Raw genomic sequence first — 144179 nt, 5'->3', positions numbered from 1 at the left:
CAAAAATGATAATCCTCCGAGGTTCCCTGGCCCCCTCAGCACCATTGATGATAACGGCAGGCAAGCAGTTATGGTCAGGAAGGTCCTTTTGACATTGCAAAGTGGGCATCCTGCTTCCAAGAATATGAAGTTTTTATCTCTCCAACACCAGAGAACATATTGGACACTGACATCCACAAGGTCAAACTCTGCAAACCTCTATCAGTGAATTCCACCTCTGGGTTAGAGTAGTCAAATAGTGCTGAGGGGAACACCAACTGGGAATTGGTAAGCATGCCACCCCTTGAAAAGCAGTAACTGTCAAACAACATAAATTGCCTGAGGTACAGCAGGAGATAGAAGAAACTATCCAAGAACTGTACCAAGTAGGTATTATACTTCTTGCTCATAATGCCTTCAATAGCCTAATATGAACAGGAAAAAAAAAAAGCCAGATGGCTCATGGCAAATAATGATGGACTACCAAAAACTGAACAAGGTGGTAATTTCATTCATGCAGCTGTGCACAACTCTGCCACCATCTTAGACACCTTTGCCACAATCCTCAGAGTGTACCATGCTGTGCTGGACTTAGCAAATGCTTTTTTCATTATACTTTTGACTACTGAGTCACAAAAGCAGTTTTCTTTCACATGTAAGGGTCAACAACGTAACTTCCAATTGCTTCCCCAAGGTTACCTGCACAGCCCCACCATGTTGTGGGGTGGTAAGCCCAAGCTCCTTCTCTGTTCTTCTCCACATCAGTAAAACAGACTTATTACATTGATAATATTTTGTTAACATATGACTTGTTGTCTGCTGCAGGAAATTCTGCAGGTTTTGCTGGAACATCTGCACGGGAAGAGGATAGGTGCTGAACTCACAGAAAATTCAAGGCCCAGGCACCACCAAAGGGCAATCCAGCATCCTTGGCAATTGCCATCCCACCTGGGCTATACAGTGTCAAAGATTTTTGGGTGTGCCTATAAGAGCCTGAAGCATTCCACTATTTTCCATATCCTGAATTCATAAAGCACTGACCCCCCGCCGGCAGTCAGGAAGCTGATGCCCTTTCTTGGGTGTAAGATCTAGCAACTGACACTTCAATAAATACAGTAGGGTAGGTGCATAGAAAAAACAACCACTGTATAGCCCAGGTGGGATGACAATTGCCAAGGATGCTGGATTGCCCTTGAAACACTGTGACTTGGTTAATGTAGTAACAACAGGTGTTGTGTATTCTAAACAACACACAAGGTAACTGCCAAAGGAGTCTGGGACCATCCACTGGAGTTTCCAACCAGTTAGGGATCATCAAATTGATGATATTGGCCTCCTGCCTCCAAGTGAGAGTTCTAAATGCTTTGCTTTACATGGACACTATGTTTTGCCTAACCCAAGCTTTATTCTGTCACGGTGCAAACCAGGCTGCCAACAGAATGGAATTAAAGAAGCTGAGTGCCATGTACCCTCATCAACTAGACAATGAGTGGAGGTCACATTTCAAAGGCTATGGTTTGCAAGACTGGGCAAAAGACTGGGCAAAAGAACATGACATTGAATGGAGGTTCCACTTCATCTATAACCTGCAAGGAGCAGGGTTGGAAAGGAAAGGAAAATTGGAATATTAAAGCAGCACTTTAATTTATGAACAGGTAAAATCACCTTGGCCAAGTGGATTAAAGTCCTTTTTTGTGGCTTTCATACATTTGAATGATCAACCAGTAGGGCTTGTTATCCCATATGCCAGACCAGGGACCCCTGCCAAGGCACCTAATACTGTAAAGGTGCCTTGCCCCCAACTCTCACTGTGGATCAATGTGCTAGGCTGCTGAGAACATTGAGCACTATGAGGCCTGAAAAAGGAATTATCTACTGGAATTTGTAATGGAGTGTTCCACTGGAATGGGTGAGTTACTTCACACTGTTGGGTAAGAGGGAACTTCTCAATCTCCCCTGGGATCTCATTGTCCTGCTTCAAGCTGGACCTGTTGAAACACACTGTGCCTGATAGAACACACACCACTGAAAGAGGGGAGAAGGTGGAGGTCCCTTTCTGGCATATCCCAACTCCAGTTCATCTTATGCCTGATGGGGCTGCCTCTTCCAGCCAATATGTATCATATGCTCACCCAGGTCAAGTTCCTATAACTGCCAGCCTCCCTCTCCCCGAGGCCAGGTGGGCATGTTCTGTTTTCTACCGGTATGATCATTTGGCCACCATCTTTGTCACCTCCACCAGCCTGGAGGACATCACAGCACAATAGAATTCACACAGCCACCCTTAAACAATAGCCAACATAGCCTGCCTTTAATGAACACTGTAATATCTCTAATGAGGAAAGTAATCCTCCAAAATAGGATGGCCTTGAACATTATTAATGCCTCTCAAAAAGGCACCTATGCCATTATCCAAACAGAATGTTGTGTTCATACGTGATGAGCCTAATGATTATTTTATTAGGTCATATGAGGACACTGGTGAATACCATGAGTGTCCTGATCCCCCACCTAGAGGACTTAGTAAATCAGTGGTTTGAATCATGGGGCTCTTGATAGAAAAAATTGTCACTGACTTTGGGAATCATTGTCTTAATCTGTTTTCTCTTGTGTGCCTATATTGTTACTTGTGGCATCTGCCTCCAATGCAGCCAAAAAGCCACCAAAGGAACTACTTCCATGCTAGTGAAACCCCCTGCTGACTGCTCAGGGCACATTGTGGAAGAAGGGGATGTGTGAGATTGTAAGAGCTGATCATGAGGGTTGGAGTGTTGGGGGAGGTCATCAAGAAGATGTCACTGCTTATTGACCTGTGAGCTGGATCCTGGGCAGTCAGAAGCTCCTCATCCCTTCCCCTATACTTGAAATGTACATTCTGCTTGTCTTCTCCACTCTTAGAAGCTGGCCTAAGGACATAGCCTTGGCGAGTAAAGTCCTGTCAAGAGCATCTGGCTGGTGTACATGACTGAACCCAGTTAAGGCTTCTGTATAAACTTTTAAGATTCTAGTAGGCAGGTTCTGAGGTCTATTCATCCTGCTGCCATCCAAGACAAGCCTCATAAGCTTTCTTGTTTATTAAAATTGCCACCTACCAATCTGGAGTGGTCTGCCTCTTTCTTTAGTCTCCTGCTTTCCACATATGGGGGTCAGTTTCAGTTTACACCCAGTATGCTGCCAAGAAGGTTTCAAACCAACAAGAACATTGAAACAGTCATTTTCCCATTTAAGTATAGGGGGCAAGAGACAAAGTCTAGAGACAAAGCAGGGGAGAAGATCATGGTGAATACCTTCATATAAATGAAAGATCCCTGAAGGGGAAGGACAATACTTGCACAAGGTCTACTAGCTAAATACGGGCCCATGGAAGAAGAGGAAGGTAAATGTATTTGCCTGTCTAGAACTTCACTCTGGGGTGAGCTGGAAAAATGAGTTCAGCCTGCAGGTTCCAACTCTGGATAAGGAAGAGTAGGCACTCTGTATCCTGTCTTTCACACCGAATGCAGCTATAAAACTTGGACAGAATTCATGGAGTCTGAATAAATAATTAGCAGGTGGATTGGAAAAGAAGACCAGAATATGAAATAACACCAAACTGATGGTGGTTTCTCCTTTTTGTCCTAACGTATCACCCAATCTGGATACAAAGCAGCCTAACACACCAAAGTGCAGGTGCACAGGAGCAACAGAGAGAGTTCAAGAAACTCTCAAATTCGGTCTTGAAGAACGGGAAAAGAAATTCCTAACAGGAGTGCAGGAAGGGGAAAGTGCAGGAAGGGTAAATCTCCCAATCTGTGTTCACTCATATCCCAGCTCCCAGGCAATACCAATGCATTGGTACAAACAAGGGTGCCATTGGCAATAGCCAGAGCCCGTGGGTGCCTAAGATGTGAAAATGGGAAACTCTCTCATTAGAAGGAGTGATGGTCTTAACATGATAAAGCAGGTAAGCCTCCTTGCTTTTCTCCCTTCTCTGCCTTCCCAATACTTGGGTCCAGACACAGGCACAGTGGCCAGAGGTGACAACGGAGCAGGATAAGCAAACCCCTAGCTCTAGGCCAGAAGGCCAAAAAGAGAAGTACCAGAGAATCTTTTAGGAAATTAAGAAATAAGGGAACTTCCTTCCTTCCCTTCCTGAGAAAGGGAATCTATGTTTAAAAAGAAAAAGTAGTTACAACAAATATCACAGAAAATTATAAAATGTTAAAAGCATTACATTTAAGCTTAAAAAGTCAGGTCTGGGGCACCTGGGTACCTCAGTCCTTAGGCGTCTGCCTTCAGCTCTGGTCGTGATCCCAGGGTCCTAGGATCGAGCCCCTCATTGGGCTCCCTGCTCCAAAGGAAGCCTTGCTCCTCTCCCATTCCCCCTGCTTGTGTTCTCACTCTTGCTGTGTGTCTCTCTGTCAAAAAAATAAATAAATAAAATCTTAAAAAAAAAGAAAAGTCAGGTGTGTGGATATCATCACTTGTTTTTAAACTTAATAAATATGTTGGTGTTTGCCTTATTATTATTATTATTACTATATAATGTATACATTGTATTTTGAACACTTCTATGCCTATGATGTATTTTAGCTTAAAAAGTAAAAAATACTTTAAAGCAAATAAAAATGTGTATTCGTTAACTGTATATATAAAGTTCATGTTGTACCTAAGGAAATGATTTACATAGGAAATTTGAAATCAAGGTTTCTAGCCTCTACTGTCATTAACTGCAGGGCTTGTATGAGTAACTTAACATTTCAGAGTCTCAGTTCAGTTTTTAATAAATTAACTCAGTTAGATTCAATATTCTTTAAGATATAGTGGTACATACTATGATTCTTTTAAACCAACTGATGATCATGCTCTAGGTTTTCATTACTTAACCTGAATACCTCCATGTATTTAGGGTACAGTTTTGTATTCTTGCCAAAAATCACAAAATAAAAATTATGTGAAATTCAAACTTCAATGCCCACAAAGTTTTATTGAAGCACAGCCATGCTCATTATTTATGCATTATCTCTGGCTGCCTTTGTACCATAACAGGGGAGCTGAGTGCATGCCACAGAGACCACAGGTGGTACTCATGCTACTTTTCACTGCACCTCAGTGCACAAATCACAATAACATAGTTATAACTTGACAGCTCTTTATATGCCATACATATCACCATGTTGGGATTTTTTTTTTACTACTACTGCATATTTATCATGTAAAAACAAAAAAAGAAAAGCAGGCTTTGTATTTTTAAGGCACAGGTCAAGTGTGCAGTGTTTTAGGTCACCAAGAATTGTATTTATTATGCAATGACACTGTAGCTGTGCCAAAAGATTACAATATATGTTGACATCATCAAACTAAGTTCTTATACATTATTGATTGCATCATTGATTGCAGCAGCAGAAGAAATGTGTCAGGAGAAAATAAACTTCTTTGTGACTATTGGTCTTTCTGTAAAAACACCTGTTCAAAGAGCAGAAGACATTAGGAGCAGAATCAAATAGTCAATGTCTTAAAAAGGAGACATGTTGCCAATACTACTCAGTTGTTTAAGATGTCAATGCTGAGTTTAAAGTGGCTTAAAAAATCAGCTTCTGTGAATAAACTGAGTGGAAAAACTGCCAATGAGACTATTTTAAAAGAAGTTGAGAAAACACTAATTCGGAACAAACTGAAATGGAATCTGCTAAGATGTGTTGCAATTGATGGTAGTAAAAATATGTCTGGAGCCAAAAACATGTTTAGTTGGACAAATTTACAAAGCTTGTAAAAATTTAAAGTGTTAAAAAAATGTGAAGTGTTTAAAATCTATGGTTATTCATTGTATTATTCATCAGCAAGTACTTTGCAGAACACATTTGGATTAGTTCATGTTACTGAACCAATAGGTCAACAGTAAACTTTACTCACTTTTGTCAACTTAACAAGTCATCAGTTCTATGAATTTTTGTCAGAAATAAAAGCCGAATATTATACAGAATTTGAAGGCCTAAAGTTTTATTGTAATTTTTTTTTTTAAAAATTCAGGACAAGATGAAATTTTTTTCTAAATGAGAACTAGACTCAACCATTATTATTGAACACTGAATGGATTTTGCTATAGATTTGATCTTTCTTTTCATGAATTCAACCTAAAATTACAAGGCAAACAATATTTATATGCAAAACTTATGCTATAATAAAATCATTATAATGACAGATAAGGTTTTTGGAATCACATATAATGTCAGGCTATTTTATATACTTCCCATGCTGTCAAAATTTAAAACAAAAAGAGAGATATCCATTTCCACACAAAGTTGCAGTTAGTTTATTTCATGAGGTCACAGTACAGTTGAGCAAATCAAAATCACAATAAGCTATCACCTTATACCTGTCAGAATGGCTAGAATCAAAAAGAGAAGAAATAACAATGTTGGCAAGGATGTGCAAAAAAGGGCACCCTGTGCACTGTTGGTGGGAATGGAAATTGATACAGCCACTGTGGAAAACAGTATGAAGATTGCTCAAAAACATAAAAATAGAAATGCTATATGATCCAGTAATTCCACTATTATTTACCCAAAGCAAATGAAAACACTAATTCGAAAAGATATATGCACCCCTATGTTTATTTCAGCATCATTTACAATAGCCAAGATATGGAAGCAACCTGTATCCATAGATTAATGAATGGATAAAGAAGATATCATGTACATAGACAAAGGAATATTGCTCAGTCATAAAAAAGAATAAGATCTTGATTTTTGCAACAACATAGATAGACCTAGAATGTATTAGGCTAAGTGAATTAAATCAGACAGAGAAAGACAAATGCCATATGATTTCACTTATATGTGGATCTGAAAAATAAAACAAATAAACAAACAAAAACAGAAAAGACTCATAAATACAGAGAACAAACTGGTGGCTGCCAGAAGGGAGAAGGGTAGGGGGATGTGCAAAATAGGTGAAGGAGATTAAGAGGTGCAAACTTCCAGTTATAAAATAAATGTCATTTCATCAATTGAGATATTATGAAAATTTATTTTCTTATTGTATAAGTACCTATCTAATACCCTTGATTTGGTCTCTTGGCCTGCAAAGCCTAAAATATTTTGCTATCTGGTCCTTTAGAGAAAAAAATGCCAACTCTTTGACCGTATTATAAAATTAACCATACCCAACATAGCGTAAGAGGACTTTATACACATCTCCTTTTACATATTTATTTAATCAATTTATCTTGCTATATCTTCCTCACCAGAGAACTATCAACATAATATCATCAACACAATTAATAATATAGCAGATAATTGGAAAGTTGCTCTAACTTTAAGGCAAGATGAAGGCATACTGCTGTGCCAATAAGGTGAATACAAAGTGCTTATTAACTCTGATAAAAAACAATGAATCATGGAACACTACATCAAAAACTAATGATGTAATGTATGGCAATTCACATAACATAATAAAATAAAAAAAATTTTTAAGTTTCCACCAGAGATCAAGTCACATAGTTACCCCCGGCAATATTTATTTTTCTCACTAAATATACATCTGGACAAGCATATGCAATCGCATTCATCTCTTGATTAAGTTTATTATAATCCACTCTCCTACAGTATCTGTTCTCTGTAAAGGTCAAGTTGTCAATTTAAATGGGTGTATAAAAAGATCCTCATCTCTGTACACATCCTTTAAGACTTTGTTGGTGTCACTAACCTAATTCCCACAAGGTTCAGATATTGACTTTTTTTATTATTCCTTATATTCCTTTTATTATTCTTTCCTTACATATGAGCCTTCACCCAGTTCCTTAACTCTGTATTGATAGATAATGTATTATGCCCCCCCAAAGGAAAGAAAAGAAAGGAAAAGAAAGATCAATGTGAACAAAGGTTTATGTGTATGGGTTATTCAATAAATTGATATTGGGGCAGCCATCTGTCAATTTTTAAGGAAATATATTCAGATACCCAACTTATACCATATAGAAAAATTCCATGGAATTTGAGATACAAATGTAAAAAGTAAACTATTAAGGTTTATAAGAAAATACAGGATATCTGTATAACTTCCCTTTGGTTTTCTAAATGTTTATTTTTTATAGCATCCTGTATTTATCTCATGTTTACAATACTTTAGAATTCTGAAAATAATTCTATATTCTGCTCAAAAACAAAAAAAGCTTTTGCACAGCAAAGGAAACAGCAAAACTAAAAGGCAACCTACAGAATGGAAGAAGATATTTGCAAATGTCTTATCAGATAAAGGGCTAGTATCCAAAATCTCTAAAGAACTTATCAAACTCAACACCCATAAACCAAAAAATCCAGTCAGGAAATGGACAGAAGACATGAACAGATATTTCTCCAAAGAAAACATATAGGTGGTAAACAGACACATGAAAAAGTGCTCAATATCACTCAGCATCAGGGAAATACAAATCAAAACCACAATAAGATACTACCTCACACCAGTCAGAATGGTTAAAATTAACAACTCAGGATACAACAGATGTTGGTGAGGATGTGGAGACAGGGGAACCCTTTCACACTGTTGGTGGGAATGCAAACTGGTGCAGCCACTCTGGCAAACAGTATGGAGTTTCCTCAGAAAGTTAAAACTAGTAACTACACTATGACCCAGAAATTGGCACTTCTAGGTATTTATCCAAAGAATACAAATATAGTGATTCAAAGGGGCACATGCACCCTAATGTTTATAGCAGCAATGTCCACAATAGCCCAAATATGGAAAGAGCCCAGATGTCCATCAATAGATGAATGGATAAAGAAGAGGTGGTATATACACACGGAATATTACTCAGCCATCAAAAAGAATGAAATCTTGTTGTTTGCAGTGACGTGGATGGAACTAGAGGGTATTATGCTAAGCAAAATAAGCCAGAGAAAGACAATTATCATATGATTTCACTCATATGTGGAATTTAAGAAACAAACAGAGGAACAAAGAGGAAGGGAAGGAAAAATAAAATAGGAAAAGAGAAAGGGGGGCAAATCGTAAGAGACTCTTAACTATAGGAAACAAAGTGAGGGTTGCTAGGGGGATGGGGTCATTGGGTGATGGGCATTAAGGAGGGCACTTGATATAATGAGCACTGGGTGTTACACACAACTAATGAATCATTGAATTCCACCCCTGAAACTAGTAATACACTATATGTTAACTAAATTTAATTTAATTTTTTTTAAAAAGAGCCTTCACTAGTTACTCAGTGAGGGGATTCTGTCAGTTGCTGAATATCTTCATTCCTAATATTAACTCAGAAACTGATAAAAATAACCATCAAAAGTTTTCTCAGACTCTAGGCCACTGAGACATGGATTTGGGCCAAAACTCCATTTACCCGAATACCTCAATTTCCCAACTCTGACCAGTAGTACTCAATAGAATTCTGAATCTGTTTCTTTGGCAAAAAAAAAAATGTTAGATCTGTAAAGAAATCTGTAAAAGTTCATAGACCTGGCTCTCATTTTAGTTTGAAGAGAGACCATAATTCAATTTTGGTGACTAAAGTCAGCTTAGAGTATTTTACTTTAAACAGACCAACATAGGAACTTTGCGGATTGTCCCTCTTTTTCAGTCCTCGATACTGCATGATCAATTACTATCTCCAGAAGTCAGTGAAATCCAAGTCATTCTGATTCCTCAGATTATACCCATCAATGTAACCATGTCTGCCTAATCAGTATAAGTTAAGGGTTCTTTAAATCAGGTAATTCATTTTACTGGCAGCAACTCCTACCTTTTCCCCTCTTTCCAGGTCCAACACAACCAGTACAGAATTCTTCAGAGAAGGTGGTATCCTCCTAATCAATGTAGTTCTTGACGTTTTCATGAAGAAAAAGTCTTCTGAGCCTTCTCTTTCTAAACATTTGGATTCCTTCCTCTACATTATGTTAGTAATTTCTGGCATCTCAGACTTAATTAAATCTAAGCTTCTCTTTGGTCTAGTTTTAGTTAACAAACCAAGCTTCTCTCAACTGCTCAAACTAGGGCAGAGTCTCTTTTAAGACCCTCAGATTAATAAATCCAGACTTATTTAAAAAATCATGTTTCCTTCTCCCTCTTCTGGCACTCTCAGCATCTATTGCAACACAAATCTGCTAGATTTTAAAAATTTTACAAATATTTTCTTGTGTAACTCTTTCCTCTGGGGTTTGAATTTACAGTTGACTTTGTTCACTATAGGGATTGTTGGAGGTCATCAAGACGATATGACCGCCTATTGACTCTCAAGCTGAATCCAGGAAATTGGAAGCTCCTCAACCCCTCCCCTGTTCTTGGAATATATGCTCTGCTTACTGTTCCCACAGCTGGAGCCATTTTTAAGGACACAACCTTGAAAAAGCAATGTGGTAGCGAGATCAGCTGGATATTATACATGACTCAGCCCTACTAAGACCTCTGTGTAAAGTTTTAAGATTCTGGCAGGCAGGTGTGGAGATTTACTTATCTTGCAGCTGCCAAGACAAACCTTGTATGTTAAGTTCCTTGCTTATTAAATCTGCCATCTACCAATCTGGAGTGGCCTGCCTCTTTCTTCAGTCTCTCCTTGCCCTCAGTATGGGGGCCAGTTTGCAAAAACAGGCATTCTGACTCTTGTTATAGGAGAAGGCAATAAGGAGTTGATGAGGACTGGAAATGTCAATGGGCATCTGCCTGCCAGATAACAAGCTCATGTGAGTTTAATAGAAGGTCTTCAAGCAATGTAGAACAGGTGCTCAAACAGATGAAGAATAGCTTCTACTGACATGGAAAGTTCTGTGAAATCTTGGAGTTTGAAGTACTCAGATGTATCTGAATCATCCAAAATGCCTTTTTCTGTATCTTATTGTCCCACCCTCCCAATGAATTTTAAGTTCACAAGAGATATGTTGAGACTGTAAAATTAATCTATGTTTAAATTTAGGAAATGACAAAATCAGATTCCATACCTGAGAATTACCTACCTAAACACTATGGTTATGATAAAAGAGATTTTTAGGGTCATCATAGAAAATCTCTGGTTCTTTTATACTGCCTTAAGTGTGGAATTGAAAGCCCTAATTCTATTGTTTTCTCTCTAGCAGAGTTTGTAGGAATTATTTCAGTCTATAGTCCTTGTATATTTTTATGCTTATCACTGGTTGCAATCACTATTTTGTCTCTAATATTTTAATGATGTCATGAATTATTATGTCATATGCCTGCCTTCAAATCCAACTGAGTCAAACAACAAATTTTTATTTCTATCATTTGAGGTCTGTTGCTTAATTTTTTAAAGATTGATTGATTTGAGAAAGTGAGAGAGAGCAGGAGTGGGAGGTGCAGAGGGATGGGAGAGAGAATCTCCAGCAGACTCCATGATGAACATGGAGCCTGATGCGGGGCTCGACCTCATGAACCTCAGACCAGGACCTGAGCTAAAACCAAGAGTCAGCTGCCCAACCCACTGTGCCACCCAGGCGCCCAAGATCTGTTACTTATAATGTCCTCTATTACCAGAGACTGTATTGGTTCACTGTAACAGATAGCACTCTGGGTATTTTAAACAGCATGGAGTATAATATAGGGAATTAGGTGTTTACAAAATGATTGGGAGGATTAGAAGAGTCGTCTGTGGTACACTTTTAGAAATGACTTCCAGGAAAATAATGCAGAACCAGCTGATGAATAGACTTTTACTCTGCCACAATTAGGCTGCCTCCATCCCAAAGTCGGCCTCAAGATTTCACCGTTCTGCTGTGATGCAAGATCAGGAAGCGACCCCTACAATCATTTATTCAATGAATATTTATGAAGCATCTGCTAGGAAGAAACTCTTCTGTGGGGATCACTGGGCAACTAGCAGGCAGAAGATATGAAACTACAATATGATAGGAACCCCAAAAAAGAATTTGGGGGTATTAGTATAGTAAATAAAAGCATAAGAAAAGCAATGAACACAAACTTTATACAATGTCTAATTTTGTGGGGGAAAGTTCTTATTCTGATTACCTAGTTTACATGGCAGAAAAATGGTTGATAAACCATTAAGTGGGAATGCTTATATCTCTTGAATGAATATAATCACATCAATTTATTTCATAGTGACATTTTATTTTTTTCATAGATATTGCTACTAAAATTATTCGATTAGACAAAATGGTAAACAGAAATAAAATAAAAATACTGGAGATATTTCATTTTATTTTATTCTTCATAGGCATTTACCCAAGCTCTCAACTTTTTTCACTGAATAGAAAAGGAATATATATAAACAAATATTGCACATAAAAGTTGGGACTCTAAAACCAAAATGAAGAATTAATTTAATTGAATAATTTCAGTAAAAATGAAATCATGACATTCAGAAAGAAGTTTAAAAACACAGTATTTTTTTCTATAAAAGTCAAGTAATTGAGATTAAATGGGATGATATGTATTAAGAGCAGTTCTCCCACAACAAGAGTTTGAGGATAAGTAATTTATTTGTCATGTGATCTTCAGAAGCACCAGGATAGGAGAGGGAAAGGGAAACCAGGAAGGGAAGGAAGTCAATAAAATAATGTACTAACAAACCAGTAACTACTAGTGGCATCTTGGCCTTGATTATCTTAGGGAAACTCTGGAAGAAAGTGTAAACTGATTAATCACACCCAAGGAGACTGAGGGATTTATCACTGGACTCCCAACATCTACTCAATCACAGGGGCTTAGCATAGGAGGCCAGGAATTTGTCCAGCATCTGCTACTATATGTGTGTGTGTGTCTGTGTTAATTATCTCAAGAGCTATTTCAATTACTTACTTTCTTTTGACAATGAAGACTTTACCTCTAGCAAAAAGTCTTAATTGACAAGTTATTTTGATGCTCTCAACTAAAAGATCTATTGGACCACACTATGCATTAAATAGCTGTTCAGGGAGAGAGTAACTAAGTGGATCATTTTATTTAACTCACTGTGTTAATTCTAAGTGCCTGAGGATTTTATAAGTTATTCCTTTTTAAAAATGTTTCCAGTGTCTGTCCCCATATATCAGTCTTTCTCCTCAGTTAAATATATTGCTAATCAACGTCAAGAAATGACTGTAAAAAAACAAAAAGCTGTGTGAATTTAAATTGCTTATTAAGCACAAAGTAAATCAAAATTCACCTAAGATGTCTTTTTTTTCTCTTTTTTCCTTTATCTCCTGCTGCATTTTCTTACATCTACTATTCCTCTGTACTTTTAAATACCACTTTAAAAAATAAAATAAAAAATAAAAAATAAGTACCACTTTATTTAACAACAGCAAAACAACAGTGCTAATGACTTTCTTTAAAAAAAAATCAACATTATAATCTTCTGCTAAAATGTCCATCAGGACACATCCAAAAATTTTCTACTTGATTGATAATAATAAACTAATTTTAAAATTATATTATTTCCATTGCTATAATATTTTGCACCTAGATTTTTTTTTCCTTTGGTAAATAAAAAATCAGTGACAGTCTCATCTTTGGATTTGAAAATGCCATAAGCATCCATTTGATTTTTTTTTAATTTCCATCTGACAGAAGTTGATGATGACAGTAAATAAATATTGAACTTCTTTTCAAGTTGTCTCCTTCCCAGACAACTCTTTTTAATGAAATTTAGCAACCTGGGATGTTTGTCCTTTGTAGCTTTCCTCTTTAGGAAATTCAGCAAGGAACTAGCCATAAAAAAATAATAATAATAAGTCATTCCAAAGATATCATTTTTGTAACTGAACTACAGGGGAGTTAAGACTGCCCAAACCAACATGAGTATTATCAGATGCAAGAAAAAAAATACATTTCATCTATTTTAAAAAATAGGTATATAATCGGGCACCTGGGTGGCTCAGTTGGTTAAGCGACTGCCTTCGGCTCAGGTCATGATCCTGGAGTCCCGGGATCGAGTCCCACATCGGGCTCCCTGCTCAGCAGGGAGTCTGCTTCTCCCTCTGACCCTCTTCCCTCTCATGCTCTATATCTCTCATTCTCTCTCTCTCAAATAAATAAATAAAATCTTTAAAAAAATAGGTATATAATCATATATGGTAAGGATGATTTCTCTGGTCCAAGAAAAAAATCATTTACATGGCATTAATCAAAAGGTGACCTCTCAAAGTTAGTTAATCAGGGATCATGCTTAATACAGTAATTTTCTTAGTAGTGAAATATTATTATATATTTGGCAGTACTATTAGGGAGATAATTTGGCAACCTCTTCATTGAAAATGGCTCCTCTCATAAAAATGAGTACCCAGAGAGATTTTTATGCATACTCTAATTCTATTTCATATGCAAAGAATTACTCTAGAGAAATATATCACTAACTCTTTAGTGTTTAAGTAGGCAATTATGCAGGTCAAAAAAAATCTAGCAATGGTGGGCATAGTTTGGGGAAGAAAGGTAAAGTATCAGTGGAAACCCATTTTGTTAGAACCACCATTTGCCTATCTAATATCCATTTTCCCCTTCATTCTTACTCACAGACTTTGTAGAAACTGGCAATTTGCTAACTAAAATCAGTGTTTTTCAGCCTCCCTTGCAGCAATGATAGCAATGTGACATATTTCTGGTCAATGAGAGATAAGCCATATTCTGCTAGGGGTTTCCAGAAATACTTTGTATTACTGAGATAAACAATTCCCCTACTCTTTCTTGTTCCTTCCTTCTTTATGCCTGGTATATGGTCTGTATCTGAAGCAACCATCATGAAAGCCTAAGTATGAGAGCCACATACCAAGAATGATGGGGCATAAGCCTATAGGAAGACTGAGACATGCGTGTTTTCAAGAAGCCTGGACCACTTGCCTCAATAATTGTCATATTATGCAAAAAATAAATTCTTTTTTGGCTAAAGCACTGTATGCAGATTTCTGTTACGTCGTGCCAAATGCAATCCCTAATTGAGAACCACCTTAGTGTAACTACTAAAAAAAATTATAACAAACACCTCAAATGAGGACAGCTATTCATGTGGGCATTTATCCTGGATCTCAAGTCATATTGGTGGAACAAAATGCCATCCATAAGAAAATCATGAGCTTCCGTAATGGTATTCTCCTCTGATTTTTGTGGAGAGTGTTATAGAATCTATTATGCAATAAATAAATTAGGATAAGTTAATGTAAAATGAAAATCCCTCCCAGCAGATGCCCAAGGTGCATTTGCTATAGTGCTAAAGTACTGAAGAGACACCCTAATGAAACATCTTAAGTGGTCATGACTTATATTTCTTCCAAACGTTTTCATAAAATGCTTCTTCAGCTAATTACAGACATATATGACAACCATCTGGATCTCAGCAGCTCTGAGAGTCTATGCTAACTGTAATAATACAGGCACTTCTCAGAAGTCCTGGGAATGTTGATCATAGGCAATGACAGTGAAGGGGCAAGTAGCTCTACTTTCCAAATAGTCAGATGGATTTGTTATGATCCCTATTTCTCAGCCAGATTGGAATCAACAATTCTTACTGCATTTACAACAACCTCCTTTAAGATTATTTAAAACTTGGGATGCCTGGGTGGCTCAGTCGGTTAAGCATCTGCCTTCAGCTCAGGTCATGATCCCAGTGCCCTGGGATCAAGTCCCACATCAGGCTCCTTGCTCAGCAGGGAGACTGCTTCTCCCTCTGCCTGCAGCTCCCCCTGCTTGTGCCCTTGCTCACTCTCTCTCACCCATGCTCTCTCTCTCTAACAAATAAATAAAATCTTAAAAAAAAAGATTAGTTAAAACTTCCCTCGTTTATTTTGCCAACTTTGCAAAATCAATGCTTACAAACTATGTTGCAATTCATAAACTAAAAGCTAAACATTTACAGGTAGACACATCCCTTTTGAACCATTAGATCAGCCTTACCCAAATTATAAGACCCATCTATCCATACTCAATCAAATGGCCAAATATATGTGTTATCTGCTAACTTGATATGAAATAATTAATGCAAACAAAATAAAAAACCTCTTAGGAAAAAATATTTGAATCATTTTATCTGTGGGACCTTTACTTTGATAATTCTGAAGAAAGAAACTACAGTTTAAACAGAGGCCTCAGCAGATTCTACAGGAAACTGTGTATTTGAGAACCGTCAAATTTTTCCTAAATTGAGGTGAAGGGTGAGGCTTTACTACTACATCTACTAGTAATCGGATGCGGTCTACCTTGGAGAGGGTAACTGTTCTTGCATCAGTCCACTCCCATCAACTCAGGTAAATCTGAGAGAAGGAAGAAGCTGTGATCCATCAGCAGCCAGCACTCCGAGTAGTTGGCGGAATGAGTGTCTTGACTTGAAGGAGGGTCTGGACAGTGAACCTGCAATACCCTTCTTATCTGTTGAAGACTTTTGGGAAACATTCATATGAAATATAAGCTCATCATACTCTGTGCCTGTACTATATACCCCTCACCCAGACATCCTCATTGTCAATTTTACAATCTTGTTTTTTCCATATCCTTGGCCATTTGATGAACTGTAAGTCTCTATCCTTGAATCACTATAGATTTGTACCTCAAGTTGTCCTCCTCCTTGGAGTAAATGACTGAAGGCACAACCCAAAGTGCTACCCATTTGAAGGATTTCTTTCACTACTTCCAGGACCAATCCTGTTAATAGATTAATGCAGAAACTGTAAACACTTGACCTTACTTTCCCACAACTGAAGGCAGAGGGAAAAGCAAGGGAGCAGTAGGAAATAGTACAATGTGAGTCTGAATCACCAGTTTTTACTTCTCTACCTTCTGGCTTTGCTCAGATCCAGTCCCATTACATCATTTCTATTTTACACTGGAATACTGCTGTGCATGTTTAGTTGTATGGGTCTGTCAAACAGATAAGTTCCAGTTCAATACAGACATAATCACTTGACTGTGTACCAATCCAAGAGCTGCTTTTTAATTGACTGGAAGAAATAGGAAGGAAAGAAAGGTTGGAGTTACTCTAAACTTGCAGGAGATGATGGTAAAGATGATGATTGGTATCAAACAAGATGAAGAGTGAAAGGAGCTTAATCAAATGAGGCAATGCTGGATGGCAAGCACGGGGATGAGGTTATTTTGAATGCAGTCTTCATGGATCTTTGACAGAAGACCATTTCTCTCTAAGAAGTCCATACTTTTGAAAAGCTACGAAGGAAACAGAAAAGGAGGGAGGGGCAGCTGCAGAGAGAAAACAACCACTCAATGGCGGTTATCCACAGAACATTCATACCATTTACTGAGACTTATGTGCTGGCCCACTATGCCCTACACACTTGATCTCATCAAATGCATAACAAACCAGTTTTAATTAATTGCCCAGCAGTCACAAATAAATGACTGACATGAATTTGAAACACAGATCTACTAACTCTGAAGTTCACACTGCCCCTGCCATGTCACTTTCCCATTCAATTTTGCTGACTTCACTTCACCTGGGACTGAAATGCATTTCAACCATAAAAGACATTCTTTAAGAATTCTTGTTGTCATGCAGTTATCAAGGCAAACCTGGAATGTCTTAAGTCTAAGAGAGGTCTGGAGAGCTCATTAAAGTAGATATATGCTGAGTTGGAGAAAATTAAATTTTATCCTTGATTCCTCTAGCTAAGGAAAATTTCAAGGCTCATTGACATGAAAAGCACTAGGATACAAGCCAGAAAAAATGTTCGCTGAGATTAGTAACTTGCCCAGTTGTTTTTCTTCATATTCATGGCTTTCAGATATGTCAATATATGTCAACTATATAGTTTAGATTAGGTTTGGGAAAAGAAAGAAAATCTTCCAGGCTGAGAAAATATTTGTGTATTGAAAACATTTTCTTTCTGATTAATCTACAAAACCTGTTCTACTTTTCAATGTTATGACTTCGATCAGTTCATAATGAAAAACACTGTCATTTGAAACTTTATTAAATTATGTTTCTGTGAAACAAAAAGTATTAGAATTCCTTTTTTAAAACCTCACTGGTTTCATAGAGTTTTAGTGTAAGGGTAATTAATTCCTGCTTTTAGCTAATATGTTGGATCTGTACAGAGCACATAGTGTGATTGAAATGTTTCCTTCATTATTGTGCATGAAACTAATAAAATCACAAGAAATTCCTTTAAATATGTTCTATGTTTCTTCTATTATATTGACTGACCATGATGCATGAGGACTGGCTGGTCCTCAAGTGTATGAAGAAATTCACCACATCCTAACGTGTCAGAGAGTGAAATTCCAACATCTCAGTCCTAAACAAGGAGACTTCATATGTGTGAGTCTAAAAGCCTATTAAGAGACCAAGCCCATTTTCTGTTTATGTGGTGTTGAATAGATAACCAATTAGAATGATTTGGAAGACAAGAACATTGGGACCAAGTATCTTTCCACTGGAGACCCTTTATATTAGCAAATTCAAGCTAGTGGATTCCACTTCAAACCTGAATTTTATCTGCCTGACACAATGTTTTGATTTGAATTTGAATGCTTTCATGCTAGCCAGGCCCTCTCCACTTTGACACAATGCATACCATGTGATATTGTCTTATATCCTGATGCAAATAGTGATATTCCCGACTGTACTCTAAAAGCAATTGATTTTATGTAGAAGATGATACTTCAGATTTCAAGAATTCTCTGCCAAAATTTTAAAGATTAATGAGATCTAGTTTTGGCAAATATGCAGAAAAACAGCTACCTTTGTATATTTTAGCTAAAAGAAAGCCTTTTTGGGAAGGAATGCAGTTTGGTTATAATAGCTCTCAAATTTTAAAAATTTTTACTTTTGACTCTATAATTCTAAATCTAAGAAGGTCACTTGATTCTTTTGAGGCAGAATCCCTCCTCTTGTTCACACACACCTCCCAAGTGCAACTCATCTATACATCTGGAATGTTGAATAATTCTCCTTATTAAAGAAGATGGGCCCCAAGAGACTTGTTTTCACAAAATTATTTTTGCTCAATACTCTAAGTTATGCTGTTCTATGTAATTTGTTGAAAACACAGTAAGTGACAAATATTTCTTTTCTATTACTTTGTAGGTAAAATATTTGCCAATAGTAATCTTTTCTTTTACAGGTTGCCAAACTGATAATGATGGTTTCTCATACTTGCAAAGCCCTTCATAATTTGCAAAACACTTTCACATGTGAATTGTGCCATAACTTTTCACCTCTAATTCCAGTTTGATAATTTAATCACATAAAATAATCATATGATAAGGGACTCCTATGTTTAAGCATTACACCAAGTCTTGAGAGGATAGCAAGAATGAGATACCATCACTTCACTTCCAAACCCTGAGTAACTGATGAATTTGAAACAGGGAGAGACTGTTATTGAAATATAGGATACTACAATTTAGCGCAATGAAGCAAAATTGATATTGATAATCAGTGCCAACAATGATCAAGGATAGATTTATATTTGGCTGGGATTAATGGTAAAGTCTAGAGAAATGTGAATCTGACTGCTTTGCCTTTGGCTATAGCCCCAACTCTCTTTTTGAATTATGTTTGTGACTGCTATATTTAATTCTTGTCCAATATTCTCCTTCTGCTTGAACATACTCCCTAGCTAAGACCATGATATCGATTCTTAATATCTAACTTTATTTTTTTAAAGATTTTTATTTATTTATTTGAGAGAGTGAGAATGAGAGAGAGAGAGTACATGAGGGGGGGGGAGGGTCAGAGGGAGAAGCAGACCCCCCGCTGAGCAGGGAGCCCGATGTGGGACTCGATCCCGGGACTCCAGGATCATGACCTGAGCCGAAGGCAGTCGCTTAACCAACTGAGCCACCCAGGTGCCCCTTAATATCTAACTTTAATATCTCAAATCTGACTTTCTCACTTGGCTCTTAATGTGTGTGATGTATAGTACAAGATTGCAATGCTGGTAATATTTTTCCAGACCATAATCCTTTCTTTACCAACACTTTTGTTGAGCCATCCCAAGGTGCCCAGGATTGTGCTCGACCCCTAGGGTTATAGAACTGATATTCTTAAAGAATTTAAAGTCAATCAGAACGGTTTGCAATCCAGACATACTTAATCAGAAATTATTTTCCTCAACTAAGAAATATATTGGAATTTAAAAATAAATTGGAATTTTCCAGTTCAACTTTCTAACAATCTTTAGCACATAAAAGTAACATACTATTCCTTGTATTAGATCATAACCTGCCAAAATAGTGGATTAGCCAGTTTATTAGGTGTGTGGTAAATAAAAATCCAAATAAAAGTATCTAAGGGGCACCTGGGTGGCTCAGTTAGTTAAGCCTTCCGCTCAGGTCATGATCCCAGGGTCCTGTTGTCAAGCCCAGCATTTGGCTCCCTGCTCAGCAGAAAGCCTGCTTCTCCTTCTCCCTCTGCCCTTCCCCCACCCCAGCTCATGTGTGTGCGTGTTCTCTCTCTCTCTTGCTCTCTCTCGTGCTCACTCTCTCCCTCTCAAATAAATAAATAAAATCTTTAAAAAAATATCTAACGATGATGGTGAAGAAAAAATAAATTTGAAGTTATAGAAAGGTGAAAGTTTATCCAATAGAAAAGTAAAATACACATAGATCAACACTGAAAACACACTAAAAGGAAAATTAATCAGTGGTAGCCACAAAATTTTCAGAAGATTAACGTAATCACTTCTCCAGTGGAACAACAGGAATTCTCATTCATTGCTGGTAGGAATGTAACATAAACTGTAATAAACTAATATGCATATTTCAATCCCTAGCATAGCCATAAAACAGGAAACAGAGAAGGAATTATAGTTAAAAAGCCAATATAGAAAAAAATTAAGGGGATTAAAAATTTAACAATCCAGAATAAGAGAGTAAAAAGGAAAAGCAGAAGAAAGAGCAAATGTGACAAAATGAAAACAAATAGCAAAATGCTAAACTTAAAAACTACTTGTATAAGTAATTTAATTAAATTTAAAAGATCTAAATATTCCAATTAAAAGGAAGATACCATAAGACTGGATAAAAAAAGCAAGACCAAACCAAACTCTGTTTACAAGGTATATACTTTGGGGCGTTTGGGTGGCTCAGTCAGTTAAGCGTCTGCTTTGGCTCAGGTCATGATCCCAGGGTCCTGGAATTGAGCCATGCATGGGGGGGCGGGGCGGTCCCTGCTCAATGGGGAATCTGCTTCTCCCTCTGACTATGCTTGCTGCTCTGCCTACTTGTGATCCCTCTCTCTCTCTCTCTCAAATAAATAAAATCTTTAAAAAAAATAAAAAATAAAAATAAGATATATACTTTAAGTGCAAAGACAGAGATGAAATGCAAAAAAAATAAAAAATTAAAAAATGGAGAAAAAGTTATGTCTTATAAATATTAAACATAAAAATATTGTAGTGGCTATGATATCAGGCTATGTAGACTTCAAGAGAAAGAATATTATCAAATATAAAGGGGAATATTTCATAATATTAAAGGGTCAATCCATCAGCAACACATAATAAACCTAAATCAGGTATGAACCTAATAACACAGATTTTAAATCATAAAGTAATAATTATAAAAGTAAAGAGAAAAGCAAAAAATACAATTGTAGTTAGAACAAGTAAATATGAAATATGGAATGTTAAAAAGCAAATTGACCAAATTATTTGACAGTCATAGAATTCTACATCTAATAACTGCAGAGGGCACATTCTTCTCAAAAGCTGATGAAACATTCACCAGAATGACTATAAATTAGGCTTTATGGAAAAAAATCAGTAGATTTCAAAGAATTAAATTCATTACATAAAATTTTCTAACCTAAATGTAAATTTGATATTAATAATAAAAATATTAAACAATACAATTCTAAATCATCATAAATGATTCAAAAATCACAATGGAAACTTTAAAAATTATTCAAAATAAATGATAATGAAATCACAACATATCAAATTTTGTGGTATGCCACTAAAGCAGAGCTTAGAGGGAAACTGATACAGAAAAACTAATATTAGAAAAGAAATATAATTTGAAACCAGCTACACAGTCTTTTATTTTATGAGTAGAAAAAAAGAGTAAGATAAACACAAACTAAGTTGAAAGAAAGTAATAAAAATACAAACAAATGAAAGAAAACAGAAAAATAATAGAGAAAAAAATTAATGGAACGAAATTTGGTTTTTGAAAAGATAAAATTTATAGCCCCTCTGGCTTAATATGTAAGAAAAAAAGAAGCACAGTCTATCAATGTTACAAATGAAAGAGGAAACACTACTATATATAGACAATAGCAGTTAAAAAGTAACTCACAATTATTATTAAAAACAGTAATCCACATTTGACAACCAGTAATGTTTATTCTTTGAAAGAACTAAATTAACTAAATTTATGTAGGAAGAAATAGAAAAATGCCAACAGTTTTATATCAGTTAAAGAAACTGAATATGTAAAAATACAAAATACAAAATACTTCCAGCCCAGATACTTCACCAGTGAATTTTATCAAACGTTTAGGAAAAAAAAAAATTATTCTAAACAAGTGCTTAATAGAAAGATAGGAGAAAAAATACTTCCAAACTCACTTTGTAAAGCCAGAATAATCTTGATCCCAAAACCTGAAATGAATATTACAAGAAAAGAAAATGAACAGCAACATCCCTCATAACAAAAATATTAACAGCAAATTCTAGCAATATTTAAATAATGATCAAAATGGATTAACCCCAAGAAAGTATTGTTTTAACATTTGAAAATCAACCCATGTAACTCATCATATTAACAGAACAAAAAACAAAAATACTACCTTCGCCTCAATAGATGAGAAAAAAGGCTTTGATTATTCAAAATTCATCCAGGATTTTTAAAGATTTGCTTTATCCAGAGGTACTTTTATGAAGAATAAGAAGATCACTTACTTACTTTTTTGAAATAAATCTTCTAAATAATAATCATTATGAACAAACTCCAGAGACCTTTTGCTATTATGTATATGTATCATCAAACCTGGTGTTATGGGCTGAATTGTGTACTCCGAAAATTCATATGTTGAAGTCCTAATCCCTAGTGCCTCAGAATGTGATTGTATTTGGAGATAGTGTCTTCAAAGAGGTAATTAAGTTGAAATGAGGTTATTAGTGTAAACTGCAATCCAATATGGTTTATAAAAAAAAAGATTAGAACATATACAGAGGGAAGACCATGTGAACACACAGGGAGAGGACAGCCATCTGTAAGCGAGGAGAGAGGCCTCAGAAGAAATCTTGCTGACACCTTGGTCTCAGAATTCTAGTCTCTATAACGGTAAGAAAGTTAATTTCTACTCTTCAAGCCACCCAGTCTGTGATACTTTGTTAAGGCAGCCCCAGCAAACTAACACACATGGTGAAACATTTCATATGGACTGATGAATGAAATCTGGGGCTTTTGAAACTCTTTTTTCTGATTTTTAGGAAGTAGCTTAAGCCAAAGAAGTAAAGGGAGGGAAATACTGAAGAACCATGATTTGCTTTTTGGAATATATTTCAACACACATAACTTACTGGGGATTCTGAATATGCAGCCCAAACTGGGAAAAGATTCTGAAGTTTATTTATGAGTCAACATCCTTAATCTTCCAGTTTTTTGTTTGCATTCTTCTCTTGACAGACAGTTATATGCCTTTGCCTGTAAATAAAATACCTGGATTTCAGGGGAGGGAGGGTGGATAGACTATATCTTTTCATCTATTTTGTTTTTTTACCTAATTTCTTTTTTCTTATCTAGGTTCAGGGGAGGGAGGGTGGATTTACTATATCTTTTCATCTATTTTTTTTTTTTTACCTAATTTCTTTTTTCTTATCTAGGTCCTCAAAGCCTTTACTCCCTACAAGTAGCACAAAATAAGTAAGTCTGGCAGAATTTAAGTGACCAAATTTGAAAAGTTCTGCCAGAATGAAACAAAGAAAGGTGATTTTCTCCTGAGAAGTCTTTTTGGGAGACAGTATTAAGGGGAATAACTAAACTGATGTTCCAGGCACTCTACTGGACTGCTGAGCTTGGGGTAGACAAAGATGAATAAATAGCTTCTGCTCACAAAGAACCTACCATCTATAGTGAATACAGGCCCATAAATGGACAATTATAAAATTTTTGAGGTGGGTATACTGATGGAGACATACACACGTGTTAAATATGCACCAGGGAGAGACTCTTAACCTGGCCATTGGGGTAATGGGAGGGCTTCCTGAATATATACTTGAGCTCAGACCAAGCTGTGTAGGTGCTAACCAGGTAAATGGGTAGGGTGGAGGGAAGTACAGGAGGAAAGAACAAGCTAGGCAAAAGGGGGGATATGAACAGAAGCAAAACAGTGAGAAAATACAGTGGGGAAATATGAGTAGCTTGAAAATAACAGATTGTAAATTATAAAGCAGAGAATAATATGGGGCTATGGAGTTAGGCAGGGAACACACAAACCACAGATGAGAATATTTGTACATGGAGGAGTTTATCCTTGGGGAGTTACTGAAGGATTTAAAGTAATCAAGTAGTATGATCAAACCCAAATTTTAAATGGATTCCTTTGGTGGTCACATGGACAATGTATGTGTAGACTAAGAGCTGTGGGTTGAATGAGACACTCTGGGAAATAGAAAAAAAAAATTAATGCAAAAGAGGCAAAAGGGAAAAGTCAGAAAGTATGTAGAGAAACTACAGACTGTGGTGTTATGACTGTTAAAAAATTAGAACGTCATTTTGAGAAGTCAAAAGAGATTAACAGTAGCAAATGAAACAGGGCTACCCAAGAAAGGCAATTACCAAGAATGTCCCATAGAATTCTAATCAGGAAATCAGTAATGACTTTGAGAAGAGCAGTTCCTTTGAGCAAAAAGGGCGGAAGCAGAGTGCCATGGGTATGAAGCAGATGAGGGGTGAAAAAGAACTGGTTTCAGAGAATGATTAAGATTTAGAGAAAGTTGTGTAAGAAGGGAAGAAAAAGAACCCCTTAGCAAGGGTGTGCATAGTGGCCAAGTTAAGGAAAAACTGAAGATATAGAAAAGAGGTGTCTACAAAGGAAATGCCCCAGGGGAGATGTGAAAAGATGAGGTCTTAAAAGGTAGAAGAGTAGAAGGAGCAAACCCTCAGGAATGGGGCAAAAGAGCCACATATTTATATCATCAATGGGAAACAAGCATTTAAGCCTCAATTTCTTAATAAAGAGGTGACATAAGTAAAAGGATTAACCTGATATCAAAACAACTTTAGTTTGTTTGTATTGTTTACTCTTTATAGAACAAAACATTAGACTGTCACAAGAAAATTGTGTTAACAGTTTTAAAGAGCATCCAGATCATCCTCTTACCAATAACACAACCATTCCTTCAGGTGAAGGGTCTGAATATGCACCTTCTCTTGGGAAATATACTTACCAAACTCTATACAAGTACATGCTCTTTATCACTGGCTCTGTACACTGGCTCAAAACGCCTGTGCAATCATATCCCATATTATGGCTTGACAGGCTGTCAATAAGTCTGTGACAAAGGGTAATGTCATGTTTTCCCTCCTCAAGGGTAATACCCTTGAAAGAACACCCTGTTCTTGTTTAATTGGCATTGATTTTCTTGAAACTGACTGTTACTCTCAAGTTGTAATATTTTTTAATTGCTTGAGATGAAAAAGCACTTCATTTGGTGAGTCTTGTAAAAGGAGCACTCTTTCTAATATCTTTTGTTAATTGAAGATTTTGCTACTTGTTTGTATCTCATTGACTTTGTGTTTAGATCTGAATATTTTTCTCATTGTCAGAAAACTTTGATGAGTGATATCCAATTAATAATAGGGTTGAGAGGATGGTACTATTATTAAAACTTGAAGTTTCTCAAACCAGTAGATCAATATATCATGTTGCTCTCATCCCCCAGCTTTAAAGAAAAAAAAAAAAAGATCTCATCTCTAGCACCAAAGGAAAAGGATAGCACCACATTTACCACAAAGGATGCAGAGAAGATAAATGGATCTAAATCACCTATGATGAAATAGGCCGTTTTTATTTTCTAACATTCTTTCCACGGATGTCCCACCCTGTCATTGCTCTGTCTGGAGCCCATTGCTATGAATACTAACTGTTACATCCTTCTTAGGAAGACATCCAACTAAACTTTACTTTGAATGACATTGGGTTCATCCATCGAAGATCAGTAGGGAGGGTGAAGATTATTAGACTTTGGAGTCCTTATTCCTAAGAAGTTTAATAATAAGTCATTTCACATATCTTTTTTCTCACCCCAAAATCACAACTTTGGGGAGATATATAGACTTATCTGAGATCTTTTTTTCTGTGTTCTAGGCACTGTCCTAGAGGATTTACATATATTACTACATTCAATCCTCACAGCAGCTCTGCGATATATTTATCACATTTTGCAGAAAAAGAAACCAAGGAGGTTTAAAAATTTATCCAAGTATCTGTAACTAGTTAGTGGCAAAGAAGGACCCAGGAAGTCTGAATGACCAGCTAATTAATGGCAGATCCAAATACAAAAGCCAAGTTCCTGACTTCCAGACTAGTGCCACACAGGGGGCTCAAATAAATATCTAACCCCTTGATAGACTTACAAATTTAAAGTCTCCAAAGAGCATTCCTATCATTGATTGAAACTGACATTTTCAATACGGAGAAGGCACCATCTTTCTTCTCTGGGGACTGAATGCTCTGAAGTAAGAAAATGATCAACCACAGAGCATGTCTGGTAAACCTGAGTGATTATGCCCCCAAATATACTATCCCAGGCTCTGTCACTGATAGATACCCATATATATATTCTTTCCCTTTTTAGGGTTTTCACTTCCAAAATAGTTTCAGTTGCCACAGGGATGCTTCCATGGATAGCCTGGAAGACACTCATGTCCCAGCAGCTTTGACTGTAGCTAATGGTAACTTCCCTCCAACATTCCCCCATGTTTCCTTCCTCACAGAACAAGGGCTGCAGTCCCTCTGCTACTCCTGCACGGATTGCTTTCATTTCTTCTCAGGACCCAGTCACCTCCATAGCAACAACCTCTGACTATTGACCTTGTCCACCTCCCTGGTTTCTACTCTGCCTCAGTCTCTCTCAGTCTCTGTGGGAGGGAACTTCACAGCAGAATGTAAGGAGCCCTTAGTGAACAGGTTTCACCACTCCACTTTTCCTCCCCCGTGGTTGAAGGGATGGTTCATAAAGCACGCATAGGGGTTAGAGCGTTCTAGTAGAGTCTCACCCATCAAGACAGCAGCATGTATGCACAGGCCAGGCATTCTTTTCACTCATGGTGACTTTTATGGTGATTTTTTTTTTCTCATTTTCCCATAATTCACCCTTGTGTTGTGGCTGAATTGGAGGCCAGTGCCATTTCAAAGGGAGACTTATAAATCTTTCAGGTGTAAATAACAAACAAACAAATAAACAAATAGATGTGTATGACAGCCTTCAGCAAACAAAAAAGATTAATTTGTTCAGGTCTGACATCTAACTTCAGGTACCGCCAGCTTGATCTAGGATTCAAAAGACATCTCTAGAATCTACCACATGTTCTCTTCCTCAGATTTGGCTCCATTCTAGGATTCTACCTCATGGCCCCCAACAAATCCAAGCTCTTTCCCTTGAGGCTGTAGCACTTCTAAGATTCTCTCAATACCAGAAGAATCTTATTTTCATCATTTCAAAATAAAATCCCTGAGATTTACTCTCATTGGATCCTTTTTATCTTTCTAATTGGATCCTTTCAAATCACTTGCTCATCCATAACCAATTAGTGTGACTATGGAGAGGGCTATCTTGATTTGTTCAGACCAATCAGGATCTACTCTCGAAAACAGAAGTTTGAAGACCAGCATTCTTGGCAGAAGTTGTTCTCCAAAAGAAATCTGAGATATTATTACCAAGAAGTAAGGGGAAAATAACTGGTAGACCACACGGTGTCGGCTACAGAATTCCAAGTGTCCTTAGGCATAATTATACACATCAACCCCTTCAGCGCATCATCTAGGGGAACCCTAGCTTCAATTCAAAAATTTAGATGTGCATCTTCTCTCACTTATTGTTGTTCCTGATTCATTCTGAGGTCAGTTAAATTCCTATATCCTTGATATCAACACTATTCTAGGCTATCTCTATTAAATGCTTATGTAAAGTACGTAACTAGTAGTGATGAGATATCTTTCCATTTTATAACCAACACTTTAAAATTTGTTAAAGGCATATATCTGGCCTAGAAAGAAATAAGTTTCAGAAACTCATTTAACATGTGTTCCCTGGACATGACTGCCTCACTGATTAAATGAATACCAGCAGGGAGACAGGTCACTGCACCAAGAACATTTAAATAGTGACTCACAGTCTGTCTCCTGGCACCGTAAAAATCCCTCAGCCAAAGGAACAAATTGACATGAGCAAATTACAGGGCTATTTTCCTCTGAATGTTTCATCAACTGCTCATCAAAATTCTAGATCAAATCTAAGGAAGTTCATCTATTTATGGGGATAGCACATGATATCTAAACATGTTTGCTCACCTCTGCCTTTTCACATTTCATTAGAACTCACCAGCCTCAATTCATAAAGGAGATCCCACTTGAGACTAAATTAGTATGAAGTGTACCTTTAAATTACCAACAAATACCTCCAGGTAAAATATGCATCTGAATCCAGTATCAGAGAAGCCACATGTTTCCTCCTCAATTTACCAATTGACATATCACACAACTCCTTTAATTCTATTCAGATAAATCTCAAGCCTAACCAGTGTCGGTAGTGCCCAGTTACAAGGAAGACAAACTGGTATAGTAGAAAGAAAGTAGACTTTAACATCAGACGCCTGAGCCTTCTGAATACTATGTCTATATTTTAAATGCTGGGGTGGGAAAGTTTTTCAGCTTCTCTAAATATCAGTTTCCCCAACTACAAAATAATGATGATGAAAACATAATTCTTAAAGTGATTGTGAACATTAAATAGATAATAAAGAAAATAAGTAAATAAAACAGACCTAGCTAGTCACTCAATGAAAGTTGGTTCTCTTGCAGTCCCCTCAAATGGGTACTTGCTGCCCTCAACAACAGATATAAATCATGTTGATAGTACGTACCCTTGATATGATGTAATGAAAATGATACTTCTATAGTATTCCTTCCAAAAACATATAACCCAAATTTAATCATGATAAAAATATCAGACATTGAGGGACATTCTTCAAAATGTCTGAACAGTAGCCCTCAAAAGTGACAAGTTTAACAAAAACAAGGAAAGTTTGGGAAGTTATCACAATCTAGAGGAACATAAGGAGACATGACCAAGAATGTAATGCGGTGTCATGGATGGGATCCCAGAAAATTTTGTAAAAAGGCATTCAGTAAAAGCAAGGAAATATGAATAAAATATGGATTTTAGCTAATAATTATTTATCAATAATAGTTCATGCATTGTAATGAATGGATCATAATAATGAAGGTGTTGATAATAAAGAAAATATGGGAAACCTCTATACTATCATCTCAATTTTTCTATAAATCTATAACTGTTTTAAAATAAAAAATGTGTATAAAAGATGTATTTAAATAAAACACCTGCAATTTTGAAACAGGGATGTTAAGCAATTCGTCTGAAGTCACCTTCTTTCCCTACCTGTTTATTCCTTCTCCTTTCTCATTCTTTCCCCAAATTTAATTCCTGGGACTATTGCACCTTAGAAGCCATAAGACTAAGATGTGAGTTTCCGATGCCCATGGAGAAGGATCCATGAAGAAATGGCATGCGCAGTTCACACGCAAAAAGCAGGACATCACTTAAGGAGGATCGATTCCTAGCAAAGCTCTAAATAGTTACTATACCATGTGCTGGGTACTGTGACAGATACTTGACATAGGTAACCTTGTTATATTTGTACTCATAGCAACCATATTGATGTAGATACTCATCTAAATTTGCACCTGAGGCTTAGTTAATCATAATCCCATGGCTCACAGAAACCATAGTGAAGCTTCATACTTCAAAGACCTCCACACTCTTAACTACTGCACATACTGCCTCCCAAGGTCACAGGATGATCACCTTGCCTTCAGTGACTCCCACTCCCATTTTTGTACCTCTCTGACTCTAGGTACCCAACAACACCTGATGCCCACCTGAAGTCATCCAGTTATGCCTCCTCTTTTTTCCAGAAATAAAAAGGAGAGCAAGGAAATGAGGTAAAAGAGAAAGGAGAAAGAAAAAGAGCTAAGATTTATTGAGGAGATATTATACACCAAGACACTTAGTAGGCACTTTACCCACATTCATTAATTAAACCCTCATGATATCCTCATAAGAACATAATTTCCATTTTTAGGCTCATGGTTAGTGATTATACCTCACTGTCATGAGGGAAAAGTTCTTCCTCTGTTTTTTTGTGGGGTATTTTTTATCACTTTCCAGAATATTCCATGTATACTGCTCAGTCCATCAGTACCTGCTTCCCTAGGCTTTCTCATCTCCTATTTCATCTTGCCCTAATCTCTCCAACATCTATACTATACTATACAACTATACTATACAACATCTGTACTATCCTCTGTTTTTGTTTTTTTTGTTCCCTCTGCTCTTCTCCTGGTCTTTGTCCAGCTAACTCTTCCTCAATATTGGGTCTTCACTTACATCTCACTTCAGCAGAGAGGCCTTTCCCAACATCCCAGGCTAACTGAAGCCACCTTATTACTCCTATGTAGAGCAGTTTTCTTTATCTGGAGCTAACACACAAAGTGTAGCTATGTATGCATTGATGAACTTATGTATTTAATCTCTGTCCCCCATCTGGACTGCAAACTCCATGAAGAAAGAGACTATGCATCTTTTTTTCCATATGTGCCTAGCACATAGTATGGCTCAATAAAAATTTATTGAATAAAGTTTTTAAATTAATAAATGGATATAAGACTAAAGGAAAATTTTCTCCTTTCTTAAATCTACCTTCATTTTGTTCAAGGTATACATTACTGTGTGCCTTATATTAAAGTGATTTATGCACATGTGTTATTTTCTTAACCAGACTTTAAGCTCTAAAGAGGAAAAGCTCTAGAATTTGTCTATGTATCCTCTATCTCACATACATACACTACAAAGAAAATACTATAGGGTAGGTGCCAAATAATGTCTTAAATAAATGAGGGGGGAAAAAACGTTTCAAGTTAAGTGGAGAACAGCTGACTATGGTTTCACATGTTTCTTTTCCCAAGAATATTTTAACTTTAAAAGAGAATTACTGAAGAGCTATGCCTGAAACCCACAAAAATGGCTCTTAATGATGGTATCAGAGTCATTAATAAAGAGAGCTAATGGGGTTTCACAGAGTTCAGAGACCGTATTTCACTTTTTTTCCAATACCAAACCATGGACAGGCTCCTCCTATTGGCCTGAACATGAACTTGGCTCTGTTTGGCAAAAACTGAAAATTACCATAAAAGGGTTTTTCACAACCTCCCACTTCCCTATTCTTCACTTCAGAATGCGATGATGCCAATAAATCCCACCATCTGTCCCCAGAGGGTAAGTGTCCCGATCATCATCTCTCAGCTGTCACTAGCAACTTCCTGGTTGAGTCACGACCCTGTCCCCTGTTCCATCTTGATGATGAAATCCTCATCTGATGTCCCTCCAGCAAGATTCAGAAGCATTTCCTATGTCAAATAAACATGTACCCTGATCATTTTAAATTAATTTCCGAGAAAAAATGCAGGATTTAATTTAAAATGTAAGAGCATGTTTAGCTTGAATTCCCCTACAATCAGAGAATGAGCTCATTCACTCTGAATAGCACACTGGGAGACAGTCGAGTTGTCATCAAGAGATACATGTGTTCAATTATGTGTTCAATATCAGTGATGCCTTGCCCTCAGTAGAGAGTAAACTGAAGGTTGACCGATCTCTTCTCAGAGATCTGGTAGTTCTGTGATCAAAAGTGAGTTCTGCTCAAACACAGTATGCAGTGTCGTGCTCTCTCCTTGGTGCTATGGGAAGGCAGTTCTGTTAAATCATGGACTGTAGATAATCAACTCACAGGCATGCACTGAGCACCTTGATTGGTGATTTCTCACTGTGCGAGAGGGGCCCAGGATTGGCACCTACCTCTCTTTGACTCCTTGGTGAGGGTCTCAGGCCTGCTTTGCCAGTACACTCGGGTATGCGTGCGGGGAGCGGAAGGATGTTGTACGGAGGAAGAACTACACAGAAGCATGGGGCCGAGTGAGGACAGAGGGGACCTCTGACTTTCTTGTAATAGGTTCTTACCTTCTTCACTCAGCAGCAGGAAATAGCTTTAAGAAGAAAAGTAGAGAGAGAGGCTCTTCAGCACTTGAAGTATATTTATTCCACCAAAAAGCACCCCCTGAGGCTACCACTGGCGTCTGTAATGTAGGTAGTAAACCTGTCCCTGAGCCTACACCGTTAGCCCAGAGGTACTGAAGAGGCTGCACGTCAAAGTGACAATGCAAAACAATTCACCTTCTCAAACAAAAACCCTGCCCCTTTCATGGTATTTTATGCTGTATGCTTATAAATATAAATATTAATTTATAACACAAAATAGTAACTTCCCACATGTAGATGTTTAGAGGGAATGTTATAAGGAACATTTGTCATTTTTTTGGATGAGCTAGTATAGAAAAAGTTTTTCCTATTTGAGGGGAATCTCAAAGAGGTGGAATTCTAGCTCTTACTCCTAAAAAAAAAAAAAAAAAAAAAAAAACCACACAAAACCTTGTCTTTCCCAAGCTCTCTGGCAGCTGCAGCTTATGTGTCTGACATAGCATCAGCCAACAGACGTTTCAAATGAGAATTTGAGCCTCTGAACCTTGAAAGAGTAATACAAAATATTTCAGAGAAAATTGGGACCTCAATAAAATCCTAGCAAGTAGAATCCACAATATATAAAAGGAATTGTACGCCATAACCAAATAGTTTGACACATGAAAATCAATCAATGTAATACACCAAAATCAATAAAGGACAAAAGCCATATGATCATCTCAACAGATGGAGGAAGAGAAAACAAAACAAAACAAACAAAAACAAACTAAACATTTCACAAAGTCCAGTACCTTTTTATGATTAAAAAAAAAATTCAACAAACTAGGAATAGAAGGAAACTGTCTCAAGCTGACAAATGGCATCTATGGAAAAACTAAGTTAATATAATAATTAATTGTGAAAGACTTAATGCTTTTCCCCTAAGAACAGGAATAAGATGAATATGTCCACTCTTGCCACTTCTATTTAATGTTGTATTGGGGGTTCTAGCCAGGATAGCTAAGAAAGAAAAAGGCGGGAAAAGGGGAACCAGATTGGAAAGGAGCAAATAAAACTATCTCCATTTCCAGATAACATGCAGATAGAAACTCCTAATGAAATCGACTAAAAATACAAATGAACTAATAAATGCATTCAGCAACTCTGCAAGGTACAACCAAGATCAATATACAAAAACCAAGTGAGTTTCTATATACTAGCAATCTGAAAATTAAATTAAGGAAACAATTCATTTAAGATAGCATCATAAAAATAAAATACTTCAGAGCACATTTAACAGAAGAAGTACAAAACATACACTTTAGAAACTACAGAAACATTGTTAAAAGCAATTAAAGAAAGAATTTGTGTTTACTCAGAGCAGCTGGGGTGAAGTTGAGAGTCAAGAGCAGAGTGTCAAAGGCTGAGGATGCTGGTGATAATAGGGACTGATGTCCTGGAGACCAGTGTCCAGTGGCCTCTCAATAAATTCCGTTTAGTTAGAGCTGGTTTCTTTTTTTGTGTGTGTGACCAGGAACACTCACTGTGTGGGTATTATTGCTGCTTGGTTTTTGTCCTCTTCTAAAGATTTGCTTAGGAAAGGAAAAGTCCTCGTAGTTCTTAGAATATATTTTTTACCACTTTCTAAGTGCCATTGCTTTCTCAAGGTTTAGCTCATTTCTATAATAACCTTATAATCTTACAACTTAATAATAACCATATAAACTATATATATTATTAATCCTGTTTTTACATGTGAGAAAGCTGGTTAAAATAGGTTAAACGATTGTCTAAGAAAAGGTGGAGTATGGATGGAAATACAAATCTGCTAAGCATAGATCCCAGGCAGTTTCCACTATACTAGGTAGGTTTCTTCCTCGATCTTGTGTCCTCAAAGTACAGAAAGCATGTTAGCTTGCTTCTCCTTAAGGAAGACGCCACTGAGGTCAAGCAGACCCCACACTGAACAATAGAAAAGCTCAATGATGGAGTAGTTACATGAATTACTTATATCCTGTTAATAGAATAGGGAGCAGTCGTTAACAGATTTTCCAAAAGTATTTAATGGCGTGACAAAGTAACATGATATTAATTGGAAATTTTAGAATAAACACTGTCAGAAAAAAAATCTAATTGTGTTATGTGCTTCTCTGTATGTTTGTCTTATATGTGTGCGTATATGTGTGCCAGAAGACATACATAAATACTATGTAAAGTGCTAGCCATTAATAACAGAAAGATAAGGAAAAGAATATAAATTTCGAGAATTAGAGGTAGCAGGAAATAGCTGATTATAAAGAAAACAAATTTAACTACTCTTGGACCGGGAAGGAAAAGACTGGGCCCACAGCAATCCTACCATGCTGTACTTACAAAAAAAAATTATCTCATGCTCAAATCCGTCAGAGAAAACTACACCTTTTCTTCCTTTGGTCGGTGTCAAAGATACTGACCCTGTCTGAATTGCTTGAGGCTGTCTCAGCTTTCCCAGAGCTGAGTCCTCCCATGTCTTTCTGAATGCTGACCTCTCCTGGCCACTTCTGCTACTGCAATTGCGAGTCTTCCAACATCGGCACACTTCACATCAAGGCAGCAGTCAACCTGTTCTCTTCACTGTCACAGATGAGCTGAAATGACCTGAGGTGCCTGAGAGGCTACCACTACTGGGGACCCACTGCCAGTAACCCCAAATCCCTTGGATGTTAGTCTTTCCATATCCAAATCCAAGTTCACAACGGTAAGAGTTCTCACAAGTTCTCTCAAGAGTTCTCTCACCACCCAGCCCTGGGCACTGAAGATTGCTCTGTTGTGGGCACTGTTAGACTCAAGTCAATGAGTCTTTTCTCACTCTCATCTATGTTCCCTGGTTTCACACCTTTCTGCTTACACCTGTGTCCTCCCTCCACCTAACTGAACAGTAAGACTCGAATGAATAATTGTGAGTCTCCATGTTAGACAATAAAACAACTGAATTTGGCAGCAGTACCAATTATGACAGAAGGAAGCCTGGGCTCTTGGGGCACTGAAATTGCATCAATCACTGCAGGGATTTTCAGCAGAAGGGCTCTGTCCTAATATCTGAAAAGAGGCTCCAGAGGTCTCCAGCTGTGGTTAAAAACAGAACCTTCGCTTTGGTCGGTTCTTATGGACCATCACTCCACTAGTAAGCAATTTCATGGGTCATAAAACTGTTGTAGCCACTAATGACCAGCAGGTTCTTTTGCCAGACCAGTAAAATCACTTGATAAGGGCATTTGTCAGTCATTCAAGCAATATTTCCTCTTCATGCTGAGAGTAAATCGCTGGCTAGGATAGAATTAGAAAGCAAAGCTTTAACAGCAAAGGTTATCCAACTGGTAAAATGCATTTGATGCCATTTATATTATGGTTGTAGACTGATAAACAATTTTAGATGGATTATTTTGGGTGACACAGGATTTCAATAATAGCCTTGGATTTTTCTAAGGGCAGTTTCCTTAGACAGCATATACACAAATTTGAGTGTTTCTGAGCATATTGGCAGTCAGTCTTTCTTCAGTTAAATTATTATATAGCTCATGAAATTATATCCATTTGATACACTGGCCCCAGGAATAAGAAAGAGGGGAAGAGAGAAGTAGAGAAGAACTGAGCAATTACCACAATGAAGCAAGAGTGGGGGCTCTTTGAGCAAAAGGCTCTGAAACGTTGCATTGCTAGTCTGCAGAGCCACAGTTGGTAGTAATGGCCTTGATCATAGTTTTCATTTTCAGTGAATCTTTGTATCTTGCCTACAGCACACCTGCTTTCAATTTAAGTCTCGTTTATTTCAGGCCTTGGGCTTGGGGAGTGCTGCTAATAACGTGGTCAGATAATCTGAACAATCTGTCTTTGTTTTCTTGGGGGTGCAATTTCTTTGCCTTTGCAAGGAGTCTAAGAACTTCAGTTCATTAGAACAGCTTATTTCGCAAAAACATGAGATGGAGATAAATATAATTATAATCAAACAGGGAGTATTTAAGAACCTGAACTTATTCTTATCAATTAAACTGGTTTCACTGCATATTCTGTTCCTTGCTCCCACAGCATTCTAAGTAATATATACTTCTGTTGTATCCTTCACACTGTCAAGACCAAGAATGATTCTACCCCATAGCAGAAGTCCTGGAGCGAAGGCAGTGTAGAACGCAAGGTCTGTGTAGTTGCTCAACAACAGAATCAGAGACCCATGCTCCTGACCACTTTCCACTCTGCCACCCTTAGATTACTGGCTCTCATTTTTAGCTTTTCTCCTTGCTGTGGCAAGACAGTCATGGTTCCTCCCAGCAACCCCAGCAAGGCAAAGCAGAAAACGGGATTTTATTTTCGTGCTTTTTTTTTTTTTAATCAGGGGGTTAAATATTTCCCAGAAATCACAGAGCTGATTTCCATTCAGACCTCATTGCCTGAAATTGTGTCCACTGCCCAAATCCTAGCTGCCAGAGACATAGCGGAGAGAGTCTTTAGGCATTTTGAACCTCTACAGCAGGGTGAGGATTCTGCTGGCAAGGAAACACAAAAGAGCTTGTAGGGTGTAGAAAGCAGCTGGATGAGCAGTCAGCACAATCCACCATACAGCCATACAGCTGGATAAGATCATTTTACTCTCAAAGAGCTTACAATTGACTGCTACCAATAACATCATTTTGTATGCTGATTGACCATTCACAAAGCACTTTCAAATAAATTATCTCACTTATCTTCACATTACCTAGCAAAGTAAATTAAATTACTCTTTCCATATTTTCCATGAAGAAAGTGAATCTCAGTATGGAAAAAGACTAGTCATATAACACATATTAAGCCTCCTTCAACTTTGCAAATGTAGTAGTATACAAACTTAGAAATCATGGACATCAATTAGAACTGGAATGGATAAGCTAAAACTAGAGACTGAGCCAGGGAAACCAGGCGCTGCACAGTCAGATCACTACCAAAGATTAGCTCATGGTCTGGGAGAAGAGAAAATTAGCAAACAAGAAAAATTAGCAACCAATACATATATAAATTCCAAGACAGGGATCACAAATGTAAGATCAGCCAAGAAGTTTAATTTCACACTATTTACTGGGCATCTACTCTCTGTGCAAATTTTAGACTGTGGAGAAAATCAATGTGAATTAGACTTAATCCCTACACTGTAAGAGCAGAGTCTGATACAATACAAATTAGTAAATGCTCCAAAAGCATATGAAGCTCAATATTCCAGGTCAATATTCCATGAGTGGAATAGGGAAAGATGGAAGAATATTGGCATGTTTTAGAGAGGAAGCAGCATCTTTGTGTAACATTGAAGAAATGATAGAGATCAGGAGAACATGTATTATAGGTAGACACAACACTTATTAGCACAGAAATGGTAATAGGAACTAGAGCATTTGGAAGAATAGAAAAGGGAACCTAAGAGAACAGGCAGACTAGACAGGTAGAAACTGATGAGTGAGAGAGGTTGGGGAATGGCATCTTGTGTGTGCCACCATAAACATCAGCTAATGTTCTTGAAAATAAGTGACCCAGACATACAGTCAAGCCCTCTGGCTGAGGGAGGCAATTCCATGGAACAAAAGTTCAGGAACTAAAGAGACAGCCAAACAGGAGTGGGGCATTTAACTATCCCTAACTCTGAGGTCCTGGGAGCTGATGCTGAGGAGTTGGATTCTGCTGGACGGCATTCAACTCTGCCCTAGAGGATTCTGTCAATCCACTTAGATAGTGACTCTCTCCCCTTGCATTTACTCTCTGAATAATGTCTCTGACTTTAGAGTTTGGGTCTCCCTTATGAAATAAAGTCTCTAGCATAAGCTCAAAACATCGTGAGTAAATCATCTTGATGTTTTGGGAAATTCTGGACCAAATATCAGGAATGCTAGACTCCCTTGTTTTTGTCAGTCTTGTTGTTTTACTGATTCTTTCCATAAGGCAGAGAATAAAAGTTGCAGAACTCCAAAAGACAAATATCAGATCAAAGTGTGTTTCCAAAACAATTCCTTTTTGTTTCCAACTCAAGGTATTATGAAAGAATAATCATATTTGGCTTGCACTAGTTTTCTGGTTTTTCAGTCCTCCATAAGTGAAATATCTTGTACTTCCAAGGTCTGGGCAGTAAAGACCCTGCCTATCCCAGGAGAGGCGGGCACAGATAAAACCATCTGAAAGAAAGCTCCAAGGAGATGACCTGGCCACGGCTTACCTGAGGCAAGACCATCTCACCCCTCTCCTATGACCAAGATGAATGACCACGCTGGCATGCTATTACAGCTTTTCCTTTCAAATTTAAAGCACTGAGAGGAGGCTTCTATTATTTAGTACAAGAATGAATATTTATGCTGAAGAGCACTGAACTAGCAATTCCAATCCCGAAACTCAATTTGAAATAAACATTAAGATTGGTGCTCATAATGAAACAACCCCAATGCTCATCCATTGAAGAATTGTTCCATAACCATAGTTCTGAAATGCCATGAACAATGAACAAGAATGGGGTAGATCCACACACACTGACATAAGACATAATCTATTTTTATAAAAAGCAATTCACAAAACTGTAATACAGAATTGTCCCACTTATAAAATATAAAAACATATGTAAGTGGTACACATATAACATTTTATAGTGAGCACATCTAGAGACTGGAATGAAGTAGGATTTTCACATTTTCTCTACACATTTCCATATTGTTTGCATTTTATGGTGTATAATCATCTGTCTCCTGTGTGACTTCAGAAAGTTTCTGTATCTGTACATAAGTGGTGGCTAGCAAGACTGACCCTGAAGGGCCACATCCAGGAGCCTGGCTTGTCTGAACTGAGATGGGAGAGGCTGAACTGGAAGATTAGGGAGAGGATGGAAGGGGAACAAGGGAGAATTTCCTAGGATGAACAGAAGACACTGAGGTGAGTGAATTCTTGCCCCAGGGCCAAGCAAAGACTGGCAAGTTTGTCTTATTCTACCTTGCCAGCTGAGGGTCTCAGATAGCTGAGAGGCTAATCATTATTTCACCACAACTGGGATGTGAAACTTTCAGGAAGTTACTTTCCCTTTCTAAGTGTCAGTTTTCTCACCTGTTAGGAAACAGGAAAGGATCAACTAAGAGTAAATGTCACATACCTTGGTGAAGTTGAATTCAAGGGAGCTGTGCTTATTCATTTCAGCTCTGTTGCTCCATCTGACCTTGTAGTACCCAATCCACAGCTCCCTGAATAAACAACTGGACTTTCTTTTCTTCTAAGGATATACAGAGTATTGTGGGCTTTCTTCACTGTGTTTTAGTCAGTTCCTTATATCTTCTGAACTATACTCCCGTTGGAGGAAGTCATTGAGAAGACATGACCATCAGTTGATCCATAAAATGGGCCCGGGAAATCAGAGACTCCTATCCCACTCTCTTGTCCTTGGAATGTACATTTTCACCCACTATTTCCATATTAGGAATCACTTCAAGGATGAAGCCTTGAGAAAATCATGTGTTACTGAGACCACCTGGACTGTGTATGTGACTGAATCCCATTAAGGATTCTCTATAAACTCTTAAGATTTTGATGGCAGATAGTAGAAATCTATTAGTCTTGCTCAGGATAAGATAAGCCTGGGATACCCCACGATAAACCTGGGAACTCCCAAAGTTGCTAACAAACACCCACCTTCTCCTAATTCCTGATGGACAAGAGGAGTCAATTCCATTTTGGCAACTGAATCAGTGACAAATGCTTTTAATTACTTTTTTTTTTTTTGCCTCTAAATGGACAATAATTTTTAGTTTTGGATGAGAGGTTTTCGGTACCAGGGTCATCTAGAGCAGGGAACAAGAGAACACAGTAGGTGAGGGAGGACAGTCTCTATACACTTGGGGCAAATGGGAGGCAAATCTCAATTGAATCAATAGAGCAAAACCAGCTAAGAGACAAGTGTCTCTGGTTCCCGCTGAAATAGCCTGGCTGAGTCCTGAATGGTTCAGCAGGGAGGAGGAGGAGCATGGGAGAGACATGGAGAACAGAGCGACAGTCTGCGGAAACGGAGTGGAGTTTGGTATTGCCACTGGTTTCAAGGCTTGATTCCACCGCTCAGCTGAAAAGCCGTTTAAGCACCCTGGGCCCCATTTCTCATCTGTAATTGAGGATCCCAACACATGCTTCTCAGAATGAAATGTCAAGTGGCCCGCAGGACAAGTGCCATTTCTTCCACCTCTGCTCCAGTTCTTCCTCCCTGGGTGTCCTCCATGTCTGTTCTTTCTGATTAAGGGCTTCATCTTTACAGGATACCACAGCCTTTTATTCAGCTGTCTTCTCCTTCCACATGAGATGTTCATTGTTAAGGAGAGTTTATTCTCTTACAACAGAACTATTTTTCTATTTTCCGGATCATTTGATGTGAACACCAACCAATCAGCATAGATATCAGTCACTATGCCATAGTCTTAATCCCCAAAGAGTATAAGTTGAGAAAGTCACCCTCCGTGGTCTTCTGTAGGCCCCTTGGAGGACTGAATGAGCTGGTCAGAAGAGTCCTTGGCCTCCATTTCATTAGGTACCTTGTTCTTGATGATCTTTAATTCCTCCTATTTAGATTAAGGGCTTACCATAACCTGGCTTTCACATCCTTAATAACCATATAAATCAACACTGTCAGGACTTAGTTTCTATCCAAAAATTTACCTAAAATATATGTATTAAGCCTTCACTCTTCTTTATCTTTCTAGTTTTTATTTTCCTTAAATCTGTACCACTAGGAAACTCTGAATGAATTTGCTCTAAGCAGATCCTTATAGAAGTCATGCAACTAGAAACGTAGAAAAGCACTGGAAAATGGCAGAGAAGTTCATGGAAAGTACAGAAAGATTTTCTGTAAGCTAATGTAAAGTGAAACTAAGAGTTTCCTTTAACCTCGGTATTCTTAATAAAATTAACTTGACCACTGTTACAAAGGAACTTCTAGTTTTAAACAGTTGGGATGTGCTTAGTTGAATAAAGTCTCAATAATTTTTTTTTCCAACTTAAAATTCTTATGAGATACATCCCATTCAATGGGACTCTCATAAGAAAGGTCAAAAGCAGAAATAATTTTTAAAAAACCATACACACGACTGAACAAAAAGGCATGCACTGACATTGTCTGTTGGGTGAGGTCATGGAGAGGATGTAACTGCCAATTGACTTGAGAGCAGGACCTGGGCAATCTGAGGCTCCTCACCCCTCCCCTGTCCTTGGAATGCCTGCCTTCCCATAGCTGGAGCCATTTCAAGGACATAGCCTTGAGATTAAGATGTTATTGAGACCATCTGGACTAATTTCGTGACTTGAACCCAGTTAAGACCTCTATATAAAGTTTTCCACACCTGCCCTCCAAGTATAGGGGCCAATTTCATGTTTCATCCAGGAAGCTCCTTAGATTACAAACCAACACTACCTGACCTTCAAGTAACTAAAGCAAATCCAGATTTGTGGTCATATGAACTATGCCATGCACGTGGCATTTCAAAGTATATTTCAGGGACCAGTCCTCCATGTGTCATTTAGTGTCTCACACAACAATGATAGCTTATTGCATATAAAGGTGAAAATTGTTGCTGCAATGTGCACAGTTGATAGAGAATAGAAGCAGCCCCCTCAGTAGCTAATAAAAGGCCATCTGGAGATAGCCTTCAACACTGATATTATATTTCATTTTTTTAATGCACTAGAGATTGCATGGAAAATTAGGTTTTGTGAAAGCTAGCAAAGTGGCATGTCTGTTGCCTTTCCTTAGGACTTTGTCATTTATATTTATGATATTGTTTCTAAGCTGACAAGGTGACTCAAATCAAATCCATTTACAGAACTTACTTTGGATGTGCTGCTGTAGATTTCTATACATCACAAATCCACACCTTGGAAACAGTCTAAATATCATACCTTATGTACTAGTGTCCTCTGATATCTGTAGTAGGTAAGGTAAAATAAAAAATCTGATTTTTTTTCATTCCTGTCTTAACTGAGTGAAAAATTTGTCCATTGTCTTATTGGATAAACCATACATTTGTTTTCTTTCTCTCTAAAGGAAATAAAACTAACATTCTTCAGTGTGTGTCTCTGTCTGAGACACACATTCATATAAAAAACACTCAAGAAGAGTATTAAAGTATTAAGAAAACTGAGGTTCATTAGGACAAGTAGATAACTTGCCCAGAATCCAACAGGTGGAAGAGGCTGAACTAGAAACTAGGTCAGTCTAAGGCCCAAGTCCATGCTTTTTCCACACCTCCATACGCTTCACTGAGATTGAGCTGAGCTACTACATCCTACGAACACAACCATAAAAGCCTACAGAGGAAGCTTGACCAATGGGACAGAAAGCAAAAAAGGAAAATATATTCATATTGGAATCAGAATCTTAGGAAGCATTATACCCATCAATACCCACAATTAGGTTAGTTCCACAACACCTGCACTTCTTCACCACCATCTAGTGGAACTTCAGCAGACACAAGAAGTGAAAATGTTTTCTTTTAGCCCTGTGCATGCACACATGTGCACACACACACAAATATACACATATGCAGCTGTTAAAAATACTCAAATTATTTAATGAAATAAAGAACTTGACAGAGGAGGGGCACCTGGGTGACTCAGTTGTTAAGCGTCTGCCTTCGGCTCAGGTCATGATCCCAGGATCCTGGGATCGAGCCCCACATCTGGCTCCCTGCTCAGCGGGGAGGATGCTTCTCCCTCTCCCACTCCCACAGCTTGTGTTCCCTCTCTCGCTGTGTCTCCCTCTATCAAATAAATAAAATCTTAAAAAAAAAAGAACTTGACAGTGGAAATGTATCCATATAGAGAAAGGGTACATGCAGCTGTGTATCTCTCTGTCAAATAAATAAAATCTTTAAAAAAAAAAAAAGATAGTAGGAAGGGAAAAATGAAGGGGGTGGAAATCGGAGGGGGAGGCAAACCATGAGAGACTGTGGACTCTGAGAAACAAACTGAGGGTTCTAGAGGGGAGGGGGGTGGGGGGATGGGTTAGTCTGGTGATGGGTATTAAAGAGGGCATGTATTGAATGGAGCACTGGGTGTTATATGCAAACAATGAATCATGGAACATTACATCAAAAACAAATGATGTAAGGTATGGTGATTAACATAACATAAAAAAAAAAAGAACTTGACAGAGGAAATGTATCCATATAGAGAAAGGGTACATGCAGCATTCCTTAGCACACTATTTTCTTTCCACTCTTCGTTCCCTATGGAGTGCAGAGTTCCTGTTAACATTCTCTTCAGAAACTGTTCTATCATACACGTGTTGGACTCTCCTGGTTCTTCAACTAAACTTGGTCTCTATAAAGCCATATTTTCATTGGAAATAAGGGTGGGTGGTAGGGTAGATGAGAGCATAAGCTGTGCACCGGTGTCAATAAAATAATTGACAGCTGCCAATTTCCTGTTGTGCAGAAAATCCACTGCAAGAATATACCTCAATCTGCCCTTTTTCTCTGCCCCTCCCCCCTTCTATTACTCACACAAATACCCTTTTTATTCCTTTAGCTTCTTTATATTCTCATCCAGATCAAAATGCATGTGTGTAAAAAGATCTGATATCGATTGTCAATAACTCTTCCAGAGTTATTTGCAGTTTACTCTCAGTCCTAACTGGAATTAAAGATGCAGTCTACTGTTAAAGGAATTTCTAGTACCAGCACGCAGGAAAGTGTATTTTGGGGCAACATCTTCGGAATCATAGTAGTTATTTCTTCTCTTGCTCTACAAATTTATTGTCCAAATGGATAGCAACTTTGAATGTGTAAAATGCCATCTTTTATCAAGTAAATCATGGTAATCCAAATTAGCCACATCCTCAGGAAAAATATCTTACTGAAAAATTTTTACCCAAGTGAAGAGTGATTCATACTCACAAATTCGCTAAAGAACACTTTTTAAAGAACCCTTAGCTGAGTTCTTAGCAAATGTAAGTCTAGAATTATCTCAAATGTCTTCTATAATAAGCATTTTGGAGGGCAAAAAGGATACTTGGAATCCTGAGACCAAAAAAAAAAAAAATCTTTTCTATTCCTGGTTCTTTGCCTCGTAACCAAAATAAATATTCTAGTCAAAAAGCCTGGGTTTGGGGGGCGGGGGAAGAACTGTTTTTCTGTTTGGGCAAGCCAGAATAAGAAGTGATTAACTCCTCTCACCTAAAAAGGCAGGGAACACAGCTTGTCTTCCTTTTTTGGCCTCTGAACCATTTTATTTAAATGATGCTGCCAACATACTTATATATAACAGCACATATCTGAAAGTTTTACTTTCTCCCCCAAGCTATGGAATGATTTGCCAGTGATGCCAGATTCCTTTGTGACACATATTTACTACAACGACCCTGGGTTTGAGTGTAAGTTTTACAAAAAGGATTGAAACTAAGGGGTCTATTGTGAGCTAAACTGCATTTTTAGTGAGTAAGCAATAAGGATTCCAAAACAAGAGATATCTCCCTAATCACCGGCCGCCTTGGCCAATCCTAGGCGAAAAGGGAAATGCAAAATGTCTCCTCGCCTTCTATCTCATTGGCATTTGAAAAAGCTATTATCTATCACAAAGGCCTTAGTTATAAAAAGGGATGTGAGAGAAAAAAATTCATATAGCTCAGATAAAAAAATATATAAAATTGTGTGGCTGCTTCAACAATACACAAATTTATCTTCTACCGAAATCAGTGAGCTACCTGGAGGAAATCAATTTTTTAAAAAAGATTTCACGGTAAGATGTTAATAAATGATAAGATCCCAACCTTATCATGAATTGCATGCTTCAACCACATTGACTGTCCCCATTTCCCTGAATAAGCTCTGTTTCCACCTACCTGTTTTACATACTCACACTTCTGCCCACTTAACCTCTCTCATTGTTTTAGGCTCCAGGTGTAGTCTCCTCTTGGAAGCTTTCATTTCCCCCACAGGAGAAAATTGGCAACTTCTTTAGTGTTCTCACAGCACTACATGGGACCTCCTTTACAACACACAGTCACAATCTCCTTAGGAACTCATCTGCTGCAAACTGGCTACCAGCCCCTTGAGAATAAGAAGCATGTCAAATGCATATATTATTTTTATTTCCAGTGGCTAGAAGTGACGCTAGCATAAAGTGTAAAAATAATAATTACTATAGAAAACATTTATTGGTCTTTGTCTGCCGCATAGTTCAAAGCAGGTTTCGTGCATTATCTCATTTAATCCTTAAACATTTGACGTGGGCTCTGTCATCATCCCTCTTTTAAGACGGCAGATCACCGCAGAATCCTTTAAAGACTAGGACCGCGTGAGACTACAAAGTAAATGGCTCCCCCTGGAGTTCGGCAGTGCACAAGCTGTGCACAATTAGCAATGGCCTCTCAATGTTTTTAGAATCAAATGTAAACGTTTAATTTAATATCAGGCTTTTACCAGATGAATTTGTAATTTTAAAAAATATGTTCAGGGGTCTTGGATGCCTTAAACCCAAGAACGTGTTAGAGGCAAGGAGGGTCATCTGCTTAGTGTCCTTTTAAACTTATTGTCTAAATAACCATTTATTCTGACAGAAAATTGTCACTAAATTGTTCTGATGAACATATGGTCTAATAAAATGACAAAACTAAAGGAGACAATAGGACAGACTGTTTGCAGTCAAGTAAAAACAGTCCAGAAAACCTAAGAATGTCATCTCCGTTACTCTATTCTTCTACCCCCTCCCCCAACCCCCATCCCAAGCAAGCCGTAGGCTAAGCTATTCATTCACAGAAAGATGTCATTTTGCTATAGACATATGTAATGCTTACTGGCCATATGCAGCACTGCTAAAACACAATGAAATCTCTTATGTTTTAATTTTCCAAAAGTAATAGCATGTTAGAATTTAACAAATGGTAACGAACCAATGAAAGTACATATTACATAAATTCATGACATTTATCTTAATTATATTTTGCCCATGATCCCAGAACCAAAAGGGTATTAAATGAATAATCCTGAAAGAAGTTATTAAATTCTGCATTGCTCTTTTTTAAGGGGCTTCAGGGAAATTTGTGTTTTGTGTTGTGTGTAAATACTCTTAATATCACGCCCCGATCTCATGTTAAGTGGTAAGAGGTCACTATAACAAGAGGTTTGAATGCAGAGGGAGGAAATAGGCCATGAAGAATTAGTAACTTAAAATGAGTTAATGAGAATTAGAGACGAATTTACTAGAGAATTCAGTAAGAATCTCATATCCAAGGTCATATTCTAGCTTCACTGCTAATGAACAGATCATTTTAGCACAAATGCAGCACAGTTCATGAACAATTATCAACATGTAGTTATATTGACCACAAATCACAATCACAAAGGATGACATTAGGTGCATCTAAGCAGATTATTAAAGAGATGAGCTTTTCCTGACCGTGTTTACAGAGCCTATGGGTCTCTAAGATGGGCATCATTTCAAATATTTTTTAAGGAATAGAATAATCCTGAACTTAGGGAGACATCTACAGGTACAGCAGGAAAAAAAAATAAAAGGAAGATCAGAGAAACAAAACAATAGCATTATGTTTATTCAGGAAAACCAAAATGATTTTTCTTTGAAAATATTTTTGAATGCTGAATTTTTCATAATGTTAGGCACAAGTTTTTGCCTAATGACCTAAAGGATGGTTCATAACTCTTCAGAAATGGAGTCGGGATTTGCCTATTGGTAGAAATAACATTGTTACCAACATCAGCATCATTTTTACTGTGTCTACCAGACAGCAATAAGCATATTTACATATTCATCACTTTGATAAGTTTTTTTTTCCGCATTTAAAATAAAAATATACCTGGTAAAATAAACATCTTCTACGTTAGCAGTGTCTTAACATAAATGGTTTTATTAGATCCATTTTTTTTTTGTAAAGGAAAAGTTTTGAGTATTTCGAAGTGGATAGGAATTTAAAGATGCTAGTGGAGGGCGGCAGGGACCCATGGCATAACCTTTTCTGTGGGTAGATAGACCTAGAGCTATTTAACAACCCCCTCAGCTCTCCCCTCCGTTGTATGAATCCCCCCTCCCTGAAATGGAAATCAGAGGAATAAATCATCCTGTTTCTTTGGTTTTGTTGCTTTAACTCTTCTACTTTCGCGCAGGTTTTGTTTGGAAAGGATGCCTCTTCAAAGCTCTCCTCTACTTCCTATACTATGATAATATTTATATAACACTGACATTTCCATTAAGTTGCAGGGAAAGGATTTTGATGTCTTCATGGTACCCTAAACACATCATCCTAATAGGCTTCCAAAGCCAGAAAAACTCTAGTATTGACAGAAGGATCACTGGAAAACAAATCCCATAATTTTACCTTTTCCCGATTTTGACATTATGCCAGTATATCCAGTCTCAAAATCACTGCCCATCAAAAACGGCCCACAAAAGAACAGCCAAAATAGGTGAGGGGATATAGCAGATTCCACATGGTGAATACCCAAGGATCAGGAGGCTTTTTTTTTTTTTTTAAAGATACAAGACAGATTCTGTCAGTTCAGTCTCCCAAAATAAGATCTGATCCTCTCTTATGTTTGTCATCTCTGAGCAGCACCAGGACAGGTAAGTTTAGATAAGAGAATTTCTCTAATACATTATTCTAACAGTCCTCTCATCGCCAGTCTTGCCCCATTAAAAGGCATGTTCCACACAGCTGTTGTGCTAAATACAAATCTTATCAGATTATTTCCATAGTGAAAACCCTTTTATGATTCTGTCCTTATCTTCAGGATGAAGTCCAAATCCCTTAACTTGCCTCTATACATAACCTGGCTCCTGTCCACCTTCCCAGTTTTCTGCCTTCCCGTTCTTTTTCAACAATTGTAATAATACAATAACAATATTAATAGCATTTATAAAATACTACCTGTCAAGACTGTCCTAAATACTTTTATTGTGGTGAAATACCTGACATAAAATTTACCTTATTTACCATTTTTAAGTGTGCAGTTCTGCAGCTCTAAGTTCACTCATACTGCTGTACAACCATCACCACCATCCATCCCTGGAACTTTTCATCTTCCCCAACTCAAACGCTATAACCACTCAGCTCCTTAATGTCCCATTCCCTTTCCCCAGGCCAGGCAACCACTATTCTACTTTCTGTCTCTGTGAATTTTACTATTCTAGGAATCTTGTCCTTTCGCGCCTGGCTGATTTCACTTAGCATATTGTCTTCAAGTTTTACCTATGTTGTTGCATGTGTCAGAATTTCCTTCCTTTTTAAGGCTGAATAGTATTCTAAGTATATACCCCATTTTATTTATCCATTCATCTATCAAAGGACCCTTGGGTTACTTCTCTCTTGGCTTTTGTGAATAAAGCTGCTATGAACATGGGTGCACAAATATCTATGTGAGACCCCACTTTCAGTTCTTTTGGATATAAACCTAGGAGAATTATTGGGCCATTTGGTATCTTCAATTTTTTTGAGGAATCCTACCATTTTCCCCTGCAGCAGCAGTCCTGTACATTCCCACCAGCAATGTACAAGGGCTCTGTGACAATTTTAAGTCATAGGGACCTATGATAGGTAATCAACAGGTAGTCAACTTGACTGGCTACAGGGTGCCCTGATTGTGTATTATTTCCGGGTGTGTCTGTTAGGGTGCTTCTGGATGAGATTAGCATTTGAATCAGTGGATTTAGCAAAGTAGATTGCCCACTCCAGTGTTTGTGAGCCTCATCCTATCTGTTGAGGGTTTGAATGGAACAAAAGGCAGAGGAAAGAGGAATCCAGCCCTTTTATTTCCTGCCTCACTAATTGATCTAGGGCATGTCATATCACCTTTTCCGGCCCTTAGGCTGTGATTTACACTATGGGCTCTTGATTCTCAGGCCTGTATTCAGACTTGGACTGAGTTATACCGCTAGCTTTTCCAGGTATCATAGCCCTTCTACACTCCTAACTTACATCATCATTCTGGAGAAAGCCATATGAACAACCTAAGCACTTTCATTTTAGGTAATATTCATAAACACCCACTCTCCTGGGTCTTGAGCCAAGCCAGCAATAATGAGGTCACATGTTCAGGAAGAAAGTAAAGTCAGATTTGAAGAAATATTCTGACATTTCTTCCTTATTCCAACCTTTAGGTCTGATTAAATATTCTTATTGAAGTGATTCCAGTAGAATTTGGTTGAAGATCACAACCATAATATATTTCTCTATATAAATACTCTTCGTATTTTTTCCAAGATAGGCGTTAGTTATTTTGTTCATATATGGATTTTGTTTTCTGGTACTCAAGTCAATATAATGCTAAATTGAAGAATTGGGACTAGTCAGACTTTTTTTTAGGTAAAGTTTAATTTTTAAAATAGAAATAGTTTTATAAGAAATACTTCAAATAAATACGACTTTTTAAAATAATACCTTTGTCTAGAGTTTCTGATGAAGTATTAAACATGTAAAGTTTTTAAGGGTATATACTTTTTTTAATTTTTAAAGACGGTACATATACAATTAGAGCATCACAAAATTCTTATAAGTCAGGTATTTTAATGTAAAGCTTTCAAGAAAGCATATATCAAGTGTTGAATTAAATTGAAGACATGGTTTTACTCTCTGTCATTGAAAGACTATTTTAGAAAAAAGCTAACACAAAAACAGGATGTTACATAGACTGCTGCTTCTTTTCCAAACACTTCTCAATATCATCAAGCACTTGAACGGCAGCCTTTGGAATTCGAGTCCCAGGACCAAATACATTGGAAACTCCGACTTCAAACAGAAATTCATAATCCTGTTGAAAGAATTTGTTTAATTAATAGAAGAGGCAATATTTCTAATTTCAAGGAAATGAAACTAGGACAACAAACACTGTCCTTTATTCTTTGTCGCCTATGCCCCCAGCTTTCTCAACTGGTATACCATTCGCATTTGGAGCTGAAAAGAATCCTTCCCCGGGATTGCTAATAATAACCACTAGCACCCATTTTCCAAATACCCCAGTGTGTGATATGTGGTAAGAAGCAGTATGACCTACTGATCAAGAACTTCCAAGCCCAAAACCACATAATTTTCTCTCACCTAAATTATCACTACTTGTCATTATTTGTGTTGAATGTAGTATCACATTATAGGTTTGAGTTTACAAGGCTATTTATTTCCTCTAAGATATTTTGTCTGCAGTTAGTGAATGGTGATACTTTTTCTTTTTTTCTTAATATTTTATTTATTTATTTGACAGAGAGAGACACAGCGAGAGAGGACTCAAGCAGGGGGAGTGGGAGAGGGAGAAGCAGGCTTCCCGCGGAGCAGGCAGCCCAATGCAGGGCTCGATCCCAAGACCCTGGGATCATGACCTGAGCCGAAGGCAGACGCTTAAGGACTAAGCCACCCAGGTGCCGCTGAATGGTGATACTTTTGGGGGGTGTTTTCTTTTACTTTTTTTTTATTCGAATATAGTTGACACACAGTGCTACAGGGTTTCAGGTGTACAACACAGTGATTGAGGTTTATACATTATGCTGTGTACACATCGATGTTGACTGCTACAGTTATATTATGAAGGATACTCATATTAACACACATGTGTGCCATTACAGAAAATAATCTTCAGTCTTTAAACTCACAGGGAAAAAAGTATGGAAAACATCTACAGATGTTCTGAGTAATTCAAATATCCAGAGGGTTAATACAACTTCTGTGAAATATATTTCTTGAAGATGTCAGCTCACTTAGGTAACAGACCTGTGTTTTTTGTCTACTCATATTCAATTCCAATATTTTGTGCAGCCTAATTATTTTGGTTCTTTAAATTTTAACATCACATCTAAGAGTTTAGAGATTATAGACTCTAAAACTGCAATACAGATAAAAGTTTCCATAGATAGACAATAAATAAACGCCCTTTATATTCCCATATAGTAAACGATATTTGTGAAAATAGGCAAGTACATTAACAAAAGCAGTTTTGTGTTGACTATATCACCTTAAGTACTGTGTTGTTAGAAAGAATAAATAATATATAGTTTGCCTGCTAGCCCCACATTATCAAACTCACAATTTCATACATATATTTTCTGATTTCATAAGTAGTCATAAGTCACTATTTTATATTCTGAGTGGTATGGAGGAAAAAAATTGTAGGCCCAGATATAAGATCACACTCCACTGATTCCTGCTCTAGTGGAGGGGTCATTGTAGCATCTATCAATTATTTTCTTAGAGCAATATCATATACACTTCTATTTTTTCCATTCTCAATATAAAAAGGAAACTTGATATAATTAAAAACTGGACTGGAAGTACACCAAATCTACATCTTAACTAATTATTTTAACTAACAGGTAAGGTAATATGTGGAAGGTATCCCCCCACCCCATTAATAAATTAACTGACATCACTGACTGTTACTTAGCATTCATTTCTCCTTTTCTAAGATGATCCACATTTTTGTTCAAGAATCCACCTCTTCCCCAATCAGGGGAAATTCAAATTATTGAATTTTCAGGACAGGCTGATTCCATTTACTTCTGAATTAGGGTATTTTTGGATCTAAGAAAATTACACCCCAATCAAATCAGCTTTAATGAAAAAGAAGTTTTACAAAACCATGTAACTGATACAGTTCGGAGTTAGGGCAACAGTCATGGATGGAAACATGGAAGGACTGAACAAGGTAGCACTTTCAAACAACGGAAGCAAGTGCTGACTGGTTAACCAAAGGACTCAATTCATTTACCACAAGGAGTGCTCACTGTCTGTGGCTAGGGGTTGATATATGCACTGTGTTTACCATTCTTCTCTATTTATTACTTTTATCCTGTTCCTTTTCCATCATTCTTTACTGAATATGAAGAAAGTAGATCTCTATCTAGGTTACTAGTTTGCAAAGAGGTAATTCCCTCATAGAAGCTTTGTAAATTGTTAAATTACACATAATGAATTACAATATAGCTTGAATAGGAAAGAACATTGCCCACTTTTTTAGTAAAATTTACTTAGTAAAATCACTAGAAAATAATTTAGATCAATATCTACAGCAAATTTATCTTTAGTAAATGTATACAGTAAAGGGAACTACATATAAACTAATATTACTCAGGATTCCCATCATAGTACTAGAAAAATACAGGAGATGAACAATACCTGTGGTGGTATCACCCCTCCACACATGACAAGAATATCTGGCCGTCCCAGGGAGTTGAGCTCTTTGATGAGCTCAGGAACTAGGGTTTTATGACCAGCAGCGAGTGTGCTCACACCCACAGCGTGCACATCTGCATCCACGGCCTGCTGGGCCACTTCACGGGGAGTCTAAGCAATCAGAAAGTAAAGAAACAAATCATCATTTATTCCAAAGAGTATTTTAAAACTGTTATCTACTTGATTGACATTCTGAGGTTTTCCTCATTAAAAATCTTGAAGTGAATATAATTTGATATTTCATCATTCTCAAATCATAAATACCAACTCATCCAATTGATAAGCACCAGTGCTGCATTTGCTTCTAGCCCTAGAATTTATCAATTAGATTTAAGTTACACCAAAATATAGTTCCCCCAAAAAACTTTTAGGATAAGGAATATAGGCAAATGTTATTATCTCTTCACATTATAATTTTTGAAAAATACATCTGTTGTCTTATCAACATTTACTGAGTGGTTGAGAAGTATAAGACAACATGTTATAGTATCTATGAAGAAGTAAAAGACAAAATAAATTCGATGTGAAAAGTGAATCTTAGGTTTTAAAACAGAATGGGAAAGAGCGACATTAGCAAGATGGCACACTAGGAAGCTGAGGCCTCGGTCTCCCATGAAGACACTGAATTGAAAGCAACACATGAATCAAAATAACATGAGAACTCTAGAAACCAGTTAAGGGGCTACAGCATCCTGGCAAATACATAAACAAGAGAAGGAATGGTGTCAAGAAGGCTGTTCTTCATTATTAACTGGATTTAACCAGTATGCTATACAGAATCATAAAGGATATTTTCAAGTATTCAATTATGAACTGAGTTACCCAGGATCATATTCATTCTCTGCAATGACTCTGTGGCATCTGCTTTGATAATCTGCATGTATTTAAATAACTTCATATAAAAGATACCTACAAGTTTCTCATTGTAAATATAATGTAAATTGAGAAATTTGGGGAGGATAAAGTTATCTCAGAAACCACTGAACAATTATAAGCTCAAAAAAATTATTAAAATCTGAAGATTTCCTTAATTTGCAATATTTTAACGCTCATAATTTCAGTGTGAAAACAAAAGATCCTACGCTCTCAGTAATGAAGCCACATTCAAGAAGATCTCTAAGTAAATCAAACAGCATATTGGTAAAACCTTCAGTCTGTGAAAAATATAACCTATGAAATTAAAACCTTTAAGAAAATGTGCATATTCTTAGTATTAATGCATTAAGAAATTTAATTGACTTATGCATGATTGATCATTCATATCACCCATGTTACCAAAATTTATTAGATTAAAATTCCATTTAAACAATTCAGTTCCATGCTTTATGCTTATATATATTAAACTGTATTTTATGTTACCAAATATTGAACATTTTAAAACTTCCAAATCTAATTTTACTTAAATCATACACAGAACTGCAGGAAAGTACCTCCATCCATAGATAAGTGTTTCTTTTCTTTTTTTTAATGACAAAGTATTATGTTAACAAAGTTGGTGGTACTAAATGGCAAATTATATTTTTATAGATGGCATGTAACGGGGAAATGAACTTGCAGCTCTTTGAAAAATTCTTTTAAGTGCCAATGGATGACAACCATTGTTTTTAATTACTTTTATTTTATAAGAAATATTTCCCAAAAGCTAATTACTAAATATCAGGAATGTATTATATTTGGTCATTATTTAAAACAAACAAAGGGGCACCTGGGTGGCTCAGGTGGTTAAGCACTGGACTCTTGATTTCAGCTCAGGTCATGATCTCAAGGTCCTGGGGATCAAGGCCCGCCTGGGGCTCCCCGCTGAGTGGGAAATCTGCTTGTCTCCCTCCCCCTCTGTCCCTCCCTCCTCTCTCTCTCTCTCTCTCCCCCTCTCTAAAACAAACAGAAAGGAAAGTAAAAGGGTAGTAGAATGTAAGTAAAAAACTAGAATGGGAAAGTATTCAACTCAATGGAAGAATGAAAGCAATCTAAATATATATCTTTATTTAATCTAAAATATATGTGAGGTTCTTAACAAAACCTAGCTTAAATGTATTTATGAATTTACCTACCAACACAGTTCAAAGATGTTATCTCCACAAGTTCAGGTTAACTCTTCATAATAAAAACTTCTTCTAGACTCTCTACAGTAATATTTAAAAATTCACTGTTGAACACTACATCAAAAACTAATGATGTACTATATGTTGGCTAACTGAACATAATAAAAAAATTAATTAATTAAAATAAAATTCAAAAAGGGAAAAATCTTACAGATTCCACAGGGCATGGGCCTCTTCAGGAAGGTTTACTTCTGGCTGGTAAAAATGCAACAAATACTCTTAAGTCTTCATCTTAGTTGACCCACCCACAGTGTGGAATAACAGTACTTCCTTTTCCCTGAAACTCTCCTTCTTCCTCAGTTTTTATCTCACTCCTCACCCCATTTCCTCCTTTGCTGCCTCCTTCTCTTTTTCCTTTTAATGTTCAAGTTCTCATCTTGCGATATATATTCGTGATGGGAAGTTAAATCAGTTTTCACAGTTTTAAGTAATGGAGGCCTCTCTTCTATGCCCCAGACATGCATATCCAACTTACACAGTCATCTTCATCTGAATGTTCCATAAGCTGGTTCTCTTAAGCCTGCCTCCTTATCGTAAATAGTCCCTTCTTTAAATTTTCTTCACAATCTTAGCCGACTTCTGCTAAGACTCTGACACTGCCTTGGGTAAGGCCTGCCCTGTTTCTCACTCAGATTACTGAACATCTTAACTGGATTCCTTACATCTAGTCACAGCTCCTCTCAAACCACTTCAGAAAGTGATTTTCCTGGAAAGTGAGCTTTCTAAAGTATATATTTGATTGTCACTCTGCCTAAACACCTTTGGGATAATGTTCATACTTCTTAGAATGGCACATATAAGGCTATTCATCGCAATCTACATACCATCCCAAGCTCTGTATTCTAATCATACTGAACTTCTTAGTCACCGGAAGGCATCACGCCTTCATGACCCTGTACCTCTGCACCTCTGCTCAAGCCAACTCTTCTTAGCACGCCCTTCCCTGCCTTGCTCTCTAGGCTTCCAAAAGGCACAGTTCAACCATAAGTTCCTAGAATACTTGGACAAGTTCCTTGTTCAAACTTTAATTACATTAACTATTACTCTGATGTGATAACTGGTAAGTAAATCTCTTTCTGATTAGGAGTCTATAACCTCCCTGAAGACAAAATCATACCTTATTCAACTCAGAACCTAGCATTTGGTAGATGATCAGTAAGTATATAGTGGATACAGCTTGTAATATGAAAGTTATTACAATGTACTCAAGCAAATATATTTTGTAGAGAATGATTATTGTATCACTCTATAGAGAATTTCACCTTCATTTACTTCCAACAAGTTATTAGCGGGCTGGATCAAATATTCTGTGATTAAATAAAATACTACTAAAGAATAACAGAAGAGAATATCTAATTATGATATTCTCTCACTCTGATGCCTGATTTCCCCTTCAAAACACTTTCCACCAATCCAACGTGGGTTATCTTTCCAACAAATTATTAGTCAAATCTCAATAAATGATATAAAAAGATCATTGAAAGTAACCTTCAGTTTCAGATGCCTAATAACAATTTTAGTTACCGATTTTTACAAAATCTGAGAAACAAGTACATTAACATAAATTACATTACTTTCCTATTTCTGTCATAATTAACTGGATTTATATGCATTCAAAAATAAATTGGGGAATTTGTTGAACTCATTTTCTTCTTTTACAACTTGAAAAACATCATGGTTTATCATCTTATCATTATTTGTTCAAAATATAAGTGATTTATGACAATCTTTTGGAAATTCCCCCCAAAATTTTCAGTACCTGAAAAAGAGGACCTATGTCCACATCAAAACCAAGGTCAGCAAATCCTGTAGCAATAACTTTTGCACCTCTGTCATGTCCATCTTGTCCCATTTTTGCCACAAGAAGACGAGGTCTGCGACCTTCATGTTCCATGAATTTATTAACCCTAAGAACATTTCAAAACACAGCAGTTGTTAAAAATAATAAAATACAATTTCTATATTAATTGTCCAAAGGTAAGACATAAAAACTGTAATTTATTCACACCAAATTTTTCAAGTTTATTTAAAAACACCTTTTTATATCTGTTTACTCATACTTTGTGAGTATCTCTAATTTAAACTGAGAATTCCATTAAAGCCTGGATATGCTTACCATCTTCCCCTTAGAGGAAAATCTGAAAGATGGCACAGCCAATAAGCCCATAACACTTGAGAACACCATAGTGAAGCAAGATGAGGAAATGACAACTTTTCACTTTCATAAGCCAGTCTCCAGAGTATAATATGCACAAATATTTAAATATAAATTAAAAGGTGCCTTTCAGAGTTATTTATACAAATGTGACTCACTAGTTGCTTTGAACTATATCTCACCTACTCATCACAAATGTGAACTCCTCCAAGCTGACTGTAATGTGGTGCCTTCTAATGACATATAATCAAAATGTCTGCCAGCTTAAATCAATAAATTTACACCCCACATTAAAAAGTACACTTGTTTTTGTTAAAAGAAAAAAAAAGTTCCATTTTGATGACTTTCAACTTGGATGTTTTGATATTTATCTCATATATAACTAGTGACATAAAAAGAGGGAAATTTATTACAAAGGTTGAGAAAAAAAATCATTAGGAAGCTACATTTACACCTGGGAAGTATGATCAATTTATATTAATTTATATTTCCTAATCATGTTTGACAGTGCTATTTATTGTCAGTTCAGAGAGCCTGATTTTAATTTATGCATAGATGGCAACCAAATACTTATTTTCAAAGAGGAAATTATTTTAGAATTATTTGAGCAATTAAACAATTTGAATAAACAGGAAAATATGAAAGTATACTGTAGTAAGGAGACTGAAATATAACTACCTAGGGGATATGAAACAATATCAGTGTTAGTTAAAAAAACATTTGTTTTAAATGAGAAACTCCTAAGGGAACTATAGTGAAAATTCAAAGTATTATATTAGTAAAACTACAGACTAACAGGAAAGTCAATTCAAATATTTTCCAAATGGTATGTGAGAAAATTAAGCCCACAGTTGATTCATGGGGATTATGTTAACAGAAAAGACATTCTGGTGAAAGAAATCTCACATATTACCTCTTGATAGCATATGATATCTCTTTACTTTCTCCAAATTCCTGGCGATAGGCTCCACTCACCATACGATCATTAGCTTTATGCTCACCAAACACCTTTTTCATAGCATCTGTGATTTCCCCAACTGTACATCTAAAATATTAAAATAATAAAACAGAGGTTCTCTTAACATCATTTGAGATAAAAATATTTACTGACTTTAATATTCAATATAATTAGACATACTTTATTACCTAAGTAAAAACTATGCTATCAAAAATCTTATGGTATTGGGGGTGCCTGGGTGGCTCAGTCATTAAGTGCTTGCCTTCGACTCAGGTCATGATCCCGGGGTCCTGGGATTGACCCCACATCAGGCTCCCTGCTCGGCGGGAAGCCTGCTTCTCCCTCTCCCTCACTTGTGTTCCCTCTCTCGCTGTGTCTCTCTCTGTCAAATAAATAAATAAAATCTTTAAAAGAAAAAATCTTATGGTATTTGTCTTTCTCTGACTGACTTATTTCTCTTAAATAAGAATTTTTTTACTGCATTGATGAAAGCATCTTTCCTCAGAATACTTATGAAAAATGATTCTGGATGCCTTTATACATAGTAAACTTTTTAACATTTGTTAATTTGAAAATAACTGAATGACTTAAAAACTATAAGTAGATAAGCATGTGAAGGTTACTGAATAATTCACCACTTAACAATACAAATAGGCAAAGAGAGCAAGATTCCCACTGATACTTTTTTTTTTTTGAGAGAGAGAGAGAATCTTAAGCAGGCTCCACATCCAGCGTGGAGCCCAAAGCAGGGCCTGATCTCACAGCCCTGAGATCATGACCTGAACTGGAATCAAGAGTTAGACGCTTAACTGCCCGACCCACTCAGGGGCCCCTCCTGCTGATACATTTTGATAAAAAGTAAGTCTTCTAGCATATTCCATCCGTTTGTTCACTAATTCATTCAACAATTATTGAGTGCCTAATATGGGCCAAGAATGGTAAGTGCTAGACATATGATGATAAGACGGCGGGGGAAAGTACCTGCTCTTACAGAGCTTATCATTTAGCAGGGGATACAGACAATACACATGCACACAAATGAATTAATAAGAATTTCATATGATAATAAGCACTACGAACACACTGAAACAGGTGAAATGGGGTCTCTGGGAAAGCTACTCAAAGATATTGAAGATATGAAGATATAACTTTTGAACTAAGACCTAAATGATGAGAAGGAGAAACTCAAGTGAATTTAAGGGGGAAAACTGAAAAAGAAAGTACTAAATGCAAAAAAGTTTGAGAGGTAGAAAAACATGCTCTTTGTTCTACAACTAGGAAGGACACTGGGGACACAGCATTTGAAGGAAGCAGAGTCATATCTCACACAATCTTGCAGGCCATTCTAAGATTAGGTTTTAATTTAGAAAGTATGGGAGACCATTCGAGGACTATAAGCAGAGAAGTTTTCTTATTTAAGAAATTAAAACTGGAAAAAAAAAAAAACAAAAACAAAAACCCAACCCACATACTGTTTACCCCTTAAACACTTAAAACAACATGTTTAAAAAAAAGTTAATTAAGCAATAAACAACAAAAGCAAAAATAATTCATTTAGCGACATCATGTATTGGGAGAACATTTTCTGTGGTTTACAGGATCAGTTTGTTGATTTTTTTAATATACCTTTAATAGCTCCACATGCTTACAGGACAGTGGACCCTAGAGTATCATGAATAAAGCTCTATCTGCTCAAACCCTGGTGATATCCAAGTACTGTACATGAATAAAATGTCTTCGGGAACGCCACCATTTGGCTAGCTGGCCACCAGCTGCACTGTGTCCTGCACTGCATTGCACTGTGGCACATGGGTTCCTGGGGTGCTCAGCATGCTACCTTTCATCCAGTGAAGGAAAGGGAAAAGCTTAAGCATGTTTCCTGCTCAGAAAGGTTTCATGATGCCCTTGGTGAAGAACATACGTGAGTTCATTTATAATTCATTACCATCTACCTGCTAAAATGACCAACCTCTGGCTTTTCCCTGGAGATGGGAAATGAGTACATATACCTGAACAGTTCTCACTACCTTATTTTGCTAGTAACTGAATTTGACAAAAGCAATCACTTTTGCCCTGTTTTGTTCATCTATTTGTAGAAATGTTTAGAGCTACATTAGCTAGTTACTAATGACCTGAAGGTATTTTCCCTCGTAAGATGGACTTTCTCAAAACCTGAGGACTTCATGTTTGGCATATTTTAAATGTTAAAGTTTCATTTTTAAATTTTATTTAAGAAGATTAAAACCTCTTAATGTTTATATGTTTAAAAAAACCATGAATGCTGTTAAGTGCACAGATATTTAAGAAAAATAAAAACTAACTTCATTTGAGTTTCCAATATTTTTGTTTCAGCTCACATGGTTTATATGATCAACCTTTTATTTAAGTACACGTTGAAAAGCTAAACTGGTCAACTTCTGGTATTTGGAAATCTCCAAACTTAAATACCCTCACCTTGCACGAGCTGCATCCACTGCAAGAGCCAGAATGTTCCCATCTCCACTGGCAGCACATTCAGTAAGTGCAGCTAGACACTGTTCAGCCAAATCTTGATCCCTGCTGCATTTGACCTTATGAAAAAGGTTAAGAAAGGGGACAATTTACATGAATAGAGAATAAAACAGAGATCAGGAAATCAGATACTGATATACATCACATAGAAATTGTTCCATAATCCTAAACTCAAAAGCAAAAGGAAAAGAAAGGAGAGAATAATATGTATCCTAGGTCTGATACTCATTCAATTTATTCATTCACTCATTCAACAAACATTTAAGGACTTCCTAAAATAATATTGAATTCAGCATAATCCTGATAAATCAGAAATAAGCATTTATTAACTGTAATAAAATGTTATAAATAACATTTATTTATTAACAATAAATAATAGTGGTGACTCTCCCAAGTAATACGTGATACTTAGGCTTTACTAATGTAACAAGACATCGAAAACAGGTAGATGTTTTACATGAGTAATTTCAAAGGTACACTATAAGAATAATAGTGACAAGGATGAAAAAATAGTAATAGATTACAACTTCAAGAATAGTTCAGTTATATGTTGTTTTCCTTAGCTAATTAACACTATATTGGTAATAATATCTATGTGTATGATTTTTCTTTAGTTAAAATTAATCCAAAGAGGGGCGCCTGGGTGGTTCAGTCAGTTAAGCGTCGGACTCTTGATCTCAGCTCAGGTCTTAATCTCTGGGTTGTGAGTTTAAGCCCCATGTTGGGCTTAAAAAATAAAAATAAAAATAATCCAAAAAGAGAGAAAAAGAGACAAGAGACAATGAGAAATATTTCAACAGAGACAAAAAGACAATGAAAAGCATGGTCAAAAACTTTTCCCCTCAGGTCCTAGCTCTACTCTGCTCTGCCAACAACCTGCCTAAACAAAGTTATCTAAAATCCAATTTTTTACAAGTTTACACCACCTATAAAAGAGTCTAAAATATGATACTGCTCAAGATGCTACTAATATCATCTAATATCTATAAGCAGAAGTGGACCAGAAATCCTATACTAAGGGCAAGGAAAAACCCAATTCCATCATCACTAGTGAATTTCTCTCTTGCCTGAAATAAAGTTTAACAATATTTATGGCAAATGGAACCCCTCCAGCTGTGAGAGTGCAGAGTTAATAAAAGCCTAAAGTATAAGAGAGAAGAAAAGTTTTCCAAATAGAATAAATGTTGAGACTTTTGTGATAACTGAAAATAAAATGCTACATCCTAAATAGGACCTTTTTAAAAAGTGACAAAAATGTGAGAGAGTCGTTATCTCCTGATTGAGGGTGAAAATAGAAATAATGTCATTAAACGTCTGCCATTAAAAAAACGGAAGAGGATAGTTGTGCATTCAGTCTAACTGAACAAGCTCTATTAGAGCCCTGAGAACATCTCAACTGAGGGGGGGAAAAAAGATCTTAAATTATCACAGGGAAAGTAAACCGAGGAAAACCATTAAAGATCGCTGAAGAATGTCAAGTTTCTTGCCTTAAAAATAACAGTAATTATAAAAGCCAGAGATTAAGAGACCGCGGTAAGCATCGTACAATGGAAATATATAAGTTACAACTATAAGAATATGTTTTATCTGTCTTGGTATCTCATAAACATTGATTCATCTTGGCAAGAAATTGGAAATAAAGTTAGGATAGTACTCTAGTTTCAATCAAAATAATTATCTTTCACTTATAAACTGTCTTACTAAAGCACCATTAAGATATATTTGACTTAAAAAAAAAAAACGAAAGCAAATGATTCTTTCATAGTAGTATCAGAAACCACGGTCTAGTGGAAACAAATTATAGTGAGAAGCCCTGGGTTCAGATACTCTGAACTTAATTTTGTTTTTAATTTTGAGTGAGTTATATAATCATTTAAGCCTTTGTTTTAATCTGTAAATTATGGGAGGTATTATTATTATTATTGTGGTTTTTAATAATAATATGTAAGTTTCACAAAGGCAGTTATAATGATTTAAAACATGAGTGTTTGGTGTCAACAGACTTAGATTTGAGTCTCAACTATTCAATTATTTATTCCGGGCAAGTTTCTTAATCTCCCTTATCTTTAGTTTCCTTAACTTTAAAATGTTGGGAAATAATACCCAGCTCATATGGTTGTTATAAGGATTAAGAAAGACAATGTAAGGGCTTACAGTGCCCAGAACACAGAAAGCACTCAAAAAATGATAGCTATTATTACCTTCTTGAGTTTTTCAATCTGTTTGTTACGCACTGAAGTATTATCAATTGCCAGAACTTCTACAGATTCTTCTTTATCCAGTTGGTACTTATTTACTCCAACAATTATTTCAGAACCTATTAATTTTCCAGAGGAAAATAATATGTAGATTCTATTCACAAATAATTGCCTAATAGTAATGCTCTCATCATCACATACTTTCCTTATAAGCTTAAAATTTTCAAGTAGTATTCTTAAATCTTAATGAAACTTCAATATAGATCAGCAAAGCAAATCCCAATAAAATGGGGATGAGAGGAGAAAGAACCGGTATGTATCAGAATCTCTGTAAGGGAGGACTTTTATTATTCTCCCAAACTATATGCTTCCCTAGAGTTTCTGATAAACCCTCTTCTAACACCACAAAATTAAAATAATAATAGCAGCTACATCAAGATTTATAAGGAAGAGGATTCACATCCAAAAGCATTTCCAATGTATTTTTGAATTCTCACTTTTAACAAAAAGTACTTTTAAAATTTGTTAAGTAATAAACCAGAATTATAAAGACATTTCCTTAACATAGTAAGAAAATATTTAGCCTCAAAGTACTAGATTATTACTGTATCTAAAGACACCCTGCCACCCACCCCTTCCCCTTATTTCCTTTATAGAACTCATCACAATCTATAATTATCTTGCTTATTTATTTGTTTACTTGTTCATTTTCTCTCTCTCTTACTAAAAATGTAAGCTCTAAGGGTGCAGAGAGCTTACCTGATCTATTCACAGTTGTATATCCAGACATAGTACAGTGCCTCAAATGCTAAATACTAAAAAAGTGTTGACTGACTGAAAGAATAAATACTCCAATGCAAAACAAAATGACCAATAATAATATCATCTTTAAAATGCTGGAGATACCCACCTATACATGTATATATACACAATGGGCATACCTCCACACATACTCTACATATGCTTACCTGTGTGCATCCATGCATGCAAAAATGCAAACAGGGAGATGGATAGAAAGACAGAGAGATAGATGGAGAGAGAGATAAGTAGATAGATAGAAATGAGAAACATTTTATCCAAGTTTCATTTTTCCATTATTTTTGTTTTATTAACTATATATGTTTTCTTCAAACAGAAATTAGTATTTCTTTTTAAATATTGGATTTCACACATAAACGTTTTCAATTTATCTTACCAGAATCTATTCTTGCTTGCCTTCGGGCAGCACATTCTTCAATTCGAAGTTTAGGTATTCCTTCCGCTACAGCTTTGGCCATTCCACCCATCTCTTCAATTTCATCAATGAGCTAATAAAAAAAAGAGATTAATAAAACTGGAAAAGAATATAAAGATTTTTAATAAACTATACAAATTAGTTACATCACATAATTACTAATATTAATAAAGTCATAACTATTTTAGTTGTAAGTTTAATGTTTCATAAGAAAAGAATTAAGTTGACTTCAAGAACATTAATTAGAAATTCTAGAGGGGCGGAGCAAGATGGCGGAGGAGTAGGAGACCTAGATTTCGTCTGGTCTCAGGAATTCAGCTGAATAGGGATCAAACCATTCTGAACACCTACGAACTCAACAGGAGATCAAAGAGGAGAGTAGCAACAACTATCTGAACAGAGAAGCGACCACTTACTGGAAGAGTCATATTTTACCCCTTCATAGTAGTTACCCTTATTTTTGGCATATTTATATAAGTTGTTCTCTCTTTAAAATTTTGAGATACAGTTTCTTCTAACAGATAAAAATATACCCTAAATCACTAGTGTATGGTTCTGTTCTAGTCTCCTGCCTGATCACATTCTCTCCCTTTTTTCTTTTTTTTTTAAATCTTCTTTCTTTTTTCAAACAACTTCTTATCTTATCAAGTCCTTTTATAAAATCTTTTATAATTTTCATCTTTACAGTCATCTCCTATCCCTTCATTGTATCAACCCTTATTTTGTACATATATGTCTTTCTTCCTTTAAAATTTTACGAGGCACTTTTTTCTAACAGACGAAAATACGCCCAAAATCTAGTGTGTGGCACTGATCTATGCACTAGCCTGATCATATTTGATCACATTCTGCTTTTTTTGTATTGTTCTGTTTTTGTTTTTATCTTTTTTTTTTCTTTTTTTTTTTTCTCTTTCTTTTTTCTTTCTTTCCCTTTCTTTTCCCCTGGTTTCAGGTCTTTTCTGATTTGTATACAGTATATTTGCTGGGGACGTTGTAAACCTGTTAGCATTTTGTTCTCTCATTCATCTCTTCTCCTCTGGACAAAATGACAAGACGAAAGAAATCACCTCAGCAAAAAGAACAAGAGGTAGTACCGTCAGCCAGGGACCTACTCAATACGGACATTAGTACGATGTCGGACCTAGAGTTCAGAATCATGACTTTAAAGATACTAGCTGGGCTTGAAAAAAGCGTGGAAGTTATTAGAGAAACCCTTTCTGGAGAAATAAAAGACCTAAAATCTAACCAAGTCGAAATCAAAAAGGCTATTAATGAGGTGCAATAAAAAATGGGGGCACTAACTGCTAGGATAAATGAGGCAGAAGAGAGAATCAGCGATATAGAAGACCAAATGATGGAAAATAAAGAGGCTAAGAAAAAGAGGGAGAAACAACTACAGGATCACGAGGGCAGAATTCGAGAGATAAGTCATTCGATAAGACGAAACAACATTAGAATAATTGGGATCCCAGAAGAAGAAGAAAGAGAGAGAGGGGCAGAAGGTATATTGGAGCAAATAATAGCAGAGAACTTCCCTAATGTGAAGAAGGAAACAGGCATCAAAATCCAGGAGGCACAGAGAACCCCTCTCAAAATCAATAAAAATAGGTCAACACCCCGACATCTAATAGTAAAACTTACGAGTCTCAGAGACAAAGAGAAAATCCTGAAAGCAGCTCAGGAGAAGAGATATGTAACCTACAATGGTAAAAATATTAGATTGGCAACAGACCTATCCACAGAGACCTGGCAGGCCAGAAAGGACTGGCAAGATATCTTCAGAGCACTAAACGAGAAAAATATGCAGCCAAGAATACTATATCCAGCTAGGCTGTCATTGAAAATAGAAGGAGAGATAAAAAGCTTCCAGAACAAACAAAAACTAAAGGAATTTGCAAACATGAAACCAGCCCTCCAAGAAATATTGAAAGGGGTCCTCTAAGCAAAGAGAGAGCCTAAAAGCAGCAAAGATCAGAAAGGAACACAGACAACATACAGTAACAGTCACCTTACAGGCAATACAATGGCACTAAATTCATATCTTTCAATAGTTACCCTGAATGGAAATGGGCTCAATGCCCCAATCAAAAGACACAGGCTATCAGATTGGATTAAAAAACAAGACCCATCCATATGCTGTCTGCAAGAGACTCATTTTAGACCCAAAGACACCCCCAGATTGAAAGTGAGGGGGTGGAAAACCATTTACCATGCTAATGGACACCAAAAGAAAGCTGGGGTGGCAATCCTTATATCAGACAAACTAGATTTTAAAACAAAGACTGTAAAGAGATGAGGAAGGACACTATATCCTACTTAAAGGGTCTATCCAACAAGAAGATCTAACAATTTTAAATATCTATGCCCCGAGCATGGGAGCAGCCAATTATATAAGGCAGTTAATAACAAAAGCAAAGAAACACATTGACAACAATACAATAATAGTGGGGGACTTTAACACCCCCCTGACGGAAATGGACAGATCATCTAAGCAAAAGATCAACAAGGAAATAAAGACTTTAAATGACACACTGGACCAAATGGACTTCACAGACATATTCAGAACATTCCATCCCAAAGCAACGGAATATACATTCTTCTCTAGTGCCCATGGAACATTCTCCAGAATTGATCACATCCTAGGTCACAAATCAGGTCTCAACTGGTACCAAAAGATTGGGATCATTCCCTGCATATTTTCAGACCACAATGCTTTGAAACTAGAACTCAATCACAAGAGGAAAGTCGGAAAGAACTCAAATACATGGAGGCTAAAGAGCATCCTACTAAAGAATGAATGGGTCAACCAGGAAATTAAAGAAGAATTAAAAAAACTCATGGAAACCAATGAAAATGAAAACACAACTGTTCAAAATCTTTGGGATACAGCAAAGGCAGTCCTGAGAGGAAAGTATATAGCAATACAAGCCTTTCTCAAGAAACAAGAAAGGTCTCAAATACACAATCTAACCCTAAACCTAAAGGAGCTGGAGAAAGAACAGCAAAGAAAGCCTAAACCCAGCAGGAGAAGAGAAATAATAAAGATCGGAGCAGAAATCAATGAAATAGAAACCAAAAGAACAGTAGAACAGATCAACGAAACTAGGAGCTGGTTCTTTGAAAGAATTAACAAGATTGATAAACCCCTGGCCAGACTGATCAAAAAGAAAAGAGAAATGACCCAAATCAACATAATCATGAATGAAAGAGGAGAGATCACAACCAACACCAAAGAAATACAAACAATTATAAGAACATATTATGAGCAACTCTATGCCAGCAAATTAGATAACCTGGAAGAAATGGGTGCATTCCTAGAGATGTATCAACTACCAAAACTGAACCAGGAAGAAATAGAAAACCTGAACAGACCTATAACCACTAAGGAAATTGAAGCAGTCATCAAAAATCTCCCAAGAAACAAAAGCCCAGGGCCAGATGGCTTCCCAGGGGAATTCTATCAGACATTTAAAGAAGAATTAATACCTATTCTCCTGAAACTGTTCCAAAAAATAGAAATGGAAGGAAAACTTCCAAATTCATTTTATGAGGCCACCATTACCTTGATCCCCAAACCAGACAAAGATCCCATCAAAAAGGAGAATTACAGACCAATATCCCTGATGAACATGGATGCAAAAATTCTCACCAAAATACTAGCCAATAGGATCCAACAGTACATTAAAAGGATTATTCACCACGACTAAGTGGGATTTATCCCTGGGCTGCAAGGCTGGTTCAACATCCGCAAATCAATCAACGTGATACAATACATTAACAAAAGAAAGAACAAGAATCATATGATCCTCTCAATAGATGCAGAAAAAGCATTTGACAAAGTACAGCATCCTTTCTTAATCAAAACTCTTCAGAGTATAGGGATAGAGGGTACATACCTCAATATCATAAAAGCCATCTATGAAAAACCTACAGCGAATATCATTCTCAATGGAGAAAAGCTGAGAGCTTTTCCCCTAAGGTCAGGAATGCGGCAGGGATGTCCACTCTCACCACTGCTATTCAACATAGTATTAGAAGTCCTAGCCACAGCAATCAGACAACAAAAAGAAATCAAAGGCATCCAAATTGGCAAAGAGGAAGTCAAACTCTCACTCTTTGCAGATGATATGATACTTTATGTGGAAAACCCAAAAGACTCCACCCCAAAACTGCTAGAACTCATACAGGAATTCAGTAAAGTAGCAAGCTATAAAATCAACGCACAGAAATCAGTGGCATTCCTATACACCAACAACAAGACAGAAGAGAGACAAATCAAGGAGTCGATCCCATTCACAATTGCACCCAAAACCATAAGATACCTAGGAATAAATTTAACCAAAGAGGCAAAGGATCTGTCCTCAGAAAACTATAAAATACTCAGGAAAGAAATTGAAGAAGACACAAAGAAATGGAAAAACGTTCCATGCTCATGGATTGGAAGAACCAACATTGTGAAGATGACAATGCTACCTAGAGCAATCTACACATTCAATGCAATCCCCATCAAAATACCATCCACTTTTTTCAAAGAAATGGAACAAATAATCCTAAAATTTGTATGGAACCAGAAGAGACCCCGAATAGCCAGAGGAATATTGAAAAAGAAAGGCAAAGGTGGCGGCATCACAATTCCGGACTTCCAGCTCTATTACAAAGCTGTCATCATCAAGACAGTATGGTACTGGCACAAAAACAGACACATAGATCAATGGAACAGAATTGAGAGCCCAGAAATGGACCCTCAACTCTATGGTCAACTTATCTTTGACAAAGCAGGAAAGAATGTCCAGTGGAAAAAAGACAGTCTCTTCAACAAATGGTGTTGGGAAAATTGGACAGCCACATGCAGAAGAATGAAACTGGACCATTTCCTTACACCACACACAAAAATAGACTCCAAATGGTTGAAAGACCTAAACGTGAGACAGGAGTCCATCCAAATCCTAAAGGAGAACACAGGTAGCAACCTCTTCAACCTCAGCCACAGCAACTTCTTCCTAGAAACATCACCAAAGGCACAGGAAGCCAGGGCAAAAATGAACTATTGGGATTTCATCAAGATAAAAAGCTTTTGCACAGCAAAAGAAACAGTTCACAAAACCAAAAGACAACCGACAGAATGGGAGAAAATATTTGCAAATGACATATCAGATAAAGGGCTAGTATCCAAAATCTATAAAGAACTTATCAAACTCAACACCCAAAGAACAAATAATCCAATCAAGAAATGGGCAGAAGACATGAACAGACATTTTTCCAAAGAAGACATCCAAATGGCCAACAGGCACATGAAAAAGTGCTCAACATCACTCGGCATCAGGGAAATCCAAATCAAAACCTCAATGAGATACCACCTCACACCCGTCAGAATGGCTAAAATTAACAAGTCAGGGAACGACAGATGTTGGCGGGGATGTGGAGAAAGGGGAACCCTCCTACACTGTTGGTGGGAATGCAAGCTGGTGCAACCCCTCTGGAAAACAGTATGGAGGTTCCTCAAACAGTTGAAATTAGAGCTACCATACGATCCAGCAATTGCACTACTGGGTATTTACCACAAAGATACAAATGTAGGGACCCGAAGGGGTACGTGTACCCCAATGTTTATAGCAGCAATGTCCACCATAGCCAAACTGTGGCAAGAGCCAAGATGTCCATCGACAGATGAATGGATAAAGAAGATGTGGTATATATACACAATGGAATATTATGCAGCCATCAAAAGGAATGAGATCTTGCCATTTGCAGCGACGTGGATGGAACTGGAGGGTGTTATGCTGAGTGAAATAAGTCAATCAGAGAAAGACATGTATCATATGACCTCACTGATATGAGGAATTCTTAATCTCAGGAACAAACTGAGGGTTGCTGGAGTGGTCGGGGGGGGGAGGGATGGGGTGGCTGGGTGATAGACATTGGGGAAGATATGTGCTACGGTGAGCGCTGTGAATTGTGTAAGACTGTTGAATCACAGATCTGTACTTCTGAAACAAATAACGCAACATATTTTAAGAAAAAAGGAAAAGAAGATTGCAGGAGAGGAAGAATGAAGGGGAGTAAGTCAGAGGGGGAGAGGAACCAGGAGAGATGATGGACTCTGAAAAACAAACTGAGGTTTCTAGAGGGGAGGAGGGTAGGGGGATGGTTTAGCCTGGTGATGGGTATTAAAGAGGGCACATTCTGCATGGAGCACTGGGTGTTATGAACAAACAATGAATCATGGAACACTACACCAAAACAAATTATGTAATATACGGTGATTAACATAACAATAAAAAAATTAAAAAATAAAAAAAAGAAGAAAAAAAAAGAAATTCTACAGAGTTAGGGGTGCCTGGCTGGCTCAGTCAAGGGAAGCATGCAACTCTTGATTTTCGGTTGGTGCGTTTGAGCCCTACATTGGGTACAGAGATTACTTAAATGAATAAATAAAACTAAAAAAAAAAAAAAGAAAGAAAAAGAAATTCTACAGAGTTAACAATACACTATTGTGTATTTGAAAGTTGCTAAGACAGATCTAAAAGTTCTTATCACAAGGAAAACAATTTTATAACAGTGAGGTATAGATATTAACTAAACTTATTCTGTTAATCACTTCACAATTCATACATATATCAAAGCAACAATATATGTCAATTATATCTCAATTTAAAAAAGAAATTATGTACTTAAAGTTACTTGAAAACAGAAAAACTGAGATGTAGATTCTGGAAAACACAGAACCTCTCACTCAAGTCTTGGAAGAGAACTAAAAATAACATCAATTCTCTCATCTTTATTTTTAGCTACATTAAGTATTCATGGTCACATAAATAAATATTCTTTAAAATACATTTCAAAATGCAATTTTATTTTTGATTTGAGCAGCAGAGTAATGATATAACTCCAACTTTATTGATACTAGGAAACATCTAAACCTTTAATCACAGCCTCATATATTCATGAGATGGTGGGAAAATGAATGGTGGAAGGGTATATGACTTAGCAGAAAGGAACAAAGTTAAACTTTTTTTTCTGAAGAACTCAAGAAATAAGAATTCATGTTGGATTCAAAAGAAGCCAAAGGTAAGATAGGAAGCTAAAAAGATGAGGGACTACTTTAGAATTTGCAGCTACCCCTCTCCCATTCAGTCAAGAGAACCAAAGTTTACTGCCTGCAGAAAATGGACCAAAGTTTACTTTTGCAGAAAAGCAATGGGCTGTCAAACATCAAGTACAGAGAGAGGCAAGGGCAAGATGTCTTGTTGAAATAAAAACCTGCATTCTGAATAATAACACTAAAGACAAAAGGCACACAGAGAAAACAGACAATACAGGATGTAGGAGAAAACTTCAAAAAATATAATTACTATCCTCAGAAAAAAACAGATTCTGTATTAATGAAACAAGCAGTATAATATACAAGGGAGAAAATCAGAAAGCAAAACTCAGCTTTTGGAAATTAAAAATATGATATACGAATTTTAAAGTAAGTAGAAATTTAAAGTTGATGACTCTCCAAGAAAACAAAACAGAATCTCATGGATGAGTTATAGAACAGATAAGAACATTAGAGTATCTTTTAAGGAGGTCCTTATCCAATAACTAGGAGTTTTGGAAAGAGGAACCACAAAAAATGGCAGGAAGGAAATTATCAAAAAAGTAATACAAGACAATTTCCCAGGGCTATGAGAACATGAAAAATGGGGGAGATAAAAAATGCCCACCGAAGGTCCAGTACAATGCAGGAAAAAATACACACACCGAAGTCCAGCAACTCAAAAATAAAGAGATCCTAAAACTGTTAGAAAGTTCCTGAGAGTGAAAATAGCATCAGATTTCTAAACAGAAATAGTGGAAGCTAGAATAAAAAGTTAGGATAAAAAGTAGATCAACGCTTACACACTCCCAAATGAAAATAATTTCAAACACAGTCAGACTATCCATCAAATACCAGAGTAGAACGAAGACATTTTCAAACATCCAGTTTCATATAAGTCATCTCCCATGTACCACTTTTAGAGGAGGTTCCTATGAGGTGTGCTTCAAAATAACAAGGGATAAATCAACAGAGGTAGACAGAGGATTCAGGATACAGATTCAACATAGCAGAGGTAAAAAGAATTCCCAGGATAATGGCAAAGGGCAGTCAAAGGGCCGCAACGGTCAACACGTCTAAAGAGAAACCAGTCGATATCAAATGAGAGCACTGGAGGACTTCAGAAGGATATATATACTATTCAGATATAATTGTATTGGTAGTATTGAGATAGGAAAAAGCAGAGGTAAGAATCAGCTAAAATACTAAACTACATACTACAAAGCAACAGATAATGCTTAAAATTGATGGAATTAGACCTTGTATATATGTGTAATTCTAAAATATGGAGATAAAAACAAACAAAAAAAGATGGATTGATTCAAGGAGAAGACAGAGAACTGTTTTTTTATGTTATAGCATTTTAACACTCAGTCTTTAACTCTTTGAACAAAATATTTATTACAAATACAAATATATTTTTAAATTATGTTTCCATTTGTATACTCTTAAAGTTGAATCTAAAATTCTTTTTCTCTCATTTTATAAATCTTGATATAAATCTATAAATGATTTGATTTATAAATCGAAATACCTATAAATCTTTATAAATCTGTAAATCTTAAAACCAAAGTTTCAAAGAAGAGAAACTGACCTTCAAGGCAGCATCATAAACATCATTTGTGAGAGATTCCATCATATAGGAACCTCCCCAAGGATCAGCCACTTTAGGAATCCCAGATTCTTCTTGAATAATGATCTGTGTATTCCTCGCAATTCGAGCACTTTTCACAGTTGGCAAACCCAAGGCTTCATCAAAAGAATTTGTGTGCAAAGACTGAGTCCCTCCAAACACTGCTGCCATTGCTTCTACTGTAGTACGAATAATGTTATTGTAAGGATCCTAAAACATTTAGTGAAAAGGAAAAAGTCAAAACAAGGAAACAGTTGATAAAAGATGCTATGATTAAGCGGTGACTTCTGCATACTTATTTTGCCAATGTCTACATTAGGCTTCAGAATATCCAGTAAATTTAGACAAATTAGTAAACAAGCCAGATTTAACAGGCACTCAACAAATGATTTATTAATAGATGATCAAAGAAACAGATGAACAATGTACTATGAGATAAAAAATCTGCAATTCATTCTGTTCCTGATTGTGATTTGGGTAAATCATTGGACCTTTCTGAACTTTAGCTTCATTAGCTGTAAAAAGAGGTTAAGACAAAAATGATTATTAAAGTTTCTTCCAACCCTGAAACTGTACTTCTCCATTTATAAGTACCTGAAGTCATATTTAATATGGCTATATTAGTTTTTATTCACTTTTAGGTGTATAAAAGCAACATAACTTTAAAGTTATAAATTATTTTTAATGTATCAAAATAATTTAGTACGTAAATAAAATGCATGGAAAAAGATTACCACACAATTTTCTAATAGAATGAAATTAAATTACTCAAATGATAATAGTCTTTAAATGCGTCTGTTTGCATGCATAAACACTTAACTAAAATAAATAATATATATGCACAAAATTTTAATCAATTTTATATTAAGAATTTTAACTCAAAATTATCTAAGATAATATTAACTAAATTATGGTTTTTACTTCTTCCTCATCATCACAGTTTTTTTTTACTTTTAAAAAGGTAAAACAGCATTACAGGTAAGCTGATTTATATGATTTTATATTGTTAACCACTAGAGGGAGCCAGTTTTATTTATTATAATCTGTGTTAAAAAACATAAATATGCATTATGCATCAGAATAATTATAATTTTCAAATATTAACAGATGGGTTCTTAAATCTACTTCCTGACTGCGCTATGTTGCTCGTAAGACAACATATGACTTAACTAAACCTCTATAAATTATATATATATATATGTATATACCTGCTCAGTAAGTGACCATCCTGATGTCTGACAATGCGCTCTCAGAAGAAGAGATTTAGAGTTTTTAGGCTGAAACATTTTCTCTACTAAGTGAGCCCAGAGTCTTCTCCCAGCTCTCATTTTTGCTATTTCCATATAAAAGTTCATCCCAATTCCCCAGAAGAAAGACAACCTAAAATAGTAATGTTAAGTCCATTATTTGATGAAGCATAACAATATAAAATGGAAAATAAAACTAATTATATCACATACTAAAGAAAATAGTGTCCAGATTTTAATTTCAAACAATAATTTGAATTAAAATCAAAGCATATATACTAACCTAACAGATAAAAGTACAGTTTTAGGCACACAGAAGAAAGAGCTGTGATTATTTGCTTCAGGTAGGAATTATTCACTTTAAAATTGGTTTTTTCGTTCTTAGAAAAGAAGTTCCTCTTGTGCCCTCAAATAAAGAATGAATCACTATCCAAAAATAAAATACTTCAAGAACACCTGGTATGTAAGTCAGGGGTCACCTGTGAAAGGACTAAAACCACCAACTTGTTTTCTTTGGATAGCAAGAAAGTTTTCCTGTTTTTTGTTTTGTTTTGTTTTTAAAGAATAATTATATATTTGGTCTAGGCATTTATCTCTCCAATTGCTCCCAAATCCACTACTCCTTTTTATTTTATATTCTGCAGCTGAGTTACACATTTAGTTTACTTGCCTGTGCCTAAAGGCACAAAGACTGTGTTTCTTTATATAAGACAAGGTGAGCCTTAAGTAAAGAAACTAAAAACTAATAAAAATTCTTGCTATACCCTGGGAAGTTCTTAACACTGCTATTCTCAAATACTGTCTCAGGATACCTTTTCATTCTTAAAAATTCTTAAGAACCCATCTGTTAATATCTAAAATTAGTTAATATCTAAAAAATTTTCAAAGACCCCAATAAATCTTTATTTGGATAATATCTATCAATATTTTATATATTAATTCATTTAGAAACAACATATAACATGTTAACATAAGTAACACTTTTATGAAAAATAATTATACTTTGCTAAAATAAAAAACTGTAATAAAACGTCACTGTTTTACACTGTTACAAATCTAATGTGTGGCTTCAGGGAAGACAGCTGGAATCAATATCTGCTTCTACATTCAATCTGTTGCAACATCACATATCATGTAGCTTCTGGAAAACAACACTGTACACTTTTGAAAGAATGGAGGTGAAAAAGGCAGATAAAGTCTTAATACACTCATGAAAACAATTTAACCTGAAAGACCCCAGGAAGGGTAGTGTGACCCTGAAGAGTCCTTGGACCACACTTAGAGAAATGCTGTCATAATATGTATAAAGGTATAAAGGAGCATTCACCAGTCTATAAACAATCTGAGGACAGAAGTCGTGTTTTTCACAAGTTTTTTTTTTTTTTCCCTAGCACATAAGCTGGTACTCAGCCCAGAGCAAAACTTAGCAATTAATTGTTTAACTGACTAATTCTTGATCACCAAATTTAAGCACTTCATAAACTTCAAAGCTTTTCCACATTTTTTAAGATTTATTTATTTATTTGAGAGAGAAAGAGAGCACGAGTGAGAGGCGGAGAGGGAAAGGGAGAGAGAATCTCAAGCTGACTCCACACTAAGCACAGAGCCTGACACAGGGTTCGATCTCAGGACCCCGAGATCATGACCTGAGCCAAAACCAAGAGTTAAATGCTCAACCAACTGCGCCACCCAGGCACCCCAAGCTTTTCTGTATTTTTCATACAACTTTATTAACAAGCTATTTTGAAACAGAAATGTTTTAAATAGCACTGTGCATTCCAAAATATTTATATTATGTAAATGCAGCAGAAAAAAATGAAATAAATGACTTCTTAAAATGGAAAATTAAAAGAATAAAAGCTAATATGCCTGAAATATGATGTTGACATTTTAATTGTCAAAATATGTCAGGTAATTGTATTTTCTGAATAGCTGGAAACAAGATTCTTCTAACTTACCAAAAAGTAGTCAAATTTAATTCTAATTTTTAATTATACACAGTATTGGCTTATTTTCTCATTATTACTCCAATAAAACATAAGAGGATCTAGGTATGACATTTATATGTACAGATTTATTTTATCAGTAGATCTACTGTACACTCATAAATTGGTCCTGAAAATTTTCCTAGTATTGAGACAATGTCTGAGGTCAATTTACTCACCTTGGTGCAAATTCATCAATTGTCAGACCAGCTTGGAGTCCAGTTCTACAGTATTCCAACCCATCTGCTATAGTATAGGCCAGTTCCAGAATGGCATCAGCCCCTGCTTCCTGCATATGGTATCCACTAATTGAAATTGAATTAAATTTTGGCATGTGCTACATAAAATAATAAAAAATATAACAGTGAATAAAAATTTTAAAAGGTTCTATTAAACCCATTTTCTAAAAGACTATTATTTTTAAATGATATTCAACTCAGATATACTAAGTAGTCTTTAGTATTAACTGAAAATATTTAATGCTTACTTTGTTACATTTAATTCACTCCTCAATTTAAGTGGTGATTCAACGACCCATCGTAAAAACTGTACCTGTTTTATTTTTCTAGTGAAAAAGAATCTGCACTAAAAATTCTTTAGAGTCAAAGTTTAAACTCTGAAATTAGTTAGTTGAGGTCAGGAATGCAACCTTTAGTCTGAGAACTGAATAACACATCTTTAATTCTAAACCAATGACTATGACCTCATGAGGCCCTAAGATCTCAACTAAAAATATAGGAATTTAAGTTTTACTAGTTATCAATTTCCTTATTTGAGTAAAGTCACGTATACAGTGGGGGGGGGGAGAGAAGATGATTCAATCCTTAGTACTATATATTGAAACAAAATGGGATAAAATACATGGCTTAAAAATCAGATGTCAATTTGATTTACTGTGACTTTTTTAAATTTATTTTTATTTAAATTCAATGAACATATAATGTATTATTGGTTTCAGAGTTGGAGGTCAGTGACTCATCAGTGCTCACTCCATCACGTGCCCTCCCCGATGTCTGTCCCCCAGTTATCCCATGCTCCTAGCCCTTTCCCCTCCAGCAACCCTATTTGTTTCCCATGCTTAAGAATCTCTTATGGTTTGTCTCCCTCTCTGATTTCATCATTTTATTTTCTCCTCTCTTCCCCTATGATGATCCTCTGTTTTGTTTCTTAAATTCTACATATCAGTGAGATCATATAATTGTCTTTCTCTGACTGACTTATTTCGTTTAGCATGACATTTAATGCTAAGCATATCCCAGACAGGTTTTTTTTCTGCCAAAAATCACTAAGAGAATGGCATTTCAGGGTGCACCTGGCTGGCTCAGTGGATGGAGCATGTGACTCTTGATCTTGGGGCTGTGAGTTTCAGCCCCACATTTGGGTGCAGGGATTACTTAAAAAACTAAAATAAAAAGATTAGAAAAAAGATGACATTTCCACCATTCTCCTAAAACTTTTTATTAGGTAGGGTACATATCACACATATTCTGCCAAGCCCCCAAATCATTATCCTTCCCAAGAGTTGGCCAAACATAAAATAATAAAAACTAAATCACTGATATTCAATACAGTAATTAAGAACATGGGCTCTAGATTAAGAATACTCAGAGTCTAGCTGTGTCACTTAACTAGACATATAATTTTAGGAAAGTTTCTCACCCTTGTTATTCCCTGGTTTTCTAAAGTATAAAATAGAGGTAATAATTATGCCTTCCTCATGGAGTTGTTGTAGGATTAAATGAAATGATTCACCTAAAACACTTAGCATTACGCCAGTATGCAGTAAGCACTCAAAAAGTGTTATTTGTTGTTAACATATGCTATAGATCTGTAATTTACATTTTTGAATATTTTATTTATAATTAACCAAAAGCTCTTGAAAAATGTTCCATTGCAAAAAAATAAGGGGATTGAATTACATGGAATTGAGAGACTACTTGAATATATGTAGAGTTTATAAATAAAAAGTAATAAAACAAACAGGTGCTTCTCTACAAAGAGTAGTTTAGTAGAATTTCTTTAAAAATAATAGAAATACTGGAATATTGGAATATTATTCAGCCTTAACAAAGAGGTTAATTCTGATACATGCTACAACATGGCTGAACCTTGAGGACACTATGCTAAGTGAAATAAGCCAGTCACAAAAAGACAAATATTGTATGATTCCACTCAGATGATGTAGCTAGAGTAGTCAAATTCAGAGATAGGAGGTAGAAAGAGTTTCCAGGAGCTGGAGGGAAAGGAGGATGGGGAGTTATTATTTAACAGATACAGAGTTTCAGTTCTGCAAGACGCAAAGAATTCTGGAGATGGATGGTGGTGATGGCTGCACAACAGGGTAAATGTACTTAATGCCACTGACCTGTACACTTCAAAACAGTGAAGATAGGAGATTTTATGTTATGTGTATTTTGCTACAATTAAAATTTTTTTAAAAATATAGAAGTTGATAATTTTCAAAGTACTTCAGTATAACTTTATTAGATCAGTATATAAAACCAGCATTTTTATCACTTATATTATAAAGCAATTTTGAGCTTAAAGATAACATTAGGAGCTTTCAAAAGGTGAAATGCCCAAGTACATAACAGCACAAACTGTACAAACTGCTACTAGCTACTCAATTCTCCACTCTCCTCCTGTAATACCTGAACCATAAATGCAGAGTGCATAGTACAAGGACTATACTTCCAATCTTCTCTCACTACTATCGGTGTCCACTGAGATACAAATGGTATTAGAGCTTCTTCCTTCTGGAAATTTACCTTATATCAGAGGAGCTGGGTCCATTCCCCCTCCAACAAACACATCCAAGCCTACCCACTTCCTCAACCATAAACTGGCATACTAACAATAGAGGACAAGCCAGATTAAAGGAGCCTGGAACCCTAATGACTGTGGAGCTACCATACAACCAAGCTCTTGACAGCCTACTGCCCAACTTTTTTTAGATGAAAGAGAAATCGACTCCTATTTAGTTTAAGCTACTGCTATTTATGTATGTGCATTTGTCATAAGCTGCTAAATGTAATCCTGTGCATATGTTCTTGAAATTGAAAAGGGGGATAAAAATATACAATTCTATACAATACAGTTCACATAGGCAAATAGGATCTATGAAAAGAAATAAAATTGCCAAGTGTAAAGGCTGAATATCAATGAGGAGAGTAGGCAATGCTTGCAAGAGTTCTGAGACAACAGCAATTATGAGAGTAAGAGATTAAAAAAAAAAAGGTTTCACGGTGGAGGAGAGATTGGGCTTTTGCCATGAAATAATATAGTCTGACTTTAAGGTAAGTTAAGAGAAGCAGAGAATTGCCGGCAAGAAGCAAAGTGTGAGTGATGGGGGAAAATACATATTAATTACTCAGAGGAAGATGAAGCTTTATGTTTCCCCGTGGAGGGATTACTACTAACACAGGAACACTATAAGAACCTTCTTTTCCCACCACTCTGTTGGGGAAGATGAACCTAATTCAGGGGTGAAATATGAGGGACCTCACTGTAGATGCAGATACAAGTGATATCTTATTAAGCTGATAATTTGATCCCCAGCTGTCTGACAACAGGGTATACTTCAAAACTGTATATGAATTCTGGAAAGAAATTTAAAAAGTATAAATTATGCACCCTCCTTGATTCTAACAATTATCAAAAGATAAAAATTTTAATAAAGAAGAATACAGTAAATGTCTAATGCCCAGAATTCTATAGATAACAAGAGTATAAAATGAGTACATTAAAAGCAAAAAAATACAAACTAACAACACACATACACATAAAACCCATACTCTGACTTTATACTAAAACTATTATTCAGACTCACTTATCAAATTCAAATTAGGTTATAATACTTTATAAAAATTCCTACATCCAAAGTAAAGCAAAACCCATAAGCAGCAGAAAATACCTGTGCTGTATATTCGAAGATGTCAGCAATAATTCTCATGGATGGTTCTGGAGGAAAAATATAAGTATTTCTGACCATAAACTCCTTTAGTATATCATTCTGGATTGTACCAGTAAGTTTCTCTTTAGGTACACCTTGTTCTTCTCCAGTTACTATAAAAGTTGCAAGAACTGGAATAACTGCTCCATTCATGGTCATGGAAACTGACATTTTTTCTAAAGGAATTCCATCAAAAAGAATTTTGGTATCTTCCACGGTGTCAATAGCAACTCCAGCCATTCCAACATCACCACGAACTCGAGGGTTGTCTGAATCATATCCACGATGTGTTGCCAGATCAAAAGCAACTGATAATCCCTGCTGACCAGCTAAATACATAAAGGAAAACAATGTAGGTTTAAGGAGTCTGGCATCAAAGTAAACTAATTTAAATTAACACTACTAAAGGTGTTGATTCATCTCATCGTTGTATACTTTTACAACAGACATTTTTATGCTCATACATGTCAAAACAAATTAAGATACTTCATTTTCCTAAGTTGTTTCCTACGTGGTAAAATGCACAAAATGAGTTGCAGAACAGAAAGAATAAAACATCTCACTTATCTCATGTCTGAGGATTTTTTTTATCTTAGCTTTTTTTTTAATAACTGAAAGTTTGTACTTCTTAATCCCCTTCACCTATTTTGCCCTTATCTTAACAATTTCAAGTAGAAATATTTTTTAAGATTCATGAAAAGATCTGGCTGTTTACAAATAGTTAACATCATTTGTAACTGTATGCTTACTTATTTTCGTTTTTGTATTTAATATGGTTATAACAAGATGTCTTGGCTATTCAAATATTCCGGGAAACAGAATTAGGAACACCATGAAAAAAACTAAAATAGTCTAGACTAAATATAAGGTCAATACTCCATGTGCAATATAAACTTATAATTCCTCAAATTTAGCATTCAAACAATATGATTTTAATACAGACCAGGTAGAAGAAATAGTAGTTAATATAATTTTCAGAGACATGAATGCCAGACTGCACTAAATATATTTGTACATTATCAATTGTTTATTACTTTATTTGGGCATCTTTTAAACCATTTTCCCCTTCAATTCCTATCCTGACAATGTTAATTAAAAGCTTCTCAAAGAAAAAGCCAAGGTCTGTTTTTATCATACAACTTCACCTAATTCCTTTTACATAATGTGCATTTTTTTTAAGATTTATTTATTTATTTGGGGGGGGCACAGAGGGAGAGAGAGAGAGTCTTTTTTAAGTAGACTTTGCGCTGAGCACTGAGCGCAGAGCCCAACACAGGGCTTGATCTCAAGACCCTGAGTTCACGAACTGAGACAAAACCAAGAGTCAGATGCTCAACTGCTGTGCCATCCAGATGCCTCCATAACCTGCATGTTAATTGTCGTTGGCATTCAAGAATTTAGCACCTTAATCTGGCTCACCCATCCTTTTGACCACGGAAGTTGAAAAACATTCATCTTTCAGAGTATAGTCTTGACTATAAAATTATAAAGTGACTATCATCTTTACAGAGATTAACTAGTCTCCCTTCAAAAGAAGCCAAGAACAGGAAATGTCTGTTTGATTATAAATATTATGTGTTGCATTAAAATCTCACCCTTAATATTATCTTTATAGAACTTATTGCTTTCTTCCACAGTACTAAAACCAGCATACTGGCGGATGGTCCAGGGCCTAAAGGTGTACATGGTGGGATATGGTCCACGTGTGAATGGCTTCACTCCTGGAAGTTCTTCAGGGAAATCCTTGGTATCCCTGCTAGAATATAAAGGCTTTATGGAGACCCCTTCTGGAGTGTGCCATATTAAGTCTTCTGGGTTTTTGCCTTTCAACTGCTTTTTAGCCAGGGCAGCCCATTCTGGATGAAGGGGTTGTCGCTGATGCAGAAGTCGCTGCCGTATAAGCCTGGATCCTGGTGACTCTTGGAGCTGCTTCAGGTGGTGTGGTGAAAGCAAAAGAAGCCGAGTCTTAGCCCTCAACATGATGGACCATGAAAAACACTCAAAAGGAACAAGACTGGCCTAGAAAAAGAAGCAGAGTATACATGTATTTACAAAAGGCAAAATGGGAACTATTGGTAAGAAGGGAATAAAGGTGGCATTTTAGTATCTCCTCCTTTTCTGGTTCCTATATCTGGTATTTTATAACTTTGACCCCTCTTCTCCACAACCACTATCACTGTTCTAGTCTTTTTCCTCAATACTTTCTTAGCTAGGTTTACCGCCAGTCTTAGACCCTCTAATCCATTCTACATACTGACACCAATGCAAATATGATCATGTCATACTTCACTTAAGATTTTTCAAATGCCCTGAATTATGTAAAGGATAAAATACAACCTCCTAATTTTTTCATTGAAAATATTTTTATACCTACTTTATGACATGCATTGTGTTGGGTGCTGGAGAAAAAAGTGGTGAGCGAGACAAAAAGGCATTCAAGGCCTCTATGACTTGATCTCTGCATACTTCTCAGACTCATCACTGCTTTTGTCCTCTACACATTTTGAAATACTGGAAACCTACAGCTCCCTGCATATATCAAAGTTCTGTGACTTGCTCTTGCTCTTTCATCTACCTAGAATGTTCCTCTTTGGCTAATGTGGCTAAGGCATCATCTCCAATACACAGGGCTTTCTATGTGCCAGGCACTGCTGTAAGGACTTTACACAGAGTAGCATTTTAATCCTCACAACACCACCAAGACAGGTACTAATATTATCCCCATTTTACAGATGAGGAAACTAAGGCACAGAAGAGCCAGCATTTAAAGCACAGGCAGCACTAGGTTTGAGAGTCCTTGCATTTAAATAATATATTCACAGCCTCTCCCTGAACTCACAAGCTGGGCTAAATGAGCTCTTCAGTAATCCATGCCACAGCACTTTCTCTGTTTACACATCCGTCATCCCCCACACTACAATATATTAGAACACTGTTTTTTATGTTGATATAAAATATATTTAAGATGTATCTTATATTTATACAAATACATGTGTATAAAATTTTATATAAATATGTATACATATGCATACATATATTTCTCTGCTAGTTTATAAACTGATTCTACATTAGAGGTGTATATTCCTGATAACTAGCACAGTGTTACACTAAGTGACTAAGTCTGATTTCATTACTTTACAGATGTAGAAATTAAGATCCAGAGAAATAAAGGAATAAATAAGGTTAAACAAAATTCCACTCTTTATTCAAATGCATGTCAGTGTCATACAGCCTCAACATATAGAACCTAGGATTTTAAAAGATTTTGAGATGCAAATTTTATTAATATATTCATCATGCCATATAATGTATAAAGCAACAAGTGAAGTGAGCTTAAAATTGTATTTTCCATACCATCTCCTACCTATCAATTTAATGAAGCTTAAAGGAAAATAAGAATACCCAACATTTGTTAGGGGATTGTGAAACAAAAGACATAAACCACTAGGGGGAATATTTACTGCCTTTACTACTTTGGAAAGCAAATTGGCAGTACATACAAAAAGTGTCAGAACGGATTAGGCCATTCCACTGAGGTACGACACTCCTGGGAAAGTTACTACATAAAAATACATGTTTCCTACAGTTTTACTTGTAATAAAGAAAATTTAGAAACATCTTCAATGTCTAACAATGTAGGAATAAGTAAATAGTACATACAAATGACAGAATTTCATGTAGCTATTAAAATATATTTAGAGGGGGCGCCTGGGTGGCTCAGTCGTTAAGCGTCTGCCTTCAGCTCAGGTCATGATCCCAGGGTTCTGGGATCGAGCCCCACATCGGGCTCCCTGCTCAGCGGGAAGCCTGCTTCTCCCTTTCCCTCTGCCTGCAGCTCCCCCTGCTTGTGCTCTCTCTCTCTGTCCAATAAATAAAATCTTAAAATATATATATATATATGTGTGTGTGTCTGTGTGTGTGTGTGTGTGTGTGTGTGTGTATGAAATACACAAAACTAATCTTTAATGTTAGAAGTCAGAAGAGTGGTTACTCATTGTGGCTAGTACAGAAAGGGAGTGAGAGGAGCACTGGGGTGATGGTCTTGATCCAAATGCTAATTATAAAGAAGTACTCTGGAAATTCGCCAAACTGTACAATTGTGATATGTGCACTTATCTGGAAATATATTATACACAAGTCAAATTTAAAATATGTTATGTTTAGTTTCTTTAAAAAGGAAATAGTCTCAAAAAAGTATTTAGTGAGGGCGGCCTGGGTGGCTCAATTGGTTAAGCGACTGCCTTCGGCTCAGGTCATGATCCTGGAGTCCCAGGATCGAGTCCCGCATCGGGCTCCCTGCTCGGCAGGGAGTCTGCTTCTCCCTCTGACCCTCTCCCCTCTCATGCTCTCTATCTCATTCTCTCTCTCAAATAAATAAATAAAATCTTAAAAAAAAAAGTATTTAGTGAAAGAGTCAGGATAAAACATTGTAAATGCAGTATGTTGTTCAACTGGGTAAAAAGTACATAGAACAAACTCTAAACAGAAATCAACAAAACAATTCCCATTATTCTTTTAAAGCTACTGTGATTTTTATCCTATCATATCCATGGGGTCCTTGTCATCCATCTTCTTACAAGCATAAACTACATGTACTAGCTTAAAAAGTAGGTGAGAAAAATAATTAATTTATGACTGAACCGTTACAGTAGTAAAGATATAAAAGGTAACTTGAAAACTGCCTGAGTCTAGATTTGTAGACAGGACATATCACACTCATTTACATAAAATACTGGTCCCCCAAACCTGGACAAACGATAGGAAAGAGCCCTCTATTAGGTGACTTCCAGAGAATCACATGGCAAATTGGGAAAGGCTGAAAACAGACAGCATTTTTAGATAAGAACACAACTACTGCTGATGGCAACAGGACTTCAATTTTCTCAGATCCGTGAAGATGCTTCAAGCATCCAAGGAAGCAAAATGTAAAACAAATATGTTACTGACGATTAGAATGTGTTAAAGAATAATGATGAAGCCCACCCCCACAGCCCCCCAAAATATGGGTAAAATACCCACAGTTCTGAATCAAATAACTTTTCAAATAATGTGGTTTCACATTAACACTGCAGGAAAGGCTAGCCACCTCCAATCTTGAAGCAATTTGGGTTGGAGATGACGACATCTTGCTCTCCTCGAGATCAAACCGAACAAGTTAGTAATTTACAGTTTTATGTCAATTTAGACCCATCTTTCCTCTTTCACCCTCACCCTTACCGCCACCTGTATACAGAAAGTCACCTTCAGTCCTGTCACCTCTTACAAAAAAAACCTACAGTAACAAGAGCCGCAGCCTAGAGGGGAGGCAGCTGTGGAGTCAGAGCACCCCCACGTCATCCTGAAAGCGCCCTCTGCCTAGCGGAACCTTGGGGTGTTGGGGTGGCCAGGGAAGATGGCGACATGGCCTCTGAGGCGAACAAGCACCTTGTTTCCAGCAGTACCTCCTAATTCCCACACACCACGCTGAAAGTGAGAGGTCGGTGGAGAATCTAAACCCAAGGAGAAGGTAGAGGGGAGCAGGGTGCCGTCCTAGTGGGAAGGTAAATAAGGAAGGTGGCAAGAGAAAAAGGACAGGTTCAGAGGACAGGGGTAAGTGGTGAGACAGGAGCCAGAAGAATGGAGGGAACTGAAAGGCTGACGTATCCCGAGGTGCACAGTCTTACTCACTGGCCCGCCTGTCTCTGACCTCTGCTGTGGGAGAGGGCGGCAAGACTTCGGAGCTCCAAGCCCTGAGAGCCAGAGGTCCACACAGCCGAACCCCTCACTGAGCTTGCGCAAAAGCCAGCTGGAGGAGTCAGGGGGCGTAGGCCGACACCGCCCTCCCTGCGGCCAATCTTATCGCGCTCCCGTGGGCGCACTTTTGATGACGTTACGACTGTACCAAGTTGCCCGCCTCTCCCACCGGCATTTCCGGCTTCTGCCCGCCCACTTCCGGGCCTCCTCTGTTTTCAAAGGTTTGGGCGCGAATTGCGCCGACAGTGGCTCCCTGAAGGATTGGAGAGGCGTCGTCGGTGATTAGTGAAAGCTTTTAAACCGCTGGTGGATCCAGCTTGCGGCATGAGTTTTGCGGCCAAAGCGATTGTGGCAGACTCCGCGGCTTGTATCTCAGGAGCGTGAGGTGATTTTCCAAATGTATTTTCCATATCTGCCCTTCGGGGCCAAGGATTGAAATATTTGATTTGCGAGGAGGTAGTGAAGCCGCACCTGGGTCCTGGGTTCTTCCCTCCTTTCCCCGATTCATCTTCATCCTAGTTCTTTTTCCTTAATCTCCTGTGGCCCGTAGTGGTGCGAAGTGCAGCCTTAGAGATTAGTGTCTTTGGGCATTGACGTAACTGCGGCAGCGTTGCTATCCCGAGGCATTTGTCAGGAGGTAAACATTGCGTTATTTGTGTTTCGCCAGACTTGGTGCTTGCCCTGTGTGCTTACACAGAGGCCTAGATTGAGAGACTTGGTTTCCACGAATTTCAGCAAACCGGTAAGAAAAATAAGACAAGTTAGGATGCCTCCCTGTTTCCTACGGAGTAAGGAGTAAATTCTTTACTGTAGTATATAGTCTGGCCGCAAACTACTGTTCCAATCTTGTTTCTGTCCCTTACTCCCATACACGTTCAAGTCTCGCTGAATTTTCCCTGTGCCCGAACAGACCAGTTTCTTTCCAACTGTTCTGCCATTAGGCTTTTGCTGCTTTCTCTCAAATACTTCATTCCCGATACTTCTGGCTAAATATTTCAAAATGTAATTCCCATGTTACTTTTTTTTTCTGAATACTGTATATCATTCCCCCCCCACACACACGCATACACATCAATTAGAGAGTCACCCACTCATTTGTCTTTTATAACTTTTGTCACAGGATATATAATTTTATTTTTTTAAGATTTTATTTATTTATTTGAGAGAGAGAATGAGAGGCGAAAGATTTATGCGTTTTGAAGAAAAACCAGAGTATTGAGAGAGAGAATGAGAGAGAGAGAGAGCACGAGAGGGGGGAGGATCAGAGGGAGAAGCAGACTCCCCGCTGAGCAGGGAGCCCGATGTGGGCCTCGATTCCAGGACTCCAGGATCATGACCTGAGCCGAAGGCAGTCGCTTAACCAACTGAGCCACCCAGGCGCCCGCTATATAATTTTATATAGTAATTGTTTTCATATCTGTCTCTACCCACTTTCACTGGGCTATGGTTTCCTGTGGATCTAAAGCAGGGCAAAATTTCTATTCCTTTTACATTTACATTAAAATTTCTATTCTAGTTCCTTTACAACTGGCCCAGTAGTGATAGAAAATTGTGACTTTTATTTATTGAATTCTTACTATGTCCCAAGTATTGTTCTAGGCACTTTACGTATTCTGTACAAAATTTTAGCTTCACAGAATCCTTTAATGTTGGTGCTTTTAACTTTAACCCATTTTACCAGCGGGGAAATTGAACAAATTTACTTGCCTGAGGCTGTACAGCTAGTTAAATGGCAGAGCCAGGATTTGGAACCAGGCCATTCATCCTTATCCCTGACTTGCTCTTGGCAGTGGTTCTCAATCTGAGGTGCCTTCACACCAGGAGATATTTAATAACGTCTGGGGACAGTTTTGGTTGTCACACCTTGGGGAAGGGAGGGTACTAGCAACTAAAGACCAGAATACAGTTCATGGGACGGCCTTCACAACAAAGAGTTACCCCATCCAAAATGTTGATAGTAACGAGCTTTAGAAACTTTTTGTGCTATGGTTTATTGGCTTAAGTAGGTATCAATGAAAATGGTGCAGCTCGTATTGCTGCTAGTAAAGGACCAACTTTTTTTTTTAATTTTTAATCAGCTACAACTGATTCTTTTGTACAATACAACCAAAAATGAATTGCTAGTCAAACCCATAGAGTATCTAACACCAAGAATGAGCCCTACTGTAAACTATAGACTTTGGGTGATAGGATATGTCAGTGGGAGTTGATGAATTATAGCAAATGTTCCACTCTGGTGTGGGATGTTGGTAGTGGAGAAAGCTGGGACTAGTGGGGGGTACAGGGGGTATATGGGAACTCTATATACTTGCTGCTTGATTTTGCTGTGAACCTAAAACATCTCTAAAAAAGAAGGTGGTGGGTTTTTTTTTTTAAACAAATTACTGGGAAAATGACATTTAAAAAGAAAAAACAAAGCCGATTATTTTATAATCAGATTCAACATACATAAAATTTTGCCAAATTACAATAAAAGTTTCTAAATGAATACTGTCAGTTTCTATATTTAAAAGGACTATAGTAGTTTGTGAGTCAAATTTGAAGTAGCACTAAATTACATGTTTTTGAGTAAAGAATATCAAGAAAAACTGATTAATAGAACCAAACTATAAATAAGTGCCAGCTGAGAGTTAGACACCAGAAGCGCCCACAGACTTTTAGAGTGGAGTGGAGTGGTTAGGAGGCATGAAGAGCAGGCGGCTTATGCTCTGGGAGGGTGGGCAGAGAAAGGAGAGGAGAGCAGCTCAGGTAGAGGGCATAGTGTATGCATTACTCAAAGTGTGTTTGGGAAATCATCAAATCTAGTTAGAGAGAGTCTTATAAGGAGTAATGGGAGAGAAGTATGGAAAGCTAGGCAGGGCTAGATTGTTAAGAACTATAAATGACATGGTAAAGAGTTGGATGTTGTGTGGTAGGTATTGGGGAAAGATTTTTAAATTTTCTTAATTAAAAAATCATTTATTTTGTTCCAGAATCCGGGATCGGAAACAACTTGGTAGGGCTGACTCATGTCTTTTCCATGCAGGGTCAGCTGCAGCATATTGGCTCAGGTACATGTACCAGGCTGGCAAGTTGGTACTGGCTATTGGTTGGGAGTTCAGCTGGGGCTTTTGCCTGGGCCTTTCAGTTCCTCTCCATGTTGGCCTTCCTCATAGCATGGTAGCTGGGTTCCAAGAGCAAATATTCCAAACATGAGGATGTTGCAGCTGCTGGTCTCTTCATGTTTAGGCCAGTAAACTAGTACAGAATCATTTCCACCATATTCTACTGCTCAAACAGCTACAGAGTCTGCCAAGATTTAAGATAAAGGGACATAGACACCATCTCTCAGTAACAGGAGTAAGAAGGAATTTGCACCATTTTTAGTCTACCAAATGGAGTGAGGACTAAATTTCAGCCCTCACCTGCACCTTTGTTGAAAAACCTGTACTGCTATATGTATCGTAACCCTTCCAGGAGAGGCCCACAAGTGAAACTGTCATGTGGATTGGTTTTTAAGTCGGGGAAGGATAAGGGCATGGATGTCACGTTGAAAGAATTAGGCATCTTGGGAATATAACACTAACTGGGTGTAAAGTACCACATTGTTCAAGACCAGGGTAAAGTGTAATTTACCAGAGCTTTTTGTAACTGATCTTACATGTAGTCCCCGAGTATAGTGGTGATCTTTCAATTAATTATTTCCCACCATTTTTGTTAATCTTACTGAAAAAAAAGCTTGAAACTTTACCTTTTAAAATTTGAAGAAATAGATTTATCCAAAGTAACTCCTTTATTGTCTCTCAATCTGCATATATAAACTATTAATCTAATTAACTTTGCATTTTTAGAAAAGGAATGGTGACTGGTATGTATCTAGCTATATATGCCTAGAAAACATTTATATATACACATATATATATGTATATATATATATAAATAAGATGTCCATACTACATATGTGTATATGGGCATACCTCATTTTATCGTGCTTCACAGATACTGTGTTTTTTACAGATTGAAGGTTTGTGGCAATCCCACTTCAGCAAGTCTTTTGTCTCCATGTTTCCAACAGCATTTGCTCACTTTCTGTCTGTTACATTTTGGGAATTCTTGCAAGTTTTCAAACTCTTCCATTATTATTATATTTGTTAGGGTGATCTGTGATCGGTGATTGACTTGCTGAAAGCTCAGATGATAGTTAGCATTTTTCAGCCATAGAGCTGTTTTAATTAAGGTATGTACAGTGTTTTTTTAGATATAATACTACTGCACATTTAATAGACTACAGTATAATGTAAACATAACTTTTACATGCAAATGTGTCAACGTCTAGTGCGTTGGGGTCCCTGGGTAAGGGTCGCGAAATCACCGGGACACAGGGGATGCAGAGCAAAGGCAGCACTTGCAACTGCATGCTGTCGTTTATTTTCCACAGAGCTATATACTTGTAGCAATCAGGTAAGCATAACAATATGTACTTTCACACATAATGGGATTAAACTAACATCCTTGAAGAAAGATACACAAAATTTATCAAGAACAGTATGTATTCTGTTTATGTTTGCAGAGTTAAAGAATTCTCCCAGCCACCCTTCTTCAAGGAACAGTATGTTCTTGTCCTAAGGAGGGACGCCTCTAATCTAGGCAAGAGCCACTTCTTGCAGATCCAGGCATTCAGAACTTGCAACATGAGATAAGGGGAAGAGAACATTTTCTCCTCCTTGCTCAGGTTTGCCTGGCTTTCCTAACTCTCACTGCAGTCCTTGAATGACCCTGGCTCGCAAGGGGCCTGCAAGCCTATGCCATCTCACAAATGAAACCAGAAATTTCATTTGACTTACTTTGTTGCAATATTTGCTTTAGCTGTCATCTAGAATGGAACCTGCAATATCTCTGAGGTATGCCTGTACACACACACACACACACACACACACACTCCTCCATGTATACTGTACCTAACTTCTAAGCTATCTACTCCGTATGGCCTAATGCAAGAATAAACATTCTATTCCTCTGTTCCTTTTAACAGTAATGAGTTTGGTGATAAAGGACTATTTGGTGATAAAGGACTTAAATCTCCTGTGCCTGTTTTGTAATTTGTGGAAGGACAGAATAATCATTATACTACTGAGCTTTTTTAAAATGCAAATAGCCCAGGCAGAGTTGTAGCTTAAATCCTTATGAGTGACTTTTCCACTTGAATTTCCACAGCATAGATTCATAGTATGGATCCTAAGGATTATCTCCTTTCATCTTTGGCATAAGTCGAATGAGAAATCCATTAGGCTTAAAATAAGAAGACCTGAATATTACTCTTCAAATTGATATTATCTGTGACCAGAGTAAAACAATTTAATACTTTATATTTCCATTTTCTTGGATCTAAACATGGAGATAATGTTATTGTATGGTGGAGTATAAAGTAAGAGATGCAAAAGCACTTTCACATGATTTTTTTAAAGCCATAAAAATAGATGAAATTTCTAGGAATGAAACTGAATTAGATACATACTTTAATAATAATCAGTGTTACTTGTTTTAAAATATGTTTAAATGTTCTAAAAACAATACTTCCCCAAAACTTTCATTATGATTTTTTTTAAAGCAAATATGGAACATTTATAGGTAGTTCTTTTTTTTTTTTTTTTTTTATCAGAGAGAGTGAGCACAAGCAGGGGGAGTGGCAGGCAGAGGGAGAAGCAGGCTCCCCACCGAGCAAAGAGGCGATGTGGGACTCGATCCCAGGACCCTAGGATCATGACCTGAGCCAAAGGTAGCTGCTTAACCGGCTGAGCTACCCAGGCATCCGTATAGGTAGTTCTTTTTAACAAAATATTCTGCAAGCTTAAGCTTTTTTTTTTTTTTTTTTTTTTTTTTTTTTTTTTTCTCTCATTTTATTACAATGAAGTTTAACAGTACAGAAAAGTCACATGACCTTGGTGGGTCAGAAGCTTAAGCTTATTTTTGCGTCCTTTTTATCTTCACAGATTTTTTGAAGCACTGTTAGAATTGTTTAGATTAAGATGTCTAGCAAAGCAAGTTCTTCCAAGAAAAGGTCTCAACAGTTAAAAAGAAAACCAAAAAGAAAAAAGGATGATGAGGAAATGGAGTTACCAGAGAAAAAGGTAATGAAAATATCGAGTTTATCATTCAGAACTTTTTGATTAAAAATGTCATTTGTTCTATGTAAAGGAGTATGTGAAGACTAAAGGTCAGTTTGAGTACAAATTATAATAATTCATATCATTATGTGGGAGCTGTTGCAACATAATTTGTAAAAATTCTCAGATGAAAATTGTTTATTTTAATTTCTAAAGATACTGATCAGAGAATTCTTTGTTGAGGAGGGGGTCATGGGACATTGCTAAGGTGTTTGAATGTGAAGACTAGGAGTAAAGTGTGTATGCTTTACTTAAAATCTGTCAGTTGGTGGAAGAGATTTTTATTAACAGAAAAATTACCTTGGGAGGAATTAGCTTCTTTCTACCATAATTTTGCCCCCTCTTACAGAAGAATATTTAAAATGTAAAAAATTTTGTTGTGATTTATCCTATATTAGGCAATGCCTATGTTTTTTGCAGGTAAAGTATGTAACAGTATTTCATAGGCAAAATGACTAATGATTTCTTTAACATATTCTTTGACACAGGGCCCTTGGATGACTCGGTCAGTTAAGCATTCCACTCTTGATTTTGGCTCAGGTCATGATCTCCTGGGTCATGGGATCAAGACCTGAGTAGGGTTCTTTGTTCAGCGGGGAGTCTGCTTGAAAGATTCTCTCTCTCTGCCCCTACCTCCACTTGCAAGCTCTCTCTCTTACTCTCTCTAAAATAAATAAAAATAAATCTTAAAAAAAAAATATTTGACACTATATGGAATTCTATTGTACATTATTACCATTGTCCAGGAATTGCTTTAGTATATCCTTTGCCTGGGAGAAATACACACCCCTTCTCTGTAGAAGTAGCAATATACTTTTTCTATCTAGCCAGAAGATATATGAATACTCTTCAACATACATGACAAATAGATTGCAAAGGTAGTGTCTTTTTATCTGATGTTTAATTATGTGTGCGTTTTTCTCTCTAGGTTAGAAACATAGCAAAAAATAAAAATCCAAAGCATCTGCCTTCTGAAGGTATTTATTTTCTATATCTTGTTTAATTTGTCTGTCTCAAGCTGTCTATATTCATGAAAAAATTCTCAGCATCTTGTTTATGAGTTGTACAAAAGCAAAAGATACTAGGGGCTCCTGGGTGGCATAGTCAGTTGAGTGTCTGACTCTTGGTTTTTGCTCAGAGTCGTGAGATCCAGCCCCATGTCAGCTCTGTGCTCAGCGAGGAGTATGCTTGGGACTTTTACCCTCTCCCCCTCCCTCCCCACCCCATGTGTGTTCTCTCTCTCTCTCTCAAATAAATAAGTCTTTTTTTAAAAAAGCAAAGGATAGTAATAAACAGCTGCATTCTCATTTTTGCAAGAATAAGTAGTACTGGTTAGTAATTTTGGTCAACTGAAATTTCACTTATCGCCTCTAGCAAAATATTGTGTAAAGTTCTAAATTGGTAGGAACTAGAGAAAATCAAAGTGTCCCACAATCTGAATTATTACTGATCTAAGATATATAGACACCCTACTGATTTCTCTTTAAAACAGACGTGCTTCTGTCCTACCACCATGGCATAGATTAGTTTGGGGCTACTGTCTAATTTTATTTGTAATAAATAATTTTGGAGTGGTCATCTTTCCTTAGGCATCACTTCATCTAAGAATTCCCTTTCTCTCCTCACCAACACCAAGCTAGGTTCCCTGGTTTTATACTTCCACAGTTCATGGTGCACTTTTTCTTTTGTAATACGTTGCATACCTATAATTAAAATTACTTAGACTCCCTTCTCTCCAAAACTAATCTTCATATGAGCCATTAGTGTATCTCCTTTGTTTATCTCTTGTAAGTAAACAATACCAATAACCAAGTAGACCCTGAATATTTTGTTCCAGTTGCCGTTTAACATTTGGTAGAAATAGCTTTCTAGTCTTCTCAATGAAGCTCTTTAATTTAGGTCATTTCTGGGAATCAGACTTTTATATTGAATCCTAATAATTGTAGCCTGCTTCTTCATTTAGAATTGTCTTGGGTTTGTATCTGCAGTATCAGCTAATAGTATTTTAGTTAACATAATATTAGCATAATCATATTCAATGACTGGCATATTATGTCTGTGCAGTAAAAAGGAAATTAAATAGTTTATGCAGTCTTATAATATTTTGGTTCTCATACTTCTATTAGCTTTTTACAATAAATTTATACTTGAATCACTTTTTAAGTAAAAACATAAAACTTCAAGATTGACCAGAGTCTCTTCTTTCACCAGTAACAGGACAAACAGAGCATACTAATCTAAAACAGGTTAAGATAGCATCCAACAAGAAAAAAACCTGGCAGCCTCTTTCAGAGAGTAGTAGAGAGCATTTGCAGAGTATGATGGACTCAGTAATAATGTAAGTATGAAATTTTTCCATTTCACCCTTGATTTCTACTTATATGTTTCCCATAGAAACATATTTCCTTAGAAACATTTCTTTTTAAATGTCATTATTTATTTTATGGTGATAGGGTGTTTTGCAGGAAGTCATTAATTTCAGAAGCTTAGGATTCCATCAGTGAAAGAAAAGTCTGTGTGGCATGACCTGCTATCTGTAAACTTTAAACTTGTTTTATCACTAGGGATACTTTAAGAAGTTGAGTTCCAATTGACACTTTATATGTAAGCTACCATGGTGGGAATACAAAGAAAATAAGACAGGATTCTGCCATCAAGAAGCTGAACTCCTCTAAATTAATTACAATATAGAATGTAATAAGAAGAACTTTGATTGTACCTTTGCTTAAAATCGTATTTCAATAAATGAATGAAACAAACAAAAAATAGTGGCAAACTATTTTCATTTTATAAAATTATAATCCTGATATCAAAACCTGAAAAAATAGAACGTATATACAAGCACACGCCCTGAATACTGTTAAACCCCTTTCACTTATAATATAGATGTAGAATTCCTAAACTAGAAATAAAATCCAAATGTATATCTAAAGAATAATTAACACTAAACAAATAGAGTTTAGTTTAGGAACCTAAAGATTACTTTAGGAAAGTTGTCAAAACAACATAACATTAAATTAGGAAAACATAATATGATGTTTTAATATCTATTCTAAACCATTTGCTGAATTCAATACCAATTCCTTATTTAAGAACAAAACAAAACAAAAAAATAATAAAACTTTTTAAAGAACAGAAATGTAAGGATGCTTCCTTAACATGACAAAGACTATCTACCTGGAACCCACAGCAAGTATTTTACATAATGACAAAATCCTAGAGGCTTTCCCAATAAAATCAGGAATAAAACATGGAAAAAAAAAGTGTATTTGATATAAAGTAAAATGTTATTGGTTCTACCTGGCTAGTGAGGAGGGGCACTTGAAAGAAAGGGAGAAAAAGTAAACACATTATATTCATTGTGTTTCAAACTAGTATTTATTCAATCTTTTTTTTTCTTTTCTAGAGCAGTTTTGAGTAACAATATTAGAGAAAATGAACAAGTTCAGTATCATCTTAACTATCTGAAGAAACGGTAATGTAGTTATGCAATAGAATATTTTTATAAACTATAAAATAAATATAAAAATATATTTAAAATAAAATTAGTAAAAGTCTAATCTGTTCCTAGATTACCAGAATAGACATTTGTGGGATATAAAAGTTTTTCTTTCATTTTTTTTTTTTTTTTCTGGTTCTCAGCAATACTTCATGTGGCAGAAATCACCAAAGTTCCTGGATCTTACACAGAATGAAATAATTTATCTGACCTAGATAACCAGAAAGTGTTCCATTACAATGTAGGAAATAAATTTTTCCTCATATATGATAGATAAGAAGTAAGAACATAATGGCGAACATTTATTAAACATGTATTCTGTCCCAAGCCCTGTAACACCTTATAAGATAGGCACTATTTTTATCTCTCTCTCTATATATATATATTTTTTTCTTGATGTAGTGTTCCATGATTCATTGTTTGTGCCTAACACCCAGTGCTCCATGCAGAATGTGCCCTCTTTAATACCCATCAGCAGGCTAACCCATCCCCCCACTCTCCTCCCCTTAGAACTCTCAGTTTGTTTTTCAGAGTCCATCGTCTCTCATGGTTCGTCTCCCCCTCCGACTTACTCCCCTTCATTCTTCCCCTCCTATCTTCATCTTTTTCTTTTTTCTTAACATATGTTGCATTGTTTCAGAAGTACAGATCTGTGATTCAACAGTCTTGCACAATTCACAGCGCTCACCATAGCACATACCCTCCCCAATGTCTATCACCCAGCCACCCCATCCCTCCCACCCCCCCACCACTCCAGCAACACTCAGTTTGTTTCCTGAGATTAAGAATTCCTCATATCAGTGAGGTCATATGATAAATGTCTTTCTCTGATTGACTTATTTCACTCAGCATAACACCCTCCAGTTCCATCCACGTCGTTGCAAATGGCAAGATCTCATTCCTTTTGATGGCTGCATAATATTCCATTGTGTATATATACCACATCTTCTTTATCCATTCATCTGTTGATGGACATCTTGGCTCTTGCCACAGTTTGGCTATGGTGGACATTGCTGCTATAAACATTGGGGTGCACGTACCCCTTCGGATCCCAACATTTGTATCCTTGTGGTAAATACCCAGTAGTGCAATTGCTGGATTGTATGGTAGCTCTATTTTCAACTGTTTGAGGAACCTCCATACTGTTTTCTAGAGTGGTTGCACCAGCTTGCATTCCCACCAACAGTGTAGGAGGGTTCCCTTTTCTCTGTATCCTCGCCAACATCTGTCGTTTCCTGACTTGTTAATTTTAGCCATTCTGACTGGTGTGAGGTGGTATCTCATTGAGGTTTTGATTTGGATTTCCCTGATGCCGAGTGATGTTGAGCACTTTTTCATGTGTCTGTTGGCCATTTGGATGTCTTCTTTGGAAAAATGTCTGTTCATGTCTTCTGCTCATTTTGGGTTTTTTTTTGTTTTTGTTTTAAGAAGATGAATGACTTGGAAATGTATATTCTAAACTACTGCATGCAGGTATGAAGTCAGTTAAGAGAATTTATAAAAATAAAGTCTGAAAATCACAAAATGCCAGCTTCTACAGTTCATTTTTTTATAGTGGGATTTGAAAAAATATTTTGTCAACTTTAACTCAAAATCTTCATTTTGAGCAATTTGAAGTTAAGGGTTTACCATTCGTATCTGATTTATTCCGTTACTGTGTTTTCACTTCAGATATTGTATTATATTATTTTCATAAGTAGCAAGTGTAATTTTCAGGGTATTACTGCTCTTCATCTTATGGCAAGTCACAAACGGAAGTTAAAGTCACACCACTGCCAATGCTTTTCAGTAACTACTATTTGCACAACTTTTTCTTTTCTTCTTTTGAAAATTGTATTTATTTATTTGAGAGAGAGCATGAGTGGGGGAAGAGGCAGGAGGAGAGGGACAAGCAGACTCCCCACTGAGTAGATGCCAGGACCCTGAGATCATGACCTGAGCCAAAGGCAAAGCCGCTTAACTGTCAGCCACCCAGGCATCCAACTTTTTCTTTTCATAGAAAAATGTTCTACATCTTAGTTTTGGGTTTGCCTGAAACCAGTAGACTAATTTCTAGTCTAGTCTAGTTTACTAGTTTCTAGTCTAATAAACTAGAGCTAGTAGACTTCTTGGGAAGTCTAAGCAAAAATTCTGCTTACTTTAAGTATAGTTTCAACAACAGTAGCAAAACAGAAAGGGTAGATGGGGGTGGGAGTTTGTAGAGAGGTTGAAGAGATTGAAAAAGGACTGCTACAAGCAGGCCTGTCACCTGCTTACAGGAATGACAGTCTAATATTAAAAGGGAAGGAGTGTACTAAAAAGCCAGTGTATAAGATAATATATAATAAAAGCTATTTATTGCCTTTTAATAGGAAACAAGTAAGTCCTATTTGGTGTGTAAATGAGAATATTTTAGTACAATTAGATTTTCAGGATTCTTAAAAAATCTTATTAAAATAAAAGTGTAACATGAATACACCCTACTATGTCAACACACCTCATCATCGTTCATAAAATTTTTCTATAGGGCAGACCTTCCCAAAGTATGTTCCTCTAAAAACTGTAGTGGCTAACCCATTTTGTTTGACTAGCAACCGTGTTTTGTTTGTCTGATCATGGGTCTGCCCTATAGAAAACTGTTAATGAATGATGATTAGGTGTTTTTGACATAGTAGGGTTTATTTATGTTACACTTTTATTTTAATGAGATTTTTTAAGAACACCACAAATCTAACCACTATTTAAAACATGTGGAATAGTGAGTGACCCTTTCACAGAATTAACTTAATAAACTTTTAGAAGAAATTGTTCATAAATGGATCTTTATTTTAGTTAAGAAATCAAGAACTTATCCCTCTTAGGAATACTTATACACACAGGTTTTTATTCTTTTTTTTAAAGATTTATTTTAGAGAGAGAGAGATCAAGAGCAAACGAGGATAGGGGCAGAGGGAGAGAAACCCAAGCAGACTCTATACTGAGTGCAGAACCAGACATGGGGGCTTGATCCCAGGACCCTGAGATCATGACCTGAACCGAACTCCCGTCTCGGATGCTTAACCAACTGAGCCACCTAGGTGCCCCATAGGTTTTTATTCTTAAATGTGATGTCCTTCCTAATGATTGGATAACTGAAGTTTATCCCAACAGTTTAATGAAAATTGTGATTGGTACAGTTTTATATTGCCTACTTTTTTCTTTACAAAAAGTAATATTTTGAGTAAGATCCTAGGAAGATGAGTTCTATTTTCCACTATTTATGCCTGCAAATCTTAAGTAGTTGGGTTTTTGAGAACCCCAAAATGTTGCTATTAGCAAGAAGTAACCAAATTTAGATTTTCCTCCTTGATCTCTTCCTCCTAGAATCCAAGAATACAAGCTTTTAGGAAAGCTGTATTGCTCCCTGCTACCAGTGAGGGTAGTAATAGGTTAGTTTCCATTGGCGATCTAATCAACCTGGTTTGAAGGAAAATTTTGTAACCTTGTTATGTTTTGTTAACTTTTCTGTTTTTAATTTGGTTTTTTTCTTTTTATTTTTTCTTCTATTCTTTCCTTTTTTTACATATTTAGAGAGGATTTCTTAACTTTAATATTGCACAGTATTCATGTTGATTGTCTTTTTTTTTTTAGTTTGCCTAGTATGCAGTTTTATTTTTTTTAATTAACATATAATGTATTTGTTTCAGGAGTACAGGTCTGTGATTCATCAGTCTTCTACAGCACACAGCGCTCACCCCAACACATACCCTCCCCAATGTCCATCACCCAGCCACCCTATCCTCCCCCATCACCTCCAGCAACCTTCGGTTTGTTTCCTAAGATTAAGAGTCTCTTATGGTTTGTCTCCCTCTCTGGTTTCTTCTTGTTTCATTTTGTCCTCTCTTCCCCTATGATCCTCTGCCTTCTTTCTTAAATTCCACATATCAGTGAGATCATATGATACTTGTCTTTCTCTGATTGACTTATTTTGTTTAGCATAATGTCCTCTAGTTCCATCCAGGTCTTTGCAAATGGCAAGATTTCAATTTTTGATGGTTGCATAATATTCCATTGTATATAGATACACCCCATCTTCTTTATCCATTCATCTGTCAATGGACATCTGGGCTCTTTCCATAGTTTGGCTGTTGTGGACATTGCTGCTATAAACAGGGTGCAGGTGCCCCTTTGGTTCACTACATTTGTATCTTTGGGGTAAATACCCAGTAGTGCAATTGCTGGGTCGTAGACATGTTGATTGTACTTTTAAACAAAGCACTTTAATCAACATTTTATTTGCCTTAAACTCTATGGGACTCACTTATCTTTAAAACCGTTGTTAGAGTAATTGATACAGAGATTCTTTTCATTGGACACATTGCCTAAGACAACTGAAATATAGAGTCCAGTGTCATTACAGAATAGTGTTTCATCTCTTACGCAGCTATTCACAATAAAGATAGAATTATGTGCTATAATAGTCTAGGAAACACATTCAGAAGATACAAGGAAAGTTTTATTTTAAAATATATATAAATTAAATTGTATAAATATATATGACAAAATTGATAAGTATATAAAATAGTAATTTTTTCTTTCATGAAACAACTTAGGCACCCCATGATTTGAGATAAATCTTAATAAATCGAAAGGCTAAAAGATAATGTATCATGGCTTTTTATGGGTAAGTCACTGCTAAGGTTAGCTACTGTTAATAAAAGAATGTAATAGCCCTTGGAATATGAGGACAGAAAAAAGATGGCAGCAGTATTTCAAACACAACAAAACAAAAAAATAAAATAAAATAATGGTTCTAAAAAAGTAAACATAATTATTTTTTTTTATCCCTAAGATTGCTACAACTGTGTGAAACCCTTCAAGTCCCTCCCAAAAACCTGAAAGATTTAACTAACGTGTCAAGTCTACTGAAAATGGAAAGGGCACAGCACAGAGCTAATGAAGAAGGTCTGGCATTATTGCAGGTATGAAATTTGAACAGGGAGTCCATTAGAGAGTTAGGAGAAAGGGGAAGAGAATAAGAAATTTTTTAAATTATCATGATAGTCTCTGAATAATAAATACTAGATTTTAGAACAGGGTTTTCATTAAATTCTTTTTTTTTTTTTGTCAGAGTAAAAACTTTACCTAACTTTGAGCCTCTAAAGTTAAAAGTATTTCTAATATATTAGTGATTAAGTAGCAGTTCTGTTTTTTTTTCACCTGACTTTAACTGAACTACTATTCTTGATTATCAAATTATAGGAACTCATCACTAAATGCTAAAGAATTTCAAAACATATTGACAAGAAGAGCATATAGTCATTATTATTGTTTTTATTATCATATGACTAACATGTAACGAGGGCTTTCTGTGTTCTAGGCACTGCTCTAGGCACTTGTAGCGACATCCCTTAATTCTCAAAACAACTTAAAGAGGTCTGTGCTAGATGATCTCATTATACAAATGTGAAAAAGAGACATTTTTAGCTGAACCTTAGACAAATTGCTTAAAGTTATGATGCAGAGCTTAGTCGAACTGCAGATTCTGATTCTCGATCATTATCTTGTATAAAATAATGGGCGATAACATTAGGTATCATGATTACCTTCAGGCTTTTGATTAGTGGATACTTGAACAGTTAGGAGAAACAAATTTACAGGGCTTATTAAGTAGTTATTAAAACCAAACTAGATTAGACCATGTATCCCTTAGCCATTTCAAAGTAGTTTGTAGATAATGGTCCTTAGGTCTTTGTTAGCAATTTAGAAAATATAGAGTTGGTAGTAGTTTATGCAAGGAATGCATCCCCAAGGATTTCTAATAATTCAAAAATCACAATTTTTTCCAGTTTTTCCATATGATTGAGAATAACATTGGGTACATTAGACTCTGAGCAACAAATTTACATATATTATAAGTTAATTACATATATTATAATTTATGTATATTATAAATTAATAAATTACATATATGATAAATAGAAACTTACTTTCTTCCTACTGTGAGGTTATATTGAATTTTTATCCCTGTTACTACTTTTTAAGAGTATATTTTCAGCACTGACACTAGTTCTACCATGTAATGAACAGTTGGATGTCATTGACATAGGTTTTTTTTTTTAATTTCAGCTTTATTGGGCTATAATTATAAGATATTCGAAGTGTACATTGTAGTAATTTGATATATGTACACATTGTGAAGGATTCCCTCATCTGGTAAATTAACGCATCCATCACCTCACATTATTTATTTTTTATTTTGTGTGTGTTAAGAACATTTAAGTTCTCTCTCAGCAAATTTTAAGTATACAATACAGTGTTACCAGTTATAATCACCTTGTTTTTCACATTAGATCATCACACCTTATTCATCTTATAGCTGAAAATTTGTACCTTTTACTAACCTCTCCCTATTTTCTCCACTCCCCAGCCCCTGGTGACCACTTCCTTACTCTTTTTTTGTAAATTTGGCTTTTTTTTTTTTTAGGTGATTTTAAAAGGTTTTAAAGTGTGAAAATGGCAAAGTTATCTTAATATTTAATACTCATGTAAATCACTTGAAAGTGGTCAAAGATAGTAAATGATAGTGTGATTTTTGTAATACTAAGGGGCATTTCTGTATTCCAGCAAAAAGCATAAATATAGTTAAGTGAAAAAAACCTTTCTCTATCCACAACACTTCTGACACCAAATGTGTGGGTTTTCCACGAAGCACTTTTCCAGTTCTCTGCAGATACCAGCTAGGTGTCCTACAATGTCATCCAATTCTGACACTAACTACCTGGATTTAGTGCAGACCCCACAGGTTAAGGGCTCAGTCCCACAAGACTGCCCCCCACTCCAGATGCCAGTTGTACTTGTACACCTCCTGTACTTCTAACCAACCAAGTATAAATCAGGTGTTGCCATGACCCCTTCCTCATGTTCAATAATTTGCTAGAACAACTCACAGAATTCAGGAAGGCACTTTACTTACTATTTACCAGTTTTTTATAAAGGATACATTCAAGAACAACCAAATGGAAGAGATACATAGGGCAGGGTATAGGGGAAGGGCACAGAGCTTCTGTGCCTCTTCAAGTATGTTGTCCTACCAGCACCCCAAGGTGTTCCACTAACCTGGAAGCTCTCTGAACCCAGTGTTTAGAATTTTTATGAAAGATTCATCACGTAGGCAGAATTGATTATTAACTAAATCTCCCCTTCTCAAGACATCAAGGAGTGGGGCTGAAAGTTCCAACCCTGTAATCACATGGTTGATTGCTCTGCCAACCAACCCTCATCCTCTCTGAATCATTCATTAGCATAAACTCAGGTAAGGTTGAAAGAGGCTTACTTTTTTTTTAAGATTTTATTTATTTATTTGACAGAGAGATAACAAGCAGTGGGAGCAGCAGGGAGAGGGAAAAGCAGGCTCCCTGCTGACAAAGAGCCCAACATGGGGCTTGATACCAGGACCCCGAGATCATGACCCATGCTGAAGGCAGACACTTAACTGACTGAGCCACTCAGGTGCCCCAGAAAGAGGCTTATTATGAATAGCAAAACATGCCGCTGTCACCCAAATCACTCAACAAATTACAAGGATTTTGGAAGCTCTGTGCCAGAAACCAGGGATGAAGACCAAATACACATTTCTTATATCACAGTATTGCAACTGTCTATGGTTTGCTTGCTTGACAGCCAGTTACTCAACGGAAGCACTGTTTGCATTTTGGGCATAAGAGTTCTTCACTGGCCTACTAGAATCTTTGAACTAGGAGTTTGTATGTCTTGTCTGTATCCATCAGTTTTCTGTTATGTGCCTTACTTAGAACCACTGCCTTTTCCCACAGTAGCCTAGAGTTATTCTTGGTGGTGACTTTTCAAAACCTGTATCAGCTAATAAGTAACAGAAGTTGTATTCATTGAGCTCCCTCAGTGATGGTGCTACAGAAAAGGCAGTGGTGAGCAAAGTCTCTGAGACTGAGAAGATGGTATAGGAACTGCTGGGGCTTAATTTTTTAATCCCTATGGACCTCTGCATAAGAACAGAGCCATAGGATGTCACAACCAGAGTTAGCATAAGAAAATATAAAAATAAGGACAAAAAATAGCAATCCACAGATAACAAAAGGATGCCAAAAACGTGTTCACAAAACAGATGAACACTAACCTAATTCTTAAGCAACTGAAAGAAATTCAGAAAAACAGTAGAGGGTATGGAAAAAATCATAAATCGGTATTAGAAATACTAAAAACTGAAGCTACAGAATTCAGGAAGAAATTAAAAGTAAAAGAAAAAACTTTTCATATATGAAGACTAAATTAGAAGAATTAAAGCAAATGCAACAGATAAATGCTTAAAATAAATAGTAAAATAAAGGAGAAAATTTTAAGAATCAAAAAGAAACATTTTTTTAAAGTTGAGAAAAAGTGACAAAGTAAAAGCTCAGCATAGAAAATATGGCATAGGTATGGTAGGAATACCCAAAGAAGATAACCAAATCAATGGACCAAAATAATTTTCTTTAACTACAATGGAAATTTTTAGTCCTTATTATATTAACTGTTTTCTTTATTCATTGTTGTTATTCATTCCCTCTATAGTGGGTTGATAGGGGCCCCAAAAATGATATGCCCAAGTCCTAGCCCCGGAACCTGCAAATGTGCCCTTATTTGGAAAGAGAGTCTTCCCAGATATAATTAAGGATCTCAAGATGAGATCATCCTGGATTATCTTGGGTGGGTCCTAAATACAAAGACTAGTGTCCTTAAAGAGAAGAAAATGTCCTTAATAAGAGAAGGAGACATGGAGGAAAAGGCTGTGTGAAAAATGCAGCAATTGGAGTGAGCAGCCACAAGGTATGCTGACAGCCATCAGAAGCTGGAAGAGGCAAGAGAGGATTCTCCCTCAGAGGTTTCAGAGGGAGCACTGCCTTGCCAACACCTTGCTTTGGACATTTGCTCTCCAGAACTGTGAGAGAATAAATTTGTTTTCAGACACCAAGTGTGTGGCAGTTTGTTTTGGCAGGCACAGTAAACTAATACATGTGGTAACACATATTTGTATTGGACAGCACTCTCTAAATCCAAAAACCAAGTCACAGGAAATTCAGGGCCGAGGAACAGGTTAAACCTGACTGGCAAATTCTGCAAAGCAAACTCTCTAGTTTCCCTTACAAATCAGTTGGAAAGAACCAAAAAAATTGGAGTGGAAAACTATAGATGAAAGGAGACTTAATATGCACTTACCAGAATGGCCGAAATCTAGAACATGGACAACAACAAATGCAGATGAGGATGTGGAACAACAAGAACTCTCATAGCTGGTGGGAATGCTAAATGGTACAGCCAGTTTAGAATACAGTTTGGCAGTGTCTTACAAAATGAAACCTACTCTTACCACACGATACAGCAATCATGCCCCTTGGTGTATTATACATGGATGTTTGAATATTGCACATGGATGTTTGTGGCAGCTTTATTCATAATCGCCAAAAGTTGGAATACCAAGATGTCCTTCATTAGGTGAATGGGTAAATAAATGTGGTACCTCAGACAATGGAATATGATTCACCACTAAAAAGAAATGAGCTATCGGGCCCTTAAGAGACATGGAGGAACCTTAAGTGCATATTATAAATCATAAGTGGAAGAAGCCAAACTGAAAAGGCCCCATACTGTATGATTGCAACTATATGATAAGCTAGAAAAGACAGAACTGGAGAATAAAAAGATGAGCGGTTGCCAGGGGTGTGTAGTGATTTAGAGATGAATAGACAAAGCACAGCAGATTTTTAGGCCATCAGTCCTTGGGCTCTGCTACATTCACACGGGTCTTCCAGGATCTCTGATTGTAGCAGTTTTGCTGAGCTTTTGAGGAAATATTCTTGTACATGGGTTGTATCTCCTTGTTCCATGGAAATTAAATTTCCTTATAATGAATTATTATGTTGGTAAATTAGTTTCTTGGAAGTCTGTTTTGCGAAAGAAAAAAAATTACCAGTTTCTTCCAAAAATGTTTCAATATATGTGGTGTTTAAAAAATATGCATATGTATATTAATACCTATTTGGGTTTCATTTAATAATGTATTTAGTTTAAAACATTAACTTTCTGATTTCTCACTCAGGAAGAAATAGATAAAATAGTAGAGACCATAGAGTCAATGACTGGTAATATTCAGAGCCTAAAGAACAAAATTCAAGTTCTGACAAGTGAGGTGGAAGAAGAAGAGGAGAAAGTAAAACAGGTAATTGTTTAATAATGCATTCCTAGAGTCTGGATAAATTTTTTAATGCTTGTCTCTCAGCAAGACAACTTTTGAATGTAAGAAGAGAGAAATCAGCCTTTTGAAATAATCTGTAGCTTTCTTTTTCTACTTTAGATGTTTCACATAGATAGTAGTGGGGTACTCTGTCTTCCAGAACTTTCTCAGAAGAGTCTCAAAGCACCCACACTTCAGGTAAATGCCAATTTGCCATATCAACTATATCATCAGTTATGACACACATATATAAAACCATAATATCCTTTTCCTCTTTTAAAACAAATGAAATCCATGATACAAGATTTTAGGCAACATTGTTTTTCTCACTTGACAGAATAGTTCGAACATCTTTATTTGTGAGCTTCTTTCATGTGGATCTCTCATTCTTGTCAATAACTATAACATTCCCTTGATGAAGTTACCATACTATAATTCGTAAATTACTGGTAGAAATAAATGATTGTTGCAGTTACATATAATGCTCCGTATACCCTGGTATATATGTCTTTAGGTATTTGTGTGGTTGTAACTGTAGGATAGATTTCTGGAAGTAAATTCCAATAGTTGAGTTTATTTATGCTTCTAACAGTGGCCTATAACTCTTCATGACGTAATGTTGTGTTATTTGTAGTTGACTGTATACTGGTATCTGTTTTCACAGGTTCCCAGTAGCTGTTATAGTGTAAATACTTACAGTGGTAGAAAGTCTTCAAGTTTCTCAAAAATAATTTAAAATAGTCCTATCTGTAATCCATTTAGGGTAAAAGGAAAGGGAATGGACAGAGGTAAAACAGAATAATACAGTTTGGAAAGAACAAGAATGAGTTGATGATTACTGAAGTTGGGTGATGGGTATTTGAGGTTTATTGTACCATTCTCTCTAAATAACATACATTTGACATTTCTCATAATAAAAGGTTAAGAACTATTTATATGGTTAAATGTGGTCAAAAGGTACAAACTTGCAGTTATAAAATCAAATAGTCTCAGGGATGTAATGTAGAACACAGTGACTGTAGTCAATGACACTGTCTTGTATATTGCAAAATTGTTAAGAGAGTAAATCTTAAAAGTTCGCATCACAAGAAGAATTTGTAACTATGTGTGGTGCTAGATGTTAAGTAGACTTATTGTGGTGGTCATTTTGCAGTATACACAAATATCACATCATTGTGTTGTATGCCTGAAGCTAATATGATGTTATGATGTTATATGTCAATTATATCTCAGTTTTTAAAAAAATTTTAAACTAATTGTACTATTATACCCACAGAAAGAAATTTTGACATTAATTCCAAACCATAACGCTCTTCTGAAGGACTTGGATGTTCTCCATAATTCATCCCAGATGAAGAATATGTTAACTTTCATCGAAGAAGCCTATAAGAGACTGGATGCCTCTTAAAGAGTTTTTTTAGACTGTTCTGTATTAATTTAATGTTTATGAGTTTGTAAAACTGTTAGCCAATGATGATACTGCAGAGGCTGAGGCTTCAGGTTTTATTTCCAACATATACTTAAAATTAGCTTCTGTAGATCTATTAGCATCTAATATAGTCCTAAAAACTGTTTTTAGTAGTTGCCAAATCTAGGAACTCACATTTCTGTTGCTGTGTCTCTGGTTGTTTGAGCCACAGTCTAATGATTTATAATGGCTGAATAGAGTTCATTTATTGGTTAGTGCAGAGGAACTGTGATACTGTAATGTAATATATGTGAAGTGTGTATAGTGCCTGGTACATAAAAACATAATTGTTTGCAATCGTTATTATTCTTTAGTTCATGACTTGCATTTTCATCTAGTCATCTGGAACTTGAGAAATCCCCAAATACCTTTATTTCTTTTACATAACCCTCTAGACTTTTTGTGACATAATTAAGATTTGCCAGGTGTCTTTACCTTTGGAGGTAGCATGAACATTTTATTTCTTTGGTTGGATTATTGACTAGATGTTCAATATTTTCCACTGTCATCAAAGCATACTTTTATTTAAAAGGAACCTAAGCACATTTATTCCCTTAAAAGAAAAATCAAACAAAAAAAAACCCTTTCTATAAACCTTTTCTCACTGTAATAATGTTAGGAGTTAGTTGGACAGTTAGGTAGTCAGGGCCAGGGTCCTCAACAAGAAAACATGGAGTCAGGACAGCTAAGACAAAACAGTACTAACATCCTGTTTTGCAGCTTAGACAAGACTGCACTAGCATTTTGTTTTGTAGCCTTCGTAGAAATGATTCTGCAAAATGTCCTAATGCTCTTGTTAAATCAAACCCTCTCCAAGGCTGAGAAACATGGGGTCCTGGCCACCACTGAAAAATATGGGGATGAACCGTAACTTCATTACCAGGGCATGGGTGAGCCCTTGGGTGGTTTCCAGTTCCCAACTAGAGCCCAAGCTGTCCCTCCCCAAGACCCCAGTTGGGACCCTAATGATCCCCTCAGAAACTGGTACCTCAGTCGCTTCCAGGCTTGTGCCCTAGAGGGATTAAAAAGGTCAAAGGTTAAGCCCCTGAATTATTCCAAGTTGCCTACTGTCACCCAAACTCAAGAGGAAAATCCAACAGCCTTCTTAGGTTGAGAGAGGCTCTCATTAAATACAGCTAACTCCCCCAGTTCTCCCGAGGCCGAGATCATTCTCAAAGACAAATCTGTGAACCAGTTGGCCCCAAATACTCGAAAAAAGTTGGCAGTTGGCCCAAGGGGCCCCTAGAAGAGCTCTTACGAGCTGCTAACTGGGTCTCTTACAATGGGACCAAGAGGAGAGTAAGGAACAAGAACAGAGACTAAGAAAGAAGTCCGAGGCCCTAGTTTCTTCCTTATATACTGTTACCAATTCAGCCCCTCAAGGCGCTGATACCAAATGCCACTTCTGTGGCCGCCTGGGGCACTGGAAGCAAGAATGCCCTCAAAGGCAAAAATCAAAGCCCTGCAACCCCTGTCCTACATGTGGAGGAGGACACTGGGAATCTGAATGCCCTTGAGATCTCAATCTCCAAGGGCTCAGACAACCAGCACCCCAGACAGGGACTGATGGGACCCGGGGCTCTTCACAGTGGCTCCCCCAGAACAGTTTGCCATTGGGAACCCAGAGCCTCAGGTAATTCTGGAGGTAGAAGCAAAGCCAGTCAATTTCCTTCTTGATACTGGAGACACCTTTCCTGTTCTACTCTCCACCCCGGGCCAACGGTCTAACCACAATGTTGTTAAGGGCGTCACTGGACAACCCACAACCAGATTTTCTCACCCACTGGGATGCACTAAGATCTAATTTTCTCTCACTCCTTAATAATGCCTGAGAGCCCCACACATGATAACTCTATAGAGATAATATGTCCAATCTGGGAATTCTCATATTGATAGCCCCTGGACAGACTGGCAGTTGCCTCCCCTTAATAGAGGCTTATATTTGTCCCCAGGTCTGGGCAACTCAGGGAGAAGTAGGTCAAGGCTTAACTGCAGCATCTGTCCACATACACCTTAAAGACCCCACAACTTTCCCTTGTTGGAAGCAATACCCTGTAAACCAGAATCAAGGGAGGGCCTAATAAAAATCATAAATAATCTAAAGCAGCGGGGGCTCTTAAAACAATGCATCAGCCCATGTAACACCCCAATTTTGGGAGTAGAGAAACCTAATAAGGGGGCACCTGGGTGGCTCAGTTGGTTGAGTATCTGCCTTAGGTTCTCGGGTCATGATCCCAGAGTTCTGGGATTGACCCTCTCATGGGCTCCCCCACTCAGTGGGGAATCTGCTTCTCCCTCTGCCCCTCCCCCTGCTCATGCTCTCAAATAAAATCTTTCAAGGAAAGAAGGGAGGGAGGGAGGGAGGAAGAAAAGAAAAGGAAAGAAAAAGAAACCTGTGGTTCCAAACCCTTTCGCCCTTTTGGCTCAAGTCCCCTCAGACAAACAGTTTTAGACTTAAAAGATGCCTTGTTTTGCATTCCGCTTCATTCAGATTCCGGGTTTCTGTTTGCATTTGAAAACCCCACTAATCTGACCACCCAATTAACATGGACAGTTTTACCCGAGGGATTCCGAGACAGTCCCCATTTATTTGGACAAGCCCTGTCCCAAGATCTCTCAGATTTTTCAGCTGAAAACTGCGTCCTACTACAATATGTGGATGATCTATTACGTGCCTCCTCTGAGCAAAGCATTCAAACTGGCACCCAGAAACTTCTCAACTTCCTGGATATAAGAGGATATAAGGTTTCTCAGCCCAAGGCTCAGTTATGCAAGACATCTGACAACTATCTGGGCTTGGTCCTCACAAAGGGGACAAGGAGACTGGGAGAAGATAGGGTTCGGCCTATTACCACCTACCCTCTCCCTAAAACCCTAAAACAATTAAAGGGTTTTGGGGGCATAACTGGGTACTATTGCTTGTGGATACCAGGGTATGGAGAAATAGCACACCCTTTCTATCGATTGATCAGGGATACACAGACAGCCAGTACCCACCTATTAATGTGGAACCCAGAGTCAGAAAAAAGCTTTTAAACACCTCAAGGGGGCCTTGCTCAGTGCCCCAGCTTTAAGTCTTCTTATCAGGAGGGCTAACAACTTGTATGTGACAAAAAGAAAGGGAATGGCCTTGGGTATCCTAACCCAGGCAGTGGTGGCAGCACCCTTTTGGAACAGGATCTTACCATACACACCCCCCAAAAAATTCAAGGTCTCCTGTCAACCGATGGCAGTCACTGGCTCACAGACAGCTGCCTCCTTTGGTACCAGGAACTATTGGAGGGTCCAGTCATGCAAATAAAAACCTACCAACCTACCAGGGACCCTCAGACCTCTGGGGATGGTGCCCTGGCAGCGCCCCTGACTGGCAAGAAACAGGTAGGTCATCACCCCCTTTCCCTAACGGCAGTTAGGGTCACTTCCTCAGAGGGGGAAATGTTAGGAGTTAGTTGGACAGTTAGGTAGTCTGGGCCAGGGTCCCCAACAAGAAAACATGGAGTCAGGACAGCTAAGACAAAACAATAGTAACATCCTGTTTTGAAACTTAGACAAGACTACACTAGCATTTTGTTTTGCAGCCTTTGCAGAAATGACTTCTGCAAAACATCCTAAAATGAAATAATTAACCACAAAGCATTCGTCACTATCACAAGCTGGGGCAGTTAAGACATAAGTCCCCACATGTCAGCCCAGAAAGACCATCAGCCCGTCGTGATCAAAGCCCTGATTGTCACGTCTAAGTACACCCTGGTTGCTTAAGATAGTTCCGCAAAAGAGTTCATTAAAAACCCCTAGACTTAGAAACTCCAATGCAACCCTCTGGGGCCCCTCTCTCTTTGGGAGCTTTGTACTATATCGCTCAATAAACTTTGCTATGCTGCCCACCACTCTTCATCTGGTCTACCTCTTAATTCTTCAAAGCAGTGTGACCAAGAACCATGGGCACTAAAGGAAAAATCCTGAAACAATAAGGATATACATGTGAATAAATTACCACTTAAATATATTAAAAATCTTTTCTAGTCACTACAGTATATTATCTGGTTTGCTTTTATTTATTTGCAAAATAAAATAACTGCAATTTCTAATTATTTTTCTTTCTAGCCTAGAATATCTTGTCAGTTATGGTAGAAGGTACCATAATTCTGTTGATACCCTCCAGGCAGAAACCACCAAGAACACAGCTTTCGTTAAACAAGTTCAGTGTAATGCTCATTGCAGTGAGGGAGAACACATTATCATGGGGAACCCTGGAGAGCTTAGTAAAAGGGTCAGAAGCAATATTCTCTTAGGAAATAATAGTTAAGGAGAATATTAATGGATTGTAGAGGAAAAGTCTTAAGAAAGGAAACTAGTAGTGCAGCATTTAAAGAAAATATTTTTGTGTACTTTGTACTGCCTGCTATATGCCAGGCAAAGCAAATAAAAATAAAAGATAATACAAAATCTCTATAAAACCCCTCACTTGGAAACTTAGAACTTCTTGTTTTTAGAGTGATGAATAGGGGCGCCTGGGTGGCTCTCAGTCTGTTAAGCGTCTGCCTTTGGCTCGGGTGCTGATCTCAGGGCCCCGGCATCAAACCCCGCATCCGTTTCCCTGCTCAGTGGGGAGTCTGCTTCTCCCTCTGCCTCTGCCCCCTGCTCATGCTCAAGGCACATTTCCCTGTGCCTTGCTCTCTCTCTCTCTCTCAAGTAAATAAATAAAATCTTTAAAAAAAAAAGATGAAAATATATAAGAGGTCATTACCTCTCTGTCATTTTCTTATTGTGCCCCATTCACCTGGGGCCCATTCCTTTTTATTCTCTTTCATGAGATCTTAACAGATAGTGGGTTTGGGGTCTAGAAAATGCCCATCTTTAAATCAAGATTAGTATTCACTGTTTTTTACACCATAAGTCTAAATCTGAGAGAGAGGAAGAGATTCAGTGAAAATACTGGTGCTGTATGCATGATGATTTTCACCTGACACCATAAACTCCTCCCTATCGACAGGTGTGGGCACCTTTTTGTTTTTTTCTCTCCCTCCTCTTTCCACTAAGGACTAATTAGGGAAGTAGGCTCGAAGAATAAGCTCACCGTTTATGCAGAAGGAAGCACTGACCTGATACAAACTGAACTCTCAACAGCAGGTAAGCATTTATTCATTAAAATAATAAATTTCAAATCATTAATTATAATTGCAAGAAGAAATGGGAGAAATAGGAGAGATGAATTTCAGCATTATACAGGAAGGATAAATCATAGTTAGGTTTACGGGGAAAGGTTTGCTTTTTGTTTTTATCCGTTTTAAATTTTGATAGGAGGAAAATAAGCATTACAAAATATAAAATCATCTGCACTGCTAGGAGCACAACTAGAGAAACAGATAAGAGAGGAATCTATCATCTGGAAAATAATTACCAACACTGGGTCACAAGTGCTTTAAAAAAAATTACTTCCTCATGAACAAACGTCCCCCATTGTACTGTAAGTGCTATGTTACCTTATAAAAGCAGAAATCTTATATTAGTTTATTTATAAGAAAGGTCTCTCAGGAGTGTTATGCTTTCATTGTCTGATTAATGTTAATAAAATATTTTAGGTGCTTGTTGTGTGCTGATGGACACTTCAGTGCCCCAAAGAAACTTGAGTTCCTAAAACTTAAATGAGTATAATTAATTATATTCCTTGACAAAGATTTCAGTTAGTGAGTCTGTTGATAACAGTTCAGCCAGAGGAATTACAAATCTTCACCCTCCAATTCTAGAACACATATGAATTACAGGGAATTCATAATTGATTGGTGAGATTATGACACTCTGATCTTGTAGTTCTCAGAATTAATGGTTGTCATTATGACTTTCTAATATAACTTAAAAATCTGTGAAATATATTTTCTGCATCTTTGAGAATTTCTTCATTCTGCTTTGTGGCCTTTAAAACTATCTTTGTATTTCATAAAAGAAAGGTCCTTATGAAACTCATCTTTTGTTTACTAGAAGAACATTGTCCATTGTTGTTCATTAATCATAGTGCCCTCACTCTGTGAACCCATGGGAGAAATGTCTGATTTTAATGTCACCAATATTTGTCACTCTGCATAATTTGTGAATTGAAAGAGCTTCTCAGTCTAGAAAGGTATTTCGAAGCCAGATCAAGGAGGGTTTTGATTATTTAGAAGTTAGAGAATTTCATTTAGAGATAGTACAAGTGAAAAGTCAAGCAAATGCTATGGTAAAGAGCCTAAGAATATTTTTTTTAAAGATTTATTTATTTTAGAGAAAGAGAGAGAGCGTGAGTGAGAGAGCATGAACAGGGGCAGGGGCAGACAGAGAGGGGGAGAAATCCTCAAGGCAGAATCCCCATGGAGCCCAGAGCCTGATGTGGGGCTGGATCCCAGGACCCTGAGATCATGACCTGAGCTGAAATCAAGAGCCAGCGCTCGACACTCGGAGCTACCTGGGCGCCCCAAGAGCATAAGAATAATTTTATGGACAAACTGAATCGTGTAATTAGTCATGTTTGTTTCTCTGATGTTGGCTGCTAGAAAGCTTACAGTACAAAATGTGCTCTCACCTACTGCAAATCGCTTGATTCTCATTGTTTGTGGTGGTTATGTTCAACAAAGTCACAGGGATCACTGCCTGTAGGGAAAACATAAGATTAGGTTTCTGCAAGCCTCTGGTCACAGTGTTTTCGTCAGAAGATCAACACATAACCTTTTCTTTTTTTTTATTTACTTTTAAAGATTTTATTAATTTATTTGAGAGAGAGGGCACGCACAGAAGCAGGGGGAGGGGTGGAGGGAAAGGGAGAAGCAGACTCCCTGCTAAGCAGGGAGCTCAGTGCAGGATTCCATCCCAGGCCCCTGGGATCATGAGCTGAGCTGAAGTCAGCCGCTTGACCCGACGGAGACACCCAGGCGCCCCAACACATAACCTTTTTTATGTATATTTCTGTTTAAAGACACATTATTTAATACATGGGTTTTTTTTAAAGATTTTATTTATTTATTTGACAGAGAGAGACGTAGCGAGAGAGGGAACACAAGCAGGGGGGGTGGGAGAGGGAGAAGCAGTCTTCCCGCGGAGCAGGGAGCCCGATGCGGGGCTCGATCCCAGGACCCCGGGATCATGACCTGAGCCGAAGGCAGACGCTTAATGACTGAGCCACCCAGGCGCCCCTATTTCATACATGTTGTTGATTTTTTATTATCATTGAACTCACAGTCAAGAGCATTAAAACGTATGCCTGAAGGGAGTTTATGTAACACATGTACCTTCTCAGTACGACACATCACAGTCTTTTTGCACATAGGAACACTAGACAAGCACTTAAGTACTGTGCTTGGGGCCATTTTCAGCAGTGAAATCACCAGCAGAAAGCAAACACTGCAAAAGAGCGTGGCACAAATAGATCGCGTAAAGGGCTTGTTTGGAGGATAAAAGCTGGAACGAGAGGTCAGCTTCCGCAACTTCCGCTGACAACGTTGCCATTAGAGACTCAAAGATGTCCACAAATGACTGCGAAAGCACGGTCAGTATTGATTTGGGGGGTTCCAGGTAAATTTTAGCAAGTAGGTGAATTCACAAATATGGAATCCTACAAATAAAGAGGATCAGCTCTGTATGTAGGACGATAGTCCTTATGCTTTGCCTGCTGGCCTTACTCTTGACCCCATATTACGTTTGCACCTCTGTTTTCCCCTTGCCTGAATTTTAATTTAAACTCAATTTTTCTTCATATATTTTACCTATGTTTATAAGTGGTTTTAGGAACTTTGGGGAACAAACCAGGCAATAAAGCAAATCGCCAGCAAGCACTTAGAATTCCTACTGTTTGTGCTAGCTGCTTTGCTATGTATCAGGACATAACAACATCTCTAGGTACCAAATGTAGTAAGAGATACATGATGAGTTTCTCTATGAAGTAATTTTATCTTATTTTCTCAAAAATATTGAATTAGAATAAATTAATGTATTTAACATGAGGCTCTACTAAAAAGCTAACATTTTATTTAGAGATAGCATGAGTTGAGTGAAATGTCAAGCAGATACAAACGTGAAAAAGTGATGGCTACATCTCTCCTTCCTTTGCTCAACCTGAACTCCGGAAACTCGATCTTTGCAAAGCTTCTCATATTGGCCCAGACTATGAGTACTAGGGTCCAGGAGCCTGATTTTCTGGGGCTGGCCCCTAGTATCTCTTCTGACTCCCGGAGAGAATTAGAGAATTACAAACACCTCGGGTGTACCACTCAGCAAACTGGAAGCCACAGGGCTGGACCACAAGAAATATGCTTTGTAGAAGTTCAGACTCACATAAACCATGTGATGGAGTTTTATGGTGGATTTTAAGCAAATCACAATCAAGCGCTCTGAGTATCTTACAGTCACACAGAGCTGCCACATGGCGAAATCCAGTAGGAGCTTTCTCTATCTGGGAAATGTGCTGTACAGGAACAATACACTACAGTCTCAGAAGCACCAGGTTCTCATATCTGGCTGAATTATCTCTGCCATCCTCATGCCTGGCTGCTGAGAGTAAGTGGATAAACTCTACTGTATCGAATACAGAGAAAAAAAAATTTTTTTTTCACTCAGTCAAGACCTGATGGGAATGTTGGGGAAAAAGTTTTCTTAGGGACAAAAAGCAGGGGATATGCAGCCCCTGAATCTAGAAAACATAACTGCATATGAATGGTTGAATTTGCATACATTATATTAAGTCCCTTTTTCGTTCCTTAATTTTATCTAAATAAAATGAGCCTTCGCCTTTGCTCACATCTGATTCTTCACCTTCAACCTAGGTGTTTCTCTGCAAGTTGTTCCCCATAACCACCTGACACATGACCCACTCACGTCTTTGGCCTTTGCCCCACATTGTAAAAAGAAGTTTCCTTGCTTACCCTAAGACTCTTACTCTGCGCTTCCTCTCATCCATTCAACAACCACTTAGAATGCCCTTTTACCCTGTGCCAGGCTCTGTAGGTGCTGGCGATATAATAGAGCACAAAGACTTAACCCAGTATGGATACTCAGCTCTTTCCAGGATTAGGTCATTAACATTCTCTATTTCCACATGTCCTCTGGTTTACCCACCCCAGTATCTCTCATCTTCCATCTTCTTCCCTCATCAGAGGGAGCAACGGCATTCCGAATTCCACCCAGTGAAAACTGGACCTCAAGGATGTTCCTCAGGAGATTCAAATGTTAGCAAGCAAAAACTAAACCTATCCCTTCAGGTTTTTCATCAGGTGTGGGATTGCTGGAGCTCTGGAGAAGATGCTGGTGCTCAACTGTTCTATCAAATTACTGACCCTGGAAAAAATGCTGAAGAGTCACTTCCCTGAATCACTCAAGGTATTCTACATTTAAGACCTTTCTTTTATTCCTTTATTTTATTAATCTGTGAAATAATGTCAGACTTGGTGACTGTTTCCCAAGTTTTTCTGATGTCAGGATTCTCTTATCAAACTTATTAAACTCAGTTTCCCAGTCCCCTCCTGCTGGAGACTGATTCCATGCATCGTAGATACGGCTGTGATAATTATTTTTTTGACAGTCATTCTAGATGACTTCTAGGAAAATTTAGGAGGTGCTGGACTAGATTATTTCTAAGGTAAACTTGAGTTTTAAACATTTTTAATGGCAGAAAGTATGGATTAAGTAGCATTGCTCATAAGAACATAACCTAGGTTCACAATGGAGCTGAGGTCCAGGAGTCATTATAAAATTTTTCTGACTATTTCAACATCTTTATTTTTGAAGTTTTTTTCAATGGCTATGTTGGTCATTAAGCCTCTGTTGAAGTCTCCTCAAAGTCCATGAGGGCCTGCGGACAACTCAGAGCTACTGTGGAAGGAGGACATTAATCAAAGATTACAAATAAATATGAGATTAAAAATATTTTAAGCACTTGGAGAAAAAAATGCAAAATGCAAAGAAATTGTCTTTTAGGGCTGGGATTCTTGACAGAGGAGATAGCCCTACAACAGTGATTTTCAAATGTGAGTGGCGGGGGGTATAGCTCAGTGGTAAGAGCATTTGACTGCAAATGTGAGTGACTGCTAATAACCCAGAAGAGATATAATGAATCATAATTTCTAAAGATGGAGACCAGAGACCTGTGTTTTTAGCACACACCCTAGATAATCCTTATTTACACTAAACCTTAACAAAAGCGATCTAGAGCACTGTACTGGGTTGATTAAATCTAGTCATCTGGCCTTATGGATCATGCTTAAACTATGTGTGGTAGGGAAAATCTCTGTGATAATTTGGGATCATATGGCTAAAAGAGTACCAAATGGACAATCTGACTCGAAATTTCCCATTTTGAATGTGGACACTCAGGTGAATAAATGTTTGGGCCACTCTTTTGCCGGAGAGAGTGAAAAAGGTTTTGGTGACCTTCACAGGGTCGCCTAAGATCTTATAATCATCAAGACAAATGATGGGCTCTTACATTATAAATATTATATTTGGAAAGTACTTTAGCATACAGATAATTTCAATTTATCTTATCCTCCCAACAACTTTGTAAGATGTCTATTAACGCATTTTAGAAATGATTAAGTTGGAGTTCAAAAAAGGTTAAAGCAAGTAAAGAATCAGTTAAATCTCAGTTCCTTTGATTTCATATCTACTGCTTCTCCTACAGCAACTTAGCTACAAGATACCTGGGTGTAGGTGTAGGTGTTGATTTTTCTTTTTCTTTTTCTTTTTTTTTTTTTGACACCTCCTATAGTGTTTGCCATTGGGCTTTGCCCATAATTACTCAATAAACTGTTGTTGATTGGTCACTGGCAGTGTTATAAAATAATTACTTATTAACCCTCCCTGTTCAAATCTTATCTTTAAGGATCTCTGAATTCAGATTAATTGAGTTGATCAGAATAGTATGTATCATTGTTTAAAATACCTTTCACACTATCTCATTTGAGCTTTATAAAACCTATTAATCCCTCTGTAATAGTAATACCTCTAAATAGGCAGGTATTTACATTATAATTTTACAGATGATGTTACTAAATCCCTTCCCCATATGTAAGTGCTAGAGTTCAGATTTAAAACCAAGCTATCAGATTCCAAACTGCATGGTTGTGGTTTTTTGGGCTTTTTTTTTTTTGAAAGGTTTGCTTCTCATAACACCACTTGAAGTAAGAGTTAAAGAAATGAAATGTGTAGGCACAAATCAACGCCTTCCTCATATCGTCTTCTCTTTAATAGCTGCTTAGCTTGGCACTCCCAGTTTCTCATTTTCTATACATGGAGTCTCTTTATCTTTGAATCTCTTTATCTTCAATTATTGCATTGTTATATAATGTCTGGCTTGGGTTCTCTGACCGTACTTTCAAAATACCTCTTCAGGTACACTATGCCCTTTAGAGAATAAAAAAATAAAGAAAAAATTGTTTTGTTGTTCACATTTCCTCCATTTTTTTTTTTTTTTTTGGAGGCATGGCTATGTATTTTATAATCCCATTTTTTAAAGCTTTTATTTAAATTCCAGTTAGTTAACATATAGTGTAATACTAGTTTCAGGCATACAATTTAGTGATTCAAGGCTTCCATACATGACCCAGTCCTCATCACAACAAGTGAACCCGTTAATTCCGATCACCATTTCACCCATCCCCCCACCTACTTCATCTTTGTATTTCAGTGACTAAATATCCCTCCAAATTTCCTTCACAAACTCCAACTCCAGCATCCTTACTTCCCCTAGCCACTTCCCATCTCCTCTCAACACTCACCCTTTGAATAAATAGCTGTTAAAAGAGTTTGTTTTGTTGTCTTTAACCAATGCCAAATCTTTCAGTTGGTTGCAAAACTCTTACAAACAAGTCATGTTTTTTTTTTTCTTTCACAATCTGAGCATTGGAAGGAATTTTTTTCCTTTTAACGTTCTCAACATTCCAATCATATTTAAGCTCCATTTTTTAATAAAGATGTATGGTTTCTTCACGGGAATAAACATTTTAATAAACTTATGACTATGTATATGTAAGATCGGCAGCCCCAAAATTTAATAATTAAACAGAGCAAGCATGACCCATTCAGGTTAATTTAGTTTTCAGATTTTCACTAAGTGTGATCCATGTCACCCATTAGTTTTTCCAGACTAAATTTGGAAAGATACATTCTATAACAAGATTTGAATGAGGTCCCAGATTGGGAAAGAGAGAAGAAAGTTGAATAATGTTCTAGGCATTGAGGTGAGTGATTTGAATCGAGATGTGATAAAAGAGGTAAAATGTAGGTTCCAATGCCCTTAAAATTTAATTGGTTTTCATTGAAGTATAACACATACTAGAAAGTGCACATAACATAATTATGCAGCTCAATGAATTTTCATAGAGCAGATATTTGTATAACCTGCACTCCAATCAAGACAGAACATTACTTCAGACACAGTTTATCCCCAGCCCACCAATGCTCTTTTCCAATCATTACCTTTCCCTGCTCCCCAAAAGTAACCACTGTGCTGACATCTAGAGCCATAATTTGGTTTTGTCTGTTTTTGGATATAATGTCAATTGGATCACAAAGTATATCTTTTTGTTATCTACCTTCTTTTGCTCACCATTAAGTTTCTGTTTTGTAATTCATAGTATGAATATGCCACAATTTATTCATTTTCTCCCCACTGCTGATGGACCCTGAGTTTTCAGTTTCTATCTATTATGAAAATGCTGCTAAGAACACTAGCCTGTAGCTCAGCTCTCCTTGTTACCACCACAACTTTCTCTTCTCTATAAGCACCCATAGCATATGAAAGTTCTTTTATAGGGCAGGCATCTTTTGATTCTTAGTAGAGAAAAAAATATGAAAGGCCACAGATCAGAATTCTAATATTCAATATTGTTTAGTCAACAACCAGTTGATCTGCTACGTCAGACTCCGTGTACATAATAATGAATAAGACATAGTTACGACCCTCAGGGAATGCTTACAGAGCCTTGTTCCAACAAATCTGAAATGCAGAGGGCTTTTTTGGGGAGGGGGTTACCCTCAGTGATGTTTAATTGTAACTCATGGGTGAAGGAGTAGTTGCATTAAACAGGTTATTTTTGGAGAGTCTAATAAACTTCAAAAGCAGCTGGTTGCCAAAATTATCTGTGGAACTTGTAAAAGATATTATGAGCCCTAAATCCATACATCAGATTCTGATTCATTCTGTAAGTATTTATTATTGAGCTGTGTGCCATCTAGTCAGCCTGCTGTTTTGGTACCTCTCACTGTTGTACAGTAAAAACCTAAGTTTGGGGAGAGTTTTCATAGGCTTTCATAGACTTTTTACCAGTTTTCATGTACAGTGATGAAATAACAAGAGAAAACTTTGTGCATGTTGCATATATATAATTTCCCTTCTCATGGCCACAACTATACAGTAGAAAAAGAAGTGAAAACAGTAATATGCAGGGGCGCCTGGGTGGCTCAGTTGGTTGGACATCTGCCTTTGGCTCAGGTCATGATCCCAGGGTCTTGGGATTGAGCCCCGCGTCAGGCTCCTTGCTCAGCCGGGAGCCTGCTTCTCCCTCTCCCTCTGCATCCCCCCCTGCTTGTGATCTCTCTCTCTCTCTGTCAAATAAATAAATACAATCTTAAAAAAAAAAAAAAACAGTAATATGCAACTGAAAGAGTTAGTAATGTGATTGGCTTGCCTCTGGGTTCTCTGGCTCAGGTTTATGGAGCAGTGATGAACATGAATCGTGGGAATCCCTTTCAAAAGGAAGTGGTAGTGGATTCATGGCCAGACTTCAAAGCTGTTATCACCCGGCGACAGAAAGAGGTAATATTTGAAAGGCCAGAAAAACAAAACAAAACAAAAAAACACCCTCCCAAAACCCAAGACTTGGCATCAACTAGAAAGAAAAGATTAGGTAAAGGAGATATTTATAACCATCACAGCCATATATATTAGCTTAAGAAGCTATATATTTCACCATTAGTTTTTTTTTTAAGATTTTTATTTATTTGAGAGAGAGAGAGCATGAGAGAGAAAGCACAAGGGGGGGAGGGGCAGAGGGAGAAGCAGACTCCCTGCTGAGCAGGGAGCCTGACACAGGGCTCCATCCCTGGACCCTGGGATCATGACCTGAGCCGAAGGCAGAGGCTTAACCATTGAGCCATCCACGTGCCCTTCACCATTGGTTTCTAATTTGACTCCCTTTGGAGTTTCAGACATATGGAAAAACCGCTAGTCTAAATGTGTTCAAAAAAGTGTTTCTTTAGTGTTTCACAATCTCTAGAAGCATGAAGCTTACATACTTGTTCATTCTCGTTTTTCCTCTGGTTTGCTGATTCCTTGTAACCGATGACTTTGGTCATGTGGGTAAAAACATAAGAAGATTGAAAAGGATGACATCTGTCCCATTCTTCGAGGACAAAGAGAAGCTCACATGATCAAGTGTGCTGCCCAGACCACATTAGGAAAGTTCTGAGAATCTATTTAATTCTTATAGGTGGCTCCATTAAGTTATACCCTTTTCATTTTTATAAATAAATAAAATCCCAGAAAAATGTGAAATAAATATCTTAAAACTTCTCAAATACCAGAAGAATAATCAAGCAAACATTCCAAAATTTCTGTTCCTTTCCTCACTATAGTATATTAGCCACATTCCCATCTAGCCATTGTTTATGGGTGGCTAAATTTTGGTAATGGGAATGATCTAGACATATGCAGCCAATGTATCTAATCTATCTAGGATTTGAGTTACCTAGAGGATATATTTATGTTTTTACAATTATGTCTTCTGTCCCAGGCTGAGACAGATAACCTGGACCATTATACTAATGCCTATGCTGTGTTCTACAAGGATTTCAGGGCTTACCAACAGCTGTTGGAAGAACATGATGTTATCAACTGGGACCAAGTTTTTCAAATACAAGGTGAGATGAAGTGCAAGACACTAGGCAGTCTTCTTTTTCTCATTTTTGTCATATACATCAGATATGATATCTATTTCACATATATGATAATATATACACTTAAGTGCACAAATTCATATATATACGTCTTATATAGTTACAATTTTTGTATTACAGTTTTGTAAGAACTCTTGTTTTACTCCTAATGAGGCTTGGCCTTTGGGGTAAGTAGAGGCCATTTAAATTGGGCTGCTTTTAAAAAAATAAATGAAATAAATAAATAAATAAATTGGGCTGCTTTCAAGTGATATCCCCCCCACACTGTTATTGTAATGTGAATATCAGTGAGTATCACAGCATATTTTTCTTTATTACTCTTAATCATTTCCTGTCACAATCTTTTAAAGTGACTCTAACTTAAGTATAAGCCGATAGGTAGGTCTTTTCTTCTTTCTGAAGCAGGTGATTCTGGAAAAAGGTAATTAGCTGATCTGCATCAGATATCCTGACATGATTTAGTGAGATAAGAGTATATTTGAGATCCAAGGAGATAATTGCGTGGTTTTCAATGCTAGTGGAAGAACTTTTGGCCAAGACCGAATTACATTAAGAGTTTCTGATAGTGTGCATGGACAACTTCAGCTTCAGTGTATCACTTTTTCAACTTTTCGTGATGATTGGTGGGGGGGGGTGATAAAGTCAATGAAGTTCCTATTTTTAACTGTTGCATTGAAAGTGAGTTCCTTGATCATTTGATAGGAAGGCAGGGTCCCCCGTGCTAGAAATACAAAGTCTGGTAATTTTTTTCAGCAGCAAACAGCTGAAGCCCTCTCACCTGCAAATGATGATTAATGCATATTTATAAACTAAAGACTTGGGGTGTTTTATCACATCCATTTGGAAATGCTCACAAAGGTGTTATAGTGGAAGTTCTAAGCTGTCTCTGACTTTTACAGATTTACCCCAGTTATGCTGGTTAGACGTGAGACATGATTCTACCACTCACTTAGCCAAACTAGGAACATTTTCTCACTGTTATTATTACTCTAATGTGGAAATAAGTATATCGCTTCCTTGGTGTGAAAAATCGTGGCAAGAATTGGATAGATTGTGGTGCTAGAGGCCTACTCTCCTCAAATCACCTGCAGCCATCATTAGGAAGAGAACATCCCTGTAATTGCCAGTATTTTTTTTCCCAAGCAGGCTGAGCTGTTAGTCATGAGTCAGTCATAGTCATTGAAATTGACACAGTCATCCTTCCTGAAGTTAGATGGGGACAGATGTGACTTAACAGTGCCTAAAATAGCTGGAGTGGTAAAGACCCCTTATTTAGCATGTAATCAGTTGTAGGCATTACCTTTGGCTTCTGCTGTGGCCTCTTGGCTATAGGCTTCTCTGGTAAGAACTATAATATCCTTGCAATATTGAATAGCTTTTAAGAAGTCATCAGTATCTTTACTCTTTTTAACCAGAGCACCTAAAAAGTGTTATTCCCATAAGATCTCCAAATCATAAACAACTCCAAAAGCCAAATACTGGCATAAAAATGGCCAATCTTTTATCTTGAACCACAGAGCTACTGGTTGGGCTGCCTGGATAGACTAAAAATTAGGCAATGGATCTACTTCAGTGCTGGGTATTCAGAGCAATAGCGCACTCTGCATGGGAAGACTTTGTCATTTTTAATCTAAGAGCCATCCATAAACAATATTAAATCAGGGTTAAACCACTAACCCACTAGGAAGAGCCAAACTCTTTGCGTTGGCCATGAGAGGACAGGGAACGAAAAAGTATACAGCTATCCAGACGGGCCAGGCTCTTTTGTTCACTACTGGTTGCATGGACATGAGAGAGCTTGTTGACATGAGCACTAACCTAAAAATTTCAGAAGCCTGCTTTGCTGGTACTATAGTCCAGTTAGCTGTGGTCCACTAAATGGTCTGAGTTCTGTCTTATCCAATTAGCAACTCCTCCCTTTCTAAGGAGGTACGGTGGACAAAGGTAGGACAATTTTAGTTAGAGTTCCTTCTGTGAGCAAGGAGAAAATCATTTGTTAAAAGGGTAATCTATACAAGGGACGGAAGGACATGGTCGACAAGCCATGGAGAGATCACCCACAAAATCCAAACTATGGAAATTCTGCCCAGCAAACTGGATTCTCTAACAAATAAATGGAAAGAATTTTTAAAAGGGGGGTGAAGGGGGATAGGCATTGAAAGAAAACCTGTAGATTAAAAGATTCACCAGACAAAAAGTGGACAAAATCTAACTATAGTGTTTAAGGACTCACACTTGCATAATGAAACTTAAAACAAGGATGTGATTGTCATAAAAATTATGATAGTGGTTATTTCTAGTGGAGAGTGAGGGAATTGTGATTAGGAGAATGGTAAATAGAAGATGGTTAGTAAATTTCTATTTTTTGGCTTTAGTAGTAGTTAAAATATGTAATAAGTCATGAATTTGGGTTTTTTTTTTAATTATTTGATTTATTTGACAGAGAGAGAGAGCACAAGCAGGGGGAGTGGCAGGCAGAGGGAGAGAGAGAAGCAGGTTCCCCGCTGAGCAGGGAGCCCGATGTGGGGCTCAATCCCAGGACCCTGAGATCATGACCTGAGCTGAAGACAGACACTTCACTGACTGAGCCACCCAGGCGCCCCAGTTATGCATTTGTTTTATGCGGTTTTCTCTGCTACATCTTATAATTTAAAAAGTTTTTTTAAGGAGCACCTGGGTGGCTTAGTCGGTTAAGCGTGTCTGCCTTTGGCTCAGGTCATGATCTCAGGGTCCTGAGATCGAGTTCCACATCAGGCTCCTTGCTCAGCGGGGAGTCTGCTTCTCCTTCTCCCTCTGCCCCTCCACCTGCTTATGCTCTCCCTCTCTCTCTCTCTCAAATAAATAAAATCTTTTTTAAAAAGTTTTTTTAGAGAAATGTTAGTCTGACTTTTAGAAAGAATTAGTTCAGTCTAATTTAAGAAAAATAAATTTCGTTTGAACTACCATCTATACACTTCAATAGCATGAGCTATTTTTTTTTCATAGTCTCTTGAATTACTTTGATGTAATTAGGGTTATAATATGGGATTCTAGCCACAGCATTTATATTTTTTAATAGCGTTAACCTGAAGACCTGCTTATCTTTTCTTAGACTTCACTCCCTGAGAAAGGAGCCAAGCCTCAGATATCAGACTCTATTCAACATGACTTCCTACTCATGTATTTATGTATTCTTCAAGAGGAAGTGACTTACTGGAAGGAGGAAACAAGCTTTTAGATATGGATGGAAATGGGAAAGTCAATTTCCAGAGGATTCAATTAATCAGGACCCAGACTGGAAAAGATAGAGCCAATAGGATTTTGGAGAAGCAAAGCAAGTCAGTTCTAACTAAACAGAAGCTAACATGCCATGTGGTGAGCTCTATCAGAGACCGTACCATTCTTGGGTCTCACGGTGATGCAGTGCCCAGCACAGTACTTTACATACAAGAACTGAATAAAGATTTATATATAACACAGTATAGCTGTGATGAATGAGTAGGATCCAAATGAGTCAAGTTTAGGATAAATCTCACCAACACTAAATTTATACCTTGACATTTCTGAAATGGGCATCTAGGCAAGAGGCTGGAAGACTATGTCAGAATGCCATGCCAAATAAATCTGAGCTCTTTTATGCTTCTAGCTGTATGGTAGATTGTAGACTTTTAGAGTTATAAAATTTCTCTTACTCTAAGGAGTTTAAGATCAGTCTGAGAAGTCAGAAAAATCAAGAAAATCCCACAAGCAATTCCAAATTCCTAAGGGATATTCCCATCAGAAACGTTCATGGAAGATCATGATTATGAGAAACAACATGATGGGGATTTGAAATTCCCACACAACGTTTGAGAATCAGGCCAGGAGTAGCTGTAATAATTCATATATAAATATATAAAGGTTAAGATAATCGAGGTGGTAAACTGGTGGCATTGATGATACTTAGTACAAAAATAGTGCTATGAATTTCCTTTTTGTGCTTTCAAATAAAATACCCACATGTTTCATTATGTATTTCCATATACAGGGCTGCAGAATGAAGTATGTGATGTTTCCAATGCTGTTGCCAACTCAAAGCAGTTAGGTGTAAAGTTAACTTCCTTCAAGGCTGTTCAATTTTCTCCTCATTCAGCTCTACCGGACACCAATGCTCTGTATGTAGACCAAGTTTCTACATGTGGGATGGGACTTAGTATACAGAAGTACAAATAGCAGTACCTGAAATACTTAGTATTATTAAGGAATATTTGGGTAGCTTGGAGTAGGGCCACAGAGTCATATGTGTCTGTGGGTTCTGTGTGTTTTTTTCTGCTGCACCCGACTGCTCATAATTTCTCGCAAAATCAAATCAGTGTCTTTGTGCATAGTGATAAATGAGCTCAGGAGTCCTATATTTTCACAGTATACACAGAAAAATCATTCCTTGGTATGCTCCTCCTCCAAATAAGTCTAAATCACCTCTGTTGTCTGAGCCCAAAGTGGTTGGTGTTTTTTCATGTTTCAGGGATGAGGGTAAATAACTGACTTTATAGGGAGCTCTTATATGCCAGGCACTGAATGTTTTAAATATATTGCCTCTTGAACCCTTTCCACAACCCCATAAAGTACTGTATAATTACTTTTTTGAGCAAAGTTGAAGTAACACATAGGAGTAAATTGTAGACCCAAGAAATAATTCCTGATTCTGACTTCAGAATCCAATCTTCAAAAGACTTATTAGTGTATATCTGCATTCTTCTTTTCTTCTTACTGGGGAGTCCCTGCTCTGGCATTTGCTAGTTACCTTCCTGTCTGCTTAATCTTTCTGAGCCTTGATCAATTTCTTTTTTTTTTTTTTTTTGAAAATTAACCTTTAATATCTTTCTTACATGAATTTTGTAAACAAATGAAACATGATACTTGAAAAGTACCCACCTCAGTGAAAGTTTATTTTTCTTGGGGCGCCTGGGTGGCTCAGTTGGTTAAGCGACTGCCTTCGGCTCAGGTCATGATCCCAGGGTCCTGGGATCGAGCCCCGCATCGGGCTCCCTGCTCAGCAGGAAGTCTGCTTCTTCCTCTCTCACTCCCCCTGCTTGTGTTCCCTCTCTTCTTGTCTCTCTCTGTCAGTTAAATAAATAAATAAAATCTTTAAAAAAAAAAAAAAGAAAGTTTATTTTTCTTCTATGGAATATGTTGAAGGAATTTTTGAGCAACAACAACAACAACAAAAAAACTAAACCTAAAGAAGAATGGACACTTTAAGTCACATAAAACAACTGGACTTTATTTTTTTTTTCAGTTATTAAAATTTTCAAGCACATACAAAGGCTGAGTGAGAGACTAGAATAATGAACCTCCCCCATCAATATATGGCTAATCTTGTTTCATCCATATCCCTATCTACTAACTATTCTGAAGGAAATATCCCAGACATTATCCCATTATTCTTAAATATCTTAATATATATTTCTAAAAGATAAGGGTTCTTAAAAAAAAAAACAACACTGTACTGATATCACTCCTATACAAGGGGTCCCCAGGACCACCCACAGGCTCATTGATTGGCTAGAAGAACCCACAGAACTCAGCATATACAGGCTATAAAGCAAAATCAGCAAAGAAAAAGGTGCATTGGCAAAGTCCAGAGAAAACCAGACACAAGCTTCCCAGAGTCCTCCCCAATGGAGTCACACAGGACACGCTGAATTTCCCCAGCAATAAATTGTAACAAAACGTTTGGGATTTTTTATTGGAGGCACCCTCTGCCTAGCACATACCAATTTTCTAGACTCGAAGAGGGAAAGCAGGTGTTCATCATAAACCACACTGGCTGTACAAACAGGTAGGCACGGTAAGTGCCAACCTCATATCAGTTCTGGGAACGGCAGGACCCCTGCAGAAATCCAAATTGCCAAAAGCCATCCAAGGGCCAACTTGGCAAGCAGGCTTTTCTAAAGATAGAGGCCTCAAGTCTGTGGCATCAAATCTGTGCTGCAGAATGTCTTATAATTTTGTTAACAGTATTTCCTTAAACCAATTAGTACTTACATTTCCCAAATTAGCATAATATTTTTAGCAGTTGGTTTTGTTTTTTTGTTTTTTTATTAATATTTTATTTATTTATTCATGAGAGTCAGAGAGAGAGAGAGGCAGAGGCAGAGGGAGAAGCAGGCTCTCTGCCTAGCAGGAAGCCCAACGCGGGCCTCGATTCCAGGACCACGGGATCATGACCTGAGCCGAAGGCAGTCGCTTAACCATCTGAGCCACCCAGGTGCCCCTAGCAGTTGGTTTTGAGTAAGCACCTAAATAAAGTTCACACATTGCAGTTGGTTAATATCTCTCTTGAGTTTCTTTTGACATACAGGTTACCCTTTCATATTTTTTATTTCTTACATTACTTTTTGTTGAGGAAACCAGGCTATGTGTCCTTTAGAGTAGAGTTTCCCAGTCTTTTACTGTCATATCCCTGAGATGTTATTTAAAATTTTTCTCTATCCCCAGTCAGGTCTTTGAAAATCAGATTTTGCTTTAAATTGCTTCCTTCTGCATAGGAAGATACTGCCTTTAACACCTAAGTCACTACCCAAATTTGTATACCCTTTATTTTGGATACCCTGCCCTTCAGATATAAGGTCATAGTCACTAATCTAACTACTCCTGAAACACTTGCCTTAACAATGGTGTTATTTGCAGTGACATTTCTGCTTGAGGCTTCTTTCCCTCGGGCTTCTCAGCCTTTGTTTTAAAGTTATTTTCAAAAATTAAATTAAAAATTCTATCAAGATTGTTGTTGCTTATATTTATTTTACCCTGCTTGGTGTTTAGATTATTGGCCCAGTGCTAGAGCCCACAGTAAGCCTAGAATGTGAGTTAACACTGCAGAACCACTAATACAAAGAAAACACAAACTGTACTTTATAAAGATCGTAGCAAGAATGGCATTAGCAGTCACCGGGGATGGTCTTATGACATTGATAATTTCAAGAATGAAAGCAAATTCTGAAGGAACACCGGCACCATAGGTTTTCAACTAAGTAATCCATCTCAGTTCTTAGAAATTGCAGCAATTCTTATCTTTGTCTTTATCTCAAAACAATGAGCTTTTAGACTTTTTCCAGACCTTTTAGGGGAAGGTCTAGAAGGACTAGTATTTCTTGAGCATCTATAATGTGCATAGAATGTTAAGCAATTTGTATTTCTTTTCTGGCCATGGATGCGTAAAGATAGAAGTTCTATCCCAATACTTTTTTTTTTTTTTTTAACCAAGGAAAAGATTGGGGACCCAAGAATCTGGACTTGTTCAAGGCTTCAGAGAGGGTATCAACAGACTTAGGACTTAATGAGAGCAAGTCTGAGAATTGTTTTACAGAAAAATGAAATACTTGCCCTAATCTATATGAAGGCAATAAGTAATGGGAGTAAAATTAGACAGAGGACTTAAATTTCATATAATGAGTATTTTGTCCTATCAGAAATGAAACCCTGAAAGATGTTCATAAGTGGGAAGTGATAGATTCTAATTCATTGAAAATATTTATATATTGGCTAAGTACATCTCTGGGATTGTTTCTCAGTTTGAATCAGTGCAAAAAGAGAAGTAGCTGTTTGTAGTCACATGACCCCGAGTTCACATTTCTTCTCATGTTGTTTTCTTCTAGAAAGGGTTCTTCACCACGACTAACTTACCTGAATACTGCTGATGCTGATCTACTCAACAGGACTTGGTCACGGGGCGGCAATGAACAGTGTCTCCGGTACATCGTGAAACTCATCTCTTGCTTCCCCAGTGTATGTGTCCGTGATGACAAGGGAAACCCGGTCTCTTGGTCTCTCACAGACCAGTTTGCCACCATGTGCCATGGCTATACCCTGCCAGAGCATCGCAGGAAAGGTTATAGCCAGCTGGTGGCCCTCACACTGGCCAGGAAGTTGCGAAGCCAGGGATTCCCCTGTCAGGGCAATGTCCTGGATGACAACACGGCATCCATAAGCCTCCTGAAGAATGTCCGCGCTGAGTTCTTGCCTTGTCGCTTTCATAGGCTTATTCTCACCCCTGCAGCTTTCTCTGGCTAAGTTCGCCTCTAGCCACTGAAACTCCAGGAAGGTTTCTTCCTTTCCCTGAACATACATACACTCCTTAGCTAGCAACGAGGGGAATATTCCAGCTGGAATCAGAAGAATCTCGGGTTGAAAGGGGCCTGGAGAAGACATGTAGGATCAGCCTGAGAAGGCGTCACTGTCCCTGCGTCAGGGTTCTACAGTAAGTAACTAGGGGTCAGAGACAGCAATGGCACAGAAGAGGATAATTATCTTCCTTTGGGATCCACTGCAGGAAAAAGGTTCCAAAGCCAGTTCTCAGCCCAGTTGTAGAAATGACTGCATTGAGAACAATGACTTAACAGGTGAGCATGTGGCTACCTCTTTCTTATTGCTGCTTGGGCTTCTGCTCTGGGTTTTCACAGCCACACCAGCTCCCCACTACCAAAAATAACACTCCCCTGTGCCTGCTGCGATGTCTCTCTAAACTCTTCCTACCCTTTCTGATCCACGTTCTCTGTAGACCATCCTGCTTTTCCCCCTTTAATTACTGGTTTTCCACTTCTGCTTACAACTCTCGCCTACCATTCTTCCCCGGGAATGTTCGAATGCAGTGGTTCTCACCTTTTAGTGCACTTCTGAATCACCTGGAGGGCAGATTGCAACACAGATGGTGGAGCCTCTTCCCCACAATCCCTGACTCAGCAAGTCTGGGGTAGGGCCTGAGAACTGGCATTTCTAACAAGTTCCCACGGCTCAGTGGTCTTGGATGGAGGAATGAAAATACAGGCATTTGAAATGCTAAAAACAGATGACGTCAGCATAGGACTAGACCTTACCTATCACCTTTTTGTAACCTGCTTTCTCATAAGAAACTATGATACATTTATAAGTGTGAATGTGGGTATGCAGATGCACATATAAATATGTTTTCATAGATACACAAATATATATACATTCTTTTCATACTTTATATATGCATATGTATAAACTCATAGAATTTTGATAAGATAATAAACTTTAAACCTTTCATTGCATATGAAAAATTTAAGGATCAGGGAAAACAAATGACTTTTTCAAGATACTGTAGATAATCGGTGTTAGACTTTGAGCCAGAATGCTGTCATTTTGATTTCAATCTATTTTTTTGTCACTAAATCATGTATACTTTTTGTAAAGGAAATTTAAATGCTTAAATAATTAAGTAAGTACTCTCATCAGTCTTTTATCCTGAGTTGTTTTTTTTTTTTTAATTTGGGCTTCAATTGCTTTTGTGTATATATATCTTTCAAGGACTACAAAGGAAGAGATAAGCATCACCAGCTGTGTTCTTCCATTTGCAATAAAAGCAGGTGCAGACTCAATGGTCTGATGGGTCTAGTTTGTATAAAGTTGACTTAGCCATAGAGAAAATATTGTTTCCTTAATCCCAATAAAGGCCATAAAATCCCAACTACAAAGATAAGGGAAGATCCAACTTTAGGGATTTATTCTTTTTTTTTTTCTTTAAAGATTTTATTTATTTATTTGACAGAGACAGAGACAGCGAGAGAGGGAACACAAGCAGGGGGAAGTGGGAGAGGGAGAAATAGGCCTCCTGCTGAGCAGGGAGCCTGATGCCGGGCTCGATGCGGGGCTCAATCCCAGGCTCCTGGGATCATGACCTGAGCCGAAGGCAGATGCTTAACGACTGAGCCACCCAGGCGTCCCATAGGTATTTATTCTGAGAGAAGTAAACAAACTGACAGAGAGAATCATTTTAATAAAAAAAACAAGACTCCTTGGGAGTGAATATATGCTTAGTTCATTCTGACTACTGGTTACCTGGAAACTTATCCTTGGTTCCAGAGGGAAGAACACCAAGTAATCAGAGTCCATAAAGCTCTTGGGAGAATATGGTCTAGTTTCTGCCCCAGGGATGCTCATTATCTTTAGCATTGATTAAACTTGGCTATTCCTGCCTGCTATATGGCAATAATATTATAGCCTTACTCTATTCTTAATAATAACATGCGTACAGTTTATTTAAAGTTTAACTATGTGCTGATCATTGTGCCAAAGAGTAGATATATATAGCTTAATCCTTATGAAAGATAGGAATTATCTTATCATGGGAATTCTGGCTCAGACGTGTTATATGACTCACCAAAACTTATGCAGGTTTCAAGGGGCCACATCAGGGTCAGAACCAGGTTTCGTCAGATTCTGAAGCCAGTACTGTTACTCATTATGCTAACTGGCCTCTGACGCAGTTTGAAACTCCTTTATCTCATTGCTTTCTGGATTTTTCAACACTACCACCACCCCACAGTGCACTGCATATTTTGAAAGAGATTTTTTTTCCACCAAATTTCCCTATATATATATATATTTTTACTTTTATCTTCCAGATAACCATGTTGGATATAATTCCTGACCCTTTTAAGGAATGTGTGGAGCAATTTCTGGAGAAAGGGGAGAAAAGAGGGGCTTGAGAAATAGGAAGGGACTAGGTCTTTAATGTTGATTTAAGGTGATTTAAGGAACTTCTTCAGTATAATATACAAACTGTTGAAGCGTTGGAAGCAGAGTATTCATCTGTTTGGAAATTAGTCAGGAGGCTATTGCAATAGACTACGCGAGAGATGATCCAAGTTTAGCCTGGATTTAAATGCTGGTAATGATGTTGGTGAGAAGAGCACCATTACCGGAGGTATTTTGGAGGAAACGTTGTCAGGATTTCGTGGCTGCAGGGTACACTGAAAGACAGATGTCAGGAATGATGCCCAGGTATCCATGTTGTGGAACCTGTGGCGGGCGGTATTTTTCCACTGAGATAAGAAATACTGAAATAGGAGCAGAAGGGATTGTTTGCTCAGTTTGGGGTTGTTGAGTTTTGAGACCTATTAAGTGATGGGGTCAAGTTGGATATCTGAGTCTCAGGGAAATAGTCTTTGAGAGAGGTTTAAATCCAGGAGTCATAGGAACATAAATGGTAACAGAAGCCATGTATTTGGCTGACGTTGCCTGGGACTTCCTTGAGGACATCAACGATTTAAGGTTGAATGAAGAAAGAAAGCCAGGAGATGATGTCATAGAACAAAAAGGAGGAAGATATCAAAACAGGGATGGTCAGCGGGGTCCAATTACACTGAGAGGCCAAGAATAGGTAAGGAATGAAAACTTTACATTGCACTATCAAATATTTTAAATACGTGTACCAAAAAGAAGCCAGAAAAAGAATATATGCTGTATGATTCTATTTATAGAAAGCTCAAAATGAGGCAAAACTAATCTATAGCCTTAGAAATCAGAAAGCAGTTACCCTTGAGGATAGTAATTAGAAAAGGTTGGAAGTGGCTTCTAGTTCCTGGTAATATTCTGATTCTTGGCCTGGGTAGCTTCTACAAATATGTTCACTTTGGGAAAGCTCAGCAAGCTATAAGATTATGATTTATGCACTCTTCTGTACGGACATTAGCCTGCAATATGAAATGTCTCTTAACAAAACAGGCCTGAGATCTGGGGGGAAAAAAGTAAAAGCATATTCCCTTGACCCAAGAACTCCACTTCTAAAAACGCATCTTCTTGGTATAATAGCAAGTATACAGAGATTTCTATAAAGGGATTTAATTACACATTGTTCATAAAGATTAAAAAATCAACTAAGTGGGGCACCTGGGTGGCTCAGTTGGTTGAGCGACTGCCTTCGGCTCGGGTCATGATCCTGGAGTCCCGGGATCGAGTCCCACATCGGGCTCCCTGCTCGGCGGGGAGTCTGCTTCTCCCTCTGACCCTCCTCCCTCTCATGCTCTCTGTCTCTCATTCTCTCTCTCTCTCTCTCAAATAAATAAATAAAAAATCTTAAAAAAAAAAAAATAAAAAAAATAAAAAAAAAAATAAAAAATCAACTAAGTATTTTAAGTAATTCACTGATTAAAGACAGGGCAACCCTTCAGTGAAACTCTACAGAACACCAGAAACCTGCTTGCTGATGTAGAAAAGATATACGTGATAATACTAAATGCAAAGCAATGCAAAGCAATGCAAAGCAACTACAGTGAAGTCTACATTACCCATTTAAAATTCAACTGTGAAGAGAGTAAGCATATAGGTAAATAGTTCTGAAGGCAGCATAAAGGCTTTCACTGGGGAGAGAGGAGTCTTTGGTAACTGGCAGCAAGGATTTCATGGTGTGCCCATGGCTACACACAATGATGAAGTGAGTCAGCATGGGTAACATGCTCAGCTCTCTCCTCTGAGGCAGGTTATTTGTCTTGTTTTGCAAGTGTCTGTGAATTTCTGCAAGAACGAATATTCACTCTGCCAAAGACCAACTAGGGGAAAATGTAGAAGGACAATGGAGAATTCAATCTGCTCAAATTTGGGGAGGGGGTATTTACACATCCTTTAAAACAGAATCTCACTTAATATTACAAGTTTTGATTCTATTTATTTTGTATTTTTAATCACTAATTTTTGTTGGGTGATCTGAATTTTTGAGAAAGAACAGGAAGTAACTATGAATTAAATTTCCTTAAGTTGTCTGTGACAAAACTGAAAAGTTTTGTTATCCATTGCCTCTACCCTTAATAAACACTAGGGACAGGGAAAAGAAATGAAACTGAATGTAAGATGGAATAGCATAGCACCACCTACAAAGACGGTTCTTTTCTTCCAGGCTGGCATGTTTGCATTAAAATTATTTCAGTGGGGAAAATGAAAATAGTGGAAGTATCAAATATAGATGGAAGGGTTTCTATCTCAGTACCGCTAGAAATAACAGCATTGTTCCCTTTTCCCAAGTCTCTAATAGCCCATGTTTCTCAATCTTGCATAGAAACCTTAGCTCCTACTCTAAAACCCAATTACCGATGCCCCCTTTGCTTTATTAACTCATCGTGGCCCTTACTATACCTGAAGAATGAGAGAAAAGAGGGAAAGTAACAGCTCTCAGACCCTGCTTTTTGCTTCACCCCCTCTTCCCTCAGCAGTGCTGGTATCATGTATGTTACCAGACCTGTTGCAATTTCTTTCACTTCTGAAGTGAACTCTTACTTTTTAATGAATTTTTTTTTTCACGTCCTCTTATTCCAGCCCTTGCGTGGGGAAAAATCACAAAAAAAGAATAGCTAACATCTGGGTATTCCTCTTACTGACTTATGTTCAGCTTTCTCTTTTGCTAACAGATCGACATTTTTCCAAGGCAAAATAGGCTCTAGGTTTTAAACAGTGTTAAGAAGCATCGCTCCTATTCATAGGAGTATCAGACGTTGGGTTATTATCATGCAGTGATTTCAGCGAACACTAGATGTCAGAGTTTAACTCTCGATGGTTTCCCAAGGAGTGAGCCCTTGAATTGTTTGTAGTTGTCTCATTAGAAGTTTTGTTGCATTTTGCTTTATTTCTTCTCAGCAGGTTCCCTGGATCAGACAAGTTTATTCTAGGGCTTATGTGGAAAATAAATACATGAGAATAGCAATACAAATCCTGACAAAATAGGGTAAAGGAGGAGATTAACCCCACCAATATTAAAACATACAAAAAGATTATATAATTTATAGTATAGTAATGGTACATGATTACACAGAACAATGAGATAGAAAAAAATTTAAAGGTTCAGAAATAACCACAAGTATCTAGGAAAGTTTAAAACAAGATCAAAAATGGCATTTCAAATCACTGAGCTAAAGATGGAATTTTAAATAAACGGCAATTTATTTAAAGCAATTTGAAAAGAAGTAAAGTAGGGCACCTGGGTGGCTCAGTTGGTTAAGCGACTGCCTTCAGCTCAGGTCATGATCCTGGAGTCCCAGGATCGAGTCCTGCATTGGGCTCTCCCCTCAGCAGGGAGTCTGCTTCTCCCTCGGACCCTCCCCCCTTTCATGCTCTCTCTCTATCTCATTCTCTCTCTCAAATAAATAAATAAAATCTTTAAAAAAAAGAAAAGAAAAGAAGTAAAATAAAGTTGGATTCATACCTCACACCTTATACTAGGATAAATTCCAAACTGATCTGAAATTAATTAACTAATTAATTAATTAATAGACTTTTTAAAAGTCACACAAATACTAGAGAAAACATGGTTTAGTTTCTTTATGACCTGGTTGTGAGAAAAACCTTCTGAAATTCAGAAACTCCAAATTCAGAAGTAATAAAAGAAAAATTTTTAAGTTTGATAAATAATCAAATACAAATGAGGAGAAACTATTTACAACTTATACCACACAAGCAAGAAAGAATGAGAAAAGTATATATCAACATAGACCTCTGCTTGTTTTGCAAACAGAAACACAGGAAAATTAAACCAGAAACTAACTTTTTTTTAAGTGACCTCTAAGTAATGGAGATAGGAATGAAGATAAGACTTCTCTGAATATATCCCATTTATATACGTTTGCCTTTTAAACAATGTATGAAATTGGGACATAAAAAAAATCTAGCTCAGAGAGAGAGATCAAATATGATAAAATATTAGTGAATCGAGGTGAGGGGTACAGTTGTTTATTATACTATTCTTTAAACTATTTTTGTGTTAGAATCAAAACTACAGGTAGAAAGTGGCAGATTTACAGGCAGCTCAAACTGTACAAATGACAAACGAAAGTCACCACAAATTTAAATATCACATTTTATCTTTTTAAAAGATTTTATTTATTAAATATAATATTTTAATGCTAAATATTACATTGAAGATGTTAACTTCTCATTTTTTCTTGACTAGGGATTTCTTCTTTACCTTCTCATTGGTTAAATCCATGACTAGTAATTATTAAGAAATATTGAATTTGCAATGTTTTACTCTACTCAAAAACTTTAAACCCAGAAATAGGTGACAATTTAGGTCAGCGGTAGATGCTGGGAACCTGAGAGGCAAAGAATGTGGAAGTAGAAACAAAGAGTCGTCAATGAGAAAAGAAAGAGGAAGCAGGGCTCCAAAGGGGAGGGGGGGAGAAAGATAAATATGATAGAAATAGAAAACTAGTTAATTCAACAATGATGTCAGGCACCATTCTGGTATTAGGGATAGGGCAGTAATAGTTATATTGCAGTGAACAAAATAAAGGAAAATCCCTACCTGCATTCATTCTAGGGAAAATGGCATTTATTGTGTGGTAGGCACTGTTCCAGGGACTTTACATATGCTAATTCAGTCCCAACAACAACCCCAGGGGATTAGTGCTATTCTTACCCCACTTTTCAGGTGAGTAAAGGAAGGGTAAGTATGTTGCTAAAGTCCCACAGCTAATACATGGCAGGGGTAGGACCTAAATCCAAGGAGGTTAACTCCACCCCTCACACTCCTAAATTCTGCTCTATATCACTTTAGAAAGTAAGGAAGGAGCTGCATAAAAGACAAAAAGCAAACAAAAAAGGAAAAGAAAGTACAGAGAAGAGGTAGAAGAGACACAAAGCATAGAGGAAAGGATAGCTATCAGGAGTATTAAACCGAAAGGGGGCTGGGGCCCCTGGGTGGCACAGTCGGTTGAGGCTGAGCGGCTGACTCTTGGTTTCAGCTCAGGTCATGATCTCAAGGTCATGATCACAGGGTCCTGAGATCGAGCCCCACATCGGGCTCTATGCTCCATGTGGAGTCCGCTTGGGGATCTCTCTCCCTCTCCCCCTGTGTCCTCCCACCCTGCACTCTCTCTCTCTCAAATAAATAAATCCTTAAAAAATAAACAAACAAATAAAATTAAATTGAAAAAAAAAACTGAAGGAGGGCTAAATTCCACACCTTTCTGAATGAATTTATGACATTGAAAATAAGAACATGAAATTGTCCTTAATATAAGAGCTGAGGAAAAAGACAGAGTAGAGCTAGGTGGTGGGATTATTAATGACCAAGTCAACCTACTTTACCATTTTACTCAAGCCTTGCCCTTGAGAGGTGAATTATGAAGTATTTATAACAGAAAAAGATTATTACTAACAGTTACTTTGAGTTCATGAACATTCCAGATCAACCTGTTTGCAGACTTGCTAAGCAAGAGACTGTATTTTCCACCCACTCATTGCTTTGTTGATATAATATAACACATTATAACAGCTAGACATTTGGGGAATGAAGTCTTTCTGGATGTAAAATATTAAAGATTTCCATAGTTGCCATACCCTTACCCAGAGCACATGTACATTAATAAATATAATAATGTAATGGGAAGAAAAATTGCCTTGTTCCCCCTTAAAAGTTTTTATTATAACCTAATCAAGATTGGGTGTTAAGATCATGACCTTTAATTTACTAACCCAAATGATTATTTTATTTGAAATAATTCATAAATATTAATTCACCCACGTTGAGTCAAAGATTAAATTATCTCTGGAAAACACTACATGTTGCTGTAGAACAGGTCAACTTTTGTTTATGCTCAAGATGGTTATACGGCAAAGAATATGGGTTCTTCATTATCATCATTAAAGACTGACTCAATCACAAATGATTCAATTTCCTGTTTAATAAGTTGCTTAGTCATACTCAATAAGAGGGCTCAGGCTTATATCTTGATCTTTGACAGGAGAGAATGACGATGAATATACTTTAAAACTGTGGGTGATGCAGGCAGCTGACACTGAATTGCAATTTCAAAATTTCTTTTAAGCAGCTACTACTCAGAGCTACATGAGTCAGCCCTTGCAGTTAACTGACAAACCTGGTATGCATCTTTTAACTCCAAATTTCAAAGTACCTGGCCAACATCATTTAGGGGCCACCACCTCTCTATGGAGTGAAAAGATAATAGGCATAAATGTTTCATTTACGTATATATATATATATATATATATATAAACAATATAAAAATTTTACATATATATATATATATATATATATATATATATATATATATATATATATAACAAGTTAGTCTCTGGCTACATATATTAAATAAATGTAAGGCTCTTTTTTCTTCTTCCAAGGACACAAATATTGGTCATTCAAAATTTAAAACAAAGATCTCATTTTTAAAAGTTTGCCTCAGTTTCCATTTTATCTCAGACTCCTGGGCTAAGCTGCTTGATATTCACAGAATTGCCACATCCTCACCGGTCCTCTTCCTCACTCCCCCCACCCCTCATTTATAACTACCAACATTTCCTCCTATCTAGTCCAGGATGATGAGTCTAGTTCTCATTCCCTAGCTCTAGCCTTTGACTTTTCCCTGAGGACCTCATTAAAAACTTTGCTTTAGATTCCCAGTTCTAAAAAAAAAAAAAAGAACTTTAAAAAATTAAATTAAAAATATATTTCAGACTTAAATTTGATATCCGAAACCATACAAATCCTAGAAGAGAGTACAGGCAGTAATTTCTCTGACATTGGCCATAGTAATATTTTTCTAGATATATCTCCTGAGGCAAGGGAAATAAAAGCAAAAATAAACTATTGGGGCTACATCAAAATAAAAACCTTTTGCATAGTGAAGGAAACAATCAACAAAACTCAAGGACAACCTATTGAATGGGAGAAGATATTTGCAAATGACATATTTGATAAAAGTTAGTATCCAAAAAATATAAAGAAATTATACAACTCAATGTCAAAAAAAAACCAACACAAAACAAAAATTAAAAGTGGGCAGAAGACATGAACAGACATTTCTCCAAAGAAGAAAGATGGCCAAAAGACACATGAAAAGATGCTCAAAATCACTAATCATCAGGGAAATGCAAATCAAAACCACAATGAGATACCACATCACACCTGCCAGAATGGCTAAAATCAACAACACAAGAAACAACAAGTGTTGAAAAAGGAACCCTTTATGCACTATTGGTGGGAATGCAAACTGGTACAGCCACTGTGAAAGACAGTATGGATGTTCCTCAAAATATTAAAGAAGAATTACTATATGATGCAGTAATTCCACTACTGGGTATTTACCCAAAGAATATGAAAACACTAGTTGGAAAAGATATATGCACCCCCTATATTTATTGCAGCATTATTTACGCTAGCCAAGATATGGAAGCAACCCAAGTGTCCATCCATAGATGAATGGATGCAGATGTGGTATATATAGATGATGGAATATTACTAAGCCATAAAAAAGAGTGAGATCTTGCCATTTGCAGCAACATGGATGGATCTAGAGAGTATAATGCTAAGCGAAACAAGTCAGAGAAAGACAAATACCATATGATTTCACTCATATGTAAAATTTAAGAAACAAAACAAACAAACAAAGGAAAAAAGAGATAAACCAAGAAACAGACTCTTAATTATAGAGAACAAACTGATGGTTACCAGAGGGAAGGTGGGTGGGAGATGGAGGAAATAGGTGAGGGGGATTAAAGCATATATTTATCTTGATGAGCACCGATGAATGTATAGAATTATTGAGTCGAGCCACTATATTGTATTCCTGAAAGTAATACAACACTGTATGTTAACTATACTGGAACTAAAAATTTTTAAATATATTTTTCAGGCTTCATAATTTTCAAAATGTTACCAGAAGAATCCTTTCATTTGATCTTCACAGCAGCCTTGGGAAGCAAGTGGGAACAGACATTATTTATACCTTCAGATGAGAACATAGGATTGGAGATGCTGGGAAACTCACCCAAGAGAACATGACCTGCCAAAGTCTGAGGACTCAGTCCAGTGTGATCTTTGCACAGTCTAAGTTCTCCAGGTCATGAGAACCTCAGCTTTCAAAGGAAATATGATTGAAGTCTCTTTTAAAAGGCTGATAGTTTTCAAGATCCAGGCTGGATTTTATTTATATGGAATAACCTCACATTATTCTCAAACCTGTGCTTTGTGTTCATTTCAGCAGCTTGTTTGTTCCTTCTTGTTTTATTCACTCAACTTGTATACAGTCATAGGCTAGGTAGGATGATGAAGATCTTTTATGCCATGCCTAAGAGTCTGACTTTAGTTTTGTAGCTTCAGGGATTGGAAAGGAAGAGACAGAAAGAAAAAAAAAAAAGTGGCACCTGCAACACTTGGTTAAATATTAGATACGTGGGGTCGGGATAGCTTCTGAGGGAAAATGAAGATAATTGAATCACCAGTCTTACTAATCTTTGAAATAAGGAACAGAGAAAAAGAGGACAGATTTAAGAGACTAAATGAGGAGTTCAATTTTAGGTACTTTGGAACCATGGAACATTCAGAAGGTGTGTCCAGTAGAAACATATTTCATTAGGTTAGACTGTGGTAAGAAACAAATCCCAAATTTGTTTTTTTTTTTTAATAACAAAAGTTTGTTTCTTGCTTAGAATATGTATGACTACAGCTCTGTTCTATTTGTTGTCTTCATTCTCTGATCATAGCCAAGATAGCAGCATTCATCAGAGGCATGCCCAGAGCCAACCTTGCAGTGACTCTTCAAGTTTTTGCTCAGATGCATCCGATGTCACATCAGTTTACATCCTATAAACTGAAGCAAGTCACACGGCCAAAGTCAGCATCAGTGGGATAAGAAAGTGTACTCCCATAGAGGGAGCATTACAATTCCTACAGTAAACAAGCCAGGAAATATGAACCTCTTTCAGGAAAATGAAGTAAATAATTTGAGACAATAATACAATCTACCACAAGTTTGGAAGTAAGTGTCATAGTCTATAAAAGAGATAAATTTGAGACTCATTAGTGTACAGGTTGCAGTTGAAGCCATGGGAATAAAGTCACAGAGTATTTTAGACTTGTGAGAAGAGAAATGTCAAGAACAAAACTATTTTCTACATACACCTCCATATATACCATTCCACCATTGTTCATAATGTTGCCTTATGCAGAATGCCCCATTTGTCACTCTCATATCTAAATTCTGTTTATAATAGTGTGGTAGACATTAGTATGATTTTTTTTTTTTACCTCTTCTTAACAATACTCTGAATTGTTTATTGGAGTATCAGCTCTCCCTACTGCACAGTTTTGTTAGGTGGAAAGACCAGCTGTTTGCTTTTCCACTGTAGAAGCTGAGGGGGCCCCAAAGGCTTCTTTGACTATATCTTCCCTTTTACTGTCCTATATTGTCAAGGGGTAAGTAAGTTGCATAAACTCAGCCAGTTGGGTACTTCTGAGTGAGAATTTGACTCCTGAGTAAATGCCACAAGGACAAGTGAGAGAGCTGTTCATTCAATCCAGCAATGGAATCTGTTCTTATAGCACCAACTTCTATCCCTCTGCAACAGCTTGGATCCCTACCCATTTTAAAGTCAGTCCTTCTGCTTTCCCAGCAAATCTGTGAGCTCTTCTTCTGAACAACAATATCCTTATGATAAAACCTATTTTCCTTAAATCATTTAAAGTTGGTATACTAGCCAGTTTAGGTTTCCATAACAAAATACCACAGACGGAGTGGCTCAACGACAGAAATTTATTTTCTCACAGTTCTGGAGGCTGAAAGTCCAAGATTGGGGTGCCAGCATGGTCAGGTTCTGGCCAGAGTTCTCTTCCCGTCTTGCAGATGGCCACTGTCTTACTGTGTCCTCACATGGGAGGTGGGGAGCGGGGGCAGATCTGTCTTCTTATAAGGCTGGAGTCCTATCAGACCCCACCCTTATGACTTCATTTAACCCTAATTACTTCCAAAAGACCCCATCTCCTGACACAGACACATTAGGGGTTAGACCTGCAAGTGAAGGGTAAAGCTTCTAAAGGCCAAGGTACTAGAATAACTGAGAGGGATACTATATCATTAGTATTTAAAATAACATATGAATCTAATTGGCCAAACAGGAGGGACTGGTCCCTGGGAGACTGGGCTATTAAGGACAAGCTTCTTTTGACCTTAGGAGGGTATAGCATCTGCCATCACTTTTTAGATCCCAGGTATAGAAATTGTTTTACTACTCATCAATGGCTGCATATTTGCCAAGTATTGTAGACAATTCAGAGAGGAAGTTAAATGGGTTCACTTTAGCCTTTTAGGCACTTTGAGATATTAAAGCGGGGGGTGGGGGGCACCTGGGTGGCTCAGTGGTTAAGCGTCTGCCTTCAGCTCAGGTCATGATCTCAGGGTCCTGGTATCGAGCCCTGCATCAGGCTCCCTGCTCCACAGGAAGCCTGCCTCTCCCTCTCCCACTCCCCCTGCTTGTGTTCCCTCTCTCACTGTGTCTCTCTCTGTCAAATAAATAAATAACATCTTTAAAAAAAATAAATAAAGCAGAGCAGACACCACTATCCTGGAGGCACACTGCCTATTTCTCTGTTTCATATTCTTTTTAGACCTTATCTCTTTGAAGTTTAACTTATTCTGCATTTCCTGTGAAAATTCTTTTATGCATTAATACAAACTTTTTGACATCTCAAAATTCGGGTGCTATATGATGGGTGAATCTGTTTCATTTCTCAGCAAATAGGTTTTCCCCATTCCACATTCCCACTCTAATCCCTCACCCAATCTCCAAAGGAAAAAAAATTAAAAGTAATATTTTTTGGTTTACATTATATTTTCCTCAAAATACAAACACTTTCATTGAAATTCTCTCAATAGTCCTGCAAGGATGGAAAATGCAGTGTTATTGCTACTTGAAAGCAGCAAAAACAAAAAAAAAAGGCTTAGAGTTTATCATGTAGATTTTTGGTGATGTTTCTCCTAATGCTGTCCATGGACCACTAGCATCAGAATAACTGGGAGGCTTGCTCAAAATCCATACTCTGAGTGCTACCCCAACTCTATAAGAACAGAATCTTTCAGAGCAGAGTAAGGCATTAATCCTCAGGTGATTTTTGTGTACATTAAAGTTAAGGTATTATATCCTACTTTTGGACAAGGGTTTGAAGAATGAAAACTTCAAGAGGACAAGCAATTTGGCTTATTCTCCCAGATGTCCCCATCATCTAGAATATTGGCTGACATTCATTTATCACACATTCAGTAATTACTGGTTGAGTAAATGAACAGAAAAGAAGGTGAAGTCATAGGCTTAAAATAGGACTAACAGGAAATAGGAGGAACCATTTAAACATGCTAGAATCCTGGCTCCACTGTTTATTGGTGCTTGATCTTGGACAAATACTTAGCCTCCCTGTTCCGTAAGTTCTCAAGGAGACTATAGTAATAGTACTACTTGCTTAGTTTGTTGTGAAGAATAAATGAAATTAAATATATAGAGTGCTTAGAACAATTCTGGTCTAAAACACTTAAAAACTTTGTCATTTAACAGTAACCAGCCCAAAGCCAGATGGATCTGACCTAGATTTTCTCACTCCTTCAACACTTATGTGAGTGTGTGTGTGTGTGTGTGTGTGTGTGTGTGTGTGTATGAATGACTTGGCAAACATCAGAAGGTCCTCTCTTTCCAAAATATCTCTTTCACCACACTACTTGGCTCTTTCATATTGGGGTAGATATTTCCAACACTGCAGTCATTCTTCTAAAGTAGATAGGAAAACAGTGAGCGTTTGCTAGTAAAACAAACACCTGTTGTTACTAAGGATGGACTGGCGATCCCAAACGAAGCTCCCCTTTTTTCCATTAGCTATAGTTTCCCCCGTTATCCCCAGCCAAAGATTAATGTGTCAATGTGCTCGCCAATGAGCCGATTCCAAAAGTCTACCCAGAAATACACCCTTTTTATTTTCTTCCAGAATTTGAGAGACATACTACTTTTAACCGCTGGGGTTAAAGAGAAAGGGAGTGGAGTAGTGAAGGGGTAAGTTTAAAAAACGACGTGAACACAGAATTTTAAATCCTGAAGACATTCATTTAGCGATTTGTTTTTGTTTTGTTTCTGTTCGATCCAAAGCACTAAACCCCTTCCTGGAGTAAGCATTGATAATAACCGATATGAAGACAGGAGCGACCACTGTCCCAACAGATCCTGCATCCCAAAGGAAGAACAAACCAAAAGCCGTTTTCTCAAAGTCGGCTCCCTAGGGGCGCCTGGGTGGCTCAGTTGGTTAAGCGACAGCCTTCGGCTCAGG

General features: G+C 37.1%; 3 protein-coding genes across 21 annotated transcripts; 2 read left to right on the top strand and 1 right to left on the bottom strand.

Annotated features, from left to right (window-relative positions):
• Positions 1–49439: 49439 nt before the first annotated feature.
• On the bottom strand, positions 49440–85209 carry MMUT (methylmalonyl-CoA mutase). Of its 3 annotated transcripts, none has more exons than XM_027602528.2 (13): positions 85026–85209; positions 80954–81377; positions 79320–79687; positions 75586–75743; positions 73383–73554; positions 72136–72384; positions 63422–63533; positions 62230–62345; positions 59972–60087; positions 57473–57604; positions 56164–56311; positions 52246–52413; positions 49440–49894 (listed from the first exon to the last, which is right to left on the bottom strand). In XM_027602528.2, exons 2-13 carry the CDS (start codon positions 81336–81338, stop codon positions 49766–49768), a joined length of 2253 nt encoding a protein of 750 aa, XP_027458329.1. In that variant the 5' UTR covers positions 81339–81377; positions 85026–85209; the 3' UTR covers positions 49440–49765. The 3 variants fall into 3 exon arrangements, with proteins under 3 accessions (XP_027458329.1, XP_027458331.1, XP_027458330.1); XM_027602530.2 differs by having other exon boundaries at positions 85045–85153; XM_027602529.2 differs by having other exon boundaries at positions 85022–85143.
• Positions 84404–106699, top strand: CENPQ (centromere protein Q). Of its 10 annotated transcripts, none has more exons than XM_027602534.2 (11): positions 85337–85476; positions 85759–85833; positions 89226–89307; positions 91061–91198; positions 92163–92211; positions 93446–93572; positions 94641–94709; positions 99544–99673; positions 104806–104925; positions 105061–105138; positions 106217–106348. In XM_027602534.2, exons 4-11 carry the CDS (start codon positions 91097–91099, stop codon positions 106346–106348), a joined length of 807 nt encoding a protein of 268 aa, XP_027458335.1. In that variant the 5' UTR covers positions 85337–85476; positions 85759–85833; positions 89226–89307; positions 91061–91096. The 10 variants fall into 10 exon arrangements, with proteins under 10 accessions (XP_027458339.1, XP_027458334.1, XP_027458335.1 ...); XM_027602532.2 differs by lacking the exon at positions 89226–89307 and adding an exon at positions 88064–88141; XM_027602531.2 differs by lacking the exon at positions 89226–89307.
• Positions 106700–111455: 4756 nt separating this feature from the next.
• On the top strand, positions 111456–130677 carry GLYATL3 (glycine-N-acyltransferase like 3). Of its 8 annotated transcripts, none has more exons than XM_027600945.1 (7): positions 111458–111538; positions 113752–113924; positions 115633–115750; positions 120078–120185; positions 121162–121288; positions 125331–125457; positions 128941–130677. In XM_027600945.1, exons 2-7 carry the CDS (start codon positions 113908–113910, stop codon positions 129353–129355), a joined length of 912 nt encoding a protein of 303 aa, XP_027456746.1. In that variant the 5' UTR covers positions 111458–111538; positions 113752–113907; the 3' UTR covers positions 129356–130677. The 8 variants fall into 8 exon arrangements, with proteins under 8 accessions (XP_027456749.1, XP_027456751.1, XP_027456753.1 ...); XM_027600946.1 differs by having other exon boundaries at positions 113706–113924; positions 121216–121288; XM_027600944.1 differs by having other exon boundaries at positions 113706–113924.
• The last annotated feature ends 13502 nt before the right edge of the window (positions 130678–144179 follow it).

The sequence above is a fragment of the Zalophus californianus genome, chromosome 7, assembly GCF_009762305.2.
Source record: "Zalophus californianus isolate mZalCal1 chromosome 7, mZalCal1.pri.v2, whole genome shotgun sequence".
Lineage (NCBI taxonomy): Eukaryota > Metazoa > Chordata > Mammalia > Carnivora > Otariidae > Zalophus > Zalophus californianus.
This window is presented reverse-complemented; position numbering and strand designations above follow the sequence as displayed.

Coding starts and splice junctions, on each gene's coding strand:
- MMUT (XM_027602528.2), bottom strand. CDS start 81,338: ATGTTGAGGGCTAAGACTCGGCTTCTTTTGCTTTCACCACACCACCTG. Junction 63,534..72,135: donor TTTATGATGCTGCCTTGAAG/GTCAGTTTCTCT, acceptor TTTTTTTATTAG/CTCATTGATGAAATTGAAGA. Junction 52,414..56,163: donor ACATAGGTCCTCTTTTTCAG/GTACTGAAAATT, acceptor CTGATTGCTTAG/ACTCCCCGTGAAGTGGCCCA.
- CENPQ (XM_027602533.1), top strand. CDS start 91,097: ATGTCTAGCAAAGCAAGTTCTTCCAAGAAAAGGTCTCAACAGTTAAAA. Junction 92,212..93,445: donor AAAGCATCTGCCTTCTGAAG/GTATTTATTTTC, acceptor TTCTTTCACCAG/TAACAGGACAAACAGAGCAT. Junction 104,926..105,060: donor AAGAGGAGAAAGTAAAACAG/GTAATTGTTTAA, acceptor TTTCTACTTTAG/ATGTTTCACATAGATAGTAG.
- GLYATL3 (XM_027600945.1), top strand. Junction 120,186..121,161: donor TCACCCGGCGACAGAAAGAG/GTAATATTTGAA, acceptor CTTCTGTCCCAG/GCTGAGACAGATAACCTGGA. Junction 125,458..128,940: donor CTACCGGACACCAATGCTCT/GTATGTAGACCA, acceptor GTTTTCTTCTAG/AAAGGGTTCTTCACCACGAC.